The 135,075-nt window shown below is 53.0% G+C and overlaps 9 protein-coding genes and 2 pseudogenes across 18 annotated transcripts in view; 4 read left to right on the top strand and 7 right to left on the bottom strand.

Moving 5' to 3' along the window:
• Positions 1 to 1,247: 1,247 nt before the first annotated feature.
• Positions 1,248 to 33,677, top strand: LUC7L (LUC7 like). 2 transcript variants are annotated; one of them, XM_070362730.1, is made up of 11 exons: positions 1,248 to 1,451; positions 2,272 to 2,342; positions 3,319 to 3,413; positions 10,037 to 10,135; positions 20,364 to 20,474; positions 21,450 to 21,593; positions 24,911 to 25,087; positions 27,371 to 27,459; positions 32,153 to 32,182; positions 32,543 to 32,710; positions 33,334 to 33,677. In XM_070362730.1, exons 4-11 carry the CDS (start codon positions 10,040 to 10,042, stop codon positions 33,473 to 33,475), a joined length of 957 nt encoding a protein of 318 aa, XP_070218831.1. In that variant the 5' UTR covers positions 1,248 to 1,451; positions 2,272 to 2,342; positions 3,319 to 3,413; positions 10,037 to 10,039; the 3' UTR covers positions 33,476 to 33,677. The 2 variants fall into 2 exon arrangements, with proteins under 2 accessions (XP_070218831.1, XP_070218830.1); XM_070362729.1 differs by lacking the exon at positions 2,272 to 2,342 and having other exon boundaries at positions 1,249 to 1,451.
• Positions 33,678 to 39,039: 5,362 nt separating this feature from the next.
• LOC106700536 (small nuclear ribonucleoprotein E-like) lies at positions 39,040 to 39,714 on the bottom strand (annotated as a pseudogene).
• Positions 39,715 to 39,828: 114 nt separating this feature from the next.
• Positions 39,829 to 42,294, bottom strand: HBQ1 (hemoglobin subunit theta 1). The gene is made up of 3 exons (XM_070362731.1): positions 42,165 to 42,294; positions 41,821 to 42,025; positions 39,829 to 41,721 (listed from the first exon to the last, which is right to left on the bottom strand). Exons 1-3 carry the CDS (start codon positions 42,257 to 42,259, stop codon positions 41,593 to 41,595), a joined length of 429 nt encoding a protein of 142 aa, XP_070218832.1. The 5' UTR covers positions 42,260 to 42,294; the 3' UTR covers positions 39,829 to 41,592.
• A 2,123-nt stretch (positions 42,295 to 44,417) lies between these two features.
• LOC138985541 (hemoglobin subunit alpha-2) lies at positions 44,418 to 45,209 on the bottom strand. Its single transcript, XM_070362170.1, has 3 exons — positions 45,053 to 45,209; positions 44,747 to 44,951; positions 44,418 to 44,642 (listed from the first exon to the last, which is right to left on the bottom strand). The coding sequence occupies exons 1-3, from the start codon at positions 45,145 to 45,147 to the stop codon at positions 44,514 to 44,516; spliced, it is 429 nt and encodes a 142-aa protein (XP_070218271.1). The 5' UTR covers positions 45,148 to 45,209; the 3' UTR covers positions 44,418 to 44,513.
• A 2,253-nt stretch (positions 45,210 to 47,462) lies between these two features.
• LOC102268919 (hemoglobin subunit alpha-1) lies at positions 47,463 to 48,253 on the bottom strand. The gene is made up of 3 exons (XM_005886847.2): positions 48,098 to 48,253; positions 47,792 to 47,996; positions 47,463 to 47,687 (listed from the first exon to the last, which is right to left on the bottom strand). Exons 1-3 carry the CDS (start codon positions 48,190 to 48,192, stop codon positions 47,559 to 47,561), a joined length of 429 nt encoding a protein of 142 aa, XP_005886909.1. The 5' UTR covers positions 48,193 to 48,253; the 3' UTR covers positions 47,463 to 47,558.
• Positions 48,254 to 49,666: 1,413 nt separating this feature from the next.
• HBM (hemoglobin subunit mu) lies at positions 49,667 to 50,433 on the bottom strand. Its single transcript, XM_005886848.2, has 3 exons — positions 50,333 to 50,433; positions 49,973 to 50,177; positions 49,667 to 49,860 (listed from the first exon to the last, which is right to left on the bottom strand). The coding sequence occupies exons 1-3, from the start codon at positions 50,422 to 50,424 to the stop codon at positions 49,732 to 49,734; spliced, it is 426 nt and encodes a 141-aa protein (XP_005886910.1). The 5' UTR covers positions 50,425 to 50,433; the 3' UTR covers positions 49,667 to 49,731.
• A 9,246-nt stretch (positions 50,434 to 59,679) lies between these two features.
• LOC102283630 (sorting nexin-12-like) lies at positions 59,680 to 60,194 on the top strand (annotated as a pseudogene).
• A 4,507-nt stretch (positions 60,195 to 64,701) lies between these two features.
• HBZ (hemoglobin subunit zeta) lies at positions 64,702 to 66,246 on the bottom strand. Its single transcript, XM_070362409.1, has 3 exons — positions 66,152 to 66,246; positions 65,512 to 65,716; positions 64,702 to 65,329 (listed from the first exon to the last, which is right to left on the bottom strand). Exons 1-3 carry the CDS (start codon positions 66,244 to 66,246, stop codon positions 65,201 to 65,203), a joined length of 429 nt encoding a protein of 142 aa, XP_070218510.1. The 3' UTR covers positions 64,702 to 65,200.
• Positions 66,247 to 79,101: 12,855 nt separating this feature from the next.
• NPRL3 (NPR3 like, GATOR1 complex subunit) lies at positions 79,102 to 112,064 on the top strand. 5 transcript variants are annotated; one of them, XM_070363217.1, is made up of 13 exons: positions 79,105 to 79,526; positions 84,608 to 84,767; positions 90,515 to 90,644; positions 91,731 to 91,805; positions 96,416 to 96,569; positions 97,497 to 97,578; positions 103,176 to 103,313; positions 104,414 to 104,570; positions 108,050 to 108,156; positions 108,549 to 108,678; positions 110,213 to 110,402; positions 110,932 to 111,124; positions 111,563 to 112,064. In XM_070363217.1, the coding sequence occupies exons 1-13, from the start codon at positions 79,409 to 79,411 to the stop codon at positions 111,726 to 111,728; spliced, it is 1,800 nt and encodes a 599-aa protein (XP_070219318.1). In that variant the 5' UTR covers positions 79,105 to 79,408; the 3' UTR covers positions 111,729 to 112,064. The 5 variants fall into 5 exon arrangements, with proteins under 5 accessions (XP_070219319.1, XP_070219318.1, XP_005886911.2 ...); XM_005886849.2 differs by having other exon boundaries at positions 79,107 to 79,526; positions 84,608 to 84,677; XM_070363218.1 differs by lacking the exon at positions 111,563 to 112,064 and having other exon boundaries at positions 79,102 to 79,526; positions 110,213 to 110,440; positions 110,932 to 111,097.
• A 147-nt stretch (positions 112,065 to 112,211) lies between these two features.
• Positions 112,212 to 119,283, bottom strand: MPG (N-methylpurine DNA glycosylase). The gene is made up of 4 exons (XM_014482949.2): positions 119,129 to 119,283; positions 117,014 to 117,247; positions 114,678 to 114,882; positions 112,212 to 112,654 (listed from the first exon to the last, which is right to left on the bottom strand). Exons 2-4 carry the CDS (start codon positions 117,233 to 117,235, stop codon positions 112,248 to 112,250), a joined length of 834 nt encoding a protein of 277 aa, XP_014338435.2. The 5' UTR covers positions 117,236 to 117,247; positions 119,129 to 119,283; the 3' UTR covers positions 112,212 to 112,247.
• Positions 119,284 to 124,682: 5,399 nt separating this feature from the next.
• Positions 124,683 to 135,075, top strand: part of RHBDF1 (rhomboid 5 homolog 1) — an 18,654-nt gene continuing 8,261 nt past the window's right edge. For 2 of the 5 annotated variants that reach the window (XM_070362892.1, XM_070362891.1), the window contains exons 1-2: positions 124,691 to 124,840; positions 130,913 to 130,984. The gene's annotated coding sequence lies outside the window, so the exon portion shown is untranslated. Of the gene's footprint in view, positions 124,841 to 130,912; positions 130,985 to 135,075 lie in introns of all 5 variants that reach the window. The other 3 variants (XM_070362890.1, XM_070362888.1, XM_070362889.1) reach the window with 3 other exon arrangements.

Below are 135,075 nucleotides of genomic sequence, written 5' to 3' on the forward strand. Positions count from 1 at the left end.
GAGCTCGTGCTCCAGAGCTGCAACCTCTGAAGCCCAAGCACCCTAGAGCCAGTGCTCTGCAGCAAAAGAAGCCACCACAATGAGAAGCCCACATATCACAATTAGAGAGTGGTCTCTGCTCTCCAAAACTAGAGAAAGCCAGCATACAGCAACCAAGACCCAGTGCAGCTTAAAAAAAAAAAAAAAGGCATATTTTCCCCTCCTCTTGAATCTTCATTGGCCTTTTGACTTGCTTTGACCAACAGATAATGGTAGAAGGAGAGTTCTCGGGGTCTGAGCCTTAAGAGGACTGACAGCTTCCACTCCTTCCCTGGGGGCAACCAGCTGCCATAGCAACGTGGGCTAGACTTCAGAATGCTATGATCTCACATCCAGAGATGGAAGCAGCATGGAGCACCACAGAGGGGCTGGGCATGTCAGCGCAGCCTTCTTGGATCTTTGCTTAGTTTCACACAAGCAATTTTGTGAACCCAGCCAAACCACCCAGAGCAAGGAGCCCAGGGCCGGCTAATCCCTGCCTAAGCACCGCAGAAAAATGAGAAATAATGAATCACTTTTGCTTTGCACTGTTATGTTTTGAAGTGACTTGCTATACAGAAATAAATACTTGATCTTCTTTACCGTAAAATGGATTTCTTGATATAAGGCAACGCTGTTCAGGATCCCCTGTCAATCAATCAGGCCTCCTGCAGGCCTTCGGGTGTGGGGACACTGCAGTCAGGACAAGCGTGGACAAGACTTTCCAATACACGTCTGGAGACACGGACCGTTCTAGTGGTAGGAGTTACGGTTCCCTACTGTCTGCCATACGCATGTGTCAGAGGTTCACTGTCAGTCTTGGAAGTGGCCAGGCTACTGAACTCAGAGAGGGACTACCAGCAAGTAGTAGTCACAGAACCTAACTAATTCCACGCTCAATTTAACTTTCACAAAAGTCATTTGTCAGGCACCATTTTCACAGGTGTAAAAAAATAGTCTGAAAGTGGCTAAATGATATTTACAGGTTCACGACTAGCAAGAAAACACAGGATTTATTTTCCTGTTTGGGACTGTCTAAATTTATTTCCCTTTATTGCATTTTCGTCTAGGTGGAGCTTGGAAGTTCTAGGCTCCAGAGTAAAATCAAGGAGGGAATTAGCCCCACCCCCTGAGCAGTTTGCTTGCGTAATTTGCGCAACGGAACGTCAGGCCCGCCTTCAGACCACATTTCCCAGCAGGCCATGGGCCGGCGCCGACGCACTTCCTCCCGGCGTTCCCCGCGTCGAGAAGGAGCCGAGTGGGCTCGAGACCGACAGGAGCAGCTTTCGTCGCCGCCGCAGCCGCCGCCGCCGCCGCTGCCGCCACTTGAGAGAAGCCGTCGCGGCCACCCCTGCCGCTCCCGCCGGCCACCATGTCCGCCCAGGCGCAGATGCGGGCCCTGCTGGACCAGCTCATGGGCACGGCCCGGGACGGTGAGTCGGGGCGGCCGGCCAGACGAGGGCTGGGGCGGGAGCGAAGCGAGGCCGCCGGGCGGCCTGAGGCGGGGGCCGCGACCGTCTGCGCCTGCGCGGGCGCCCTCCCCTCCCCCGCGCTCCGACCGCGGGCGCCGGGCCTTTGTCTGAGCCTTCCCTGCCGGCGTGGGTTCCCGGCGGGCTCCTCCCTCGGAGCCTGTGCTGTCGGTGGGGCGCCAGCCCCCTCCCGGTTGACCTTGCTGCGATTTCTCCGCCCTCCGGCGGCCCTCGCCTCTCCTCGAACCAGGAGTCGGCGAAGGGCTGCAGCCAGCGTGGGCTCAGGTCGCTGGCAGCGGGCTGGCGGAGCTCCTCCACCCGAGGGAGCCGGATGGGCCTGGAAACCCTGCCGTTGTTGTTCTGTACCATTGTAAGGGGAGCCGTAAATTGAGCTTTTCTAACGTGGGTTCCTGCCGCGTGCTTTTCCAGCCCCCCCCTTTCCCCAGCCACACTGGAGAGCTGTTTAGCCTGCGCTTGGCAGTCGTTAGGTAGGTTGTGCTGTAGGGAGGAACGCAATATCATGATGGTTGTCTCAGGAGAAAGCGGTTGCATCTTTGCAAACTATGTACCTGCTGTGGTTTGTGTTTTCTTTTCTACCGAAGTAATGAAGTTGTAAGTTCACACTGGCACATTCGCAGGGCTGTGCAGATTCATTGCACTTTATCTCATAGGTGAATAAGTGCTTTTTAGCTTTCTTTGTATATTGAGTTGCTTTTGAATTGCTTCCCATATTTTTATTTCATACAAACTGAACAATTGTGGCCCCTCTATTTTATTTATAAAGGTTCAGTGTATCTTTGCCTGCCTACATCAATCTGCAAGGGAGTTGCAGAAAAGCCTCATGTTCATCGAGCCGTGAGTCACAACCAATTTTTAAGCTGTTATAACAAAAAAGTGTTTGCTTTTTTTCACAAGTAACTTTAAAAGTGTAGTTTAGAAAGAAAACATTTTCAATAAAAAGACACTACATTAATCCTGGATGCTTGCAAATCCTGAAATATATTCCTCCTTTAGTTTTACACAGCTCTGTGTCATATACACAGATTAGCTTTAAAATCTGTCACATTCCACTTTGCCTTTACTTTTATGTATCATTCCCCTGACTTCCTTACTGCAGGTTGGGCAAGAAAACTTTTCCTTTAAAACTTTTCAACAGCGGGCATAAAATTCTGCAGCTGAGGTCTTGAAGAATGCAGATGGGTACAGTATGTGTTGGAGCTCACAGTGTGTATTGACTAACCTAGTTCCTTTTTTGCTTTTTTCCCCTTGGTATTGTCTTGTTAAAAGTGACTCCCAGGTGCCAACTCTTTTTTTTTAAGGGTGGGGGTTAAAGGGGGATAGGTAGACTAAGTCTAGGTTATTTATTAGTCAGTAATAGAAAGGGAAAGCTTTCTTCATGTAATTTTGGGCAAAATATTGCCTATACATTTGTCTATAGCAAAATGATTAGTAAGTAGCTTTTGTTGGAAACTACCAGCTTCTAAGTCATACGTGGTGATTCATGGCCCTCTGATAAGCACGGCTTTTGGTATCTCGTGGCCCACATGTATGTGTGGGGCTAATGGCCTTTTGGTGCTCAACATTTTACTTCTGATTCCTTGATCTCTTTGGCACAATGACGGAGTCAGATCTCATTAAGCGTCATTCTTCATGATATATGTAGTATCAAAAGTCATCTGTATTTTGTTCCAGTTGTTAAAAAAAAAAAACGTCTAGGTCAGCTTTTCAGAGTATTTGGTAGTCTGCAAATCATCCAGGTGAATTGTACCAGATATGCTTTTGTGCTTAATGTGATAATATTGTCTTATTTAAAACCACACATGAATTTCAGGAGACGAAACCAGACAGAGGGTCAAGTTTACAGATGACCGTGTCTGCAAGAGTCACCTTCTGGACTGCTGCCCCCACGACATTCTGGCTGGGACGGTAGGTGCATCTGGGGGGGATGTCCTAGGATACTCAGACATGGGTGCTCTGCAGGCAGTGGGGGCGTTCAGGTTGAATTGTGTTTTCCTTTGCTAAGCAGAAATTACTTACTGTCCTTCAAATGATAGGTTCTGTTAGTTTGGTGACATTTTATATAATGTTATTTTACTTCTATAAAGTTCTGTTTGTAAGGTTTTCAGGTTTGGGGAGAGTTATTATACTGAGATATTCACAAGTTAAGTATTACTAGTCTCCTTTGGCTTTAGCAAAAAGAGTACTTCAGGTTAGCTTGTAGCTCTGTAAGATTATGGGTTGGTTTGTTTTCAGGTTAAACACATACTAGTTTTTTGATCAGGGTATGGTTTTCCCAGATTGTAGGTTTTTGAAATATGTGGACTAATATTACTTTGCAGTTTTGTGTTACACCATCCTTTCAAGAAGTCAGTACATGACCTGATAAGTATAGAACTCTACAATTTTAAGTTCGTTTCAGATGAACCAAACAGATAAATGCTAGTTTTGCAGAATGAACATTTATTCAAAGTTAGATAGTATTTAAGAAGACTAAAGAGTGTCAGATTATCTACCATGATTCAGCCACCTACAGAAATTGAGTCCCATAAACACCATTACCATTTTAAGATGTCACAACCCCCTCATGTAATGTAAAAATTGTCTCCTTATTTTAAGGGTCCAGTATGCATGTGCTAGGGAACACTTTTTTTTAGGATTAATTAGTGCTTTTGTTATTACCATTTCGGGGAGGAGTTGCTGGAACACTGACCTAGCTGGTGTATTAAGTATTCTCAGGCTGGACCTTTTGACAGCAAATAGGAAATGGCTGCAAAGCCTCACGCCTCTGTTAGCTGAGGTCTTGCCTGCAGTTGACTGGGTGACTGCTGAGTGCTCTGGATCATGGGGGTGCCGTCACTGTAGACAGCTGCCTTCCACTGGTCATAGCAGGCAGCCAGGAGTGTGCTCCTAACCTGGAGTAGGCGGCGGCCTAACCTGCAGTTGTTGGTAGGTCTTAGTGGAAGAAGTCAGAGGAAGTAGAGGGACATGCACCAGAGTGAAACATTTCAGCCGTATTTTTCTGGAATGCTGATGAGGGAGGGCATTTCCTACAAATGTTTGGTGTATTCAGATCAGATCAGTCGCTCAGTCTTGTCCAACTCCTTGAGACCCCATGAATCGCAGCATGCCAGGCCTCCCTGTCCATCACCAACTCTCGGAGTTCACTGAGACTCAACGTCCATCGAGGCAGTGATGCCATCCAGCCATCTCATCTTCTGTCGTCCCCTTTTCCTCCTGCCCCCAATCCCTCCCAGCATCAGAGTCTTTTCCAGTGAGTCAACTCTTCGCATGAGGTGGCCAAAGTACTGGAGTTTCAGCTTTAGCATCATTCCTTCCAAAGAAATCCCAGGGCTGATCTCCTTCAGAATGGACTGGTTGGATCTCCTTGCAGTCCAAGGGACTCTCAAGAGTCTTCTCCCAACACCACAGTTCAAAAGCATCAATTCTTTGGCGCTCAGCCTTCTTCACAATCCAAGTCTCACATCCATACATGACCACAGGAAAAACCATAGCCTTGACTAGACGAACCTTTGTTGGCAAAGTAACGTCTCTGCTTTTGAATATGCTATCTAGGTTGGTCATAACTTTTCTTCCAAGGAGTAAGCGTCTTTTAATTTCATGGCTGCAGTCACTATCTGCAGTGATTTTGGAGCCCAGAAAAATAAAGTCTGACACTGTTTCCACTGTTTCCCCATCTATTTCCCATGAAGTGATGGGACCGGATGCCATGATCTTCGTTTTCTGAATGTTGAGCTTTAAGCCAACTTTTTCACTCTCCACTTCCACTTTCATCAAGAGGCTTTTGAGTTCCTCTTCACTTTTCTGCCATAAGGGTGGTGTCATCTGCATATCTGAGGTTATTGATACTTCTCCCGGCAATCTTGATTCCAGCTTGTGTTTCTTCCAGTCCAGCGTTTCTCATGATGTACTCTGCATATAAGTTAAATAAGCAGGGTGACAATATACAGCCTTGACGTACTCCTTTTCCTATTTGGAACCAGTCTGTTGTTCCATGTCCAGTTCTAACTGTTATTTCCTGACCTGCATACAAATTTCTCAAGAGGCAGATCATGTGGTCTGGTATTCCCATCTCTTTCAGAATTTTCCACAGTTTATTGTGATCCACACAGTCAAAGGCTTTGGCATAGTCAGTAAAACAGAAATAGATGTTTTTCTGGAACTCTCTTGCTTTTTCCATGATCCAGCGGATGTTGGCAATTTGATTTCTGGTTCCTCTGCCTTTTCTAAAACCAGCTTGAATATCAGGAAGTTCACGGTTCACATATTGCTGAAGCCTGGCTTGGAGAATTTTGAGCATTACTTTACTAGCGTGTGAGATGAGTGCAGTTGTGCGGTAGTTTGAGCATTCTTTGGCATTGCCTTTCTTTGGGACTGGAATGAAAACTGACCTTTTCCAGTCCTGTGGCCACTGCTGAGTTTTCCAATTTACTGACATATTGAGTGCAGCACTTTCACAGCATCATCTTTCAGGATTTGAAATAGCTCAACTGGAATTCCATCACCTCCACTAGCTTTGTTCGTAGTGATGCTTTCTAAGGCCCACTTGACTTCACATTCCAGGATGTCTGGCTCTAGGTCAGTGATCACACCATCGTGATTATCTGGGTCGTGAAGATCTTTTCTGTACAGTTCTTCTGTGTATTCTTGCCATCTCTTCTTAATATCGTCTGCTTCTGTTAGGTCCATACCATTTCTGTCCTTTATCGAGCCCATCTTTGCATGAAATGTTCCCTGGGTATCTCTGATTTTCTTGAAGAGATCTCTAGTCTTTCCCATTCTGTTGTTTTCCTCTATTTCTTTGCATTGATTGCTGAAGAAGGCTTTCTTATCTCTTCTTGCTATTCTTTGGAACTCTGCATTCAGATGTTTATATCTTTCCTTTTCTCCTTTGCTTTTCACTTCTCTTCTTTTCACAGCTATTTGTAAGGCCTCCCCAGACAGCCATTTTGCTTTTTTGCATTTCTTTTCCATGGGGATGGTCTTGATCCCTGTCTCCTGTACAGTGTCACGAACCTCATTCCGTAGTTCATCAGGCACTCTATCTATCAGATTTGGGCCCTTAAATCTTATTTCTCACTTTCACTGTAGAATCATAAGGGATTTAATTTAGGTCATACCTAAATGGTCTAGTGGTTTTCCCTATTTTCTTCAATTTAAGTCTGAATTTGGCAATAAGGAGTTCATGGTCTGAGCCACAGTCAGCTCCTGGTCTTGTTTTTGCTGACTGTATAGAGCTTCTCCATCTTTGGCTGCAAAGAATATAATCAATCTGATTTCGGTGTTGACAATCTGGTGGTGTCCATGTATAGAGTCTTCTCTTGTGTTGTTGGAAGAGGGTGTTTGTTATGACCAATGCGTTTTCTTGGCAAAACTCTGTTAGTCTTTGCCCTACTTCATTCCATATTCTAAGGCCAAATTTGCCTGTTACTCCAGGTGTTTCTTGACTTGCTACTTTTGCATTCCAGTCACCTATAATGAAAAGGACATCTTTTTTGGGTTAGTGTATTAGGTATAGTTTAATCTGCCAAGTATTTACTGGACAAGTACTCTGCCAGGCACTGGGGATGTTGTACAAAAAATGTTGACTCTCATCTAATGGAGAAACAGGACAGACAGTAAATAGCGAGTAGGTTCTGGACTGTTTTGGATAGCGCGATATGGAAAGGCCTCTCGGGATACGGGAGCAGAGACCTCAGTGCTGTGAAAACACACATGTGCACCTTTAGGGGAATAGTGCTCCGGGTGGCTGGTGGAGCCAAGGGAAGCAGGAGTGCATCTGGGTTGGTGTGGGTCGTGGGGAGGAGGCAGAGACTGTGGGGCTTTGATGAGAGGCCAGGGACTGAGCAGTGTCACTGCCGTCCCCGTTGGACAGACAACTCAAACCGAGAAGAGAGCCCAGGAGACCTGTTTTCATGCAAAGGTGCAGTGAATAAGTGTTGGGGCTGCTGAGGTCAGTTGAGATGAGGGCTGGAAATTTGGGTGGCGAGTGTAAAGATGGAGCCTCATGGCTGTGGGCTCCTGGGTGGTAGGGGTAGAGTCTGCTGTGCTCCATGGAGGTGGACTGAGTGGTTAGAACCCTCAGCATGCTAAGGGCTTCTCCAGGCCCTCTCCTGTCAATAGGGGTGAGGCAGCAGAGGAATGGAATGGGAAAATGGTGTATTGATAGTAAGACCAGAGGGATAGCTGGAGGGAAGAGAGTGTAACTTGTGGAAGAACTTTGGTTTTCTGAAAGTTCTCTAAAGAGCCTTTCCTGTTCTTCCCTGTCTGCTGTGTGAGACCTCTGGAGGGTAGAGAGCACAGATATTTGTGCGATTGAAAAAGAAGATAAAAGGTCTGGCATGCTGCATTTGACAGCCACTTAAGTATTTTGGAAGAAGTAAACGAGTGAGGTATTTCAGCTCTGCTGGGTGTTTGGCTGCCAGAGGAGTTGGCTAGTACTTCTGTCTCCTTGGCAGAGTTGCAGAGCGACCTGCAGAGACACATGGAGTCCCAGGCCTGTCTTTCACCTGTTTCTGCAGTGGCCGCTTGAGCGCTCCCATCTGAAGGAAGGTGTTGGTCAATTTTGCTTCATGTGTGGTTCCCTAATATTGAAACTTCCTTGACAGTTGAAGCTTTTAGAATGGAAGTTGATTTGCACTTAAGATGTTTAGTACTTAGTGGTTTTGTTGCTTGCTTCATCTGAAAGTTTTTCTTTGAGCAGTAGAATGTTCGTTAGCATTTAAAGAATTTCTAAGAGCTGTCTCTCGTTTTTCAGCTATAGCACTTAGTTACCTTTGTGTGATTTTTTTGGGCTCTGCAGCATGTGGGATCATAGTTCCTCGAATAGAGATCAAACCCGCACCCCCTGCTTTGAAAGTGTGGAGTGTTAACCACTGGACCACTAGGGAAATCCGGAAGCTGCGTATATATATATAAAATACATGTTTTTTAAAATACATGTGTTCATTTATTATCTTTGGCTGTGCTGGTTCTTGGTTGCTGCATGGAGTTCTCTCTAGTTGTAGCAAGCGGTCTCCTCATTCAGTGTCTTCTCACTGCAGTGGCTTCTCTTTTGGAGCATGGGCTTCAGTGGTTGCAGCTCTCGGGCTCTAGAACAACGGCTCAGTAGTGGTGGCCCATGGGCTTACTTCAGAAGCTGTGTATTTTTTAAGGATTATGTGTGGTATTTAAAATAATGAATGAAGCAGAATATGCCAGCTTTACAATGACAGCAATTCTAGTTGCAGCTTTGGCTTTTAGAACTTGTGTTTCCTTACCTCTGGATTCCCCGTGTAACCAACACACAGAAGCTGCAAGTGACCTCATAGTAAGCATAATGAAGGAGAACAGAGCTTTTGCATTTACCGTTTGGTCAAAATGAATATGAGCTCCACCCTGGGCAGCCGCCTCTTGGCTGTGTCACTGGCGATGCTGTGGGACATTTTGTCATAAGGATGGCTGCATCTTCTGAGATTAGGGCTGAAGAGCTGGATCCTGTCCTAGGATGTTACGGATTTTGTGATCCATGGAGTATTTTGTTAAGCTCGTTTTGAACGCACTTGTAGTTTGAGCTGGAGGATTTCTGGACTCTGTTGCTCTGTTCCCTTGTTAGGTAGTTGTGCTTGTTTGCAGCAGCATGGGTTCCCGAGGCATCTCCTCACCAGGCTGTTGGGGTTTGTTAATTGGCACTTTCTGACTTGTTAACCTGACCCTCAGCATCCGAACGTCCCTGTTGCTGTTGAGATGACCACAGACAGGAGTGGAGGGGGTCCCTATACAGGGTCCTTTACTTAGGACTTAGGTGAGAAATGCACGCTGCTGTCTGATTGTTCTGTCTGTGCTCACAATGTGCAGTAGCACATCAGGCTGGTCTTACTGGTAACCCAAATAATCTGTTTTGGTGAAAGAGCCTTTTGTCTTTCACGTGGGGCAAGTGAGTGGTCCAATCTTCGTCCCAGATGTGTGTCCAGAGTCCTGTGCCAGGTTGGGAGAATGGATTCTGGGCTCTGAGTCAGCCAGTTGTGTTTGATTTCCTTTGATATGCAAAGAGCTACCTAACGTCAGGTGTTAGGTTATGTGGTAGCACCCCAAAACCTGATTTCTGTCTGTTCTTTCCTCTTCTTGTCTCTGTGATTTAGACTTTAGTGGTCAGGATTACAAGAAGGAATGCATGGAAACTTGTTGCTGTCAGGGATACTCTTGTTTCCTGGCCTTCTTGCCACCCCTTCCCCCATGCTGCTCTTTACTGAATAGACGTTTCTACACTCATGAGATAATGATGGTGAAAGCTAAGTAATGAAAAATAGTCTAGTAATCTCTGGTTCCATAGGAGATAGAAATCATTACACTGAAATGCACCTTTTCTGAGTGTCATGTAATCATGGTAGAAAAAGGAAAATAAGACTTCTTGGCCACATTGTTTCTTAATTTTCTTATCATAGTCAGCATTCAAAAAAGCATTGTTGATTTTGAAGACAGTTACCACCAGGTCATGTGCTTCCTACAAATGGTTAGATGTTTGTATGTAAATTTTTGTTTCTCTTTCACAGCGCATGGACTTAGGAGAATGTACCAAAATCCACGACTTGGCCCTCCGAGCAGATTATGAGATTGCAAGTAAAGAAAGGGACCTCTTTTTTGAGTTGGATGTAAGTTTTATTTGATGTTAATTGTTCCCTACTGTGAAGAGCCAAATACTGCACTAACAAGAATAATGTGTGTAAGTTATGACGCAAAACGATAAAACAGATGTTATTCCACCACTCTCTGGCTGGGAGCTGGGATGTGGCCAGGACCGTTCTGCGTCTGTGTGTCTACCATCCCAACTCTTCTACGTTTTGTACTGTATTGTTTTATTTTGAGTGTTTCTTATATATTTTATGTTTTCTTGGACATTATGTTTATTCTTGCTTTTGAACTTACAAAAATGGATTTGAGTGTAGGTAATCTTAGTAACTTTATTTTTCCTTCAGCGCTGTGTTCCTTCACATACTTTTTTCGGTATGGCTTGGTTTCATTGCTGCATTTCATAGTTCCCTGAACTACCCATTCTATATTCATAGACAGTTGGGTTGATTCTAGTGGGGTTTTTTTTGTTTGTGTTTTTTATTATGAATAGCGTTATAAATGTTATGGAATATCTTGGTGCACATGTACAACAGTTAACCTAGGGTATATTTTTAAGAGAAGAATTGCTTGCTCGTAGAAGCTGCACATGTTTATTCTTGCAAGGTAGTTCTTTTTCTTCTTCCTCCCTAATTTTTGATGAAATGTATCCGTTTACCCATTTAATAACAGTGAACATACCCTTACCAATGCTTGGTATTATCAGGTCATTAAATATTTTGCAATTTAGTCATTATAAATTAGTATTTCATAACTTTTGTTGTTTTTCCCTCCCAAAAGAGCCTTTTTTAGACCCTTTCCCCTAATTCATCCATCTCCCCTCCGTGAATTGTTTTGTTGTTGTTGTTGGTTGTCCCCTGCATGAAATTTTGATAACACAGATACCCAGCATATCAGTTTATGTACTGTGATCCTTTACAGGTCACTTATCATTGTACTATTTAAGATTTTCTTCACTCTTTGAGACCAGTTTTCATTCCTGTCCCCATTGGGAATGCATGATTTGGTCACTTTATTTTGTTAATTTATTTTAGGCTATGCTGTCCAGCTTGTGGGATCTTAGATCACCTTCCAGGGACTGAACAAGGACTCCTGCAGTGGAGGCGTGAAGTCCTAACCACTGGACCATAGGGATTGATAGAGCCACTCTGTTTTAGTTTTTTTCTTTTCCTGAATCCTCCATTCCTAGAGTTAGCAGAGGTCAGTGAGGGGTTTGATGCCCTTCAGGTTCCTGGGTGAAGACTGGGGAGACACTGAGCTTGGTGGGAGGAAATCAGAGGAAAGGAATATCAAGGAAAGGCATTTTTTTTTCTCCCAATAGACATTTTAGAGGATGTATTATAGCTGGAGTAAATTCTACTTAAATCAGTAATCTTAAAAAGTGGTTAAAATTACCATTTCTTTTTCAAGTGCATCAGTGTTGAATTTTCTTGGGATACCAGGTTTCAGAAGCAGAGGAACAAAGATGTACGGGTTAAATTTTCACTTTGAGTTATGTAACTTTTTGTATCACAAATGTTAGGATTTCTGCTGAATTAGAATGTCTCTGTACTTTTTAAATGGCCTGATGAATTCAGTATGTAAGAACAGAGTAATAGAAGAAATTGAGACTACAGAAAGACTGAAACATACTGTAATTTAGTATTTTTATGGGCAGAAAGACTAAAACGTGGTAATTTAGTATTTTTATGCGCAGAAAGACTGAAACATATGGTAATTTAGTATTTTTATGTGGGGCATTGTTCAGCCACTGTGGAGAAGATGAGTTTTTTTAATGAACAGTATTAGAAACTGTGGATTACCCAGTTAGTGAAAAACCGGGTTGGATCCCCCAAAAGAGAATTTTGTTTTGCCATGTTGACATGTTATAAACCCTAAGAAGCTGTAAGGTAAAGATGGATACATGTTTTCTGTATAAAAACTTAAAAAATACTAGCGTATCAAGAATTCCCATATATAAAATAAGAATTCAGCTGAGACACAATATCTGCAGCATATGAAGGGCAGGTACCTTTCATGATAAAGCTCATCATGACTGGACCTGTAGCAACAGCTGAATAGAAAACAGTCAGAGGATAAAAGACATTTTTAGTGGGCATCTAATCCTGTGATGGGTGTTCACCCTCACTCAGACTTAGGAGTTGGAGAGTTAAGTAATTCTGATACAGCTCTTGGATGACTGAGCCCCCGAGGATGGGAAAGCACATGGTAGCAGTGCTAGCTCTGAAAGCGTATCTGATGATACACTTGCTTATTAATGAAGGTAAATCTGCTTCAGAATACTCCTGCAGCATTGCAGCCTGCAGACTCCATCCGTGAGGGCTTGGGTCGTGTCATTGCTCTCCACAGTGGGATGATGTGCGGCTGTGGAAAGAGGGCTGAGGCAGTGAAATTGTGTCCAAGGTGAAGTGGGAAAACTGGTGTGCTATGACAACTTCCATAGTGTGACTTTTAAAAGAAAGAGTGTTTAGTATTGTTGACATCCTTAGATTTACAGAGTGGTTTTAGAAGAAACCACGAGACTTTGAACACTTTTGTCTCAGTTGGAGGGCTAGAGTAGGTCAAAAGATGTTTTTGTACTGTGAAAATTTACCATTTAGAGGAATACCTTTTCCAGTTTAAAAGGTGACCACCTCTCCCTCCAGCTCCTTAAAAGTCATTTTTGAGGGAATTCCCTCATGGTCCAGTGGTTAGGACTTCTCCTCTCACTGCCAAGGGTTCCAGTTCAATCCTAGGTCTGGAAACTAAGATCCCACAAGCTGTAGACAAAATATAATATATATATTAAAGAATAGGTATGTTCTCTGATTTAGAAAAAATCATATTTTATCTTATAGATGGTTCATGTTGAAATGTTTGCTAGCTAGTGCTGAACCTCCAGAGGAGGTCTTCCTGTTCTGACGAGTGGGGGGTGACTTGGAGCAGCTGTGCTTGTGGGAGGGCAGTCAGCAAGTAGTTGTCAGCATGTTAAATGCATGTATACACTCGTTCCAGGATCCTGCTGCTGGGACTGTATCTTAATGGTATGTGTTAATGAGTCCACAGAAAAGGTGCTCATTGCAACTTTTTTTTAAAGTGAAAAGAGAAGGATCTAATGGGGCTGTTTATTAACAAGGACCACTTACATTAGTTATCGCCCTTTCATACAGTGAATGGTGCTTTGTGGAGCTCTGGGTGCTAGGAAGATATTGCCATAACTTTTTTTTTATTATTTTATTTAAATAAATATGAGTAGTTTGTTTATTATTTTTATTTATTTATTATTTATTTGCTATTATTTTTTAAAATAATGACCTAAAGGTAAAATTCACAAGCCATAAAATTTATCCTGCCTTGAATTTTTAATACATATCAGTAGTGTTTGGATGTGCATGGGTTACTTTAATACACTAAATGTGGCCTGGCTTTGAAATACCAGGCTAAAATAATTTATTTCCTTAGTTATGCAGAATAAACTTAGAAGGGAAAAATAAAGTCCTTTCCTAGAATACAGGTTTGTTACAAAAACTTGATGGAATAACTTTTCCAATGTTCTTGATAGTTAACTGTTAGAGATTCCAGGTTGAAAAGTCTGCCCTTTTCCACATGACTCCTATCCAGTGCCTCTCCAGAGGTCACTTGTATCTTTTGAAGATAGGCTTTTCAGGGTGAACACATGTATATAGCAAAAGCTAGTTGTGATGTTTCTTGTTGAATTGCAATCTTGATAAATCAGAACACCTCAGAAGTGCTTTGGCCAGAAGCGCTTTTGGCCAGTCAGTGAGCTGACTCTTGATCTTGCTGACCTGTTGCTGCCTCCTCAGGAACTGCTGTTGGTGTGAGGCTCCAAGCCTCCACATGGCCATGTGGATGGTTCAGTTCGCCATGTGGATGGTTCAGTTCCCAGGCGTGGAACCAGCAGCTCCTGTATGGTGTTGAATTTGGTTCCTGGAGGGAGTACAGTGTAGTCATCACTACTATAAGATGGAGACAGGTTTTGTTTTCACAAATTGTGAACAAATTGTCAGTAATCCATGGTTTTTCTTAGTAACTTATATTTGTGTATCTTACCAAGTGTTTTGGTAGAATCTCTTCACTGTTGACAGTAAATCTTTGAGGTGGGCCTACCATTTATCTCCAGAGTCTCTGAAAGTATAATAAGATTGGTGCTATTTGCCAGAAGTCACGGAAGCATCATCACATGACCCTGGGAGAGTTGTTTTATTGAGTGGATCAGTCAGAGGTGATTAGGAGCTGTTTTTATCCAGGTTGTATTAGAGACAGTGGTTTTAGAACAAGTTATTATAGTCATATCAACATGAAGGCTTTTGCGTGTTAGGTGCCTTTCATCTATTCTTTCAGAAAAGAGAAACTTCTAAAACTTGAGTTTTTAGTGGATTTATTAATAAGTGGATGCATTAATTTAAAAGAAAATTATGCTTTTATAGAAAGCATCATTATTAGTCTGTTTTCTTTTTTTTTTTTAATTTCACTACGCTGGGCCTTAGTTGCAGCGTGCGACATCTTTAGTCATGGCAAGCAGGAGCTCTTGGTTTCGGCATGCGGGATCTAGATCCCCAACCAGGGATCAAACCTGGGCCCCTACACTGGGAGTGTGGCGTCTCAGCCCCTGGATCACCAGGGTAGTTCCAGTCTGTTTCATTTCTGAATTAGTTGCTCAGCTTAGGTGACATTTGACTTTCAGTATAAAAATCTTTTATAAGAGCTCATCAGCTCTGTATATAATTCTAAAATATTTATAAGCTTTTAGTGTCCTCTAAGCAGTTTGTAAGAAATGGTCCTAGAGTATTTGCCCGTGTATGAGAAGACTTAAGGTGTTTATTGCATTGTTCTGAATTAGTGAAAGGTGAAAAAATGCAAATATATACTTACTATGGAATGGATATAGTTGTTTTAAAACAGTGAAATGCTGCACAGCTATAGATCATAGAAAATGTGTGCATTGATGTAAAAAATGAAAAAGCTTTAAAAACTATCCTAGATGGAGTAAAAATTGTGTACTTGTATATGCGTTTTAATACAGTTTTAAAAGGTATTTACCAGGCTCAAATGATTATTTCTTAGGGAGGAAGAAAGAATTATGCTTTTTAAGTCATGTGAAGTTGTTAGGTCCAATTGAATTGCTAATATAGTGTGCAGAAATGAAAATTTAAAGGTACTTTTACATTATAACTTATTTCTACAAATCCTCAGTCTTAAGAAAGTACAGTGGACCCTTAAACAACACTTGTTTCTTGAACTGTGAGGGTACACTTGGAGATTTTTCGCAGTAAATGCATAAATGCACAGCTACAGGATCCATTGCTAACACCCACCCCGCCGCCCATTGTTCAAGGGTCAACTGTGATTGAAAACACAGGCAAACAGTGGTACACGAAGTAGTGTTGTCGTAGCATCGTGTATAAGGTTGAAAAATTGGATGCAACAAAAATGCTTTAGTGATGAATGAACAGATTATGAGGGACTCAAATGGTAGACTGTGCCCTTGAAATAAATGTTTGTGAGACCTGAACGTTCAGTGACTTAAAATTCCTTAGGAAATCCTGAGCAAGAAAGGGTAAGTGTGTGTATTGGAACTCACTGTGTGCTCTCCCTGGAAGTGTGTGGCCAAATCAGAATTCCCCAGACTGTCATGGAAAACCCAGAAAGCCTCCTTCCCTGTGCCCCTCCCACTCCCCGGAGGCAGTCCCCTACCACAGCTTCAAGGTGGAAAAGGAGCAACAGCTTGCTCTTCAAGTGCTGCAGGCGACCTTGGATGGCCAGTTGCTTTTTGTTTTGTTTTACCTTGGAGGATCTCAGACAGCAGGAGGTGTAACGGCTTAATGGATCTCCGTGTACCCATCACTCAGCCTCAGGAATGATCAGCTCATGGCCAACTGACTTTTGACAAATCTCAGACTTCACACATCCTGTCATCTGTAAATATTTCAGTGTTGCCATTGACTTGTGAAGTTATTTTTACTCTGCATACAAAAATCTGGTATTATAGTTGGTTGGGACAGAATGTACTTATTACCATGTTTTTCTCTTTTAATTGAAGTACAGTTGATTTATAGTGTTGCGTTAGTGTCTGTGTACAGCCAAGTGATTCAGTTATATGTATATATACATTTTTTTTCAGATTCTTTTCCAGTATAGTATATTACAAGATACTAAGTATATTTTCCAGTGCTGTACGTAGGACCTTCTTTGTATATTTTATATATAGTAGTTTGTATGTTATTAGCATGTCTTTTTAAATGTGTTGAGAAAAAAATTAAACATACAAGTGTAAGTAGAATAATACAGTGACCATCTCTGGGTTTCATCTCCCGGTTTTCAGTGATTGTTGATGTGAAGACTTGTTTTCATCTTTATTTTGTCTTTCCATACTGGATTATTTTACAGTAGTTCCTAGAGATGGAATTTCATCTGTAAGTACTGCAAATACATCTAGAAGATAATTTTATTTAAAATATTTATTATTTAAAGGATAATTTCTTAATTTTATCTAACAGTCTTCAAATTTCCCAGATTGTCTCAAAAAGGATTTTTTTACAGTCTTTTGTTTGACTCGGATACCAAAATAAGATCTATACGTTAGGATGCTTCCTAAGTCTTTTTACATCTGTTTGAAGAAATTAATGTTTCTCATATCCTGGATTTTGCTGATTGTATCCTTATGATGCAGTCTTTTTAATATGTTTTCCCTTATATTTGAAATTTCCTGTAAGCTGGAAGTTAGATCTGGATGTGTGATGGTCAGAATCAGGTTTTTGTTTGACAGAGTAGCGCAGAGGTGGAGCTGGGCAGTGGTTGGCGCGTCACCTCGGTGGATGACGTCAGTGGGCTGGAGTGGCGTGGGCAGCCTGGCTGCTAGTTGCACAGGCCCCCGTCAGACTGGGGCGCGTGCATCCAGCAGCAGTGAGGATTATTGCCTAGATCAGTTACGTCACTAGGGTTGCTGCTTGTCACTAATTGTAAAACACGTAAGATGTTCACGTGGCTCAGAGTTTGAGATACGAAAGGTATGTTGTGAAGCCTGTCTCCTGCTCTGCTCTTGAGCCCCCTGATTGGCCCCAGAGGTAGTCAGGTGTTGAGTTTCGAGTTTCTTCTCTTCCCTTTGGAGATTATGTGGAACCTGAGGGGCATGTATCTCACTTTTCTTAAAACACAAGTAATAGTCTCCTGGACACATGCTCTGTCTGTCTGCTCTTCCCTCATCTTGATTTAATTTTTAGCATATATCTCAGATTATTCCCTGTCATATAGTTAACTCTGCCCTTTTTGTGATGACATAGTATTCCAGAGGATGGGTTTCTGTTTTATAGGACTGGTCCCCTGTTGATGGTCATAGTGCTGTAGTACACATCAGCACCTCGTGAGTGTGTCTAGGAAAGATCCCTAGAGGCGGTGCTGTCTGCCCAGAAAGGTTGTGCTTTGTCATTTTGGCGGCTAGTGCCACCATGCTCTCCAGAGGGTGAGTGCTGCCCCCAGCGGCACCTGGGAGTTCCCATTTTCACGTCTTCACTAACAGAGCGAGTTACCAAACTTCCAGTTTTTGCCAGTCAGAGAGGTTTAAGCAGGTATTTTTTCGTGGGCCTGACAGGGTTGTCATAAAGGTGTTTCTTTGTGTAGGTATACCCTGCTTAGACCCTCAACTTGAGCTGGTGGCTGGCTCCTCCACCCAAAACTTGGGTTACCTGGGAGAAATTACCTCACCATTGTTTCTTTCTAGTCCAGCACAGCCTTGGCCTGACCACCCCAGGACCTGGCCTTAGTTTCTTGAGAGAGTTATACCAGGAGTTCCTTAGGAGAAGGAGTAGGTCATCTGTGTAAATGCATCTCAAGTATCTCAACTTGGACGCAGACACACAGAGCACCGTTAGTTCACTGTTCGCATGTGGAAGATGTAAACATTTTTCTCTATTCAGTGAAAATATAGTTCACCATTTCCCCACGTTGATTTCCTTTGAGATGTAACAGGTTTCTAGAGCAACACACCATCTCACCTAATGGGACCACTGCTCTCTGTCTTACAGGTGCGTAGTGTGGCAGTCACACTTTCTCTTAGGTCCAGGGTTAGAGTCCGTGTACAACCCTGGGCAAGTTACTTTGCCCTTTTCTAGTTTCTATATATGGGGCTGGTGAGTACTGCCTCAGCTGTGAGGGCCAAGCATAGGGACTGTGGAGTCAGATCACAGGGGTCCTTGCCTCCTGACGCCGTCCCTCAGGACTCTGGAGACTGTGCTTCCTTTCCTTCATCTGGGAGTTGGTGCCTGGAGAGCCCTGGATGGCTGTCCCGAGGCACGTGTTTGCACTGACTGTTCAGCTGGCAGCACGGGCTCCTCTCAGGCTTGCCGATGCTGCTGGGCAGGAGGGTCAGGGAGACCACCTCACCGTCTTGGGGCAGGGGGCAGCCTCAGCAGCAGTGAGACCTGTGCACCCCCATGAGCTCAACCCCCCCCTAGCAGTATGTGGTTCATCACGCCACCCCTGAATTACAGGGTAGAGGTGCATGACTTCCTAGTAAGTGGTAGGTTGTCAGTAGCGCTTAATTTGTAGGTTTGAATACCTTCTTTGTAAATTTTATTTTCATCATTTAAACCTGCTCTTTGATTTAGGAAGCAAAATGAAATTGAGAAGCACATTGAAGAGAAGGAGGGGCAGCAGAACAGAGCCATCTTTTAAAGAACATTCAGTTGAGATGTCTCTGCATTCTGCCTGTTCTGTGCTATGAAATTTACCATTTTATTGTTAGCTGGTCAGATGTCTGAGTCCATAGGCAGTTTATATTCTGTGTAAGGTGCAGTGGTTCTTTGCTTGGCAAAGGCACTGGCAGAATTGCCCACTCAAACCCTAATGAGTGGAGTCTTGGTTCCATGTTGGGTGTGAGGTTGCTCTCTGGGGAGGCAGTAGAGGAACTCTGTACCCAGGTCTCAGCACCTGTGCGCGGGCGCTCCTGGGGCCTCTCCGGCTGGTCTGTTAGGAGCCCTTCTCCCCAAGAGCATGGGTGGTGCCTGATTTACACTTTGATCCTGTCAAGTTCCCACCTTGTCAGCAGAGCTGGTCAGCTCAACATCCTTCCAGGAAATGCAGTGCATGCGTGCCAACGAATGCCGGTCACTGGCTTTCCTGATGGTTTGATGTGAGCATAGTGAAATGTTCATCGAGAATATTTGAGGACCAATAACAGGAAGGAGGTCTTTAGCTCCAGGAGTGTGGAGTCCGGGAGTTTGCCTTGGTGGACCGCAGGTGTAGCGCTGTCACAGAGCCTCTTTCCTGTCTCGACCAATGCCCGAGTATGCTTTCCTTTGAAAAACGGGGATCCCACTGTCAACGCTGATCCCTGCTGGGGGCTTTCTCCAGACCACATCTGGAGGCAGGGACATAGGTCATCACTTCTTGGTCCCTCGGCCTGACTTTCATCTGCCTTATTACCATTTGCGCCCAGGGCTTTCCTCGCTCTGCTCACCCTGTCTAATCCCGCCACCCGCTCCCACTTGCTGTCTGTGTAACACGCGCAGCGTGGGACCTGCTGCCCAGCGCTGGTTGGTCCTAGCCTGGAGATTGGAAAAGGGGTGTCCTGTTTGTATGTTTATCTGAAGTTATGTTGGGGCCTTGACTAGTTACAGCAAGTTAACTGCTTAGCATATATGACCACTTATTGATTAGTCTTTTATTTTTTTCCACCAACTCTTTTCAGAGTGTCTTTTCCATTATCTCTTTGGGTAAGTAGTAACCTGTTTTCCCACTGCTTTAGATGGTAGGCCATAACTGAACGTGTTCACCGCTCAAGTAACATTTGTTCTATTTTGTTTTGAGGTGGAAGGGGGAACTCTACCCTCAGAACATGAGGGAATAATATATACGTGGCTCACAAAGACCAGTGAGTACATCTGCACCCCCCCGCCTCACCAGCGGAGGGCCTCTGACATGATAACACGGCCTAGTCTCTCCTGTCCCTCAGAACAGTCAGTTATGCCAGGTGTTTCAACTTCCTTTAGAATCTCTTGAAATTGTTGAGGGATGGGGGTTCTTTGACACATTTGAAGATAAATCAGATGAGAAGACCATACTTGTGCACGGTTGTTTGGTTTAACAAAGCCCCTAGATTGAATGTGATTGTGGACATGTTAGCAGTAGTGCAGATCTTCCCACTGAACCGACAGGCCTTAAGAACCAACCCAGGACTGCACTTCCTATCGAACACATGAGCTCTGAGGTTGCAGGCAGGTCACTGACCGGAGCCCTCTGCCTCTCCTGAGCTAGGCGATGGATCACTTGGAGTCCTTCATTGCTGAGTGTGATCGGAGAACGGAGCTTGCCAAGAAACGGCTGGCAGAGACGCAGGAGGAGATCAGTGCAGAAGTTTCTGCAAAGGTATGCGGGGAGGGAGGCCTCCACCTCAAGTCGTTGGTATAAAAGCGGGGCTGGGACCTGTCAGTGCCAAGTGCGCATTTTGGGGTGGACAGTGGGTGTCCACTGCCCTGCCTGTTCGAGGGAAGGAGGGAAGCCGTCACCAAGCTCGCAGCCTGTCACTGCGCTGTGCATATGTCGTAAAGTTACTTTATTAACATCCCTCCGCAGAACAGGAAATGGGGTAAGTTAGCAGGGAAACGGTTAAATTCTGGTGTGTCTGTGTCACAGAAGAAAAGGGTAGACCTGGTGCAATCAGCATGTACATCGTTTAGAAGGCCTTGCCTTTCTCTAGTGGAGTTTTCTTCAGTGTTTTTTTTTCTCCTTTCAGTTTTATAAAAGGATTTCTTAGGAGATAGACAGTTTTTAACTAGCCCAGTGGTGCTGTTTATTTCTAAAAGAAACTCCCAGTGATGAGTCATTTTGCTTAAAGGGTAAGTAATGTATGTGTTTAGGCTCACACATTTTGTTACCCTCACCTGGAGGCTGAGCTGTACTGGAAGGTATACGGAGTGACGTCCTGGAAGCTGGCCCACAGGATGGGCCTTACAGCCTGTGGAAGTGACAGGCATGTGTTCTTGCTTCTGCTGGGATTCAGTGCAGAGATCTTACGGGTTAGGGTCTGACACTTAACGGTCGGTCTCAGTGGTGGCAGTATGGGTGTTGTAACTGTTAGAATTCACATCATCAGTGAAGTTTCCAGCTGTCGGTGTATTCTCTGTGAAACAGCAGAAATGCAACAACAGAAACACTCTTTGCATTAAAAAATCTTTTGTTTTTATTTAATTGGAGCATAATTGCTTTACAATGTTGTGTTGGTTTCTCCCATACAACAGGACAAATCAGTCATAACTACACACACCACCACCCCTTCAGCCTCCGTCCCAGCTCTCGTCTTTTGTTTTTAGATGTCTTACCTGGCTGTCTCTTTCTCTCCAGGCAGAAAAAGTACATGAATTGAATGAAGAAATAGGAAAGCTTCTTGCTAAAGCTGAGCAGCTGGGAGCTGAAGGAAATGTGGATGAATCACAGAAGATTCTCATGGAAGTGGAGAAAGTCCGTGCAAAGAAAAAAGAAGCTGAGGTTGGTGAGGAAAATGTCTTAAAGAGGGAAGAAAACATGGTAACTTCGGAGAGCTGACCATTGGGCTAAAACTGAGCCATGCCTCCATTTTCTTGAATATTGAGGAGGAGTTGGAAATAGAGTGATAATGTCAGGATGGTACAATTTCAAGTCAGCCCACCCTGGGGTTTGTGTCTTCACTGCTTACTTGACCCCTGAGGCCTCAGACTAGGCACCTGGAGCTCTGAGCATCACTCCCGTGTGTAGAGTGCATCTTGAGCATAGCTTGTCCGTGTTAGTGAGCACCTCCCACCTGCGTCCGTCTGCTTCTAGGAAGGGCCCGGCGTGCAAGGTGTTCAGCTGATGTGATGGGGCCTGACTGGCTTTACAGTTGCTGTGAAGAGAGGCCTTGGGTTATTAGTGACTCTGTGCCCTCAGGAGAGAGACCCCTGCAGGGTATGGGCAGCACCCAGGTGGTGTCCTCGGGCTGCCAGGCCAGGACTCTGCTGTGTGGTGCAGAAGCTGAGTCCAGGACTGTCTGGACTGTTTCCTCTGTTGGGTTTTCTGCTTCTCAGATCCTCACCACTGGAGTGGAGGTGGCCTGGATCGACTTCGAGAATGTGGGAAGGTTAGAGTCAGGGAGAGAGGGCCGGGAGTGTACCTTTACTCCTCCTGTGGGCCAGGCAGAATGCATGTGAGCACTGGCTAAGATTCACTCTGATGAAGACGGGCGCTCAAAAGAAATGAGGTCTCAGTTTAAGAGTGACTTGGGGTGCAGGGCATGTCCAGGTAGGGCAGGGTGATCCTGAAGGCCATTTGCTGAGACCCAGAGAGAAGATTGTTCAGATGGTGGATGGAGATGCGATGGCAGAGTGGGCAGCGTGCCAGCGCAGGGCTGGTTTTGGTTGTTGCTGGTCCCCTGGCTGCTTGTGGCACCTGGGACGAAGTGGAGCTCAGTGATGACAGCTGAACACATGAATCCTGCTGAGTGCCCATGAGTCAGTGGCATGTGCATGGGGAGTCCCAGGTCCTGCATCAGAATCCTTACATAGGATCCAAACCTCTGTGTATTTAAAGGGAAAATTTGAGTATATGGAGTCAGGCTCCCTGGGTTGCTGACAGTACCCAGCAGAAAGGCCAGAGGGTCAAGAAGGAAGGAGCTCTGTAGCCTTTTAGTGAATCCTGAGGCCGAGCCTTCCTGCTTTGAGGAGCAAAGCAGACACCAGAAACCTGTGAGGAGGATCCGAGACTTGAAATAATGTAGATGCGGGGTTCACCACTCGGATGTCTGCAGACAGACCCAAGGGCAGCAGGAGTCAGATACACGGGGACTCCAGGCGCCTTGCTTCGGCCACTGTCCCTTTCCTTATCACCTGAGTTCCCCCCTTACTTAAAACAGACAAGACGGTGGCTTGGAGCAGGGAGGCCTCCGCTGTGCTGGTCTGGGTAGTGCCCACCCTGCCCTTAGTGGCAGGCAAGGCTGTTTGGTATCCTAAGAAGTGGAGCGGGAGGGGCACTGTGTGCTTTTTACCCAGATTCCCGCAGTGGTTCTGTCTTAGAAAACTGTAACACAGCATCCCATCCCAGAACAGCTACAGAGTGACCGCTGACCACCCGTAGGTCCTGCCTGCTGCCCTCACAGCACACCCACTTCTCTGACCACCAGTCTGCCCTGCATTCTTAGCATTTGCTCATTTTAAGAACATTGCATAATGGATTCACACAGTCTGTAACCCTTAGGGATTGACTTTTTTTTCACTCAGCGTAGAATTTATTTTGAAGGATATTAGAGGATGGGATTCGTAATTTCAAAACTACTGAAAGGTGTAGAATATTATCTCAGATAACTCTCACCCACCACATTTAGTGTTTCTTGTTAAGCTGTTTGACTCTTTAGGAAAGAAGCCGCACTCTAATGGAAATCTGAGCTCCCGGTCTTTCCCGCTCTGTCCCCAGGGGCGTTCGTGTGCGTTCATTGCACACCTGGGCTCATAAACCATGTGCGTTCCTGGGCAGGCGTGTAGGCGTCCGCATTGGTGCTGCAGGTCCTCCCACTTGCATCGCCGGGCAGCGCTCTCCAGGCTGCTGCAGGCAGATGGGTTCAGTTTGTTTACTGCTGCAGGACTGCATTTTAGGGGCACACGGCTGTTTGTCCATGGGTGGTTTTCCAGGTCACAGATGGTTTCTCATCTCAGGGCCGGTTCTGTGTGTCCAGCAATGTGCTCACGTGAGGGATGTTTCCGGTAACCCCACCTTTACGGACAGGCTGCCCCCACAGTAACCATGCTGCACGGGCGCCAGCGTCAGGGTGTGGGAGGGCCCGGTGTTCTGTGTCTCCGTCAGTCTAGTGAGTGACATGATGTCTGTCTTTAGCTTGCATTTTTTAGGGAATGTTTTGAATGTATGAATTAATGGAAGATTGTTACATTGTCTTCCCTTTAAGGACAAATGCTGAAATGCACCCCTCAACCTAGGTTTTGAAGGCGTGTGTTAATTTGAGCACAGGCAGCCATCACTGTGTCCTGGGTCATTTTCTTTTGTATTTGTGTGTTGTCCTTTGAGGCACAGTGTCTTCCTGTGATGAGACTCAGACCGTACTGGCTGCTGGGCCGGGGTAGGGGGTGTATGTATGTGCGTGCGCTTTGTTCTGTTCCCTTAGGCACACTTACTCGTTTGAAGAGATGTCTGGCGTGTTTCTCCTTCCAGATTTTAGGTTTCAGGGCTGCATTGGGCATTCCTGGGCACCGGGGCAGACTCTGGATGCTCTGTGTTTTGCCCGTCTGTCTGGTGTGATAGGGGCGCTGTAGTCAGTCTGATCTTAACAGAGCTCCACCATGTCTGGTGTGATTAGGGGCGCTGTGAGGAGCCTGTAGTCTGGTCTTCACAGAGCTCTCCGCCATCGCAGGGACTCCCTTTCCCCACTGGCCTTTAGCACACAGTCTCCTGTGTGTCTCAGTGTTCTGAATATCCCTCACTGCTTTGAAATCATGACTCTTAGCTCATCTCTTAAATAAACAGTTTAAATTGGATTACAATTTAATTACAATTTATTGAAATTAAATTATAATTTAATTACAAGAATCTGAAGCTTTGTAAACGATTCAGGTTTATGTATTTTGAAATCATCTTTAGGGAATTTCCTGGTGGTTCAGTGGTTAGTACTTGGCACTTCACTGCCAGGCCGTGGGGTTCAGTCTCTAGTCTGTGGATTAAAGTCCCGCAAGCTGGGCAGCTAAAAATAAAAGTCACCTCCCTTCATGTACTTCCCACTTTAGGGGTTGAGTGGACAGTGGCATTTGAGTTAACCTCACTTGGATCACTCTTTTCCTGCTCTCCAGGAAGAATACAGAAATTCCATGCCTGCCTCCAGTTTTCAGCAACAGAAGCTTCGTGTCTGTGAGGTCTGTTCAGCCTACCTTGGCCTCCATGACAATGACCGTCGTCTTGCAGACCACTTCGGGGGCAAGTTACACTTGGGATTCATTCAGATCCGTGAGAAGCTCGATCAGTTAAGGGTATGTTAATGTGCTGTGTTTCTGAAGAAGCCTGCGAAATCGTGATTGTCTTCATGTCTCTGCTTGTAGCAAACCTTGTGTTCTTTTTTTGTTGGTGGAGGTATCAGGCCTTGGTTTTATACTTTAGCTTTACAGTGAGCTACTCGGGTGTCATTGTTGTGTTCCCTGAGATCTCAGAATCCAGCAGGGCCTGGGATGTTTGTTTAGTCTACTACCCCTTGTTTACAGAGAACAATGGCAGAATTCATCCCAGGTACAGAGAACTCGTGCACCCCTCTGGAAACACCTCTTTGGAGGTGAGAGAGAGCCAGTAGCCTGTGGTTTTTCTCTTCGGGCGAAGGCGGACCTGTGGAATGTGGTCAGGCTAGAAGCATAAGAAGGTGACGGGACTTTTTCTGGTGGCCCTGCCCCACGGCTGGATGCCTCTGTCCCTTCCTCGGGGCTCCTTGTTTTCCTGGGTTAGATTACAGCATTCAGCGTCCTGCATATGGAATGCTGAGAAGGAAAGTTAAGCAACTTTGGGATAAGCTGAATTGTTTTCAGACTGATGAAACCTCCCTGGCTGTGTACTAGGATGCTGGGAAATATGCAGGCCTTTCCTCCAGAAGCCCAAAATCTGGAAGGACAGACATGTGACCCCTAACTGTAGGTCACCTTGACAGTCAAGGCCTCAGGCCACGTGTGGCCCCAGGAATGGGCAGTGGGTGGCGGGCGCCCTTATGCCCAGGAAGGGTCCCTGGAGGTGGTGTGCGCTCAGACTGGAGAGGGAGCCGGTTGGCAGGCTCACCACTGGTCTTGAGCATCTCCTGTGCTTCCAGGGGAATTCTGAAAAGTGATACTTTCTGTCACATGGTTTTAAGTTGGAAATTTTTTTATAAGTTTATGGTATAAAGTATAAGCATATATTCCATGTAGCTAATATAGTATAAATAACAATTTGGTGACAGCTACCATCTTCATAAAAAATCTACTCCTTATATTCCTAGTTTCCTTTAAATTGTCATTCCATTCCATAACACCCCAGAATTTTGCCCTAATGTTTCTTATACCTGAAAGTCTTTTTTTTTTTTTTTTTTACATCAGCATACATTGAAACTTCTTTTGCTGAAATCTTCAGAACTTAAGTATTCACTTATCTAAAAGTCGTATTTTGTCATTGTGGTTATGAGCAGTATATAGTTGATAGAACAATACAGCCAAGTTGCAGATTTCAATAAATAGCTATTACACTATCAGCAGAAAAGGTTGCTTGGAAGTGCACCTCTTAACTATGAGGAGAGTAGGAGCTCTGTGCCCAGTTCAGAGAGGGCTTCACTCAGTGGTCCCGGCGGTGTGCACACCTGCAGGTTCTGGACCTAGATGGATGCAGTGGAGGGAGGCGGAGAAGAGTGAGGACTTGCCTGTGGGGGGACCTAATGTTACAGGGAGTGGGGAGGGTTTGGGGAGGAGCTGATGCTAGCCCCAGCCCGGTTCTTGGACAGGGTGTGTGTGGAGACCGAGGTGTTGGGACAGCGTCCTTGTGTCCTGCTCCCAGTGTTGGATGTATGACGTCAGAGGGCAGAGCTAGAGGAGCTGCATAGGAGAGCCTGGGCCCAGATGCTTTGAGGTCACACGCAGACACACACACGCACCCCCAGCCGTGCCCTTTCTTCCTGGGGGCCTGGCTTTTGTCAGCGCTGATATTTTAGGTCATGCTGCACTCCCTCTTGGACATTGTCTTGTGGCTCTGGATACCTTCCCCTCCCCAGGGGGAGGTGAGGAGGCCTTCTCAGCAGCATGAGATGGTGTGAAAGGCTCCAAGTGGGTTTTGGGGTGCTCCAGTGGCAGGGTCTCCAGGCCATCTCCTGTGCTCCTCCCTCCCTCCATGTCCACTACAACCCATCCCCAGGACAGGCGGCAACAAGGCTGGGTAGCTTGGCTCCCCTAAGCAAGATGTGCTTGATCAAATACACATGTTCTCCTTCACATAAAGTTTGTGGAGTCTTCTTTGGGTAAAAACCTTAACTTTCTTGATTGATTTGAAGTCATATGATAAACTTTTTGTGACTTAGAAGTACAGCACCTGTTAGTAGTTTGTCACTGAATTTATAAAACAGTTTTTATTCCATGTATTTTCTGTTAAGAGGTTTTGTTAATAAAAAGAATTGTGTTCCTGTTCCCTGAATTTCCCTAAGGTTCTTAAATCGCCAGTACTGAGGTCATGTAAACGTTCTTTGTTCAGCACTGTTCACACCCTAGTGTGTATGTGCCTCTCTCATCTTCCCAGTTTTCCGTTTTATTTAGAAAACTGTGGCTGAGAAGCAGGAGAAGAGAAATCAGGATCGGCTGAGGAGGCGAGAGGAGAGAGAGCGGGAGGAGCGGCTGAGCAGAAGGTGAGCCTGAGGACAGCCCCCCATCCCAAGGACACCCCATGTACTTGGCAGTCTTGCTGTTGCCTGTGACACTTGAGGTCTGCCAGGTACCTGGTGGCCATGAAAAGGAGCAAAAAGATTCCTGCCCAGCGCAAGCCCTATGGCGGGATCCACCAGGGACGGGCTCGCGTGGGCCAAGGGCTGAGGCTCGTTGGGTGGGAGCAAGGAGAACGTGAGTGGCTGGGAGGGTCCAGGCCCAGGAGGGGCCAGGGACGAGCTGTGTGCTCTGGGGGCAGAGCTGATAGCATCTGCTAGCGGACGGTGTGAGCTGTGCAGAGCGGGAGTGGAGCTGGCCTGGAGTGGCCGCTGATGGTGACAGAGGAGGGGAGCCTGGGAGCGGAGTTTTGGGAGGGGAGGTGGTTCTGACCGTGTTAGGGCTGGGATGCCTGAGAGCAGCCAGGTAGGGGTGGTGGGTCTGGTCAGAGTTCAGGGCAGTGTCTGGAGCCCAGAGTAGCCAGGCTCTATGTTGGGCACACAGACGCCTGGAGGGATTCCTTTGTGAACAACTTGCTAACTTTTGTTTTTCATTATTTTAATTATGTAACATGTTGATTATAAAGAGACTGGAACAGTATAAAAATATTAAGTACAGACACGAGGGTCTTTTCACACAGGTGACCGCCGTCGCGGGGTGGGCTCTGTGCGCGGGTCCTTGGCCCCCGCAGCTGGTGTGCTCTTGGCCACACAGCATCATTCTGCGACGTTGTCATCACCTGTCTCCATCCTCCCGCCTTTGCCCACCCTCGTTTTCCTACCTCTAGCACCACCAGTCTGTTCTCTGTATCTGTAAGTTTGGCTCTCTTCTATTCCACATATAACTGAACTCATACAGCATTTATCTTTTCCTCTCTGACTTATTTTACTTAACGTAGTGCTCTCAAGGTCCATCTGTGTTGTTGCAAATGGCAGAATTCCTTCTTTTTTTAACTGAATAACATGCCACTGTATATATACAACTGTATCATGTTTATCGGTCTATCAACGGACACTTAGATTTTCCTGTGTCTGAGCTATTGTAAATAATGCAGTGACCACGGAGTTGTAAGCATCTTCAAAATAGTGATTTAATTTCCATCAAGTGAAAAGGCAGAGGAAACAGAGATCAAATTGCCAACATCCGCTGGATCATGGAAAAAGCAAGAGAGTTCCAGAAAAACATCTATTTCTGTTTTACTGACTATGCCAAAACCTTTGACTGTGTGGATCACAATAAACTGTGGAAAATTCTGAAAGAGATGGGAATACCAGACCACATGATCTGCCTCTTGAGAAATTTGTATGCAGGTCAGGAAGCAACAATTAGAACTGGACATGGAACAACAGACTGGTTCCAAATAGGAAAAGGAGTTCGTCAAGGCTGTATATTGTCACCCTGTTTATTTAACTTATACGCAGAGTACATCATGAGAAACGCTGGACTGGAAGAAACACAAGCTGGAATCAAGATTGCCGGGAGAAGTATCAATAACCTCAGATATGCAGATGACACCACCCTTATGGCAGAAAGTGAAGAGGAACTAAAAAAGCCTCTTGGTGAAAGTGAAAGTGGAGAGTGAAAAGGTTGGCTTAAAGCTCAACATTCAGAAAACGAAGATCACGGCATCCGGTCTCATCACTTCATGGGAAACCGATGTGGAAACAGTGTCAGACTTTATTTTTCTGGGCTCCAGAATCACTGCAGATGATGACTGCAGCCATGAAATTAAAAGACGCTTGCTCCTTGGAAGAAAAGTTACGACCAACCTAGATAGCATATTCAAAAGCAGAGACATTACTTTGCCAACAAAGGTCCGTCTAGTCAAGGCTGTGGTTTTTCCTGTGGTCATGTATGGATGTGAGAGTTGGATTGTGAAGAAGGCTGAGCGCCAAAGAATTGATGCTTTTGAACTGTGGTGTTGGAGAATACTCTTGAAGAGTCCCTTGGACTGCAAGGAGATCCAACCAGTCCATTCTGAAGGAGATCAGCCCTGGGATTTCTTTGGAAGGAATGATGCTAAAGCTGAAACTCCAGTACTTTGGCCACCTCAAGCGAAAGAGTTGACTCATTGGAAAAGACTCTGATGCTGGGAGGGATTGAGGGCAGGAGGAGAAGGGGATGACAGAGGATGAGATGGCTGGATGGCATCAGTGACTCAATGGCTGTGAGTCTGAGTGAACTCCAGGAGTTGGTGATGGACAGGGAGGCCTGGCGTGCTGCGATTCATGGGGTCGCAAAGAGTCGGACACGACTGAGCGACTGATCTGATCTGATCTGATCAAAATAGTGATTTAATTTCCATCAAGTGGATATCCAGAATTGGAATTGCTGGATCATATTGTAATTTTAATTTTTGTTCCATTTTAATTTTTGAGATGCCTCTATCCTGTTTTTCATGATGGCTGCACCAGTTTACATTCCCACCCCCAGTACTTGGCTTTTCTCCACATCCTCACCAGCACCTGTGTTTCTTGTCATTTGGTGATAGCACTCTGACAGATGTGTACTGACAGCCCATCATGGTTTGTTTTGTGTTTCCTTGATGGATAAAGTTGTGGAGCAATTTTTCATGTGCCTGTTGGCCTTTGTATGTCTTCTTTGGCAAAATGTTTGTTCAGGTCCTCTGCCCATTTTTTAATCTTTTTTTTTCCCCCTTCCATTTAGAGTTGTGTGAGTTCTTTTCATATTTTGGATAAATGCCTCTTGGCAGTTTCTTGATTTGTAGATACTTTCTCCCATTCAGTTGCTTTTTCATTTCGCGGATGGTTACCTTTATTGTGCAGAAGCTTTTTAGTCTGATGTAGTCCCACTTGTTGACCTTTGTTAACTTTGCTTTTTAATTTTAATTTTTGGTGACATTATAAAACTTTTTTTGAAAGAGTGCGAGCACGATCATCCTTGAATGTATTTGAGTATATATAAAGTTCCTTAGAATTCCTGGGAGAGAGGAATTTAATATATAAATACTGGTAGGTGTTAAGGAAATTACTTTCCTGGAGTTTTTATCAAATCACCCTCCAGCCACATGGTGTGTGAGCAGCATCTTTTGTCACTTCCTCCTTCACAGGTTGAAAATTGCTGCTTAGAACAGGATGTGAGAAGTTCACTCTTGTTGTCAAGTGTATTTCTTTTTTTTTTTAATATTAATTTGGCTGCATCGGATCTTAATTGAGGCACGTAGCGAACAACAGACTGGTTCCAAATAGGAAAAGGAGTACGTCATGGCTGTATATTGTCACCCTGCTTATTTAACTTATATGCAGAGTACATTATGAGAAATGCTGGGCTGGAGGAAGCACAATCTGGAATCAAGATTGCCAGGAGAAATATCAATAACCTCAGATATGCAGATGACACCACCCTTACGGCAGAAAGTGAAGAACTAAAGAGCCTCTTGATGAAAGTGAAAGAGGAGAGTGAAAAAGTTGGCTTAAAGCTCAACATTCAGAAAACTAGGGTCATGGCATCTGGTCCCATCACTTCATGGCAAATAGATGGGGAAACAGTGGCTGACTTAATTTTTTTGGGCTCCAGAATCACTGCAGATGGTAATTGCAGCCATGAAATTAAAAGACGCTTACTCCTTGGAAGGAAAGTTATAACCAATCTATATATATGTCCACCTATATATATGACAGTATATTGAAAAGCAGAGACATTACTTTGCTAACAGAGGTCCGTCTAGTCAAGGCTATGGTTTTTCCAGTGGTCGTGTATGGATGTGAGAGTTGGACTGTGGAGAAAGCTATGCGCCGAAGAATTGATGCTTTTGAACTGTGGTGTTGGAGAAGACTCTTGAGAGTCCCTTGGACTGCAAGGAGATCCAACCAGTCCATCCTAAAGGAGATCAGTCCTGAGTGTTCATTGGAAGAACTGATGTTGAAGCTGAAACTCCTGATACTTTGGCCACCTGATGCAAAGAGCTGACTCATTTTAAAAGTCCCTGATGCTGGGAAAGATTGAGGGCAGGAGGAGAAGGGGACGACAGAGGATGAGATGGCTGGATGGCATCACCGACTCAATGGACATGGGTTTGGGTGGACTCCGGGAGTTGGTGATGGACGGGGAGACCTGGCGTGCTGCGGTTCATGGGGTCACAAAGAGTCAGACACGACTGAGCGACTGAACTGAATTGAACTGAGGGTCTTCCTCTTACCATGTGGAATCTTTCTGTAGGGCCACGGGCTCCAGAGCGCGTAGACTCAGTAGTTGTGGCACACGGTCTTAGTTTCCCCATGGCGTATGGGATCTTAGTTCCCTGACCAGGGATTGAACTCATGTCCTCTGCGTCGCAGGGTGGATTCTCAACCACTGGACCACCAGGGAAGGTCCCTCGAGTGCATTTCTTACATTGCTGATTGTGTACTGTTTCCTGGGAAAGTGAGCCTGTGTTTGGAGCTTGGGTGTCCTGCCCAGCCCTGCACCGTGACTATCTGTGTAGCTGGGTTGGTGTCCACTGTGAAGTTTGCAGAACCACTGGTTCAGCTCAGTGCAGCGTGGACCCCTGGGTGCTGATCTCTTCCTTCTCCCTCCAACAGGTGGGGGGCCCGGGGCGGGCCTCATAGCAGGTCCTGTGGGAAGTTGACCCTCGTCATCATGTGGACGTGGGGCACCTCCCCTCAGCTGTAAGGAATTGGGCTGTTTTTAGGAAATTGCTCATCTTTTTTTCCATTTTAGGTCTGGATCAAGAACAAGAGATCGCAGGAGGTAGGTTTTCCATTGGTACATTCTCAGTAAGACGTCCTTTTTCACGTGCTTTTCCTTGATACTTCGCCTTTGTAACTTGGCATTTGTTGTCTGGGGTCAGGGTTGGTCGCGAAGGGCACAGAGCGTGGGTTAGAAGGAGAGCCCTGATTGGGGCTCCGTGCAGCATGGGGTGGGTGTCCACTGTCAGTGAGAGGGATGATCAGAACGTTCCTGGCATGTTTCCGGAAGCATCGGTGGGGAGGGTCTGGCCAGTTATTCATGACCAGGGTGCCGTTGAGGGGAGGGTTGTGAACCCAGGTTACAAGTCTGGGAGGAGAGAGCAGAGACAGCAGTAAGGTGTCAGCACAGCCTCTGTTGCAGGTCGCGCTCCCGGGACCGACGTCGCAGGCGATCGAGGTCAACTTCCAGAGAGCGGCGGAAGTCATCCCGCTCCCGGTCTCGAGACAGACACCGGCGCCACCGAAGCCGCTCCCGGAGCCACAGCCGTGGCCATCGACGGGCATCCAGGGACCGGAGCTCGAAATACAAGTAACTACTCTGCTCCTTTAGTATCTGCAGCAGGAGTTGAGCCCTGCTCAGTGCGCCAGGGCCTGGGGTGTGTCACCCAGGGACTGAGCATTGAGGCCTTGAGGGTCCTGATGGGGCCCAGGGCTCTGGGAGTCCACCTGCTGGGGGCAGCAGGTGGCTTCATGGCTGGACAGTTGAGAGCTGCAGAGGTGTCACGTGTAGGCGTGGCCATGCTTGGGCTACACATGCACCGCCACTTTGGTACACACAGCCCTAGTAGGCTGCTCACCTCGGTTGTGGTGATTTAAAAAAAACACACACACCACTAATGATCATGTTTGGAGACACCCACCATTCGCTTTGGTAATACTTTTTCTCCATTGTGTTTTTACATAATGGATCAACTCGTGCTATGTTTTCCTTTGCACTGTTTACATTTTAGTGAAAGCTGTTCCTGTTACTAGAACCCTTTGGAAATGCCACTCTGTGTTGGCTGCCCGGCCCTCCCTGTGCGGTGCCTACTGGGCCCTCCCAGCTGTGTGGGTCTTCCCTTTCCTCGCACGGACAGTCCACGGTGTCAGTGCCTGGGGAGCACCCAGGAGGGAGGGCCAGCCCTCGATGAGCCTCTGGTTCCCTTTTCCCAGGTTCTCCCGAGAGCGGACTTCAAGGGAGGAGTCCTGGGAGCGCGGGCGGAGTGAGCGGGGGGCCACCGACTGGAGGCTTGAGAGTGCCAACGGGAAGGCCGCATCGCGGAGGTCGGAGGAGAAGGAGGCCGGCGAGATCTGAGCCCACGCCCAGGCACTGTAAATAGTCCGATCCACGTCTGACACGGCCTCACGTTACCCTTTCTATTTGCTGAATACAGCTCATCTTTTGTAGTTTAACATTTCTATTGTTTCGGAGCTAGCTGTGAGTTTCTAGAGGTGTACAGAGTTGCTCCTGTGTTCTGGGTTGTGTCGAGCGGGAATAAACAACCTGACAGACTGCCTCCTGGCGGCCGCGGTGCGTTCTCTGCTGACCTAGCTGCGCTGGACTTGCCGAGCCTTCCACAGGGTGGGGGGCACGCCCAGGTCACCTGCACGTAGCCCAGAAATGTGGCTCATCCTCGGGCTCCCCTCTGCCTTTTGGCGTTCTACGCGCTGACGGAGCCAGAGGCACTCAGCCGTCTGCTCTCCCAGCCCCATGTGTCTTTCTGAGGTCCAAGCTTGTTCTCTTCCCCCATTTCTTTGGAGGACTGCTTGTCTGGTTTGTGGTCAGCAGCCTCCGCCCAGCACTGGAGCTCAGATAAGCTGCAGTTCCCCCTCTTGGAGTTAGTCAGAGCAAAGAAAGACCCACGGAAAGGTCGACATGATGGCCACAAGGTCCTCAGAGGAAGGCATGTTGACTTTGGGGTCAGCTGTGGTTCTGCTCGCCCTCGGCAGGCTGGTGGTATTATCCAGTCTCCCTCAGCTCTTCTGCTTGTATCTCGAGACTAAAGTGAGCTGTTTTGAAGGTACAACTGGGAGCTCTTTCATTTTTTCACTTTTCAGGGGGAGGGTGACTGTGGCGTGCTCAGTCGTGTCTGACTCTTTGTAACCCTATGGACTGTAGCGGCCAGGCTCCTCTGTCCATGGGATTCTCCAGGCAAGACTACTGAAATGGATTACCATTCCCTTCTCCAGGGGATCTTTCCGACCCAGGGATCGAACCTGTGTCTCTTAGGTCTCATGCATTGGCAGGCAGATTCTTTACCGTCTGAGCTACCAGGAAAGTTCATCAGGGGAGTGTGTGGTTTTATTTTTGGAGGTAGCTTCTGATGGCCACGTTGTGAAACACACACCCACACCCCTGTGCAGAGCACATGGACACTGGGTCTGGGTCGTGTGGCTGCCAGCCCCAGGGCGTGGTCGGTGGTCCTCTTCTAGGCTCCTCACTGTGGTTTGTTTCCCTCTGGAGGGATGTGGGTAGTGGGCTGCTCTGCTGCCCTCTGGCAGGGTCTCCCCCAGCCACCTGTGTCCACGGAAAAGAGGTCTGGCATCAGCGATGTTCCTCCGCCCAGGGGTGTTGCCCTGGCCTGCAGCCAGGCTGGGCCAGAGTGGCCACTGAGAGGCCAGGTAGGTACCTGCGGGGGAGCAGGGGACGTGCCATCTTTGTGGGAAGTAGATAAAAGCCCTGGGAAAGCAGGGCGGAAAGCCCTAGGAGGGCAGAGGTGGGCGTGGGCGGGGGCAGGCAGAGAAGCCCAGGCTGTGCTGGTGGTTTCCTGACTCCACCCTGCAACCCGGCTCGTGACGGAGGGTTCTGGACTGAGTGGGCAGCCAGGGCAAAAACTGCCCAGCTCCTCAGGTCTCCATTCTTAACCTCCCAAGGGGGTGTTTGGGGGTCTGTTCTGTTTGTGTTGTGGTGACAGGGCACACATACTTGCATTTCTGACACACGGTTGTGTGGCACTCTGTCTGCTGCCATCCCTGGAGGCTGGTTTTGAAGAGGCAGCGGGCAGATGGCGTCCCTGACCTTATAGGAGCCTGGAGGTCCCAGTGAGAAAGCAGATGGGCTGGGGTCAAAGATGCCTGGGGGGAGGCTTCTGCTCCCCCCACAGCTGGGTGCTTGCTCATCAGTCCAGAGGCACCTGCCTGCCCCTGGCGTGCCCTGGCCTGACTGCAGGGGCTGCCTGGATCCCCCCAGCCCCTGAGCCTCGGCTCCTCAGCTGGCTCCACTCCACTGGGCGCAGGTGTACAGCGGGCTGCTCTGGAGGCCACAGCCCAGCCTGGGTGAGCGCGGCTCCAGGGGTGGCACCGGGAGGGTGCTGGGAGGAGGGCACCGCTCACCTGCATCCTCTCGTCCTTGTTAGAGTGCTGCTGTGGGGAAGCGCTGGCTTAGCAGGGATGCCGGGAGCGGGCGGTGACGGCAGTCCTCGGTGAGAGAGGGGTTGGCCGAGCCCATAGGTGCAGATCTCCAGGGGCCTGTGGTCAGACCCAGGGCTGTGTGGTGCCCTTGGCCCCTTCAGTCCCCAAGTTCTCAGGGACTCCCCCAGCCCCAATCTTCCGCTCAGGAGAGGGGGTGAGGGGTGTGGCACGGAGGCCCCAGTCTGTCCATGGGGCAGGCGGGGGGCCTGTAGCTGGGGGCAGGGATGCTTTGGTTTCTGCCCCTCTCTTTGGGGGTCTCTAGCAAGGCCCAGGCCTGCAGTCTTGGGACCTGAGGGCTGGAGGGATGGTGTTGGCCCTGCAGCTCTGTGGGACTCCACGGCCTTAACGGCAGTCCAGACCCTTGCTGCGGCGTGTGGACACGGGCCATCTTCCTAGGGTGAGGGCTGTGCAGCAGGTGCGTGCACTCGGCTGGCCTGGGAACCAGGAGGGATTGATTCCAGGGGTGGGGCCGGTGTCCAGCCATGGTTTGTGCATGTGGAGAAGGGGTTGTGCCTCGGAAGGGTCCCCTGCCTTAAACAGGGTGGTCCTGCTCTGGCGGCCGGGCTGAGCTGAGCAGTGCTGGGACTTCATCTCGTGCCCCTGTCACCCACAGGCCTTGTTGTAGCAGGTGGTGTGAGCCCCTCTAGGCTTCCTGTGGATCAGGGGAGGGATCCAAGAATGTAGGTTTCTTTTTTTGCAGGTAGGTTGATTGGTTTTTTGATGAAGATAAACTTATCTCATAAAATTCAACATTTCAGCCGCTCGAAAGCGTACGGTCTAGTGGTCTTCAGTGTGCTTGCAGTGTCGTGTTTATCACTGTGGCGTTGGGGCGTCTCGTTACCCCAGCCCCACACCCACCAGCAGGCATGCCCCTCGGCCCCAGCCTTTGACAGCCACTGGTCTGCTGTCTGTCTCTGGAATCGCAGAATGCGACTTGTGATCAACATCAGTTACTTCTGAGTGTGGTGTCAACAGGGTTCGTCCACCCCACCAACTCTAGCCTGTACCAGTACCAAGAATGTAGCTGTTTACCCGGGCTGCTGCTGGTCCGAAGCACCCTGACAGCTGGGCCACAAGCCCTCAGTGGCATCTCTGGGACAGCTTAGGGCAGGTCTCCTAGCTCTTGTCGTTGGCACATACCATGCTGACACTTGTTTGGACCTAGGGGAAGAGGGCAGAGCCATCCTGGGCCTGATCGCGGCACGGTGAGCGGCTTGCTCTATGTCCACTCCACAAGCCCTAAGCCAGGCCCTCAGGTAACCACCCACACCCCCAGCACAGGGTGGCATGTGATAGGGGTCAACACGAGGTCTGCCCCCAGGTGCCAGTGAACCCTGGCCTGAGGCGGCCCTCTGCTCCCACCCAGGGGCACTTGGGAGCCCGTGAGGGAAGCCTGGGGGTCCCTGCGTGTCCTGAGCCCCCACAGCGCTGGCGAGTGCCACCCTCTTGCGTCTGCTCTCCCCCTTCTCTGCCCTCCCCCGTGCCACCCCCAGCCTGCCTGCCTGACTTCCCTGCTGGTGCCCGTGGGCTCAGGGCTGCCCTCCTGAGGAGGTGGTGCTGTCCTCACAGTTCAAGAGAGAAGCTGCTAACTGCTGGCCAAGGGGACTTCCCCCACCTGGATCCTGGCCACCTTCTTTTTAAAATTCTTATTGAAATTAAATTGACAAATGTTATTTTAGTTTTACGTGTACGTTCTAATGACTTAATATATATATATTTTGCAAAATGATTTTTTTCCTATGATAAGTTTTAAGCACTACTCAGCAACTTCAAGTATGCAGTACAGAATGGGGTTTAGTGTGATACATCAGAGGATGGGATGAATGGATGGTATCACTGATACAGTGGTCATGACCTTGGGCAAATTTTCGGAAATGGTTAGGGACAGGGAGGCCTGGCGTGCTGCAGTCCATGGGGTCACAAAGAGTTGGAGGCGACTGGGCAATTGAACAACAGCGTGATATGTTACAGTGCAGTATTACATTGTCCTGGGCCTTCTGGGGCTGCTCCTGTCCCCTTTGGAACACCTGCCCAAGTGCAGCCACCTTGGGATCCAGGCCTTTCAGCCCCAGGCCAGGCCCCGCCTCTGAGCAGAAGAGAGCACAAAACACTGCAGACAGGACCTGCGGTACATCGCCGGCTCCTCGGTGCCCTCATCTGCCCCACAGTCCTTCCAGAGAGGTTTGCTGTCCTTGAAAATCACCCCAGACAGCACGCATTAATTGTCCCACAGCTCCTGAGCATCAGGGCATCAGGTCAGATGCAGGTCCAGCACCAGTGAGCCTTGAGAATGTGCTGAGCAACATGCTGGACACCAGAGACCTCAAGCTGTGTACATTTACATGGAGAGGCCAGGCTCAGTGAAGCCGTGGGGCTGGGCTGGGAGAGGTGTGGAGGGGGATGCCTGGTAGTAGACAAAGGGCTTCCTTTGGGGCTGTAAGAAAGTTCTGGAGCTGGCTAGAGGTGGTGATGGCACACTGTTGTGAATGAAATGAATGCCACTGAGCTGCACTCTTTACAGTGGTTGAACTGGTAAGTGTTTGTTACCTGTATTTTGCATGAGTTAGTGTTAATCACTCAGTCATGTCTGACAGGCTCTGCGACCCCATGGGCATCTGTCTGATGTGACCCATCAGGCATCTGTCTGTGGAGTTCTCTATGAAAGAATACTGGAATGGTTTGCCATGCCCTTCTCCAGGGGATTTTCCCAACCCAGAGATCGACCTGGGTCGGCTACATTGCAGGCAGATTACCAGTGAACAACAGGGAAGCCCTGTATTTTACCACATTAAAAAAAGCTTCAGTGAGGGATGGATGGGGAATTTGGGATTAACAAATGCAAACTATTACATGTCTGTATAACTGACTCGCTTTGTTATATAGCAGAAACTAATGCAACATTGTATATCGACAATATGCCAATAAAATTTAAGAACAGCAACGAACAGCCACACAAGGGGAGGTGACCACATGAGAACACCAGAAGGGAGCGCTGCAGGGTCCACTTTAGTCTCTGGATCCATTGATAATTCTTTTTACTGTATTTGCGCTTTTCATCTTTAAGCCTCAAGTCTGATCTTTATCCCTTCTTTGAGTCATTTAAGTCAAATAGTCGATATTGGGTTGGCCAGAAAGTTAAACCAGAATGAACTTGACTGACCAACCCGTGCACCACAGAGCAAGTGAGACTAGCTCCCTGACCAGGAGCTGAGCCTGTGCCCTGGGCGGTGGAAGTGTGGAGTCCTAACCACGGGGCCGCCAGGGAATTCCTCCTTTGTTTTGTTGATGCCATTTTTTGGGGTCTTTACATTTTTCCTTCCATTTTTGCCCAGCTCAGCCCTCCTCCCCAGGGTTGGGGGGTTGTGTTAGAATATTTTAACATCCTGTTTTCTACTCTGTTACCTTGGAAATCGTAACGCTATTTCTATCTTAAAAAAAAAAACGTCTCACAGCATTTATTGTCATCTGGTAATAACAAGAGTGAGCAGAACAATACTAACAAAGGACACCTAAAAAAACCAACGGTATTGCCAAACAATTTCTCACTTCATCTGTCACTTCTAGTTGGAGACACTTTGGAGCAGAGTAATGTTACCTCCTTTTAGCATGATCCGACCCAGTTGTTTTCTTGACTGTTTTAGAATGAATGTCTTCTGCATCATCTAATACAAGGTTCATAGACTCATCAAAACCAATGGTACAGCCCTCTGTCCACATATTCACTTGCTCATAAAGCCACCCTTGAATCCGCGATCTATTTTGCAAGCATCTGAAGATGAGATTGATGGGCTGCACCTGCCCCTTCTGCACATTCCAGCCCTGGCCCCGGTACGCCATGCTGGAAGCTCACAAGCACCACACTGCTCTGCACTCTCAGAAAACCTATTTCTATCTTTTTAAATTTTCTTCACTGCATGTGGGCTCAGTTGTGGCACTCAAGTTTAGTTGCAGGCAGATTAACCACTGGACCACCAGATAAGTCCTGCTATGTGCCTTTTTATATTCTGTGGTTCCCTGCAGATGTTTCAAGCCAAGTTGCATTGAATGTGGCATCTGCAGTGGCTGCTGGCTTTCATGCAGGTGCCTTGCCCTGTGTGCCTGGTGAGTTTGTCAGCCCTGGCACCTTGTGGCCTGTGAAGTACTTTTTTCTCGGTGGGGGGTGGGGGGATTTGTTTGCATATCAGCATGTGATTTCATTTTATTAGGGAAGCATGTTTTCTTTTCTGCTGAATAGCCAGGGGCTTTTTTCTTTCTGTTTATTATTTCTTCTTACCAGTCCCTGTATTTGGAGAAAGGATAACCCAGTGGGATATCTTTAGGGCCCCAGGTTTATGGGAAAGTCACCTTTTGGGTATATCACCTTTTACTGGCCCTTTGAACTGTGAACCCGTAAGGAAAAAATTTCAGCTCAAGTTTGCTCATTTTGGAAAATACCTCAGAACCCAGGTGGTTTAGGTGCTGTGACATCTGAGTTCTCACCTTCACTTAGTTATCTGGTCTGAAGATTCCGAGTCCACTTGCTGTTAGAGGGTGGAAAGGGTCTTATCCAGCATTCCTAATTGTCATAAATGAGGGTGTAGATCGGAAATGGCAGCTCAGAACAGGCAGAGCCATGGAGCGTGGTTGGGCCCAGAGACCTGAGGAGGGGCTGGGTTTATTTGGAGGAAAGAGTCCCCCCAGGAAATACCCGGGAAAAAATGGGCAAAATCTGGATCAACCTGAGGAAGAATGCTACCATGGGAAGTGGGTGGCCCTCTAGCAGTGAGCAGGTGAGGCTGCCAAGGGTGCAAGGTGCTCATCTGCTGGCGAAACTCAGGAAAGCAATTTTGGCGATATTCTCAAAAAGCCAGAAATTACTTCTGAAGAAATCCTCCAAGGGCATGACAATGTTAGTGCGTAGGCTTTTAGCTACAAATACTCAGGGAAGGTTTTTTGCAAATTAGTTGTGAAAGTGGAAAACATAAGTGAAAAATCATACCTTTGCTGGGATTAGACCAAGTGTCTGTCTTCTCTGCCTCTGGCCCCGCCTAGGGGGAGCTGCTGCCATCTCATGTGTGTTAAGTTTCCTCTGATCATGCCAATGTGAAACTGAATATATTCTTATGAGAAATCTCTCCAAATGTGCCATCACCCCTCCCCACTGGGGTGTGAGTCACCCCTCTGGTCACTTAGTGGTCCTCTCTGGTACCAGGTGGACTGTCCTAGTACCACAGCACTCGTGTTCACAGTGACCCTTATTTGACTGAATAGTGGCCTCAGTGCCCAAGAGGAGTTAATGCACCAAAGACCTCAAGTGCTTCCTTTAAGTGAAAAAATGTTATAGTTAATAAGGAAAGAGAAAAACGTGCTGAGGTTGCTGAGATATACAGTAAGAACGAATCCTGTATCTGAAATTGTGAAGAAGAAAAAAGAAATTAATGCTGTTAATGTATGTCCGGAACCCACAGGAAGGCATGGGCAGTTGAGGTGCAGCAATTGGGAGTCGTTTCCTGAAGTTTCTGCGATGACCGTGATTTATTCCATGAGAAAAAATTTTTAAAGGAAGACGCTTTGAGTTCTGTCTGCTGTGTGGGATGGGGGCAGGGTGCGCTGCAGGCGCCACCTCCTCCGACCAGGTCCGGAGTCTGGCAAAGGCACCGTTGACCCCAAGCTTCCCGGTTGCTGAAAGTGCCCTGCGCGTTCAGTTCAGGAGGCGCAGTCCCACTCCACCCCTGCAGGGGCGTCCTAATTTCCTCGCAAGCTGTGCCGGGCGGTACTAACTAGGTGCATGTGAGGTGTCCGAAGGCTGCAGCGGGAAAGACGGTCCGGGCGGGGGCCCAGCCGACACCTCCAAGTGGCCACGCTCAAGGGCATGGTGCGTCGGGGCTTACCACGTGGGAGTGGAGAACCCCTGTCCAGACTTCCCGCCTCTCTTTGGGAAGGGCGTCCCACCCTCGTCAGGCCCCTAGAAGAGAACACGGGCACAGCCGGGACTGCGGACTTTACTCAAACACTGGAGACCCCCGCTACCACCCTCCCAATTTAGCCACTGCTGGGGGCCAGCGCCGAGATCACGTGGTTCAGAAACTTGACCAGCGAGGCGTGCATGTTGGGGCTGAAGTCTCCGGGGTAGTGCCGGGCGAGGGTCACCAGCAGGCAGTGGCACAGCAGCTGCAGACAGACAGAATGGTTCCCACGCGGTGCACCACCCCTTGCCTGGTGAGAGCCCCCTCCCCCGGCAACGGGCGTCGGCCCCACCCGCGAGCTCACCTTGAAAAAGACCGGGTCCACGCGCAGCTTGTGCGTGTGCAGCTCGCGCAGGTACGACAGGGTGCCCGGCAGGTCGTCCAGGTGGTTCACGGCCAAGCTCAGCGCGTCGGCCACCTTCTGGCCGTGGGCTGTGACCTGGGCGGAGCCGGGGCTCAAGTTTAGGTGGAGGAAATAGGTCTTGGAGGAAGGGAAGGCCACGAAGGTCCTGCGGGAGGAACGGCGAGTGAGGCGCGTCCTGATGGCTGGGCCTGGGGAGGAAGGGCTCCGGAATAGGACGGCGGGGGACGCATCCCCCGAGCGCGCTGAAGACAGGTGAGCCCTGAGGCGCCAGGACCTGTGCGCACCTCTCCAGGGCCTCCGTCGTGTAGATGCCGACGTTGGTCCCGAGCTTCCGCCACAACGCGAGCACTGCAGCGCGGTCCGCCGGCGCCAGCACCATGGTGGAGACCGGCCTGCCCCGCGCTCGGCGTCTCGGTAAAGCCTGGGCTGCGCCTGCGCCTCTCGGCCTGCTGTCCCCTTGGCCTCCAGGGGGCGCCGGGCCTCTGGTCGCAGAATCTGGCCGGGAGGGGTCTAGGAGCTCTCCACGGAGCGTCAGCTCTAACCTGGGGCCTTCCCAATCGCCCTGGACCCTGAAATCCCTATTTTTGGAAACTAATATTTAGTATGTGTCAATATTAGGTGGCCCTGAATTTTAGCATGGAGTTTGGCATTGAACGTCAGTCTGTTTTCTCATTTATGGAATATAAGGCAGGTAACAGTTTCTTCCCAAGGTTGTTCCTGGTTCATAGCAGATGCCCTTTTCAGGACAATGAGCATTCAGAGTGGCTAGGATAGATCCTAGAAATAATAGCCAATACCTATAAAGCACTCATTCTGTGCCAGGCATCGCTATACATCCTTTTTTAAAAAATACATTGAAATTTACATAAAATTTACTGTTTTAGCCATTTGAGGTATACAATTCAGTGTCTTTAACTATATTCACACTATGTGTTACCATCACCACTAATTCCAGAACTTTCTCATCATCCCAAATAGAAATCTAGTTGGCGCTAATGGTAAAGAATCCACCTGCCAATGCAGGAGACTTAAGAGACATGAGTGTTGGGAACACAAGGGTTCGATCGCTGGGTCAGGATGATCCCCTGAAGGAGGGCATGGCAACCCACTCCAGTATTCTTGCCAGGAGAATCCCATGGACAGAGGAGCCTGGAGGGCTGTGGTCCATAGGATCGCAAAGAGTTGGACACAACTGAAGCGACCTGGCACAGTACAGGATAGATCCTCCACATAATAGCTAATACCCATGTAGCACTCATTCTGTGCCAGGCATCACTATACATCCTTTTAAAAAAATGCATTGAAATTGGCATAACATAAAATTTACTGTCTTAGCCATTTTCAGGTGTACAATCCAGTGACTTTAATCATATTCAGTGTGTGATCATCACCACTATCTAATTCCAGAACTTTTTCATCATCCCAAATAGAAACACTCTCCCCATCAGCAGTCAGTCCATAACCCCTGCCCTCCAGCCTCTGGACATCACCAGTCTGCTCTTGGCCTCTGTGAATTTGCCTATTCTGGACATTTCATGTGCATAGAATCATGCAGTACGTGGTCTTTTGTGTTTGTAGCATGTATTTACACTTCATTGCTTGTTATGGCTGGATAACTTATTCCATTGTCTGTTTAGACCACGTTTTGTTTGTCCTCTCATCTCTCGATGTACATTTGGGTTGTTTCCACTTTTAGTCCAGGCTCTCATTTTGCCTAATAGTAAAATAAGGAAGACTGCCTCTTACAGAGAGCTCACATGCTAAAAGCAGGAAACCTACCATCCATTTTCTGACGATGACTCTTGGGCCCAGGGAAGAAAGGACACTGCTCCCAGCTGAAAGCTTGGGGCTGGACCACTGCCTGGACTGGACACCTCAAGCCACAGGTGCTAGGGGCATTCTCCATGGGAAAAAAGCACCTCTGAGTGTAGGCACCCTGGCCTTGGCTCTCCTCTCCACAGCAGCGCCAGGGGGAGTCAGTGGGCCTCAGGGCAGTGCAGTGGATCCTAAGCTGGGTGCCCAAAATCAGGCTTTCAGACCCTCAATCGCCCAGTGGGTGTCCTGGGGTGGGGTGGGTGTACCAGGTGACAGAGGTTCCTCCAGGACCTGGCCTGGCTCTACAAGGGCACTACGCACCCCTAGCTTCCTCTAAGCACTTGGTGGGGAGGGAGGCACCCAGAGGGCCTCTGTGTTCTCCCCACCACCCAGCTCCGGGAGCAGCCCCGGGAGAGCTCCGAGTCCTGGCTGGAGGTCCGCCAACAAATTGATCATTTGCGCAAAAATCTCCGTGATGAACATGCAAGGCTCTGGGATGAATTCAGGGAAGGGCCAATGTACTCAGAAATCACTCCAGGCTGAGGGTGAGGGCTGCCCAGAGAATCCCAGGCAGTGGCCGTGGGACAGGCTCCACCCCCACCCCTCCGTCCCGTTTTCCCCTTCTCTCCCTCTGCCTGAGAGCTCCTTAGTCCGAGGCAATGAATGAGAACCACGCCCACCCCAGCCGGTTCGCGGACACAGAGACCCGAGGCTACAGACACTGCAGCCCACTCAGACTTTATTCAAAGATCAGGAGGTGAGAGTGCGCAGAGCGCAAGGGGGCTCCAGGCCAGGGTAGGGGTCGCCGAGGCTCCAGCTTAACGGTATTTGGAGGTCAGCACGGTGCTCACGTTGGCCAAGAACTTGTCCAGGGAGGCGTGGACCGCGGGGGTGAAATCACTGGGGAGGTGGGAGGCCAGGGTCACCAGCAGGGAGTGGCTCAGAAGCTGCCGAGAGAGGGGACGTCAGGGGGGCGGGGGCTGGGTGGGGGCGCCGCCGCATTCTCTGCCCCGCTAGCCCAGATCTGTCCCGGCCCGGCCCGCGAGCTCACCTTGAAGTTGACCGGGTCCACACGCAGCTTGTGAGCGTGCAGGTCACTCAGTTCAGACAGGGCACCGGGCAGGTCGTCCAGGTGTCCCACCGCTTTGGTCAGCGCGGCGGCCACCTTCGCGCCGTGGCCCTTGACCTGGGCGGAGCCGTGGCTCAGGTCGAAGTGGGGGAAGTAGGTCTTGGTGGTGGGGAAGCTCAGGAACATCCTGGGTGAAGAGGCGGGAAAGCCGGGCTTAGGCCGAGCGGCCCGGGACAAGGACGCGCCCGGCGTGCGGCCCGGTCCCCTCGGGGCAAGTGCGGTGCTCACCTCTCCAGGGCCTCTGCGCCATACTCTGCAGCGTGGCCGCCAACCTTGCCCCAGGCGGCCTTGACATTGCCCTTGTCGGCGGCAGACAGCACCATGGTGGGTTCTCTCAGAGTCTGGGTCTGGACCAGAAGAGTGCGGGGCTGCGAGTACGCGAGCTTTTATGCTCCCGGCGCCAGGGGCACGCCCGCCCGCGCTGCGCTCATTGGCTGGCACGCGGCATGCGCGGCCGGACCTGGACCGCAGAGGGCGCGCGGCGTCAGACCTGCGCCCGGCCGGGCGATGGGTGCTTCCCTCACCCACCCACGGAGACCTGGACTCTGACCCGGGGTTCTTGCTTCCACCGTCTGCTTCCCGCCCGCTGCGTCCACCTTCCCCGAAAGTGGTAGCCTCGCGCCAGGTGGCAGGGGCGGGATTGTGGAGCTGGGTGGATGCCCGCTCCTGCATCCTGTAAGAGTCCGTCAGCTGTCTTGAGAACGGAAGGGAGTAAGTCAGCCCGTGCTATCCACCCCGGACCTAGGCTTGGCACACTCTGGGCATTTTAAACTTGGGCAGTATCAGTGAATGAACGGGCGATTGAGTGCGCCTAGTCCATGCCAGAGGCAGCCAGTAACACACTTGGCTCACCGTTCACATGTAATCAGCGAATTCCTCCCCCACCCCACCCCCACCCCAGTCCAAGCCTCCTGTTCCTCTTCAGCCTTGGCGCCAGATTCCTTTCTTTCCGCAGAGAGTTTTTGAGTGCAACTAAGTGGCAGTCTTGGAACACTGAGAGCGGGTTACAGAATTTGCATGGAGCTCTGGGTTCAAGTCTCTTCTCCCCGGGTGCTGGTTCCTGCAGCCCCGGCCCTTTTAAGGCAAGACTTGAGGAACGTTTCTCAGCCGAAGGCTTACATTCATAATATGGGAAGACCTCCAGCATAGATATAAGAAAAGACAAATGACTTATGAGAACAATTGACAAAGGATTTTACTGGAAAATTAACAGAAATATCGAAATAAGTGAGACAGAACTGAATGAATTGGCCAGAAAACAGGTAGAGGATACACAGATCAGTGAGAAGAGCAAGTTGAAGGAAAACATATGTAAGGTAGAATGATATTTTTTGGGGAAAAAAAGGTACAGTTATAGACATAACTGCATCCCCTCAGCACAGAATAGAAGCCAGTGGGCTCAGTCCCAGACTTTGAAAATCAGCTGTTTCTGTGGGGGTTGGGGAGACAGGATGGAGGGACTCTCTCACTCTTTTGAATAACATAAAAAAAGGTGCACGTGTGTGTGAAAATGTTGTTGTTTAGTCACTCAGTCGTGTCCAACTCTTTTGTGACCCCATGAACTGTAGCCCGCCAGGGCCCTCTATCCATGGGATTTTCCTGCAAGAATACTGAAGTGGGTTGCCATTTCCTCCTCCAGGGGATCTTCTCGACCCACGGATGGAACCTGGATCTCCTGCTTTGCAGGCAGATTTTTTTTTTTTTTTTTAACCACTGAGCCGCTGGGGAAGTCCCCTGTGAAAACGTAGGTGGATTTTAATTTTTCATTTATTTTCTACATTTAAATAAAAGTGAATGGGGCTGCAGGATAGTGGAAGACTGCGTGGTGAGAGGGGAAGTAACTCCCCAGCTGTTCAGAGGTCCTTGCCCCAAAAGAACGTGATCATCAGTAGCCCCGCCACCCTCCTCACCTTTTATCCAACGCAGAGTTGCCCTGAAGACGAGGGTGGGGGGCTGGGCTGGAGGCGCTGATTGGGTCCTTAAGGGCTACAGGGTGGGTTGGGTGTTCGAGGTTCCAGAGTGGAGTCCAAGGGCCTTTCTGAAGGTTGCTCACAGGACCAAGGCAGAACTGCCAGGAGACCCCAGAAGCCCGGATGGATGTGGGGAGGGGGCTTAGAGGCCAGGGAACGCAGGGCTAGGGGCACAGTGAGCTTCGCAGACTCCAGGGACAAGGGAGTGAGGAGCCTGCGGAAGACTGCAGCGAGCTAGAGGCCTCTCTTCTCACTGACTGCCCCTCCCCCGCAACGCCGCAGAGAGTTCCTGTGACCCAGGACGGGTGCCTGGGCCGCGATCCCTGTTCCGATCCCCCTTGTCTCTGATAGGGAGGAAGTGGAATCTCCTGGAGGTTGTCCTGCCCCTACTTTTGCACAAAGAAGAGCCTATTTGTGTGGTTTGCTTTTGTTTTCATCTAACTATGTTTAAGGGGGATCAGAAAAATTTCAAAACAGGGTGGCCATTTCAGCACTCCCCACCTCAGAGAGAACCCTTGGAAGTCTTCCCAGGAGGGGAACTTGGTTCAGCAGATTCTGGGACCCTCAGCGTTAGCTCCCCGCCCTCCTCCACCCTCCCACTCTTAGGGACTGAGAACCACGCCCACCCCGGCCGGTTCGCGGACACAGAGACCCGAGGCTACAGACACTGCAGCCCACTCAGACTTTATTCAAAGATCAGGAGGTGAGAGTGCGCAGAGCGCAAGGGGGCTCCAGGCCAGGGTAGGGGTCGCCGAGGCTCCAGCTTAACGGTATTTGGAGGTCAGCACGGTGCTCACGTTGGCCAAGAACTTGTCCAGGGAGGCGTGGACCGCGGGGGTGAAATCACTGGGGAGGTGGGAGGCCAGGGTCACCAGCAGGGAGTGGCTCAGAAGCTGCCGAGAGAGGGGACGTCAGGGGGGCGGGGGCTGGGTGGGGGCGCCGCCGCATTCTCTGCCCCGCTAGCCCAGATCTGTCCCGGCCCGGCCCGCGAGCTCACCTTGAAGTTGACCGGGTCCACACGCAGCTTGTGAGCGTGCAGGTCACTCAGTTCAGACAGGGCACCGGGCAGGTCGTCCAGGTGTTCCACCGCTTTGGTCAGCGCGGCGGCCACCTTCGCGCCGTGGCCCTTGACCTGCGCGGAGCCTTGGCTCAGGTCGAAGTGGGGGAAGTAGGTCTTGGTGGTGGGGAAGCTCAGGAACATCCTGGGTGAAGAGGCGGGAAAGCCGGGCTTAGGCCGAGCGGCCCGGGACAAGGACGCGCCCGGCGTGCGGCCCGGTCCCCTCGGGGCAAGTGCGGTGCTCACCTCTCCAGGGCCTCTGCGCCATACTCTGCAGCGTGGCCGCCAACCTTGCCCCAGGCGGCCTTGACATTGCCCTTGTCGGCGGCAGACAGCACCATGGTGGGTTCTCTCAGAGTCTGGGTCTGGACCAGAAGAGTGCGGGGCTGCGAGTACGCGAGCTTTTATGCTCCGGGCGCCAGGGGCACGCCCGCCCGCGCTGCGCTCATTGGCTGGCGCGAGGCCAGAAGGTGCTGGCCTGGAAAGATGGGTCTGGAGAGTGTGTGGGGTGTCGGGGTCCCAAGGTGGCCCCTGCCCTGTCCCGCTTTGGCTGCAATCCAGCTATTTATGGTACCTTCTACCCTGGTTCTGTGGGTTGAACAGCTCACGCACTTTTCTGAGCCACCCAAACCCCCTGGAACCGAGTTTGTACCCACGCTGGGGTAGCATGGAGGTTTCCGTTTGCCAGTCTGGGAGAGGAACACAATCTTTTCCGAAGTGAAGCAAGCTGCTTTCGCACTAAAGGGCAGAGACCGAGGGGGGTTCTGCCCAGTCTGGGTGAGGGGTTAGTGTCCAGCATCCCCCTTCAAACTTGGTCACTGAGTGTCCAGCCCTGCACATACCTGAGACTGTCATCCAGGGAACCATCCTCATTCAGAGTTTGGAGAGCTTGGAGGGTTGGGCTCTTGTCTTTGCAAAGGCTCTGGACTGATCGCTAAGATCCGTGCCCCAGTGCTGCCGAGGAGAGATTGACAGTGTGTGTGTCTGTCTGTCTGTGTATAAGATGGGGCGCTATGGCCCAGCGGCTGCAGAGACTGAGCCAGAGTGCTGGAGCTGGGGTGGGGGTTGGGTAGACTCGGGCCTGCCTGACAACCAGCCTTCCTTAGGATTATTATTTCAAAAATCACTTCAAAGACCCAGCGAAGTTAGGGATTTTTTGGTCGGGTGCATAAGGCTCAGATTGCTTAGGGACATGCATAGTGTCACACAGTGTGTCTATGTGGACTAGGAATGTGTCGACATACCCCACTGTCTGCCCCAGGAGATTCAGAGGAAGGGACTAATTCTGACGAGGGCCAGGCACTGAGACTGAGACTGGAGTTGGAAGAAATGGAGGAGGAACAGAGGTGAGGTCCAGGGATCCCTGGACCAAGTCTGTTTGACCTCAGGCCAGAAACTTGGTTGAGGGTCTCTGGTGCCCGCTACTGTGTGTTAAAGAGGGGAAGATTGACACTTGCAGTTCCTGAGGGAGCTAGCAATGGAGATGAGAGTGAATGAGGACGTGCTTAGCCAACCGTCTGGCAGCCGCGATGCCGAAAGGGAGTACTCCATGGGCCCACCACATGACGCTGCCCCAGGAGGGCAACTGTCTCAGGGTGCCAGGCGCGTTCCAGACCCAGGACTGTCAGCCCTGGAAATGTCCTCATTCAGGCTGTGTTGAGTGCCAGAGGCCCTGCTCCTAGGCCCCTGGTTCCACTGTCAGCAAAGATTCGGTGTTGCACCCTACGGTTCCTGGAGTCTCCCCTCAGGACCCGGAGGTTCTCCGACCGGCGACTTCGACGCCAGTCCGTCTGCTCCCCAAAGAACACACGTGCGCAGGTTCCAGCCTACTGAGGCCTGTTTATTGAATTTCGCAGACCTAGACCCGCGGGGCACGGAACTCAGCGGTACTTCTCCGTCAGCACCACGGCCACGCCCGTCAGGAACTTATCCCACGCCGCCTGCATCTCCACCGTGAACTCGCCCTGCAGGTGGGAGGCCAGCACCACCTGGAAACACTGGATCACCAGCTGCCGGAGAAGAGGCCGGTGAGAAGGGCCCTGTCCTCGCCGGTGCCTCCCCGAACGCCTCCCCTCCCGCCTAGGCTGCGCCGCGAGCCCTGCTGCGCCCCGGGTGGCTCACTGGGAAGTTGGTGGGGTCCACGCGCAGCACTTGTGCGTGCAGGTCGGCAAGCGGGCTCAGGACTGCGCGCAGGTTGTCCATGTACTGCACGGCCACGCCCACCGCCTGGAGCATGCGTTGACCGTGGCTCAGCAGCTGCACCTCGTCTGGGTGGTCACCCAGATGTCTGAAGTAGACCTTGGTGCTAGGGTACACAGTGAAGAGCCTGCGGGAGCAGGGATGTGGGGAGGACGGTCCCTCCAGCGTCTGCGCTGCGCAGACCCCGGGAAAACCCGCTCAGACTCGCCACCAACCCGGGACTCAGTCCCAGTACCCTGGTCTCCTCCTCCCAGCGATTCTGGAAACCCCGCCCCAACCCACCTGCGCAGCAGCTCCGCCCCGAAGGGCGCCTCGTGTCCGGCTATCAGGTCCCAGACCTGTGTTATGTGGGCGCGCTCTTGGGCGCTGAGCATGACGCTGGCGTGGCGTGCTTTAGGGGCCGCGCCAGCCGCCCCGGCCTCCTTATAGCGGCCCCCTCGTGGCGCCCCGCCCGCCCTTATCTTCAGGAGCGCGGCGAGAACCTGGCGACCCAGGTCGCCAAGCCAGGTTCTCCTCACCGCGGAGAAACTAAATCACGCCGTGTGTGGGTGCCTTTGCTGCAGACTTTAAATGGGTCTGCAATTATTCCCCTGAAGGCAAAGTTACTGCTCCGCCAGACAGAGCCAATGGAGGGACAGGGAGAAAGCGCATGGGGCAGGGAGCCCCCTTAATCCGAGGGGCCAGGAGGTTTCAAGGGTCCTCGCAGCGGTGAGCTGGGATGACAAACTCTGAGGGAAGTACTCTGAGTCCCGACGCGTACCCACCGCGCCGAGTGAAGCCACAGACTGGGTGACATGGGGTGGGACAGAGGTCCCAGTGCAGGTCTGACCCGAGAACGCGGCGTGGACGGTCCTGGGCTGCCCTGCTCCCTTCGGTAGCGACTCTGGGCTCTGCAGGCCAAGGACCGCTCCAAAGCGCCCCTTGGAGTCACTCCAGGCCGGGGGGTGACACCGTGTTGGGCTGCGTTCCTGCGAAGTCCCCATTCTCTCCCGTCACTCTCCCTTCTCCCCCAATACTGAGAACGCACGACCAGGCTCCTTCCATCCTCATCCATTTATTGGGGGTCCCTATGAAACACTAATAGGGTGCAGGGGAAGAAGAGGGCTCGAAGCCTGTTCTAGGGGTCCTGCGACGGCCTCAGCGGTACTTCTCCGTCAGGACGCCGGACACGATCGACAGGAACTTGTCCCAGGCGGCGTGCGCGTCGGCCGTGAAGTCGGCGGGGAAGTGCGAGGCCAACGTGACCAGCAGGCAATGGGACAGGAACTGGGGCGGGAGGGAGAGCGGTCAGCGCTGGCGGCCCGGACGAAGCTCCGCCTCCGCGACCTCGCCCCGCCCTCCGGGACCCCGGCCCAGGGAGCAGCCCCGCCCCCGAGGCCTCGCCCCGCCCCGAAACCCCGCCCACCGAGACCTCCTCCAGCCCCCGGGGCCCCGGCCCAAAACCCGCGCCGGGGGCTCCGCACCCACCTTGAAGTTGACCGGGTCCACGCGCAGCACGTAGGCGTGCAGCTCGCTCAGCTTGGACAACGCGCTCGTCACGTTGTCAATGCTCTTGACCGCGTCGCCCACGGCGGCCACCACCCTGGAGCCGTGCGCGCGCAGCTGCGCGGAGCCCGTGTGCAGGTCGAAGTGCGGGAAGTAGGTCTTGGCTTGCGGGTAGCAGGAGAAGAGCCTGCGGGCCGCAGGAGAAGAGCCGGCGGGCGGGCGGGCGAGTTAGTGACCGCTCTGGGTGACTCTTGCGGTAGTCGCTGCTCAGTACTGCCCGGCCACCTCACCCTGACCGCCCGTCTCCAAGTCATTCCTTCCTTCCCTCCCTCCCTCCCTCCGTCCACGTGATTGTGGGGACCTGGGTGCTGGGCCCCGAGAGACACAGGTGACCCTCAGACCGCCCCCATCACCTCCTCCTCCTGCCTCTGACCCCCGAGACGCTCCTCACCTGCTCATGCTCACTGACCATCCTCGGTGACACTCCTCACTGACCCATCCTCACTGACCCTCTTCACTCTGCGCTCCTCACTCACTCTTCTCACTCACTCTCCTCACTCTCCCCTCCTCACTCACCCTCCTCAGTCACCCCTCCTCACTGACCCCTGTTCTCACTGAACTCTGACCTCACTGACCCACAAGGTCCCCTCCAGGCTCCACCCCAGCACACCTGGTGCTCACCTCTCCAGGGTCTTGGTGCCAATGACGTCCACCTGTGTGGAGATCTTGCTCCACAGGGACACGATGATGGTCCTCTCAGTCCTGGTCAGAGAGATGGTGGCGGCTGAGCGGGAGCTTGACTTACTGAAAACTGGTGTTGGTGATGCTCAGCCCCCAGGGTCCCCTTATATATGTGGAACCAGGATTGGGGCCAGGGTCATCACTGGGAGAAGGGAGAGGGCAATGCGGTGGGTTTCTTATCATTTCCAGTGACAGCGGGTGGTCAGGGCCTGGTGGGCTTGATGGCTGAGGGGCTATCACTTTGGCTGCCCCTGCAGAGCCACAGCCAGAGCAGGTAACAGGGAGATAAGGGCCCTGGCCTGGCGAAGGGTCCGTGTGTCCACCCAGCCCAGGGCCCAGCCTCCATAATGATTGTCCCTGACCTGCCTGTCCCTCTGAGGGAAGGATGACCTGGGGTGCGTCTCTCCCAGAAGCGTTCTGTGTTCTTATTTTAAGTTTCTGCGGCTCCACCTGATGAGAAAAGTGAAGCCAGGTGTCACAAGGAGGGAGTAACAGTCTTGGCTTCTGGCCCTCTCCAGCCTTGGCTGTAGATCCCTCCTCACCCGGCTGAGGCTCCTTCTGAGGTCTCCTCCACCCACAGGCCCCCAGATGCCTGGTGGGGGCCTCTGCCAGCTGGCACCCAGGGGAGGGGCTGGCCCTTCACACAGTGCCTGGGGCCCAGAAACCCACGGTTTTCCCTCCTGGGTTTCCATCCCAGCTGGTGCCTTCACCTGCTTTACCCTCTTAGCTTATCCCCTCCTCCCCAAGGCAACCATTTCTATGTGCTTCATGGGTTCCTTGTTCTCGCAAAGAGTACAGCGAGAACTATATATATATATATATATATATATATATATATATATGTATATATATATAAATAAATTTAACAGATTGTAGCTTGATTAAAAATTTTTAATTCTTATAAACATTTCCTTATAGGCACATCTCTTTTGAAAGATAGGATTTTTTTTAATAAGAAGGGGAAGAAACTGGATATACCACAATTAATTTGGGCTTCCCTCATAGCTCAGCTGGTAAAGAATCCACCTGCAGTGCAGGAGACCCTGATTCGATTCCTGGGTCAGGAAGATCTTCTGGAGAAGGGGTAGGTTACCCACTCCAGTATTCTTGGGCTTCCCTGGTGGCTCAGATGGTAAAGAATTCACCTACAAAGCGGGAGACTCAGGTTTGATCTCTGGGTTGGGAAGATCCCCTGGAGGAGGGCATAACAACCCACTCCAGTATTCTTGCCTGGAGAATCTCCATGGACAGAGGAACCTCTCAAGCTAAAGTCCATGGGGTCACAAAGAGTTGGACATGACTGAGCGACTAAGCACAGCATAACACATGTTTGATTTACAATGTTCTGTTAATTTCTGCTGCACAGCAAGGTGACTCAGTTATACACACATATACATTCTTTTTTATATTCTTTTTCATTAGAATTTATCCCAAGGGATTGAATATAGTTCCCTGTGCTATATAGCAGGACTTGTTGTTTATCCATTCTATATGTAATAGCTTGTATCTACCAGTCCCTCCTTCCCTCTTTCTTCCTCCCATTTGACAACCACAAGTCTATGCTCTGTTTATAAGTCTGTTTCATTTTCCAGGATAGGTTTGTTTGTGGCATATTTTAGAATCCATATAGAAGTGATATCATATGCTATTTGTCTTTCTGTCTGACTTACTTCACTTAGTATTGTAATCTCTAGTTGCATCTTCTGCTGCTGCTAAGTCGCTTCAGTTGTGTCCAACTCTGTGCGACCCCATAGACAGCAGCCCACCAGGCTCCCCCGTCCCTGGGATTCTCCAGGCAAGAACACTGGAGTGGGTTGCCATTTCCTTCTCCAATGCATGAAAGTGAAAAGTGAAAGGGAAGTCGTTCAGTTGCTTCAAATGGCTTTATTTTGTTCTTTTCATGGCTGAGCAGTATTCCATTGTATGTATATACCACATTTTCTTGATCCATTCCTCTGTCAATGGACATTTAGGCCCTTTCCACGTCTTGGCTATTGTGAATAATGCTGCTTTGACATAGGAGTGCATGTATCTTTCTGAATTATAGTTTTGTCTGGATATCTGCCCAGGAATGGGATTGCTGTATCATATGGTAATCCATGTTTAGCTTTCTGAGGAGCCTGCGTACTGTTTCCCATCGTGGCTGCACCAACTTGCATTCCCACCAGCAGTGAGGGAGAGTTCTCTTTTCTCTACTCTCTTCAGCATTTATTTGTAGACTTTTAAATTTTGGCCATTCTGACCGGCGTGCGGTGGTAGCTTGTTGTAGTATATATGGATATATTTCTATTTGACTGTGCCAGGTCTTAGTTGCAGCACATGGGATCTTTAGCTGTGGCATGTGGGATCTAGTCCTCTGACAAGGGATCACACCTGGGCCCCCTGCATTGGGAGCATGTTGTCTTAGCCACTGGACCACCAGGGAAGCCCCCAGTATTATTTAAATAGAAGGAAGGGGTGGATAGCAGGCAGCAAACTGGTAAAACAACTGTCCCCAGGTGATGGGGTCTGCAGGAGTTCTAGCTTGCTCGGTTTTGCATGTTTTCATGGGGCTTCCTCCTGAGCACAGGCTCCTGGAACCACCACGTGCCATGAGGTGGAGCTGAGCTGTGGGCGGCCTGGCACCATGCCCCGGTCTCTGTGTCTGAGCCGGGGGTTCCATAGCCCAGGCCTTGGTCCTCTGGAGTGTTACTCCGCTCATGTGTCCCCCCAGCCCTCTGTCCACTGCCGCAGAGGAAGCAGCAGGGGTGCTTGGAGAAGGGGCTGACCCCCTTCAACACCCCATCCACGGCACTGTCCCAAGGGAGCCCATGTTCACGTGCTGGCCAGTTTCAACTCTTGATTGTTGGTGGTATTAATAATGTGTGTAGGGACACCTGGTTTTATTACCTGGGGTGGATGAGCATTTTCCTACATGACAATTAGAATCTGTTTATTCCTTTTCAGTGTTCAAATGGGTTCAGGGTGTATTTTTGTAACTTGTTTTTTTTTTTTTGACACACATATGATCAGTCTCCAGACACACATGCACTGTCCTCACACACTCAGGGTCTTCTGTCTGCATTTTCTTTAACACATGTTTTCTGTATGTATTTCAATTAATATTTTAAGATTTTGCACATTATGCATATTATTTGTCACAGCAGCCCTGGAAAAAGCCCAGCTTGAAAAGCGAAAGCTCCCTTCTGTCCGCCTCTCCTGCGCAGGTGACCTTTCTTTATCCATTTCCTGGGAGTGAGCTACCAGTGGAGTGACAACCCCGCGACGCCGCGGACGGCGCATGCGCAGGGCCGCTCCCCGCCCGCTCCGGGGGCCCCGCCAGCATCGTGTCCTCAGAGGCTCCCTAACAGTCAGGATTCCTGTTCCTACCAACACCACAGAGGAAGAACACAGACTCCTGGGTCACCACTCACCCTTGTGTATTTCTTTGTTTAGCTGACTTCCCTGAAGTGCCTCCAGCGTATTGATGCTTTTCTCTTCACTGTTAGTCCCTCGGTCCAGCAAGAGTGTGCCCAGCACAGCTGGCCCTAAGGGTGAACTTGAACCAACTGTCTGGGAAGCTCACTCTGAAGCTTAGACTTCAGTCCCAAGCTCAGCCACCTGAGCCTCCCCGTGAGCACCCTTCGAAGCCCCATGCGGTGGCGGTCACTGTGAGGTCAAGTTCAGCAGAAACCATTTCCTTTCGGGTCCAGGACCGGGATCACTGGGGACAGGGGTGACGTTTGGGCTCCAGGCTGGAGAGAGCAGGGACCACAGGAGACTGCCAGCCCCTCATCTTGGGAATTCCCCAGCAGGGGGGTCTCCAGCCAGAATGGAGGGTGCCAGGTGTAAGCAGGGGTTCGGTGGACCTGTGTGGGCGGGGGAGGTAACGGGGGGGAGGAGCGGGCAAAGTAAGTCAGGCTGTGTTAGAACCTGGCTGCAGGACCCCAGCCCGGAACTGCCACCTTCAGCCCCCAGAAACTCGGGCCGGGGCAGGGGCCTGCAGGCCGGAAGGCTGGGCTGAATCGAGGGAGGGCCTGACGGCAGGAGGGAAGAGCCCCTCCTTCTGGGCTGGGGCCGTGGCTGACTGCTCCTTTTCTTAGCATTTGTCAGGTGGTTCACAGACGCGCTTCGCCCCACTGTTTTCTTGCCTTTCTTTCTTCTCCTGGGTAGTCTGTGTCCTGACCCCACAAACTTGTGCCTAGGGAGTTGATTTTAATGGAGGGGGTGAGGGCCCTGGCTCCGTCCCCATCCTAACCCCCCTCCGTCTGCCCTTAGTCCACCTGGCGGCACTGACCTCCACCTGTGCTCTGGAGACACCCCCACCCCCCGCCCAGGCTCACATCCCCTCCCCTGCCTCCCATCCCTCCTGGAGATAGCTGCTCCATCCTTCCTTCCTGAGGTTCAGACCAGCGATCCCAGGCCTGTCCAACCCTCATTTCTCACCCCTGAGCCCTGCTGTGGCTACTGACCCTCCATGAGGGAAGGCTCCCTGCCCCCAGCTCTGCCTCCCTCCTCTGTCCTCCTCCAGGCCCCGAGCTGCCTCCTTCTAGCCTGCTCCGTCCTCTCCAGGCCTCCTTCCGGGAAGGTCCTCCTTCAGATGTCACCATATTACTAGGCCCACACTGACCACCCCATTTAAAATTGCAACTCCCTCACCTGGCCTGTCCAGTCTTCAACTTGCTACACTTTTCTTTTTTCCAAGAAAAACACATGTTTATTACCCACTAGAATGTAAGCTCAGAAAAGGAGGGAATTTTGTTTTGGTTTTGTTTGCTGGTCTGTGAAGCCTCCTGGACAGTCAGGAGCCCAGAGCTGGCTCCCCGTAAAGAACTGTCTAGTGACCCACGGGTCTTTGTGCCTCAGCACCATGCGTGCACTGACCACCATCTCCCTGACGGTGAATGCCCCTGCCTGCACTGCCTCCTGGGTGAGCTGAATGCCCCTGCCTGCCCTGCCTCCCGAGTGAGTGAATGCCCCTGCCTGCCCTGCCTCCCGGGTGAGCTGAGCTCGGGGCTGGGGGTCAAGGATGGCTGGCCGGGGCCTGCCCGAAGGTGGACAAGGGTGCTGGCTCCTGTCCCCACAGAACAGCAGGCCTACCAGCGCAAACGGTGCTGGTTCTTCGGAACGTGAAGGGTTCCCAGGGTCTCCTGGCCCCATGGGGAAGCTGAGGCTTAGACAGCGGGGAGGCAGCTGTGGTCACAAACTCCACTGGGGCTGAGGCCCGGGCCTCAGGGGAGAGACTCCTCACACTCAGGCCGCTCCCCTCCAGGGGAGGGGAGGCCCGAGACCCAGCTCCTTGGAGCTCCAGGGCAGTGAGGTGCGTGGGTCCACATCCCACAGCCACGATTTGGGCAGCAGTCCCTCTGGTCAGAGTCCTCCCTGGAGGAAGGGAAGGAGGCATCTCCCTTAAGAGAGGTTCTGCAGCCCTGACCAGACCCTAAAGGCAGGCGAGCAGCAGGGGCTGCCTTGGGCAAGATTGTGAAGGCCCAGAAGCTCCATGTATTCCTCGTGGGTGATGTATGACCTTCTAACCAGTGCCAGACCACTGCTAACTGCTGGGTGCTCAGCCCAGGGCAAGAAGACACTCCTGCTGGGGAAGGTGTGCAGAACAGGATGAGGGCAGCAGGTAAACATGCCGTGAGAAGGAGGAAGGCCACCCCGGACATCTGGGTTTTCTCCACGACGCTTGTGCACTCCTCTGGAACATGACATCAGGACTTGGCCACTGGAACTGCCATGCTCCAGGCAGAAAAGCACTGTCCAAATAGAGAAAACAGGGACCACTCCCACCAAGGGAACATCCCGGCAGCCCCCGTCCTGGCTGATGAGCGGCTGCTGCTTCACTGTCAGTCACAGCATTGCTTATCTTCTAGATGAGACTCACTGAGGCACTGGATTGTAGGATGACTCCCACTTCCCGGTTCAGTCCAGAGCTAGCCTGCTTCCTTGAGCCCAGGCTCAGTTCTCTGACTCAGATACAGGGCTCCCCACGGCAGTGGTCTTCTCTGTGGCTGTGAGTTAACAGACCCAACTCTGTTTGGCCATGGCTGTGTTCCAGCTGGTCTCTGGCTGGAGAGAGACAGATGGCATTGCCATCAGAAAGGAGAGAGCAGGGAAGTGCTGTTCGTGGAGCTCAGAGGGGTCATACTTTTAGATAAGTCAACAGGGAAGATGGTGCTGAGATGGGGATTTCTGAATGAGTATTTGAAGGAGCTGGGAGAATCAACCACAAGATGTTTGGGGAAGAGTGAGTGGCGCCAGGTGCAAGGGCCCTGAGAGGGCCCAGGCCTCCGTCATCGTCTGGGAGACAAAAAGGAGGCCAGCGCAGGGTGGAGTGACAGGCGGGGAGCGCGCTGAGGTCAGGTCTAGCACATCACGAACAGCGTGCTGAGCCGCTGCGGTCCCCCACCTGGACCAATCATCGCTAACATTTGTGTTGTCAGTGTATATGGGGATGTGTCTCAATGTGTTTTATTTTTCTTCTAAACACTGGGGTCACGTGTGATGACATCATGTCTCTGTGTAAACTTGAGCACAGATCTCCTAGAATAAGGAGATCCTTCTATGTAAATGGGCTTCCCTGGTGGCTCAGAGGTTAAAGCGTCTGCCTGGAATGCGGGAGGCCCGGGTTCTATCCCTGGGTTGGGAAGATCCCCTGGAGAAGGAAAATGGCAACCCACTCCAATACTTTTGCCTGGAGAATCCCACGGAGGGAGGAGCCTGGTAGGCTACAGTCCATGGGGTCTCAAAGAGTCGGACACGACTGAGCGACTTCACTTTCTTTCACTTTCTATATAAATAACCACAAGCCTATCCTCAATCTAAGTGAACTTCCCTTTGCACTGAAATTCCCTGTTCATCCCCCACATTTGTTCAGTTTGTTCAGGTTGGGATCTGATCCAGGTTCTTATGTAGCTTTCAGTTGCCTATTCATTTTTTTCTTCCAGAAGCTCTCCACCCCATACCCACTGTTCCTTATCAATGACTGCAGAACAGTTCAGGCCTACTGACTTGTAGAATATTTATTTCATTTTGGGGTTGCTCTGATAGGTTCCCTGCAGTGTTATTTAGCTGGTTCCTTTGTCCATGTGTTTCCTGTACCCTGGAAGTCAAATCAAAAGACTTGATTAGGTCAGGTTAAAAGCTATTGACAGTGAAAGGGCAACTCACAGAATGGGAGAAAATATTTGCAAACCACATATCTGATAAAGAACTATATCCAGAAGGTAGAAATAACTCTTACAACTCAACAACAATAAGAAACAACCCAATGAAAAATGGACAAGGGGCTTGAATAGTCTTTATCAAAAAAAAAAAAAAAAAAAATAACACATGAAAAGATGCTCAACTTCGTGACTTGTTTGTGAAATGCAAATCAAAACCACAATGAAGCCCCCGGTCCAGGTCTCTCCTTTGGAAAGATGTCAGACCTGGCAGTAGCTGACACCTGGAGCCTTAACTTGAATCTGCAGGAACTGACCAACGCTTATAGGCTGCCAAGTAACTTTCTGGATATCAACATCTTTAATCCACAGACGGTAGGCGTGGGCTGTGCTTGCTTCACCCACCTACGAGATTTGCATGTGAACAAAACTACCTGTTTTCAAACTGAAGGAGTCCTGTGTATGACGGTGCTGCAGTAACTTTGAGTGACTAGAAAATGAGCTGGAGCAAGAGAGAACGATTGGATTAATAGTCCCACCACTGCACGGGAAAGTCTTGAAATGGCAGCTCCCTTTTCGAGGAAATGAAAGGGTCTTTGAGGAGTCCTTTATTGGAGAAAAGAGGTAGGGCCTCAAACAGTTTATTAGCAGAATTGCTAATAAACTGGATGGATGCTGGGCATCCACCAGCTCAGAATGAACGCTGCCTACACATGTTCCTGCAGGAGGAGGCAACTGACAGGAACTGCGTCCCCAGGAAGGTGTGCCCATAGGAGCCCTTCTCACCACTTGCCCTCTACTTTCCTGCTGAAATGACACTGGTTGTTACACTAAGCCTCTCTCTCTTTGATCTGAAGCTGGCTGTCCCTGCCCTGGCCTGATAGACAGTCTGGCATTGTGTTCCTTGGCACCTGACTGTACCTTGGAGGCTCTGCTAGGATCCTCTTCTCTGAGGAGAGGTGAGAACCACAGGCAGATGCCCTTTGTGTTGGGTTGAGGTCGGTGGGGATTGGACTAGAAGGCAAATTCTTGGGCATTTCACATGCCGGAGGCTAACCTTGGTGGGGGGGTGGCGTGTGCTGGTGGGGCACTTGTATACTTACTGAGGCTGCAAGTCCAGGGGATTTTCTTAGTCTTGAGTTTAGCCAGGAACACAAAGCAGGGAAAGACCCTGACTTTCCTACTTGCATGAACTTTTTCCTTTCGGAAAGGTGGCAGAGACGTCTAAGTTTTTATTTTCTCCAGGCCCATTCCCAATTTTCTCAAGAGTTTCCCTTGTTGTACTTTAAACAAAGAGAGACCTTGTTGCTCTTCATGGCAGTAATTCTGAGGTCTAAGCTGTCTGTCGTGTGGAGTGAGGTGTGTGGGTTTTCTGGGCCCGTCATCATGGCTGCTTCAGAGTCAGGAGAAAGCCGTGGGGTAGTAGGGGGATCCTGTTGCCTAGACCCCCTCCTTTGTGGCTCCCCAATCTAGCTGCTGGTCTTTGCTCACCAGTAGGTAAGGCAGTATGGGCTGGGCCAGCAGTTCTGCCTCCTCAAGCCCTTGCTACTTTATGGGTTAGTTTTGCAGGTTTGGTGGCTTGAGGGCTGGGGGAGACTCGCCATGGCCAGGTAACTTCCTGAAGGGTGGGAGTGGGTCATTTTATAGGTACCTCCCAGTGGTTAGAAAGGGCATCAGGATGTTGGAACCCCAACATCCTCCCCAGAAGCTAAGCTAGCAGCTGGTGTAGATTTCCCAAATCTTAGAGTCTGAAGCAACTTCTTGAGCATGGCAACTTTCCTGGGCTTCTGTCTGGAAGGTGGTGGTTTGTTTGCTGGGGCCCAATATCTATCCCAAGTGGTGTCAAAAGTGAGGGTTCTTTGCTTAGGCTCCCTGTCATGGGAGGACAGGAGTTCTTTATATAGGGTCTCAGGGAAAAGGATTACTGGTTCTGACAAGACCCTGATTGGAGAGATTAGGTTTGCGTTTAGAGTCCATCCAAATGTTGAAGTTCCCTGAGACGGATCAGCTCTCCAGTTCCGGGCAAGCCCCCGAGAGAAGCTTGCTCCCTTTCCCGCTTTTCCAGTGTTGGTGTTGTTGCTGCCTTTTTCATCTGTATCCTCTTTTACTGACTTTTTTAAGTTAAAAATTCCTTCTTTAATTATACACAAGTGCTGGGAGCCTGGCCCCATTTCTGCTGTGCATGTATCCTGACTTGGGGCTTTTATTCAGCAAAATATTCATTCTTCTGTCCGACAATGTCATACTCAACTCTTTTCATATTAAGACATTGAAGAAAAAAAAAAACCCACAATTCAGGGACTTCCCTAAATTGGTCCAGTGACTAAGACTCTGCACTCCCAGTTCAGGGGGCCCAGGTTTGATCTCTGATCAGGGAGCTAGATCCCACATGCTGCAACTAAGCAACCAAATAAATAAAATAGCAAATATTTTTTAAAAACCCCATAATGTCCACAAAAATATGAAGATCATGCAAAGATAGACTGAAGAGCCAGGCTGAAGAAGACTAAACGAGCAATTTGATGTTGACAAGTAAAGGCCATTCTTGGGAAGGACAGTGTGTGATGAGATCTGTGTTGATGGCTTTGGACTGGTGTTAATCTCCTGACTTTGGTGGCAGGTTAATCACCTGCCTATGCAGGTGCCCCAGCAGCTCAGATGGTAAAGAATCCGCCTGCAATTCAGGAGACCTGGGTTTGATGCTGGGGTCAGGAAGATTCCCTGGAGAAGGAAACAGCAACCCACTCCAGTATTCTGGCCTGGACAATTCCATGGACAGAGGAGCCTGGCAAGCTACAGTCCATGGGGTTGCAAAGAGTTGGACATGACTCAGCAACTTTCATTTCACAATCTCGTGATTTTGGTGGTAGTTCTCTGGCTGTGCAGGTAAGTGTTCTGGTTGACTTTAGGAAATCTACAGGTGTTTAGGGATGCTGAGAGTATTAAAGGGAGTCATGCCTGCATTCTACTCTCAAGCGACTCAGAAAGGAAGAGCAAGTGAAGGCAAGTTGTAAACTGGGGAATCTTGATGAATATTTGGAAGTTTTGTCTTCTTAGCATATTTTGTAGGTTTATTATGGCAGAAAGCGAAGAAGAACTAAAGAGCCTCTTGATGAAAGTGAAAGAGGAGAGTGAAAAAGTTGGCTTAAAGCTCAACATTCAGAAAACTAAGATCACGGCATCTGGTTCCATCACTTCATGGCAAATAGTAGGGGAAACAGTGAGACTTTATTTTGGGGCTCCAAAATCACTGCAGATGGGGACTGCAGCCCTGAAATTAAAAGATGCTTGCTCCTTGGAAGAAAAGCTACGACCAACCTAGACAGAATATTAAAAAGCAGAGACATTACTTTGCCAACAAAGGTCCATCTAGTCAAGGCTATGGTTTTTCCAGTAGTCATGTATGGATGTGCGAGTTGGACTATAAAGAAAGCTGAGCACCGAAGAATTGATGCTTTTGAACTGTGGTGTAGGAGAAGACTCTTGAGAGTCCCTTAGACTGCAAGGAGATCCAACCTGTCCATCCTAAAGGAAATCAGTCCTGAATATTCATTGGAAAGACTGATGTTGAAGCTGAAACTCTAATACTTTGGCCACCTGCTGTGAAGAACTGACTCATTTGAAAAGACCCTGATGCTGGGAAAGATTGAAGTTGGGCGGAGAAGGGGATGACAGAGGATGAGGCAGTTGGATGGCATCACTGACTCAATGGACATGAGTTTGAGTAAACTCTGGGAGTTGATGATGGACAGGGAGGCCTGGCATGCTGCAGTCCATGGTGTCACAAAGAATTGGACACGACTGAACAACTGAACTGAACTGACTGACTGAGATATAATTCCCATGCCATCCAATTCACCCACTTAAAACATAACAGTTCATTTTTAATACATTCACAGAATTGTGCAACTATTACAATTTTAGAGTATTTCCATCATCCCCTGAAGAAATCCCATACCCACTAGCAGTCACTCCTATTTCTCCATCTTTGTCTTATTTTTACAGTTGCTTTTTGACAGTTTGAAAATGTTTTAAAATATAAGATTACGAACTCACAGTATCTGTGTTGTAATAACAATAAGTTATTGGATATTAGAGATTCTTTGCACAGCCAGGGTACTATGTTCACAAGTCACTTGGAATAGTTCTTTTTTTCTGATCGTTAGATTCCTACATCCTCAACCAGTTTCATGTAACTTATATTCTTATTTTGATGGTTTTATTTTTTGCTCTTTTAAAATTTCGTTTTGATGATTTAACATGATTCAAGGTCAAGAGGGTGAAGAGAGTTAGGCTTGGAGGAGCATGCCTTCAACCCCATTCACGTTGCCATGTGTAATCATTTCCAGTTTATCTGTCCATAGTTGCTTTTTGCAAAAACACGCAAACACACACTAACAGATGAGCACCTGCAAGGGCACACAGAGGTCAATGAACCGCTCACATGCATGTGTGCCCACACATACTTGAATTTCCCCTCCTCACGGAAAAGAAATCATGCTATACATACACCAATCTACTTTTTCACTTCTTTTTCTTTTTAACTCTGTAAATCCTGGCTATCATGTCACAATCATTGTAAGAAATTGTCATTTTTTTTTCCGTTCCCAGTTCCTTGTGGTGTGGATGTTCATGGTTTGTTCTGTCGTTGAATCACTCTGGACTGTTTTCCAGACTATAGCAGACTCAGCTGCCCCAGTGGCTCTATACATCTGTGTTCTACTCCCAGCCACGTTGTGGGGGGCCGCCAGCAGAGTATGGTCAAAGTCTTGGCTTTTTGTTTATCAAGTAGGTGAGAAATGATCCCAGTGAAATTTTTAGTGTTACTTTGCATTTCTCTTGTTATGAGCAAGGTTGAACCTCTTTCCCTTTTCCGTGTCTGATCTGTATCCCCCACTAGACTGTCAGCTCCACCAGTCAAGAGCTTTGCTGGTTTAAGTGGTCGTATGCATGGCCTAGAAATATTCTTGGGCCTCTTGCTGCTGCTGCTGCTGCTAAGTCACCTCAGTCGTGTCGGACTCTGTGCGACCCCATAGAGGGCAGCCCACTAGGCTCCTCTGTCCCTGGGATTCTCCAGGCAAGAATACTTGAGTGGGTTGCCATTTCCCTCTCCAATGCATGAAAGTGAAAAGTGAAAGTGAAGTTGCTCAGTTGTGTCCAACTCTTAGCGACCCCATGGACTGGAGCCTACCAGGCTCCTCCATCCATGGGATTTTCCGGGCAAGAGTTCTGGAGTGGGGTGCCATTGCCTTCTCCGCTTGGGCCTCTTACGGGCTCATAAATGATTGCTTAATGGAGCAATGAATGGGTGGATGAATGAATGAATATATTCAGTACTCCTCTTACTGAAATCAGGCATAAACCAGGAAACAGTATAAATTCCAGAAGAAGAGAGTATACCATCAGAAGCCCCAGAGACAGCCAGAGGGGCCAGCTGGGTTCCAGCATTGCCTCCCACCCCATCCCCAAATAAAGGCCTAGAGGCGCCCTTTCTGCAGAAGAGAAAGTGCTCCCCCCAGGTTACAGGGAGCCGATCTGATCTCTGCCCTCAGACAGAGGGGGTCAGTGCAAGGAAGCCTGCAGGCCTCCCATGTAACCCAGGCAGGCCCTGCACCCTCCCTCCACCTCTGCCACCCCCACCCACAGTGGCCCAGTGACCACAGAGACAAAGTGGACGTTAATTCGTTTATTGGCCCGTCTCGGGGAAGGCGTGGGGTGGGGTGTGAGACTCCTTAGAGCATCTGGGGGCCCATTCCGTCCTGGGGGTCCTGCGGCGGCCTCAGCGGTACTTCTCCGTCAGGACGCCGGACACGATCGACAGGAACTTGTCCCAGGCGGCGTGCGTGTCGGCCGTGAAGTCGGCGGGGAAGTGCGAGGCCAACGTGACCAGCAGGCAGTGAGACAGGAACTGGGGCGGGAGGGAGAGCGGTCAGCGCTGGCGGCCCGGACGAAACTCCGCCTCCGCGACCTCGCCCCGCCCTCCGGGACCCAGGCCCAGGGAGCAGCCCCGCCCCGAGACCCCGCCCACCGAGACCTCCTCCAGCCCCGGGGCCCCGGCCCCGAAACCCGCGCCCGGGGCCCCGCGCCCACCTTGAAGTTGACCGGGTCCACGCGCAGCACGTAGGCGTGCAGCTCGCTCAGTTTGGATAGCGCGCTCGTCACGTTGTCAATGCTCTTGACCGCGTCGCCCACGGCGGCCACCACCCTGGAGCCGTGCGCGCGCAGCTGCGCGGAGCCCGTGTGCAGGTCGAAGTGCGGGAAGTAGGTCTTGGCCTGCGGGTAGCAGGAGAAGAGCCTGCGGGCCGCAGGAGAAGAGCCGGCGGGCGGGCGGGCGAGTTAGTGACCGCTCTGGGTGACTCTTGCTGTAGCCGCTGCTCAGTACTGCCCGGCCACCTCACCCTGACCGCCCGTCTCCAAGTCATTCCTTCCTTCCCTCCCTCGCTCCCTCCGTCCACGTGATTGTGGGGACCTGGGTGCTGGGCCCCGAGAGACACAGGTGACCCTCAGACCCCCCCATCACCTCCTCCTCCTGCCTCTGACCCCCGAGACGCTCCTCACCTGCTCATGCTCACTGACCCTCCTCACTGACTCTCCTCACTGACCCTCCTCACTGACCATCTTCAGTGACCCCCTCCTCAATGACCCCTCCTCAATGACCCCTCCTCACTCACCCTCCTCACTGACCTACACGGTCCCCTCCAGGCTCCATCCCAGCCCACCTGGTGCTCACCTCTCCAGGGTCTCGGTGCCAATGAGGTCCGCCTGTGTGGAGATCTTGCTCCACATGGACACGATGATGGTCCTCTCAGCTCTGGTCAGAGACATGGTGGCGGCTGAGCCGGAGCTGGGCGCGCTGAGAACTGGCGTCCTGGTGCTCAGTCCCCAGGGTCCGCTTATATACATGAAACCAGGGTGGGGGCCACTCTGTGGTCATTGATGGGGGAGGGGAGGGGGCCGTGGGTGTGGATCTCATATCAGATCCAGTGACCATGGGCGGTCAGGGCCTGGTGGGCTTGGTGGGGTGAGGGGCTATCACTCCGGCCACCCTTGCTGGGCCTGACCAGACTCCAGGGGAGATAGGGGCCCAGTCATCCCAGGAGGTCATCCTGCGTTTGCAGCCCAGCGCTGCACTTTCTTGTCCATTTCAGAATCCCAGAATGGGAGAAGCCAGAGGACTGCCCATATACCGTCCGGTTCCCGGCTGGCCCGTGCCCCTGCTGGCCCCATTACTGCTGGACTAGGCTGTGGCTGGACCCACATGACACCTCCCCCCTGCCCAATGCACACACTGGCTCTAGAATCCCTGGGTTTCCTCCAAGAAAACAATGCATGGTCTTGCCTGGTGGGCCCTGAAGAGGGAGGTACTGAATGGTTTCTGAAAAGCTGGGGAAGTGGCAAGTAAACAGAAGAGAATCCTTCTAATATCGTGTGATTTTAGGTTCTGCAGTGTTGCTCACCAAGTCATAACTTAAACAAAGTGAGGCAGATATGCCTTTCAATTTTATTTCAACCTACAATACAATTGATTTTTTTTATTATGCTGCTCTGTGAATTTTGACACGTGTATAGATTTGTGTAACCTCACCCACAATCAGGACACACAGCTCTATCACCCCCAAAACTCCCACTGGCTGCCCTTTTGCAGCCTCATCTTCCTCTATCCCCTAAACTGACACCACTGTACTTCTGTCTCTTTTAACAATGTCCTGTAAATGGAAATATACAGCTTGTCAACATACAGCATGTCATCTTTCAGGACTGGCTTCTTTCTAAGCATAATATTCTTGAGATACATGCATGTTATTGCCCGTATCAATAGTTGGTTTCCTTTTACTGCAGAACAGTACTCCGTGGTAGTAATGTTCATTCATTCTCCCACTCAAACATGTGGGTTTTTCCCAGTTTGGGGTTATTACAAGTAAAGCTGCTGTGAACATTCTTGTGTAGGTCTTTATGTAAACATGTATTTTTATTTCTCTGGGATAATACCATATCTAGGAGTAGGATTGTGCTAAGTGTATGTTTAACTTAGTAGGAAACTGCTAATCTGTTTTCCAGAGTGGCTTCACCATTTTGCATTCCACCCAGCAAAAGTCCTAGCTGCTCTGTGTCTTTGTCAACACTTCCACACGTTGGCTGTTGTGATGTTGTGGGGCCGTATGGCGCACTGGCTTCAGTCTGCATTTCCTTGACAGCCAGTGACGTGGAGCGTCTTCTCACACTCTTGTTTGCCATCCAGGTTTTCTCTTCGCTGAAATATCTCTCCTGGTATTTTGACCATTTTAAAATGGGGTTGTTTGTCTTCTTACTGTTGAATTTTGAGAGTTCTGTATGTATTCTGGATGCAATCATTTGTCAGATATGCACTTTGCAAATATTTCCTTCTAGTTTGTAGCTTGTCATTTCGTCCTCTTAATAGTATCATTTGCGGAGCCAGAGTTTTATTTTTTGATGAAGTCTAATTTATCAAGTTTTTCTTTTAGGATTCATGTTTTTAGAGTCATGCCTGAGAATTCTTTGCCTAATCCCAAGTCACAAAGCCTTTATCTAAGTGTTTTCATCTAAGACTTTCAGAGTATTTCAGAGTTTATGTTTTACACTTTGGTCTGTGATCTATTTTGAGATCATTTTTGTTTAAGGTATGAGGCTTAGGTCCTGGGTTGTTTGTATTTTCTCTTTACCTATGAGTGTCCAATTTATCCAGTACCATTTGTTGAAAACACTATACTTCCTCTATTGAACTGCCTTCTCTAACTTATTTGTAAATGATTAATTGCACATTAATTGCACATATTTCTGCACATCTATTTCTCTACTCTTTCTTTTATTCCACTGACCTATGTGTCTATCCTTCACCAAAATCACACAGGCTTTATTACTGTAGCTTTATGTCATATCTTAAACTTAGATAGTCTCCCAAGAATGAGAGAAAACATTTGCAAATCATATATCGGATCAGGGACTGATCCAAAATATAAAAAAATCTTACAAGTCAAGAAGAGACAGCTAACTGAAAACTGGGCAAAGTACTTTCATAGACATTCCTCTAAAGAAATCATAAAATGTCCAATAAACACGTGAAAAGGTGCTCAGCATCATTACTCATTAGGTAAGGTAAGGTAAGTCACTTCAGTCGTGTCCGACTCTGTGCGACCCCATAGACGGCAGCCCACCAGGCTCCGCCGTCCCTGGGATTCTCCAGGCAAGAACACTGGAGTGGGTTGCCATTTCCTTCTCCAATGCATGAAAGTGAAAAGTGAAAGTGAAGTCGCTCAGTCGTGTCCAATTCTTCGTGACCCCGTGGACTGCAGCCCACCAGGCTCCTCTGTCCATGGGATTTTCCAGGCAAGAGTACTAGAGTGGGGTGCCATTGCCTTCTCCGTACTCATTAGGGAAATGCAAATCAAAACCAAAAAAGATAGCACATCATACTCACTAAGATGGCTGGAATCAAAAACCCCAGCCTGAACTCTAATCCTAACCTTACCTACAGCGTATAGAATGGCTCTATTTAAAAGACAAAATGACGATTGTTGGTAAGGAGATGGAGAAATTAGAATCTTTAGACTGCTGATGGGAATGTAAAATGGTGCAGCCACTATGGAAGACAGCCTGGCAGTTCCTCAAAAGGTTAAACAGAGTTCCCACATGACTCAGCAATTCCCTTCTGTAGTACACACCCAATAAAAGACATCCATTTGAAAACTTGTACTGTGTTCATAGCACCGCTATTCATAACAGCCAAAAAGTGCAGACAACCCAAATGTCCTTCAAGTGATGAATAGGTTGAATCAAGTATGGTATATAATCTAGACAGTGGAGTAGTGAAGTGAAGTGAAGTCGCTCAGTCGTGTCCAACTCTTTGCGACCCCGTGGACTGTAGCCCACCAGGGTCCTCCGCCCATGGGATTCTCCAGGCAAGAATACTGGAGTGGGTTGCCATTTCCTTCTCCAGGGAATCTTCCCAACCCAGGGATTGAACCCAGGTCTCCCACATTGCGGGCAGATGCTTTAACCTCTGAGCCACCTGGGAAACCCCAAGTGGCGTAGTATCCAGTCGTAAAAAGGAAGGAAGTACTGATACGTGAGTGAATCTTGAAAAAATTCATATTGTATGATTCCGTTTACATAAATGTCAAGAACAGGCAAGTCCTTAGAGACAGATAGTAGCTTAGGGAACTTGCCTAAGTGGTTAACTTGTCCAGTGGTTAAGAATGCAAGGGACATGGGTTCAATCCCTGGTCCGGGAAGATTCCACATGCTGAGGGGCAACTAAGCCCACGCACCACAACTACTGAGCCTAACACTCTAGAGTCTGAGCTGCGACTACGGAAGCCCAGCTGCCTAGAGCCTGTGCCCCACAAGAAGCCAGCACATGAGAAGCCACGCACCACAACAGAGCGCAGCCCCTGCTTGCTGCAACTAGAGAAAGCCTGCGTGCAGCAGCGAAGACTCAGCACAGCCAAAAACAAGTTAATAAAATTAAAAAAAGATAAAAGTCGATTAGGTTTTCTGGAGCCAGGGTAGTTGGGGGTCTGTGACTGTTAATGGGGCTGGGGGTTCTTTCGAGGTAATGAAAAGTTTCTAAAATTGTGGTGATGGTCACATAACTCTGAATATACAAAACCCCACTGAATTGGACACTTAATTTTTTTTCTTTTTTTTTGGTCTGTGCAGCATGGTATTTGGGATCTTAGTTCCTTGATCAGGTATCACACCTGTGCCTGCTGCAGTGGAAGTGCAGAGTCTTAACCACTGGACCCCCAGGGAAGTCCCAAATTGCACACTTAAAATGGCGGGAGGTATGGCATGTGAATTTTATCTCAATTAAGGTGTTAAAAGATGGGGTGATGTCATTCCTCCATCATTATTTTTCTTTTCCAAAACGATTTTGGTGACTCTGGTTCCTTTGCCTTCCCATGTGAGTTTTTGTTTGTTGTTCAATTGCTCAGTCGTGTCTGACTCTTTGTGAATCCATGGACTGCAGCACACCAGCCTTCCATGTCCCTCATTATCTTCCGGAGCTTACTCAAACTCATGTCCATCGAGTCGGTGATGCCATCCAGCCATCTGGTCTTCTGTCGTCCCCTTCTCCTCCTGCCCTCAATCTTTCCCAGCATCAGGGTCTTTTCCAATGTTCACATCAAGTGATGAAAGTATTGGAGTTTCTGCTAGCATCAGTCCTTCCAATGAATAAATAGGGTTGATTTCCTTTAGGATTGACTGGTTTGATCTCCTTGCAGTCCAAGGGATTCTCAAGAGTCTTCTCCAGCGCCACAGTCAAAAGCATGAATCCTTCAGCACTCAGTCTTCTTCGTGGTCCAACTCTCACATCCATACATGACCACTGGAAAAACCCTAGCTTTGACTATACGGACCTTTGTTGGCTAAGTGATGTCTCTGCTTTTTGAGTTTCAGAGTTAGTCAAAGAGTTACTTGCACAAAAGCCTAGGAGTTTTTCAGAATGGAGGTAAACGTTTCCTGTGTGGAGAGTTCTGATCACAGATATTTTGCTAAACTATTCTTAGAGAAAATTGTGAGGCTCAGACAAGCCCTCTGATTGGAAAACATGTGCACAAGAATAAACAAGTGTTGAGCACCTTCTGTGCTTGGAGTGTTACTGTGCTATGAGGCTTGCTTCTTGTAAGCCTGAGACCGGGCTGATGAGACTGGAGGTCTGAGGGCGGGTGCTGCCTCCCGGGGTGCCTCCCCGCTGCTGAGCAGAGAGGGCGGGGATCTCTGGGGCTGTCAGTTCCTGTCTGTGGCCTTGAGGCCGAGTCTGTCTTCCTGGAAGCCCCTTCCAGGTCTCCCCTTATGTTTCACAGCTGTGCCCTCTTCTCATGTGATAGGGTCTCCCTCTCCCAGGGTGTGCCCACCCTCTGCTGGCCTTGCGCTCGTGGTCACCTCTCCTGGCCATGCTCTGCCTCTGGGCCCAGGTGTTCACGGGGTGTGTGACTTTGCCTCTCTGGGCTCACCCCAGAACTGATGAGCCCAGCTCTCCCTGCTCACGCCTGTTTCAGGAGACTCCAGGCCGCTGCCCGCATCTAGGCCTGCAGTCAGGGTGTGCGAGTCTGATCCTGAGGCTTCAGCTCCCCAGAAAGAAGAGAAGGAAGGGAGACAGACAGGGACAGATGGACAGACTGGCAGAGAAAACAGACTGAGCCAGGGAGACAGAAGGGGCTGAGGAACACGTGGAAGTTCAGGCAGAAGGAGGGAGTCTGGAGGTCCTGGGTGAGGGTGGAGCTGACCTGCTGGACAAGGTAGGGGAGGCACAGCGGGGCCTCAGTGAGCAATGTGCCTTGGACAAGGCCCCCAGCTACAGCGTCCGGGGTCTTGGCCAGGAGTCAGTGTTGGGGGTGAGGAGTGTGCACTCCCGGCCTCCCGCCGTGGGGCTGGTCCTCACTCCCCTCTTGGCAGCACCTCCCCCATCCTTGGCTTTCACAGAACAGAGTCACAGGAAGCCACTTTGATTCTGAAACTTCCAAGGCCTGCAAAACATTGGTGTGGGCAGGTACCCTTTTTCTTTTACTTTTTTTCATTGTAAAATACAGTACAAGATTACGTCACAGTGTAATGAAATATTATAAGTCACATACTGAGCATCCCAGTCCTCCCCAAAGGTGACCCCAACCTACTTTCTTGCTTTACAGTAAGCTTTTACTACACACTTATGTGTCCTTGGACTTCCCTGTGGCTCAGATGGTACAGAATCTGCCTGCGACGCAGGAGACCTGGGTTCTATCCCTGGGTTGGGAAGATGCCCCGGAGAAGGAAATGGCTACCCACTCCAGTATTCTTTCCCGGAGAATTCCACGGACATAGGACATTGGTGGGCTATAGTCCATGGGGTCGCAAAGAGTCGGACACGACCGAGCAACTCACACTACTACTACTCTGTGTCCTTAGGCGCGTTAGTTGGTGTTGCCTGCCTTTGGCTGTCAGGTCCATGAGACAGTGTAGTGGGTCATCTCCCATCACCCACGTTTGTGACATGCCCGAGGTGCTGTGGGCATCGGTTGTCGTCGCCGTGTTGTGTTTCCTGGTAGGGACATATCACAAGTTACCCAGGGTAACAGGGATGGACATTTGGGCTGTTTAGTTCTTGGCTGTTGTGAGCGACGCTGCAGTGAACATTCTGTTGGGTATATCCCCAGGATGGAGGCTGCTGGGTCCAGGGCGTGGAGTTCTCAGCTTCAGCAGTTAATGGCAGATGTTTTCTGGAGCAGTTGTACTGCCTGGCACTCACCTAGTGATGTGCGAGTTCCTCTTGCTCCTCACCCTTCTGAAAGTTTGTCACTTGGGTCCCAGTTGGAGGCGGGGTCTCAGGGTTCAGGTTTTCTGCTGGGTGTATACTGGCTTCTCACGTGGTCTTAATTTGCACTTTCTTGACACTGCTGAGCTAGGTCCCTGTTCACACAGTTGCTGTCCTTTGCATTACATTTGCATTTCCTTTTTTTGTTGAAGTTTCCAAGTCATGGCCATTTTTCTACTGTGTTGCCAGTCTTATTGATTTATAGGAAATTTAAAGAGATTCTAGGTAGGGACTTCCCTGGTGGTCCCACGGTTAGGAACTCACCTGCCAATGCAGGGGCTATGGTATGATCCCTGATCTGGGACGGTCCCACAGGCAGAGGCGCGGCTGAACCTGCACCGGCACGTTGAAACTGCTGACCAGCACGCCCGGAGGCCATGCTTGGCAACAAGAGAAGCCGCTGCGGTGAGAAGCCTGCGTGTTGCAACCAGAGAGTAGCCCCTGCTCGCCACAACTAGAGAAAGTCGGCGTGCAGCAACGGAGACCCAGCGCAGCCATAAATAAATAATTAATTTTTAAAAGTACTAATGGACAGGGAGGCCTGGTGTGTTGCAGTTCATGGGGTTGCAAAGAGTCGGACATGCCTGAGCTACTGAACTGTACTGAATACTTACAAAAGTATTCTGGATGTAAGTTCTTTGTCAGTTTCATATATTGTACCTCCCCCAGGTCTGTACTTTGCCTGCACGCTCTTACTGCTGTTTTTGGTTGAGCAGAAATTTATAGTTTTAATGCAGTCAAATTAAGTGATTTTTAAAAATTCAGGTAAAAAAAAATGTACCTTTCTATACGTAACAGCCAAAAGGTGAAAGTAACATAAATGTCCATCCATGGATGAATGGATCAACAAATGATGGTATTTCCATACAGTGAGATATTTACTAAACAGACATGAAAATGAAGCTGAGAAAGATTTAGGGCAGGAGAAAAGGACAATAGAGGATGAGATGATTAGCTGGCATCACCGACTCAATGGACATGAGTTTGAGTGAACTCTGGGAGATGGTGAAGGACAGGAAAGCCTGGCATGCTTCAGTCCAGGGGTCGCAAAGAGTCGGATGCAACCGAGTGACTGAAAACAATGTAAAGATGAAGCACTGACAGAACGTGGATGAACCTTGAGAATATTACGCTAAGTGAAGGAGCTAGACATGAAAAGCCATATACTGTGTGACTTCCCTTATATGAAGTGTTCAGAACAGGCAAACCCAAAGAGACAGAAAGTGGACGAGTGTGTGCCAAGGGCTGGGGGTGGGGTTGGGGAGGATGGGATGATGAAAATATTCTGTAACTAGTGTGATCCTGGTTGCACTCATTATGAATATATGAAATGCTACAGAATTAACTTCACTTTCAAATGGTTAATTTTGTGTTATGCAAATTTTCCCTCAAATTTTTAAGAAGTGGAGTAAGCATTATGCTGAAGGCTGAGGTGAAGTGAACCTTCTACATTACTTTTCTAAGAACTTTGCCGTTTGGTCCTTCGAGCTGGCCACAGTCCACCTTAGATTGCTTTTGTGTGGAGTGAGGTGAGGTCTGCGGACCGGCTCTGGCTGGTGTGAACTGAGTGTTCTCTAAGTCCTGGGCGTGGTGTGGACTGGGCACTCTCATGTCGGGTGTTTGCCCCTCACAGCTCTGTGAGAGAAGTTTTATTTTTCAAGATGACGTGTTTTCAGATAAGGAAACACAGGCTCAGGAAGGTTACACGTTCACAGTTTCCGTGGAGGAGGAGCAGCCCCAGTGGGCAGAGGAGACCAAGGTTTGCTGTGTGCGAGGCCTTCTGTGTCTGGTCCTTGCTCTCCCACTTGAAACAAGAGGGGCTGGGCCTGTGCAGGGCCTCAGGGCCCTGAGACCTGCTGGTCTCTGGGCCGAATTCCAAGTGCCAGGCTTGTTCTGAGCTTGTGTACTGGGGCTGAGCTCAGAGGGGCTGTGGTCTCAGCAGAAGATTGAGACAGGGGTCTGCAAATGCTTCCTCCCCGCCTCCCCCAACTGAGAGCAACCCCTGGCTGACCCTGGGCAGGATGAGCTCCCTTGTGAGCCCTGGTTTCACTGTTTTAACCTCAAGCGTGTCCTCCACCTCACTCTTAGGACGGATGAGCTGCTGCCGTGTGACCTCAGCACACAGCAGCGTGAATTCAAGATTATTGTTGTTCTTGTTGTAGGTGAACGATTTTCCTGGGCAGATACTCTGCGGTAGGGATGGTGGAGATATCACGTTGGTCTGAGATAGGGTTCGTGAGCCCCGCCTGGCGCTCGACCGTCGAGGGTGGCTCTATCGGGGCCAGACCGAGTGGCAGGGCTGATAAGGCCTAGCTGTCCAAGGAGCCTCCTGGCCCTGCCCTGGGTTAGGATTCGGTGCTTTCACTGCTGTGGCTCAGGTTCAGTCCCTGGTCAGGAAACTGAGATCCCACAAGCTACAAGGCATGGCTTCCCCTCAGAAAAGACAAAGAAAATGAGGACTTGGAGATGTGGGGCGCTGGCAGGGAGGCGTCTGAGGGCACACCCTGCAGTGAGCAGAGGCTGAGCCTGGCACGATGCTGCCCGGGAGGCTGTTAGTTCCCACTGTGCTTCCTGGTGGGGAATCAGAGTCCAAAGTGGGACCACCTACCCTCAGTCCCTCTGCTGCCGGCAGCTGGCTGCATGGCCCAGGGAGTGACCATGAGCCCCTGGTTTCCCTGACAGCCCGGGAACACAGACGGACACGGACACTGAGGTGCCATTGGGGAGGGTGCTGTGGAATTCAGACCCCCACTCCCTTCAGTCTAGCCCGAGACAGTCCTGCATCTGAGCCTCGGGAAGGGATGTGTCCTGGTGAGCTCCCTTCACCATTCATGGATTCCAGTGCTTGTTACAATGAAAAGTCATGAGCCACACAGCCAGAAAATACACAATGAATGCTCTGGGGAAGGTTCCTAGCATGAAATGGGCCCTGAGAGGGTAATATAGGAATGGTGGTTTCTCTACTTTTGGGCCTTACCCCAGCCCAAGCACAGCCAGTTCTGGGGTCATAGGCCCATCCAGTGGCGCAACAGCATGTCCAGGAAAGTCAGAAGAAGCAGACCTGAGCCAGAGTCCTGGCTTTCGTGTCTGGGTGCCCACAGATTGCCAATGTCCGGCAGGGAGGCCCCATCCATACAGCTCTCCCAGCCTCACCTCTTGCTCCTATGTCCTTGTTTCCATTCTGAGGACATTCATGGGAACTGGGGGAGGACTCGGAAACCTTTTGATGATACATAAAATCAGTATATTCTAGGGACTTCTCTGGTGGCCCAGTGGTTAAGAATCTGCCTTGCAATGCAGGGCACATGGGTTTGATCCTGCTGTGGAGTTACTTAGCCTGTGTGCCGCACGTACAGAAGTCCAGGCACTGCAATGAAGATCCTGCATGCTGCAACTAAGACCGGACACAGTCAAATAAGTAAATACAATATTTTAAAAAATCAATATATTCTAGACTGGAAAAAGGGCTTGCAGAATCTGTAACAGAGGTTAGCTGTGGTGGTGGTTTAGTCACTAAATCGTGTCTGACTCTTGCAACCCCATGGACTGTAGTCAGGGTCCTCTGTCCATGGGATTCTCCAGGCAAGAATATTGAAGTGGGTAGCTATTTCCTTCTCTAGAGGATCTTCCTGACCCAGGGATCGAACCTGGTTTCGTGCACTGCAGACAGATTATTTACCCACTGAGCTACGAGAGAAGACACATTTGTGTTATTACCCTTATTTTACATAGAACATGAGGCCCTGTACAGAAGAAATGTCTCTTTCCTTATCCGTAATATCTATAGCATTTTTTAGGCCATGGATATAAAAGTATTTCACCAAAGAAAGATCCCATAAACAAAGGATAAACGGGCTTCCCTAGTGGTCCAGTGGTTAAGAATCCACCTTGGAATGGAGGGGACACCGGTTTGATCCCTGGTCCCAGATGAGGCAGAGCAACTAAGCCCGTGTACTGCACCGACTGCACCTGCAGTCTGGAGTCCTTGAGCCACAGCTACTGAAGCATGTGTGTCCTAGAGCCCGTGCTCCACAACGAGAGAAGCCCACATGTCGCAACCAGAGAAAAGCCCGCACATGACAATAAAGACCCAACTGCAGCCAAACATATAAGGAAGTAAGAAAGGTTTTAAAAAGGACACACAACACAAAAGGAAACATAAAGGCATTTCTTAGGCTCTGGTAAATAAGCAATACAGTTAATTCTGTTCCTCAGTAGTACAAAAATGCAACATGAGACATTATTTTCCTTTCTTGACATTTTTTTGGGGATTAAAAAAGTCAATGCTATGCAGTCCTGGGCAGGGCAATATGTTTGTGGGGAACATCTGAGACATTTCAGAGATATGTACCCATTACCCTGGGAGAGTCAACCCATGAATATGTTCTTCAAAATACACATTTGTGTTATCCTCAGTGAAAGAGGTTACTTTGGCAATGAAAATGCCAAAGTTCCATTCCTGGAACTTCCTTGGTAGTCCAGTGGTTAGGAATCTGCCGTGCAATGCGAGGGATTTGGGTTCAATTCCTGGTCAGGGAACTGAGATTCCACATGCCTTGGAGCAATAAAGCCTGCATGCAGCAACTGCTGAGCTCACCTGCCAGGACTGAAGAGAGTCCGTGCGCCACAGGGGCGATCTTGCCTAATGCAGTGAAGGTTCTGCATGCAGCAACTAGGACCCAACACACACAACTAGATAAATAAAAGACAATGCTCCTTCTTTAGCCCATTGATTACTTTCCCATCCATCTGATGTGCTTGAAAAGATTTGAAAACAGTCGCAGTAGACTGTCCACCACAGTCACCTCCTGGGACCACAGGGGTGGGGTGGGTGGAGTGCTTTTTTTACTTTTTAAAAGCAGCTGCTCTGTGAGATAGAATTCACATATCGTACATTCTACCCATTCAAAGTGTGCAGTTTAGTGGGTTTTAGTATGTTCAGAGAGTTATGCAGCTACGACAATTTAGAACATTTTCATCACCCCAAAGGAACCCCCAGCCCCTCAGTTCCCACAGGTGGTGTCTAAAGATTCCAATTTCACCATTTGCTCACTAATTTTTTTCAAGTATAGCCATCCTAGTGGGTGTGATATGGCGTCTCTTTTTAGTTTTGATTTGTTGCTGTTCAGCCGCCCAGTTGTGTCGGACTCTTTGGGACCCCACGGGCTGCAGCATGGCAGGCCCCCCTGTCCCCACCAGTTTTGATTTGCATTTCTCTAACTCGTGATGTTTGAACATCTTTTCACGTGTTTCCAGGTTCCTTGTCTATATTCTTCAAAGAACTATCTATTCATGTCTTTTGCCCACTTTTTAGGGGGTCACTTGTGTTTTTCCTGTTGAGTTGTGTTTTTTAAAAAATATATTCTGGATACAATTGTCTCATCAAATATATGACTTGCAAACATTTTCCCCCACTCCGTGGGTACTTTAATAACTTTTACAGCAAAGAAAGGCACATTTAGAGACATCCCTTGAGCCAGATCATGGCATCTGGTCCCATCACTTCATGGGAAATAGATGGGGAAACAGTGGAAACAGTGTCAGACTTTATTTTTTGGGGCTCCAACATCACTGCAGATGGTGACTGCAGCCATGAAATTAAAAGACGCTTACTCCTTGGAAGGAAAGTTATGACCAACCTAGATAGCATATTCAAAAGCAGAGACATTACTGCCAACAAAGGTCCGTCTAGTCAAGGCTATGGTTTTCCTGTGGTCATGTATGGATGTGAGAGTTGGACTGTGAAGAAGGCTGAGCGCCGAAGAATTGATGCTTTTGAACTGTGGTGTTGGAGAAGACTCTTGAGAGTCCCTTGGACTGCAAGGAGATCCAACCAATCCATTCTGAAGGAGATCAGCCCTGGGATTTCTTTGGAAGGAATGATGCTAAAGCTGAAACTCCAGTACTTTGGCCACCTCATGCGAAGAGTTGACTCTTTGGAAAAGACTCTGATGCGGGGAGGGATTGAGGGCAGGAGGAGAAGGGGACGACAGAGGATGAGATGGCTGGATGGCATCACGGACTCGATGGACGTGAGTCTGAGTGAACTCTGGGAGTTGGTGATGGACAGGGAGGCCTGGCGTGCTGCGATTCATGGGGTCGCAAAGAGTCGGACACGACTGAGCGACTGAACTGAACTGAACCGAACCGAACTCGAGCCAGAAAGTTAGGCCAGGCAGCTTTCTATTTGCATTGCCGCTGGCTCCCTTGGCCAGAAGCAGGCCGCCGCGGGCGCTGGGATAAGCCCAGCGCCCAGAGCCAGCGTCGCGCCTGCGCACACGGAAGCTTGCGCCTGCGCAGAGGTCGCCGGTCTGCGTACAGGGTGCTTCCGCAAGTTTGCCTCATACTGTCGCGAAGTCTCGCGAGCCTCTCGCGAGTGTGGGGTGCGGGACGGGCCCGTGGGCTCGGTGGGTCTGGCTCCGCTCGGCGCCCCGCCTGCAGCCTGTCTTCCTCAGGGCGCTGGGTCCCAGGTCCTCTGCTCCCCCCCGGGCCGCTCCTCCTCAGAGCCCCACCCGCCCCTCTCCCCAGACCCGTCCGCCTCAGAGCCGCCTCCGCCGGGTCCACGGCCCGTGCTCCTCAAGGCGCTGGGTCCCGGGTCCCGGCCCCTCCCCCGCCCGACGTCCTCGGGGCCCCTACCCAGGCCCCGGGCCGACCCCTCCCCGGGCTCCCGGCAGGATGGGGGACAACACCAGCCCCATCAGCGTGATTCTTGTGAGCTCGGGGAGCCGGGGCAATAAGCTGCTGTTCAGGTACCCTTTCCAGAGGAGCCAGGAGCATTCGGCGTCCCAGAAGAGTAAGTGGGCGCCGGGCGCCGCCTCCCTCGCTGTGAGCGGGGAAGCCGGCTACCGTGTTGTGTCCGTACTGGCGGTGCCTTCTCATCAGAGAGTGCTGGGGAAGTATAGAAAAGTAAAAAGGAGCAGGAAAAGAATCACTCATAGTTTAAACATGTCAAATCACTGTTGCTAACGTTTCATCGGTTTCTGTAGACTTTTACCTGGGATAAAGCCACAATGTGAATGTATTCAGCTAGGATGAAGTTACGAAATGCAGGGACATCGGAGTTTTCTTTGGCTACTTCCCCTCAGTTCTGCTGCTCCTCCCCCGATAACCACTTTGAAAAGCGTTCCTCTTGAACATAGACACCAAATATATATCCACAGAAAAATAGTTTATTACTTTGGGCTTCTTCCCCCTCCCACACATAGGATGTTCTCAGTCGCTGTTTTTTTTTCCATTGAACCGTCTGTCTTGAAGCTTTTTTCTGCCTAGCAGACAGATCACCTCCCTCTTGGTGTAGCGCACAGCTGCCTGGTAGAACATACTCTTTCCCTGCGGATGGACATTTAGGTTACTTGTGGTTTTTCACTATTGTGGATGTTCAATTTATAATTAATTAAAAAAATTATTTTAAAATTTGTAAACATGGAAAAAGTTTTAAAGGCCCAGAGGAGTTTAGATTATGAAAAGGTGGTTCTTTCCTCTCATTGACCCTCAGCCACGCACATCCCTTGTAGGGTCAGATGCTGTTACCATTTTCCTGTGCATCTTTCTAGAATCTTAAGTGTAAATGCAAGCATATACGTACATTATTTTCTAAGCACAAGTGAACACGCTGTCCACACTCTCTGCCCTGTTTTCATTTTCACTTTACATGTTTGATATAGATTTAAAACTATGGTCAGAATCATAGGAAGAACTTACTATGGTTTATTCATCCAGTCCTCTGTTGACGGACATTTGTTTCCAGTCTTTTGCTAGCAGTGTGAATGTCTTTTATGTATGTTTTTTTTGTTCTGCAGAATATATGATCAGTTCCCAGAAATAAAATGTTTGGATCCTCGGGTTAATAGTGAGTCATGTGTTAAAATTTATTTATTTGGAGGAAGATTGCTTTACATTGTTGTGTTGAGCCATGTATTTTTAATAGATCAGATTTTTCTGTGTTTGTTCATGAGATAGGTGAAAACTTTTATCCAATAGTAGTTTTAATGGGCTTTTGCCTTCTGACTGAGAGTGAGCATGTTTTCCTGTTTTTATAGTCATTTGGATTTCCTTTTGAGTTAAGAACCTACTCATAACCTTTGCTTAATTTCCTCTTGGATTGCTTGATTTTTTTGTTGTTGGTTTGAAGAAGCTTTTAATATATTTAGGAAAAAATAGGCCTTTGTGACAAAGCTGTACGTTCTTAGCCAGTTTGCCTTTTGAGTTTTGATTTTTATGGAGTCAAGTTTTCAGTCTTTTTGTGGTTTCTGAGTTTTGTTCTGCATAGAAAGGCCTTCTGCTGTCCAAGATTATTAACAAAAGGAGTGTCTTGTTTTCCTGTGGAACATTTATTGTCTTTTCAAAAGATATTCTGTATAATTGCTTTATAATGTTGTGTTAGTTTCTTCAGTAAAACAAAGTGGATCAGCTTTATATGTACATAATATCCCCTCTTCCTTGGACCTCTACTTCTCCACCAGCCCCCTCTCCCATCTAGGTCATCACAGAGCACTGAGCTGAGCTCCTTGTGCTGTATAGCAGCTTCCCACTAGCTAGCTATCAGTATATATTTGTCAATCCTACTCTCCCAATTTGAGAAAAGGTAGAGGAACCAGAGTTCAAATTGCCAACATCCACTGGATCATCGAAAAAGCAAGAGTTCCAGAAAAACATCTATTTCTGCTTTATTGACTATGCCAAAGCCTTTAACTGTGTGGATCATAATAAACTGTGGAAAATTCTGAAAGAGATGGGCATATCAGACCACCTGACCTGCCTCTTGAGAAACCTGTATGCAGGTCAGGAAGCAACAGTTAGAACTGGACATGGAACAACAGACTGGTTCCAAATAGGAAAAGGAGTACGTCAAGGCTGTATATTGTCACCCTGCTTATTTAACTTATATGCAAAGTACATCGTGAGAAACGCTGGGCTGGAGGAAGCACAAGCTGGAATCAAGATTGCTGGGAGAAATATCAATAATCTCAGATATGCAGATGATACCACCCTTATGGCAGAAAGTGAAGAAGAACTAAAGAGCCTCTTGATGAAAGTGAAAGAGGAGAGTGAAAAAGTTGGCTTAAAGTCCAACATTCAGAAAACAAAGATCATGGCATCTGGTCCCATCACTTCATGGCAAATAGATGGGGAAAGAATAGAAACAGTGGCTGACTTTATTTTTCTGGGCTCCAAAATCACTGCAGATAGTGATTGCAGCCATGAAATTAAAAGACACTTACTCCTTGGAAGGAAAGTTATGACCAACCTAGACAGCATATTCAAAAGCAGAGACATTACTTTGCCAACAAAGGTCTGTCTAATCAAGGCTATGGTTTTTCCAGTGGTCATGTATGGATGTGTGAGTTGGACTATAAAGAAAGCTGAGGGCCGAAGAATTGATGCTTTTGAATTGTGGTATTGAAGACGACTTGAGAGTGCCTTGGACTGCAGGGAGATCCAACCAGTCCATTCTAAAGGAAATCAGTCCTGGGTGTTCACTGGAAGGACTGATGTTGAAGCTGAAACTCCAATACTTTGGCTACCTGATGCGAAGAGCTGACTCATTTTAAAAGACCCTGGTTCTGGGAAAGATTGATGGCAGGAGGAGAAGGGGACGACAGAAGATGAGATGGTTGGATGGCATCACTGACTCAATGGACATGGGTTTGGGTGGACTCTGGGAGTTGGTGATGGACAGAGAGGCCTGGCGGGCTTCGGTTCATGGGGTCACATAGAGTTGGAATGACTGAGCGACTGAACTGAACTCTCCCCATTTGTCTCACCCTCCCCTGTCCCCACTGTGACCACATGTCTATTCTCTACATCTGTGTGTCTATTCCTGCCCTGCAGATAGGTTCATCTGTACCATTTTTCTTGTTTCCACATATGTGTTAATATATATTTGTTTTTGTTTTTTGGGTTTTTGTCTTAATATATTTGTTTTCTGTGTCTGTGAATCTGTTTCTGTTTTGTAAATAAATTTATTTGTATTATTTCTTAGATTCTACATAATCTATATTCTAGATAATCATATAATATTTTTCTCTCTCTGACTTACTTTACTAAGCGTGATAATCTCTAGGTCCATTCATGTTGCTGCAAAATGGCATTCCGTTGTAGGACTTCTTGGTGGCTCAGTGGTAAAGAATCTTCCTGCCAATGCAGGAGACATGGATTTGATCCCTGGTCCAGGAAGATCCCCTGGAAAAGAAAATGGCAACTCACTCCAGTATTCTTGCCTGGAGAACCCCATGGATCCTGGTATGCTATAGTCCATGGGGTCACAAAGAGTCAGACTTGACTTGGTGACTGAACAACAACAACAAAATTTCATTGTATATGTGTACCATATCCTCTTTATCCATTCATCGGTTGATGGGCACTTAGGTTGCTTCCATTTCCTGGCTATTGTAAATAATGGGGCTATGAACACTGCAGTGCATTTATCTTTTTGAATTAGAGTTTTTGTCTTTTCTGGGTATATGCCCAGGAGTGGGATTGCTGAATCAAAAACTCTGTTTTTAACTTTTTAAGGAAGCTCCATGCTGTTCTCCATAATGACTGCACCAGTTTATATTCCTACCAACAATGTAGGAAGATTCTCTTTTCTCTGCACCCTCTCTAACATTTATTCTTTGTAGACTTTTGGATGATGGCCATTCTGACTGGTGTAGTTGTAGTTTTGATTTGGATTTCTCTAATAATTAGAGAAATGGGCTTCCCTGATGGCTCAGTTGGTAAAGAATCTTCCTGCAGTGTAGGCGACCCAGGTTCGATCCCCGGGTTGGGAAGATCCCCTGGAGAAGGAAATGGCAATCCACTCCACTAATCTTGCCTGGGAAATCCCATGAACAGAGGAGCCTGGCGGGCTAACATCCATGGGTTTGCAAGAGTCGGACACAACTTAGTGACTGAACCACCAATCTAATAACTAGAGATGTTGAACATCTTTTCATGTGCCTGTTGGTCATCTGCATGTCTGCTTTGGAGAAATGTTTGTTTAGGTCTTCTGCCCATTTTTGATTGTGTTACTGGTTTTTTTGATATTGAGTTATATGAGCTGCTTGTATACTTCGGAAACAAAGCCTTGTTGGTCACATCATTTGTATCACTAAATATTTTCTCCCAGTCTGTAGGTTGTCTTTTCATTTTGTTTGTGGTTTCCTTTGCTATGCAAAAGCTTAAGAGTTTGATTAGGTTCCATTTATTTTTACTTTTATTTCTTTTGGGAGCCTGACCTAAGAAAATATTGCTACAATTTGTGTCAGAAGGCTTTCCCTATCTTCTCTTCTGGGAGTTGTATGGTGTTGTGTCTTATATTTAGTTCCTTCAGCCATTCTGGGTTTACTTTCGTGTGTGGTGTGAGGAAGTGTTCTAATTTCATTCATTTTCGTGCAGCTGTCCCGCTTTCCCAAGGTCACTTGCTGAGGAGCCCGCCTCCACTGAATATTCTTGCCTTCGTGGTTGAGCATCGTTGGCCGTAGGTGTGCGGGTTTGTCTCTGGGCGCTCTGTTCTGCTCCAGTGGTCCCTGGGGCTGTTTTTGTGCCAGTGCCACACCGTTCTGATTACTGTAGCTTTGTAGTGCTGCCTGAAGTCTGGGAGGATTATTCTTCCAGCTCTGTTCTTTCTCCTCAGGATTGGTTGGCAACTCTGAGTCTCTTGTGATTCCATATAAATTTTAGGATTGTTTGTTCTAGTTCTGTGAAAAATGTCATGGGTAATTTGATAGAGACTGCATTAATCTGTGTAGATTGCTTTGGGTAGTATGGCCATTGAAACAGTATTAATTCTAATCCTAGAGCAGAAACCATCACTTTTAATGGTTCCACAACCTTCCCATATGTGGATGGGTCCTGTTTTCTTAGGTTTTCTCTCCTTTTGCCTTCACTCAGGTAAGCCTCGTAGCAGATATGCTGTCAACAGTGCCGGAGAGCATGCTGAAGACCAGGATGGGGACCCCAGGTACGGGCTCTGCAGCCGCTCTGTGGGCGCCGGCCCCCTGTCGACCCAGACATTTCCCCCCTCAGGAGCCCAGTTCCTCTTCTCCACTTGGTGGGTGTTTCAGGCAGACTGACATGGGATTGTGGTGCCCGTCTCCAGCTTTCTTTGTGACTCGGTTCCATGATCCTGCTGTGGGCTGTGTGGTTGGTGGGACAGGCTGGAGACTAGATGGGAGCATGTCCCTACAGGATGTTTATATCCCATGAGAGGAGCACGGAGGAGGGGACCCTGGTGCTGTCCTTGGACCCTCGTCCTCAAGCTCGTGTCCAGAGGTTGAATGTGGGTGCTTGGGTGCAGCACAGCATGTCCGGGTGGTACGGCGGGCTGAGAGCCAGTGCTGCTGTGACCTGGGCTTAGGGCCCAGAGGAAAGCAGCTCCCGTTCCTTCTGGGCGTGCTCCCCACTTCTCTCTGGGAAGTGCTCTCAGGGTGGCAACCTTGAGAAATGGCCACATCTGCCTTCTTACATTCATTTTAAAGCTTAAGAAATAATGGTACAGTCCCAGATGAAGGAGACAAGATCATGACCTGCGAGTCCTGCGTGAGAGTATATCCATGGGAAGGCATCTGTGGGCCCCAGCCTGCACCCTGGCCGTGTGAGGTGTTAGTGTCGTCTCCCTAGGTTCTCTGACGTGGCGCCTGCCATCGCCTCGTGTGTTTTCTCTTCTCTTCTGTGAGAATGTGGGGGCCTCTGGCATGACCGCCGACTGGCTCTGAAGGGGGTGGGTTTTGGAAGCAGCAGGAGGAGGCAGGGATGTGGGGGCTGCTGGGTATCGTGTGGGTCATTCTGCTTGACATCGAGGCCTGTGGATGTCTTGTCCTTTAAAGTGGCGCCTGGAAACAGACTCTTGGCTGTGAGGCGCATAGAAAGGCGTATTGCACTGCACACCTACTGAGTGCGTTTTGGCCCCCTCCTCCTGTGTCACAGGTGGTCCAGAGCAGGGCTGGCCACTTGCCTGCCTTCCTCCAAGCTCTGCGGATGTGAGGCTCAGCCCACTGAAGACTCAGAAAGAGCTCTTGGAACAGTCTGGGAGGAGGGCCGGCAGGACCTGTTTGCTGCAGTGACTTTTCAGAGGCTTACAGTAAAATGACTGGGAGGATGTTTTCTGGGGAATTCATTCTGCATTTAGCGTAATGAAGACAGGAAACCAGGGGACAGGCATAAGACACTGTGGGTCAGTCAGGATGCCAGACAGGCTTGCTCCCTAGGGAGAGCTGGTCTCTGCAGAGGCTCACTGAACGTAAGAATGCCTTTGTTGGTGATTTTGGCACACTGTAGCACCTGCTGACCCCGCTCCGCGCCCCTACACCATCAGAGGTGCAGGTTAATGCCCCAGGGCCCGGCTGTATTTTGTCTTACAGACCTGCCAAGCTCCTGCTCTGCCCCTGGCACCCAGAGGACCCCCACCCAGCTCAGATGTCTCCCCAGAGCAGTGCAGTGATGTGCCTCACACTCACTCCCTGTTTTCCTTGGTTGTCGTTCTCAGAAGGGCTTTTTCTTCTGGAACCAGCAGTGTGTTCCTGCTTGTCTGTTCGCCAGATTGAAGCTGTGTTAACGGGCCTGACGGTCCCCTCTGAGTGTGGTGGTGGCTGGTCTCACAGGAGTGCGGGTGCAGAGCTGTGCTGCCCAGGGTTGTCCTGACTGGCTAGCCGTTTAAGTTGATATGGACTGAAATCAAATAAAAGTAGAAACTGAGTTCCTCAGTTGCACTGACCACATTTTAGGTTCTCAGTGGCCACCTGTGACGACAAGTAGGGAGTGAAGAAGATGGATATTGTCTGTTTTCTCTTAAGGCCTGAAGGTCAAGTTTAGAAAAGATGCTGTCTTCCTGTTAGGGAGGTCAGCTGTGCAGCGGCCACAGGGTCTCAGGAATTGAGGCTGAGATACTTGGTGGCGTTGTGCGGTTCTCACAAGCCTTTGACCTGTGGGGCCTTGTCTGAGCTCCTTGACATGTTTGGGCAGAAAGACTGAGCGCCGTGCAGGCATCCAGCGCGTGCGTGCGCTGCTGCACTCTGATCGGGCCCTCGGCCTTGTTCTTGCTTCTGGGAACTGACCCTCCTTGCCCAGCCTGAGTTCACTCGTGAGGATTTGAGCGTTCTTGGGAGGACGGGGAGGTAAGTCTTCCATGTCGGGAGAGTGTTTTTCTGTTCTTTCTTGTGTGGCAGGTGGTGTCGTCTTGACCTCAGCGGTTAGTGTAAGTGTGGTACTTCTGCCAGACCTTAGCGCTGTGTTAATTGTGATCTTGTAACTCTTGATGAGTTTCAGAATCAGTGTGGTCTTGATGGCCCTGGTCCCATCGCAGTGAGCGAGTCCTCCAGCCGGCAGGTGACTGGCCACAGGGTGGCCAAGGCTTCTCCACCCACCTCTGTCCCAGTTCCCGCCGCCTTCTTGCTTATTCTGGACTCCTGGTTTCCCTCGGTGCTGGGGGTGGACTGCTGGGTGCAGAGACTCACTGCCCCGCGAGCGCCCAGGCTTCCCGCAGCCCCTACCCTTTCTGCACCTGGACTCGTCTAGTGCTCGGAACCTGAGCGCCCAGACAAGGTTGGCGGGCACCAGGGACCTCTGGGACTGAGCGCTCTCAAGTGCCTTCTCCTCCCGGCAGGCGCTGCGCCCTCGGGAGGGTGTTCGACAAGTGGAAGCAGGGCTTCTTGCCTCCCCACCTGCCCCTCCCAAGAGAGGCGCTTGTCATCGCCCCTCCATCTCTCAGAGGGCTCTGTGAGGTCTGTCCCAAGGGCGGAGTGTCCCCTGTGGCACTCGGGCTTGGATGCTGCCCTGTGCCCATCACACACTAAAATGTCCCCGTGGGCTTTATATGACACTTCTCTAGGAGGCAGGAGTACAGGGGGACCTCTTGCCCCTGACAGGGCACCCCCGGGGTTGGAGGTGCGCAGCGCACCTGGGCACCCCGAGAACGGGGGCAGAGTCGCACGCCCTTCCATGCTGTCCCGCTGTCTGTTTTTGGACTGGCCCGAGAACATGCCCTGTTCCAGGTGTCTCAGAGTGGACGGTCTTGGTTTGACTTCCAGCTGCGCTGGTTCATCTTTCTAAATGTGTTTTCTTTTTTAATTTCTTAAGTTATTGCAGAAATGTTAGTTTTTATAACAATTATTTTAGTGTATTAAAATATATCAATATTTACCATGCCTCTCATCATCAAAACAAGGGAAAAGGATTTTTGTAAATTTTGGAAACATCAAACAAATATTGAGAGAATTCCCTGATGGTCTAGTGGTAAGGACTTGGGGCTTTTATCACCGGGGCCCAGGTTCAATCCTCGGTTGGGGAATTAAGATCCTGCAGGCCGCATGTCGCGGCCTGAAAAAAAACCAAACAAATATTGACACTTTTTGTTTCAATTTGCTATTTATGACTACTATATCGCCTGACCCCACATCTCATGACATAGCTGTCTTTGTGCATGTTACATCAGCAGATGCTGTATAAAGCCTGCTGCTTCTGCTAAGTCGCTTCAGTCCTGTCTGACCCTGTGTGACCTCATAGATGGCAGCCCACCAGGCTCCCCCGTCCCTGGGATTCTCCAGGCAAGAACACTGGAGTGGGTTGCCATTTGCTTCTCCAATGCAGGAAAGTGAAAAGTGAAAGTGAAGTTGCTCAGTTGTGTCCAACTCTTAGGGACCCCATGGACTGCAGCCTACAGGCTCCTCCGCCCATGGGATTTTCCAGGCAAGAGTGGTGGAGTGGGGTGCCATTGCCTTCTCCTGTATAAAGCCACTCAGGTGTTTTTCTCATTATAAACCTGTAGTGTTAAGCTCTGGTGAGTGGATTTCTGTGTGGGCCAGACTTGCCCACACAAGCAGAGCAGTCAGACAGCAGAGGGGTCTCCCTGAGTGTCTGCCGGGGGTTGAGGGGTGGCTTTTACTTGAAGCAGCACCTGACTTTGCCGTTGGTCCCCTCTGCAGACCTTTGCTCTCTGGGCCCAGGTGGGGGGAGTGCTTTTCAGGTGGCCTTGGGATTTGGAGGCTTATAGATATGCGTGAGACCACTGCTGCTTGCCTCTGAGTCTCCGGGCCTGTCCCACAGCCCGGCAGACTCAGGTTCCTGGACGGGAGGCTGAGGCCAGGGCTCAGGCCTGTCTGTGGCTCTTCATGGCAGAGCAGAGGTTTTGGAGGAGATTTTTGATATCACAGTAAAAAGTGAAGTCTCTGGGCGGTGGGTGGTGTTCTCCTATCTGTCCTGTGGTGTCCTGAGTCACAGGGTGCTGGAGTTAGTGGTGGGTTTGCTCAGATAGGGCAGGAGGCACGGGCGCTGGGCCAGATGCTGGGGCAGTCGTGTCAGTGAGGCTCCACCTCCCCACGTCCTCTCCGGTCTCTAGGCCCCTGCATGGCTTCCCGGGCAGAGTGAGCCATCGAGAGGTTTTGAAGAAAGACCTAGAGTCTCCCGTGTCTGGTTGACTCACCAGAAGGCTGTGTTCCTGGGAACGAGGCCCCACAGTGGGGGCCGAGGCCGGGCTGCAGGCTCCGTGTTTCCAAAACATCTCTGACAGTGTCTGTGCGGGAAGGGCCGACTGCAGCCCTGACTGTGAATGGCGCGGCGGCCCGCGCTGACAGACCCTCTGTGTCTGGTTCGTTTGGGGGCCCCAGGTGACCGAGCGTGCCTAGAGGGCCGTGTCAGTCCTGGAGGAAGACTGGACGCCAGTGTGACCCTGCCCAGGGCCTCAGCGGTTTCCGCAGGACTCACTCGGCTGCTGGTCTCATTTATGCTCTTCCCGGTGTTATGGGCGCGCACAGGCAGCCGCTACCGCGGGGCCCCTTCCTGGACCCTTGAGTCCGGGTGGTGTCTGGTTGCTTCGTAGCTGAGTGGAAGCAGCAGCAGCAGCACGCACAGTGTGCGGCCCTCCTTCCTCTGGGGGCAAGGGTTCTCGGGGCAGGTGCCCCCCCAGAGCGCGGCCCCTGGGAGAGGCCCGGGATGCTCGGGAGGCCTGTGTCCTCAGTGGCCCCTGTGGAGCCCTCCCCGCACAGCCTGTCCTCCCACCTGGATGCCAGAGAGGCTTTTCCCGGGGGATGAGCACAGGCCTTGCTGCCCTCTGGCTCTACGTTCGACATGGGGCGTCTGTGTCTGCAGAGCGGAGGCCCCGGGCCCGGGCTTGGAGACAAGGCTGCCCTGCACTCTCTCCCCTGTGGTGACGCCCCCACGCCGACGCCCCGGGCAGGAGGGAAGGGGCCATGCTGCCAGCCCGCAGCCAGCTCTCACCAGCCCTTCCTCCTCCGTGGCCTCCGTCTCTGTCTGTCCCTCCATCCTCGCAGTTAGTGGATCTGTGTATTTCGTGTGTCTGAAATGTTTTTTCCCGAATAAAAGCTGGAGGGTGACGTGTTCAGGGTGTGGGAGGCCCAGGAGCTGCCCTGGGATGAAAGCGGTTCACAGGCTCCAACGCGTGCATCCCCTTGGGCCTCAGTCAGCACCGAGGGGCCGGCCTCTGGGGGCTTGGTGGGGGGCCCTGCACCCCTGGGCCCGTTAAGGAGCACCCCCCACCCCCACCCCCGGCCTCCGAGCCTTAACAAGGTTCCTCAGGGCCTTGCCAGCGCCCGCAGCCTTCCTGAGGGCAGACGCCTCTCTCCTCCTGCCTGGGTGGGGGCCAGGGTGGCAGCACATGCCCTGCGGGACCGCTCACACCTTCGCCTTGTAGCTCTGCCCTGACCCTGGGGGTTGCTTCCGAAGGGCAGCTGTCAGGTAGAAGCTTCCCGGTCCCGGTCGGCGGTGCCGCCCCCACCCAGGGCAGTGGGCCTGCTGCTGTGGCTCTCAGTTAACTCTTTTCACTCCACTGTCTTTTTAAATTTTAAGGTTTTCAGATGTTATTCTGGCAACAATTTTGGCAACCAAGTCTGAAATGTGTGGCCAGAAGTTTGAACTGAAGATCGATAACGTGCGGTTTGTTGGGCACCCGACACTGCTGCAGCACACGCTGGGCCAGGTACGGGCTCCCGGGCAGGCGCGGGCCCCTGGCTCCGTGGCCTTTGGGGCTGTGGAGGGCAGAGCTGTCCGGTGCTTGCCCACCTGCACCTCCTCGTAGGCCCTGAGTCCTTGCCCGGAGCTTTTGCTGTTTGCATCTGGAGTCTCTCTGGACCGCGGCCTTCCTCTTTGTGTATACCATGTCTGTTTCGGGGGGGCAGCCAAGAGAGGGAGGTCAGCAGTGTGTCAGACCCTTGAGCTTTATATAAAGCAGGGCAAGCATTTCTTCTTGCTCATAAGTGAAGTCCTAGCCAATAGTGTTATCAGTTTAGCTCTCACTGTCGTCCTGAGCATGCTCTGTGTGTTCTCCATGGAGACTGGATGCACTGTTACCCAAGGGGATTTGGCACACCGGAACTGCCAGTCAGTCCTCTGCATGCAGGCAGAAGCGACACCAGTGTCCCTGGGATTCTGAAGGGTTTTGAAGTGACACACACACATGATCCAGAAATCCTGTGAGGGCCTGGGGTATGGTCCTCAGGTGTTCTCGTCTGGAGGAGAGCTTCTGAGACAGCAGGAGCTGCCAGGGCAGGGGACACGGTGGGGACACGGCCCCTGGGGCACCAGCCCTGCCCACACTTGCTCCACCTCACTGGTGGCCTGTGGGTGGGGTGGGGGCCTTTGGCAGCCCCTCGCCACCCTGCCCGCAGAACTGGAGGCACAGGGCTGGAGACGGGCCTGATGGGTGGCCCAGGGATCCCTTTGCCCCTGCTGGTGACGCTTGTCAGCAGCTGGTGCTTGGGCCCTGGGCAGGCTGGTGCCCCAGTGGCCCCTGCCGTCTCCTCCGGGCAGCCAGCTCACTCGAGGTGATGGGGCAGTCTTGTCTGTTTGGGTCACAGCACTCTTCTGCTCCTTTCTCCACCGTGACCGTCTGTCCGTGCAGCATGCACTTGCTGTGCAGACTCTGGGTGCCTCTCAGAGGCCTCGGGCTTGGTTCTCCTCTGGTTCCAAGTACTCTGGAGCATTGTCCTGCCTGCGGTGGGATCACTCCAAGTGATTGTCCTGGCAGGTGTTGGCTCTCACTCACAGAACTGTGCCCCTTTCACAGGTCTCCAAAACTGACCCGTCCCCGAAGAGGGAGGCTCCCACCATGATTCTTTTCAATGTGGTGTTTGCACTGAGGGTGAGTGTAAATGACTGAAGAGCAGATCAGGGAGGAGGGGGGTTGGGGGAAGGGTGGGGGTCACGGGGGAGGGTAGGGGGAGAAGGAGGTGCTGAGGAGGAGGGGTTGGAAGAGGGGCTCAGGGAGGGGTGGAGGGGCAGTGACTCATTTCCGGTGACTGCGTCCTTCACTCAACTCAGCCCACTCTGGGCACAGCACTAGCCCCTTCTGGGTGCTGGAAGAGTCTAGCTTCATCCTTCCCCTCTTTTTAAAGTAAAATGTACGTAAAGCATATCATCTTAACCATTTTACAGTGACATTTTGGTGGCATCTGGTAACAGTGTTGTGTAATCATCACTGCCACCCTATTGTCATCGTCCCAAAAGGACATCAGTTATTCCGAATGCTCTCTCCTCCCCAGCCCTGGAACTACCAATCTGCTTTCTCTTTCTGTGGATTTACCTGTTTTCTGTGCTTCACATGAAAGGGATCCTGCAGTATGTGAGCTTTGATGTCTGACTTCTGTCACTTAATGTAATGGTTTTGAGATTCATCCAGTTTTTCATAATCTTTTTTTTTTTAAATTGAAGTGTGGTTGATATATAATGTTTCAGGTGTACAGCAAAGTGATTGACATATTTATATATTCTTTTTTAGATTCTTTCCATTAAAGATTATTATAAGATATGGAATATAGTTCCCTGTGCTGTACAGTAGGTCCTTGAGGGTTTTTTAAATACTCTTTTAATTGAATCATGCATGTTGTAATATGGATCAGTACTTTCTCCCTTTCTATGGCTCAATCATATTCCACTGAAAGGAGATCATACTTTGTTTTATCTACTGGTGAACTTTTGGGTTGTTTCCACCTTTTGGCTGTAAGAAAATGCCGTTAAGGACATTTATGTACAAGTTTTGTGTGAACACATGTTTTCATTTCCCTTGGGCGCATACCTAGAAATGGACTTGCTGGGTCATGTGGTGACTCAGTGTTTAACCTTTTGAGAAGCTGCCAGACTGTCTTCCACAGCAGCTGCACCATTTTACACCCCCACCAGCCATGTAGGAGGGTTCCAATTTCTCTACATTCTCAGCATTTGTTATGTTGGGTTGTTTTATAATTAAGCCTAATTACTTCTTGAGGCAGTTCCTAGCACTGTCTGAAGTTTTGCTTTCACTAGTTAGAGGAAATTTCTTCTTGGTAAAGCTGTCAAAGGGCTTCCCAGGTGGCTTAGTGGTAAAGAACCGCCTGCCAGTGCAAGAGATGCAGGTTCCATCCCTGGTTCAGAAAGATCCCCTAGAGGAGGAAATGGCAACCTACTCTGGCATTCTTGCCAGGAGAATCCTACAGGCAGAGGAGCCTGGTTGAACACGACTAAGCACAGCACAGAGCTCTCAGAATACAAGGGATCTCAGTAAGCATGAGAAGCACTCGTGGGTAAGGGCTGGCTGGTGTTGTGAAGGAACTTTGAAATCTAGGAGACATGTGTTCAGTTGAATATGGCACTCCTCCACCAGCAGATTTCACTGGCGAGTCCAGTCATTCTTCCTGGTCGGCACACGTGAGCTGCAGGTGGCTTTCGTACAGAAGTGTCAGAGAGAATGATTGTACCTTGGTGACAAGGAGTGGGCAGTGTGCCTTGTTCCCTGCGTGGTGGCGGGAGTGATTCCAGCAGGAGAGGACCTGCCGCCTCAGCTGCCTTCTGAGTCTCAGAGTGTTTTCCCCACAAGGCTTTTTTGATCTCACTGAAGAGTTCAGAATCAAAATAATGCTGGAGAAAAGCTTTCTTCGTTCTGAAGGGAGCTGTATTCTCAAAACTGCCCCCCTGCTGATCAGTGGAGAGGTGCCAGTTAGACACAGTGGTCCCTGCTGGTGACTGTGGGGCTGGAGGTGCCCAGAGGGGAAGCGTTGCTTTCTGCTTCGTGCACTTGGGTGGCGTGGGCTTGTTCAGTGTCTTTTTATCGTTTATTTCATTATGCACTGCAGACATCCACAGAAAGAACTCAGTGATGAAGACAGACCAAAACCACGACCAGTGCTGTCCACCCGTCAACTCTGATAGCCCCTGAGGGGCGGGGGTGTGAGGAGCCGCTGCGGCCCCACCCTGGATGTTGCAGGCAGGCCCTCATCTCTGGGAGCAGCGGCATGTGATAGCTGAGTGTGTGACTCCCATGGGCGCGGCAGTCAGGGAAAAAGGCAGATTTTAAAGTGTATGGGGATTTTTATAATAAGCAGGCTGGAGATAATCCTGCTGTCCAGTGGCCGGAGAACAGTTAGACAGGGTGGTAGTTTATACACTAGCGTGTTCTGTGGCCACTGCAAGTGAGAATGGGGGTGAGGTCAGACGCTGGAGCGAGCGGGTGGGTCCCTCCCAGGTTAAAGCCACAGGAGACAGGGCAATGTAGGACTTCAGAGCACAGAGGCAGTGATGTGAGCAGTGGGAGAAATTGAATGCAAGGTAAAGAGTGGACGGGTTTTATTTCCTCTTTTCTGTAGTCATATAAAAATGTACACTCTGTTTGCTTTGAAGTTTTCAGCACGCCCTGGGCTCGAGACAGTAGCCTGATGACCCTTGTGCCCCTGTCTCAGGTCCCACGCTGCTGCCTGTGCCCCTGGCTCCTCTGCCCGACCCCGTTCCCCGGCTGAGGAGGACAGGTCTCCGAGCGCCTGTCTGCTCGCCCCTACATGCCTCAGGAAGCGTCTCTGAGAGGGGACAGCTGCTGTACAGCACGCCTGACAGAACTAACTTATGTAGGTAGCAGCTAGTGTCTAGTTCACGGAAACGTGTCCCAGTCGTCACGGCATTTTTTCCTGTTGGCCTGTCTAAACTGGAGTGAAAACCAGAAACCAGCCCACAGAAGCATGGGGGGTTGTGTGCCCAGGCCTCTAACGCTCCCCTCCTCTCCATCTAGAACTCTCTCCTCCTTTATCCCGTGGACGGGTCCATGGTCAGACCTGTCTCTGTGCAGACAATCCCTGTGTCTCCTGCAAACTGTACATCTGCTCTGAGGGCCTGACTGTTTGGTGGGAGTTTCACGGGTGAGACAGTCTCACTGGCGATGCTCTGCACATCATGCTGCTTCACATCATGTCTGCAGGGAGGGCATGTTTCTCAGAGCCCCACTCGGGGCTGGCGCCTCCTCAGTGGTCACCTTCTTGGTGTACCCCATGTAGCCTGGGCTCTCCAGGCACCTGGAGCTGGGCCGGGCCTTGCAGCGAGTCGGGGCACCTAGACACACTCGTCCATGTGGGCCTCGCCCAGGAGTGTGAGTGAGCAGCCCTGGGCACCCGATTTGTGGCACCGTCTTGCCCCAGCCAGTAGGCGTGTGCTGGGGGGTCAGGGAGTGACCATGTGCCCAGGTCACTCTCCTCCCTCTGCTTTGCTGGGAGGAAGATTTTTACACAGATTTTTCTCAAATCTAAGGCAGAACATTTTGATTTGAGGCACTTGTGTACACACTTAACCCAGACCCTCTATCCCGTGACCTTCTGGGGACCCTTGAGGGGCCCTCCTGGATGTGGGGAGGGCTGTGGTCTGCAGGGGCCCGGCGTGGACCTAGCCCTTAGCCCCTCACCGCACAGGTGTGCTGCCGGGGGTGAGTTCTGCTTGTGAATGTGGATCTGCTAGGAGCTAGAGTGTCCCCAGCTCCAGGTGATGAAGGTGTTTACTTTGTCTAGGTCAGGGTTTGGCCCAGGAGCCTGGCTGTGGACCTTTGCCGAGGGCCGTGCCTGCAGATAAACAGGAGGGGAGGCCAAGTGGAGGCTCTAATCGGGGCCGCCACTCTCCCCTCCTCCCACCTCTACCCGGGATGACTCAGCCTCCCTGTCGGCTCCTGGGGTGCTGAGTCACGGCAGGTGGTTATCAGCTCTGGGGGCATCTTCACAGACCTCACAGCTGCCTGCCCCACCCTTGGCCTGGGCGGGTGCGCAGGCCTGGCTTGGCTGTGGCCCCCGATAGGTGCCAGGATTAACAGAGGGGTGCAGAGGGATGTGCGGGGGCCTGGTGCCTGCTGACCTGTTAGCCAGCTCTCAGGAAGAGCGCTTCCTCTGAGGACAGAGGTCTTCACTGAGCAGTGGGCCCAACACTTGTGTCTCACGCTGTGTCCCTGTTGTTACTTGTGTGCTTGTGTGACTGAGCTCTCACACAGCCGCTCCCTGGAGACCGTAGACACCCCTGGGCTCTGCTCTCCATAGGCTTACTCTGAGCACTTGACCTGTGGGCTGATGGGTGAGGGAGGGCCCTTGTTCTTCTCAGATGGAAGCCTGTGACCTTGGGTCCCCGCGCACGTGATGGCGGGGTCTGGGCCTTCCGTTGTGTCACTGGGCTGTTCCTGCCAGGCCTGGACTGCATTCCTGAACATCCCCTGCCTCCCTGGATGTGCTGGCCTGGGGCCCTGAGTGTGGGACCCTCTCTCACTTGTTAGAAGCACCTGCGTGCTTGTCCCTCCCCACTGGGGACCCCACAGGGCCATCTGTGCTGCCGTGTGGGCAGCAGCTCCATGCCCACCATGGAACGTGCACAGACCGGTGTTGCTGGGAGAGGCTCTCAAGGGGACCCAGGACGGGACACCCAGAGAGGGCTCTTCCGCAGTCTGAGCAATGCTGCATGTCCTCCTGGGGTGCCCTGCAGGCCCACGCGGACCCGTCGGTGATCAGCTGTCTGCACACCCTCTCCCGCCGCATCGCCACTGTGCTGCAGCACGAGGAGCGCCGCTGCCAGTACCTCACGCGGGAGGCCAAGCTGATCCTGGCGCTGCAGGACGAGGTGTCCGCCACGGCTGACGGTGAGCGCGCCGGCGGCTTCTCCAGAATACGGAGGCTGGTGGGCTCTGTGCTGGACTGAGCATGCCCTGGGCACGCAGCAAGACCCTCAAAGGTCCCAGCAAGACCCAGGCTCCCGAACTGATGCTCTGAGAGTGGCTCCCCAGCCCAAACTGTCCCCCTCCCCCAGACCCCGCATGATGGCTCTTCCCACAGGTCAGGTATCACCCTGGTCCTGCTGGGCAGTCTCCCTGGGGTGGGGGGCATGCGGAAGGGCAGCGTCAAGCTGGAAGGAGGCCTCTTCTTTGCTTTCAGCAGAATTGAAGGGGAGCCCAATCGAGCTGTCAGCTGGCCAGTTATTAAAGTAGTATCTGCTGATGGACCTGCCTGAGGCCTTGGTGCACTGTCAGCATCTCAGAGCTGAGAGATGCCCCCTCTGTCACAGGCTTTGCCTCTGTCTTCTCAGGTCAGCACCTCCATAGCAGAAGAGAAAACCAGGACTACACTTGCCAGTGAACTTGGGCTAATTTTAGCTATAAGCAAAAGTACATGAGAATGTGCCACTTGGAAAAATTTGTTTTTGATGTTTGACAGTTGTCAAAATGTGTAATACATTTATTTTCCCCAGTTATGTATTATTAATAATAACAATCCAGAAGTTTTATCTTTTAAAAACATTCTTAAGAGTTTGTGACTTTTTCACCGGGATTTTTAAAAGTTCAATGTAAGTACATCTATTTTTTGTTAGATGTTACGTGAGGCCTGTACTTGCAGAGTCAGGTGGGGCCAGCGGTCGGGAAATCCAGAAGATGGTGGTGCGGACCACTGGGCAACGTCCTGATGTTTGGTGTACAGTCACTTAAAGTCCTTCTTAGCCTAAACTTGCCATCTGGCCTGTGTGAGCTCTGTGCTGTGCAGGCTCTGAGTCCCCTGTGTTACAACTCTTGCAGCAAATGACGGGCCTCAGTCCCCATTCCACCACATCCTGCCCAAGTGCAAGCTGGCCAGGGACCTCAAGGACGCTTATGACAGGTAAGACGAGTGGCTTCCTGCCCAGGGCCTCCGCAAGGCGGGTGCCACTTCCCCGCTCTGCCTGAGATGGAGGGAGGGCAGAAAGGTGCCTGGCTGGGACGGCACCCCCAGACTTTGCTCTGACTAGAAAATGGACCTGAAGAAAGCTGTGTGGGGGCCTAGAACGCAAGGTGACGCTGACTGAGCACAGCACCTACCGTGTTCCAGGCCTGCCTTCTTCAGGTGAGGTCACTGTGGCTGCCGCACCCAAGAGGAGACTGAGGCTCAGGGTCTGGGCTGGCCCTGCTCCCCTGACTAGCTCTAGTCTTGGGGGTTTGGGACACTCAGTGTATGGGCAGCAGGCAGTGGAGACATGGCGGGAAGCCCAGCTCAGCACCACCTCTTAGTGTGGACAGGCAAGGCAGGCACTCTTCTTTCTAAAGCGTGTCCACGGGGCTTTGACCACTGCTCCCTGGCCCTGGGTCTGTGGGACCCCAGTCCTGGGTGAGTGCCGCTGGCTGGCAGCTTCTCCTGTTCTGCACCTGGCAAGCGGGCTCACCAGAGGCCTCTTGGGGCTGAGGGGACCGGCATGTTGCTGGACGGGGGGCGCAAGGGGCACTGCCCCCTCACCTCCCCTCGCCGCCAGCTTCCCTGCCCTGGCCTCCTCCATCCAGGAGACCGTGTTCCCCGCTGGAGATGGGCTTGACCTGAGAGCTGTGGCCAGAGCCCCTCTGGAGATGGTGGTTTGTCCACATCCTTTCCTTTTTCCATGTAAGGTTTCTTTTTCCCCGTGAATTCTCTCTTTTTTTTTTTTTTTGGCTGAACTGTGGGACTTGTGATAGCTTAATTCCCAACCAGGGATTGAATCCTGGCCTCCTGCAGTGGAAGCGTGGAGTCCTAACCACTGGGCTGCCAGAGAATTCCCCCCTCCTTTTTTTTTAATGTTAATGTTTTTTTCTGATTTCACCAGTATTATGTATTTATTATAGACATAGGGAAGTATAAAGAAAATAAAACGGTCTGTAATCCCACACCCAGTGTTAACCACTGTGATGTTTTGGTAATTGTCCTTTTGTTATTTAGCTTAAGCCTTTGAAGAGGTCCCCTGTCGGTCAGGTCTGAAAGGGCGCTGGGCTGCTTTCTCCTTAGACCCTCACTGGTCCCGTCCCGGAGGCAGGATGTGTCAGGTGGCTGCGTGCTGTGTGCCCCTCCGAGGGCGCGGCGCACAGGAGGGTGAGCCCGGAGCATACTGCGTGTGCGGTTGCCCTGTTCCTTCTCACCTCCACGTGCAACTTAGACATCTGTCTGTTGGTAAATAAGGACTGACTTCTCTGCTGCCCAGCTGCCTGCCGCCTCCCTGGGGCTTCATGGGCTCCAGCTTTTGCTGCTGAAGGACATGCGGCTTAGCCGTGTGTGTTTTTTTGTGGGTGCCCGTGCATCCCTGAGAGAAATTCCTAAGTGGAACTGCCGGCTAAGTAGTCAGGTGTGTGTGTCACGGAGGTACTGCCCTCTGTGGTTGCGTCTGCCCACCTGTCAGCAGCACCTGACTTTGCCACACAGAGTCTTCTGAGCTTTCCGGTTCTGCCGACCACGGTGGGTGGTGAATGGTGTCTCAGGTCAGCCGATATGAACGCAGGTGTGCACGTCTTCACCTGGGCCCACCCCTGTACCCTTCTCTGTGAACGCTCTGCTTTGGCCCTGTTTCCTCCTGGGGGCGCAGGTGCCTTTAGGTGGGAGGGAGAGCTGTCTTCAGGGATGCACAGAGTGGCTGCTGTTTCCGTGTTTTTATTTCGATGACTTCAGGGTGTCAGAGGACATAAGAGCAGCGTCCCTTGAAACTGCACGCTAGATCCAGGCCAGCGTGGGCTTACAGTAAAAAGCAATCCAGAGCCAGACAGTATGTTTCTGAGCAAACAATGAGCTGTGAATTCTTAGGCTCGAACTGTGTTGGGATGCTGACCCTCGAGAGTTGACAGCTGCTTTCGTGGCGTGCTGGACCAGCCGAGCCCGGAGCTGAGGCAGCCCAGCGCTGAGGCAGCCCAGCGCCCTCTAGTGGCAGCAGTCCCAAGGACAGGAGTCAGCACTCAGCAAGAGCAGCTCCCGGGCCCCCATTCAGCCCTTTGCCTCCTTCCTGAACCCAGATGACCCCCTCCCTGTTTCCAGGCCCGAGTCTTGTGATCTGGGTCCCGCCCAGTGCTTCTCCCATAGGAATCCCAGACCATCCGTGTCCTCCCCTGTCCCCGCCTGCTGACGGCATCGGCTCTGACCCAGTGGGAAGGCTGTGAGGGTCTAGCCTGACCCACCCTGCTCCTGCAGGGCGGGCTGCACCAAGGGGCAAGAAGGCAGGTGGTAGGGAGCACGCAGCCCTTTCTCTGTGGAGGCTCGCCAGCAGGCCCCGGGACGGGCTTTCTCAGAGCAGAAGCAAGAGGCCTGAAGCTGAGGTCTCGTTGAGGTTCGAGGCTGGGCTGGGACTTTGCACAGGGGCGTTCTGGACTGAGCGCTTTCACTGCAGTCCTGTGTGTGGTGTGGCCTGGAGGCCCTATGCCCCAGGACCTCTGCGTCTGTGAGCCGCTGCTGCCGCGTGACTCCGCGGAGCCCACCGCTGCTTGCCCAGCACCTGTGTGTCCCCTTGTAGCTTGGTGACTTCAGTGACAGCATCCCCCGAGGTTGGGGATGTCCCCTAGCCGTCTGTGCTCAGCATGTGGATCCCATGGTGGGGCTTGAAGAAGTGTCTGCCAAGCAGTTCCTGACCTGCGGCAGTGCTGGGGGTGCTGGGGACTCTGCCCTGCTCTTCGCTGCCTGTCCAGAGCAGGGCTGGGCCCACAGACTTGCCCACGAATATCCTGGGAATTTCAGTCCTTTCCAGAAAGTGCACCTGTGTTGGAAATGTCAGTGTGGGCTTCCAGGAGCCCACGTAGCCCTCTTGGGTCACGCGCAGTGTTGCCCCTGTGTGCGAGACCAGAGGGTGCAGGGCTGGCTTCGGAGGTCTCTGGCCTGGGGCAGGGAGAAGGGTGACTGGTGCGAGCCCACAGCAGGACGCTAGGATAGGGACTGAAATTTGGATGCTGAGATGTGAGGTGGGGGATGAGCTTGCATCCTGTGCCGTCTGGGATGTGAAAGATAAGCGCTTGTTGAAAGGCCCGTGTGATTGCCTTGGGCCTTGGGCTCTGGGGGCGCATCTATCTCGTGTCGCAGGCGGGGTGGGGTCTCAGAGTTGCAGTCCAGTGTGTGGTGTGGCCTTATCCATGTGAGGGGCCGGATAAGCCTCACACAGGCACAGTGTTTTCCTCAGTGTCCCCACCAAACCGTTAGCTGCCCTGAGGATACAAGTACGAGCTGCTTGGGACCCTTTTCAGGCCCAGCTTCTACTCTGCTAGTGCTCAGTCGCTCAATCCTGTCCAACTCTTTGTGACCCCATCGACTGGGACCCCATGCTGCTGCACAGGCCTTGATGGCTTGTCTGCCTGCTACCAGATCCCCATGAGGCCCCAGGCTACACCTACCCTTGCCCCCTCCTCCACATCCCTTTTCTTACCACTCTGTCCGGCTTCTTGTGTTCACATAGTTTGCTTACAATTCCCTCTGTCTTTCTTGGCACGACTGAGTGGGAGCCCCCAAATGCAGGCTGTAGATTGTGCACCAAGAGCCTGAACCAGTGCCTGGGGCCTCCTCCTGTGCCCAGTGGCTCAGCAGCCTGCACATGGCATCGCTGGGCTCCTGGAGGAGCCCACATGGCTACATTTGAAAAGAGGAATCTCGAAAAAAAAAAAAAAGAAAAGAGGAATCTCGGTGTTTACTATGACTCTGCGTTCCAGCAGCTACCTCGTGCCATGTCCTACAGGAGAGCTCAGAGATAGGAAGACCTTGGTTCTGAGTCCACTGCCTTTCTGAGCGGATGTGAAGAGAACTACACACAAGCCACAGCTTGTGGCCCCCCTGCAGCTGGGGGCCTGAGACCCTCTCTCATCCTTCAAGGGGTCAGCTAGGGACAGGGAAGCCCTGGGAGAGGGCCCGGCCCTCCAGGTGCCCCGGTGGCAGCACAGGAGAGGGAGCGAGGCCGGGGCCAGCAGGAGTCCTGGGGGCAGCTGAGGTCGCAGGCGTGCTCCGTGTGCTTCCCGTGGTTCCTCTCCTTGGTGCCCATTCCCTGCTGGAGACAATAAGGACTGATTTTTACATTTGAAACTGCTGCCTGTGGATTCCGCATAGCTCTTTGGACAGGGCTGTGGGGAGGGACTGTAAGAACAGCCTGTGGATGCGGGGCGGGGGCCACGGGCCGCCTCTAGCACCCAGATCCCTGAGTCTGTTTCCGAGAGCCCCGAGGCCCGAGTGCCAGCAGCGTGGGCTGGAGTGTGGCAAGAAGGGGCCAGGCAGGGGGCACAGGCCCCATACCCTGCTCTGCGCTAGCAGTCATTCCTTCTGTGCTCAGCACCTGGGCCAGGTCAGGGCCTCAGCTTCGTTCCTGAGAGACGGCGGCCCAGAGGGTCTTGTCCTCAGGCCTCCTCCCCCCTCCAGGCTGGAAGTGCTCTCAGTGTCCCTGCCCGTTGCTGGCCGTGCGGTGAGCACCGCACCTTGTGGATTCTGGTCGGGAAACAGCACTGACCGCGGACAGGAGGGCCTGTTGCTGCCCACGCACAGGACAGATGGCAGCTTGGAGCCGCCTGGGGGGCCAGGGCCAGGCTTGGGGCTCACCCCACTGAGAAGGTGGGCCTAGAGTTGAGATCTGTAGGCAGGAAGGAGCCCTGGCGCCCCTGAGGGAGAGCGTGTGGCTAGGGCAAGTCCACGAGCTTGGAGAGCAGCAGGGCAGCCTGTCCTGCTGGACTCTCCGGCGGGAGGATACAGGGTTGGCAAGAGTGGGCACGTCCCACAGGGCTCTGGCACTTTGAGGTCTTGGCTAGGACTGCTGAGGTGGGACCCCTGGGGGTCTGCGTAGGGAGGGCAGACCAGGGAGGCCAGAGTGGAGCAGGTGTGCAGTTTGTCCCTGCGTGGAGCAGGCAGGATTCACAGGCAGTCTGAGGTGGGTTGTGAGACATGAGAGTCAGACACAGAGTCTCTGTGTTTGGCCTGAGCGAGGCTGGGGAGACGAGGGGTGCCAAAAGCCTGAGCGGGGGCTGGCGTGGCTGCTGGCTGTGGAGCGCCTGCAGGGCTGCACCATCGGCAGGGGCGGGCTCCTCCCTCGGGATATCTGGGGGCCGGGCACCGCCACCCTTCCCTCCCGCTCCCCCTTCCTCTCCTGCTCATCTCTCCCTTTTGGTGATGGGCCCTGCCCTGCCCGGCCGCCCATCGTGTAGAGGAAGCCCTGGGATGCCCGGGTGCATTGAGCCTCCAGGGCAGAGATTGGAGAGGCTTCCCTGATCCCTTGCCTCTGGTTGGACTGCAGATTCCGAGGCTGGCCAGAAAGGCAACTTTTGTGTGTGTTCCTAATACATCATTTTCTTCTCTTAACCCTACTGAGATGTGGGATAGGATGCTTTCTTAACCCTACTGAGATGTGGGGTAGGATGCGGGGTAGGAGTCTGGGAAGCCTCCCTGCAGTGTACTTGTGGGCTGGGCGGAGGCGCCCTCAGGCGGGTGTGCAAGATGTGGTTGCGTGTGCAAGGCTGAGGGCCCTCTCTCTGCAGCTTGTGCACATCTGGGGTGGTGCGGCTCCACGTCAACAGCTGGCTGGAGGTGAGCTTCTGCCTGCCCCACAAGATCCACTACGCGGCCAGCAGCCTCATCCCGCCAGAGGCCATCGAGCGCAGCCTGAAGGCCATCCGGTGAGTGCCAGCCCCACGCCCGCCGGCCCTTCTCTCCTTTGTCTGCCTGAGGTGTACCAAGCACTTGGGTCCTCTTCCTGCCATAGAAACTGGCAGGTAGGGCTCTGCTGTTTGTAAACACATGTTTTTGTGTCCAGTTTTGTCCAGGAGTGACCATCACCCCCAGCTCACCCCCAGAGCCTCTGGGCACTGCCTGGCCGAGCAGGGCTTTGCGCTGCAGCCCCAGCCTGGGGCCTCGTTAGGGCTGTGGACCGCGCCTCACGGCCAGCAGCGGGCCTGACCCTCAGAGGGCTGTGTCATCATGGTGTTACTCCTGGGGTCTCTGCTTGAACCAGAACTTGTGGGCTCTGTTTGTCCATTTCAGGCTTCCTCCTGCAAGGACAGCACAGAGCCCAGTCTCCTGCCTTTGCCTTCCCCACCAAGTGCTCTGTCTCCTCAAATGTCTTAACCAGAAAAAGAGATCTGGGCACGGGACAGCAGATGTTTTGATGACAGAAAGCAGAGCACTGGCTTCATCCCTCACCCAGGCCCCCGCACTGTCCGGGCTTTTCCTCCTGGGCTTCCTTCCCAGCATGTGTCTCGGTAGTTCTGTTCACAGTCTGAGGTGGGGATTTTGCTTTTCCCATGTGTTATATGCTGTTCTTAGTCGCTCAGTCGTGTCCAACTCTTTGCGACCCCACGGACTGTTGCCCGCCAGGCTCCCCTGTCCATGGGATTCTCCAGGCAAGAATACTGGAGTGGGTTGCCATGCCCTCCTCCAGGGGATCTTCCCAGCCCAGGGATTGAACCCAGGTCTCCCGCGTTGCAGATGGATTCTTTACCATCTGAGCCACCAGGGAAGCCCTCTTTGGGGCTGTTTCCTTGGGAAGGGTTGACTCATTTTTAAGTCAACCAGTGTTTGCGGGCAGTCCCAGAGGTGGGATGGAGCGGGTCATCAGGGCTCCTGCAGTTCTTTCTGTTGCAGCAGTGATCCTCGCAGGTTTTTAAAGGCCTCAGGGCACAACCCTGTCTTCCAGTTCCTCCCGTGGCCTCTTTTCTCCAGGTGCCCACCCCGAGAGCCCGAAGCTGCTTGTACCACTGACCATGTCTCTGCCCTGCAGCCCGTACCATGCCCTCCTGCTGCTCAGCGATGAGAAGTCCCTGCTGGGTGAGCTCCCGCTTGACTGCTCCCCGGCCCTGGTGCGCGTGATCAAGACCACGTCTGCTGTGAAGAACCTGCAGCAGCTGGCCCAGGACGCAGACCTGGCTTTGCTGCAGGTACCTCTGGGGGCCTGGGGAGATACCCTCAGTGGGCAGGATGGGCAGTGTGGGGGGAGGCTGGATGTGTCATAGGAGGCACCTCAAGCTGCCTCCCTAGGGCCGTAGTCCAGCCGAGGGCCGCGTACGGCCTGCCACAGTGATGGATCTGGAGGCAGACCGGCCTCTGGGCCGGGGGCCTGAGTTCCTCCCAAGTGTCTGTATCGTGGCGGGGCCGCTGGGCTGCGGCAGAGAGGAGCGAGGCCTTCATGGTGCTGGGTGAGCGGACTTCGCCCTTGTGGGAGCCGTGTAGAGCAGGACCACACCCCATGGCACGCGGGCCTGTGTTCTGTACGAGGTGCCATCTCCCTGCCGAGTCACAAGCTTGGGGGCTGCCCTTTCTGATCAGATGGTGGCCCCTCCTCTTTGGCCGAAGATCTGGTGGAATAGTAGGCAGAGCTGAGGGTGAGGAAAAGCACAGGAAGAAGGTGGAGGCTGGGTCAGGGGGGCCTCAAGCGACGGCCTGAGGGGGACCCCGGGTCTGGAGCGGGGCAGCACCTGGCCACCAGGGGGCAGCGGAGCCCTGGGCCAGGGGCCACAGCTGCGGAGGCCGGGACAGCTTTCTCAGGCCCTGTGAGGCACCTCCAGGGGGCCTGCGGTCTTTGCTCCTCAGCATATTCGCCGTTGTTGTTGTTCAGTCACTAAGTTCATGACCAACTCTTTGCGCCCCCCGGGACGGCAACACGCCTCTGCCCTCCACTCTCTCCCGGAGTTTGCTCAAATTCGTGGCCATCAAGTCAATGATGCCATCCAACCATCTCATCCTCTGTCATCCCTTTCTCCTTTTGCCTTCAATTTTTCCCAGCATCAGTGTCTTTTCCAACGAGTTAGCTCTTCGCATTAGGTGGCCAAAGTATTGGAGCTTCAACATCAGTCCTTCCAAGGAACATTCAGGGTTGATTTCCTTTAGGATTGACTGGTTTGATCTCCTTGCAGTCCAAGGGACTCTCAGGAGTCTTCTCCAGCACCACAGTTCGAAAGCATCAGTTCTTTGGTGCTCAGCCTTTATGGCCCAATTCTCACATCTGCATATGACTACTGGAAAAACCGTAACTTTGACTATATGGACCTTTGTTGGCAAAGTGATGCTTTTTAATACGCTGTCTAGGTTTGTCATAGTTTTCCTTTCAAGGAGCAAACGTCTTTTGATTTATGGCTGCAGTCATCATCCAGAGTGATTTTCTAGCTTGGGAAAATAAAATCTGTACTTTCCCACATTTTCCCCATCTGTTTGCTATGACGTGATAGGACTGGATGCCATGATCTTAGTTTTTTTAATATTGAGTTTTAAGCCAGCTTTTTCCATTTTCCTCTTTGACCCTCATCAAGAGGCTCTTTATTTCCTCTTGGCTTTCTGCCATTAGGGTGGTATTATCTGCATATCTCAGGTTATTGATTTTTCTCCCATAATCTTGATTCCAACTTGTCCTTCATCTAGCCTGGCATTTCGCATGATGTACTCTAGACATAAATAAATAAGCAGGGTGACAATATACAGCCTTGACCTACTCCTTTCCCAATTTTGAACCAGTCTCTTGTTCCATGTCTGACTCTAACTGTTGCTTCTTGACCTACATACAGGTTTCTCAGGAGACAGATAAGGTGGTCTGGTATTCCCACATCTTTCAGAATCTTCCATGGAGATGGGCACGTTAGCACAGTAGGGGAGCTTGTTCACCAGGCCCGACTCTCAGGCCATTTTCCCCCAAAGCAGCCCTTTGGGATTCTGTTGTCTAGAATCCTTCCCCCATCTTTACCCCATGACCCTTGTCCACCCCACGTGCGAGTGTTTATTGACCTGTGCCTGGTGTCTCACGTGGGGTCCTGGACTGCCTTGCTAGCACCCACGAGACACAGACCTCACAGGCGCTGGCTGAGGTGTGTGCACCACTGCGCGGCGTCCTGACCGGTGCTGCTGAGGCTAGGGGCCCGTGCGTGTGCGGCTCTGAGGGGCCCTCTCTGCCCCCGCGGCTGCCCGACAGGGTCCTGTGTGGACACGCCTCCCCCTGGCCGCAGTTGCCCTGCACAGAGCTCTGATGATGTCGCCTCTGTTTCTCCCTGGCCGTGGCCTTGCCATGGGGCCCCTTGCTGCCCCTTGCCGTCTGCTTCCTCGCCCCTCTACACTGAACCCGGTGTGGATCGGGGTTTGCTGCTGGTGTGGTCATGCAGGGCCTGGCCCCACGGGTGGACTGTGCCGGCCGCTGGCACTGCTGCTTCCTTCAGCAGGTGGCCCAGCAGAGGCCCCGTGGGGGAGGCTGGCGAGCCCAGCCGGAGCCCCTGCACGGATATCAGGGAATGTCGGTCTCAGGTGTGAATGTCATCAGGTGATTTGAAGGTTTTTGTCTAATGAAACTAATATATTCTTTCTTATAAAAGTTCAAATATCACACAAATTATAGACACAGAGTAAGTGCCCACAATCCCATATCGCAGCAGTAACCACAGTAGATTCCTCCAACTCTTTTATATAAACGTTAATATATAATCTTTGAATAACAAAATTAGGATTATACTTACGTTACTTGTAATGAATGAACAGTGCCCTCGTAGACCTCCGCGTCCTAATGTGAGTGGGACCTTCCTTATGTGGGACTTTGCAGATGGAATTAACACTCTTGATATGAGGCGATAATCTGGGTGGGCCCTTGTGAGAGGGAGGCAGGTGGAGAGGCTTTGACTACAGAAGAGGAGGCGGGAGGTGACCTGCAGAAGAGGTGACTGTGGAGGCCAAGGTGGGAGGCGTGGTCTCACCTCACGCCAGGAGCAGCAGCTTGTATCTTAGAGGCAAAGATCAGTGTCCCTGCCAACAGCCCAGTGCTCCCAATTTCAGACTTCTAGCCTGGAGCAGGCGCTCTGGCTGCAGGGAGAGGGGATGTGGACCCGCTGGGTGAGGTTGGTGGCAGAGACGGAGGGAAATGAGCCTGTTTCCTTTAGAGCCATTGTCACTGGGACTTGGGGTGAGAGAGAGGGTCAGCAGTGGGACTGAAACGTCCTTTGTGTTTCAGCTGGGGCCACTGGAGGCCCTGTTTGCTGAGACGAGGTGGGGGTGTTTTGGTGCTGTGCCCGCAGGCACTTGGCTGTGGTGGTCGGGGTGAGCACTGCCCAGTGCCGTGGTCTCACCCTGGCCCTCCCTCCCGGCGCTGTGGTCTGTCTGTGGGCCATCCTGATGTCTTGAGAGCCCAGGGCAGCAAGACAGAGGGAGGTTCTCCAGGGACGAGTGAGGGGTGGGGGTGGGTGCAGCGACCCCTCATCCACTGTCCTGGTGCTCGGTGCCGGTGGGCTAGGGGCTGGCCTCTGCCAGGATGAGCAGCCAAGACCCTTGCGCAGCTGAGTCGACCTCGTCCTGGTTGCCCAGGCGTCCGTGCCGGGCCAGCCGGGACAGCTGAGGACCAGTGGCAGAAGGCTCAGCCTCCCAGCAGTCCCCTGCCCCCTGCCTACAGGTTTTCCAGCTTGCGGCCCACCTGGTGTACTGGGGCAAGGCCATCATCATCTACCCGCTGTGTGAAAACAACGTCTACATGCTGTCTCCCAACGCCAGCGTGTGTCTGTGAGTCCCTCTGGCTGACAGGGCCCCAGGTGGTGCTCCCAGCTCAGCCAGGCCCGTGTCCCAGTTCTGGCCTGGTCCCGCCCCTCCAGCGCCACCCAGGCCTGTGCTGCTCTGCACTTGCAGCCTCTGGGAAAGGTCTGCACCTGCCCACACCTGCTGGCCAGTGGGCCCTGCGCAGGGTGCCTGCTGGCAGGTCAGGAGCCTTGGTCCTGACGCAGAGGCTCACAGGGGCTGCCGCGTGGGGAAGGCGTCTGGGCTCTGTCCTCACTGCACCCTCCCGGACCCTCACCACACTGCATCCCCTCCTGCCCAGCGCGGGCTCGAGGCAAGGACACAGATGCCTGACTGAGGGGAGACCTCTCGAGCTCAGGGATCCTCACCCCCATCCCCAGGTATTCCCCGCTCGCCGAGCAGTTCTCACGCCAGTTTCCATCTCACGACCTGCCATCTGTCCTTGCCAAGTTCTCCTTGCCTGTCTCCTTGTCAGAATTCAGGAACCCCCTGGCCCCCCCTGTTCAGGAGGTGAGTCTTGGGAGCTGGGGGAGCCCAGGGACCAGCCACCTGGCTTCAGTCCCCAATTGATCCCAGGCCTGCAGTGTTGCTGCGCCCAAAGCCTGGGTTGGGGGCAGTGCTTGCTGTGTAGGTGATACCTGCCCTGCCAGAGGCTGGCTGCCTGCCGACACCTGGGCAGTGCCAGTCCCTCCACACACGGAGCCCTGTCTGCCCGTGGCAGGCAGTTCTCAGGGTTAGGGCGGAGCTAAGAGGTCAACTGGCAGGAGATTGTGACCATTCCTGGGACAAGAGAGCCACCCGCTGCCCCTTCTGGACCTGGGGGTCCTAGAATCGGGAACACAGAGGGTTTTGTTTTACTGAGCCTGGGCCCTGCCCCGACTCCCTCTCCTGCCTGCCAGGGTCCCGGTGGCCACGGGGTCTGTGGGTATAAGTCTGAGCTCACAGACACCCAGAATTTTCACATTTGGGGCCTGCACAGGACAGGCCTGGGTCTGGGTCAGAGTCAGGGTGGCGAGGGGCTGGCAGGAGTGTGGGCGTGGCGTGGTGGCCACCAGGGAGGGGCGAGGCATGGGGAACGAGCTGGCGAGTTGTGTGTTTACAGAAGGACTGATTGACCTGGGTCCCAGAGCCAGGCCTTGCCCCTCCCCCATCCCAGCCTGAGCCCTGGGCCCTGGGGGGAGATGGGCTGGTGTTCTCAAGGCTTGTCTTCAAAGTGAAGTGTTTGCTCTAACAAGTGCTGGGGCTGGTAGGCAAAGCCAGTCCTTAAAAGCAGCCCTTTCCTCCTCAAGTTGTGAACGCAGAGGAGGGACCGTGTCAGTCACCATCTGGTCCTCCCAGGGGTGGGGTGTGGTCTGCTCCAACCCCAAGCTGGAGGTTGGTCTCTTGGTTCCTTCACTTAGACGCCGAGCGTGACTGCTGTAAATGCCCCTGTTCGCGGCACCTGTGGTTTCCTGGAACAGTGCCAGGTTGTGCCAGCCGAACAGAAGACACACTGTGTGCCCTCCCCCTCCCCAGTGCAGACTTCCCAGTGGTCTGGACGGCCGGTGGCTCTTCTTGGCCTGAGGGGAGCTGGTTCTGATTCTGCTGGGTCCTGGGTGAAGCCGCCTGCCTCCCTAACTCCTGTTTCAGGCCCCGAGTGTGTGCAGGTGCTGACGAGGTCTCCTGAAGTATTTTACAGTCCTCTTCCATTTTCCTTGCTGTGACTGGGTCATACATGCTCACGGTACACGCGTGTGTCCATGCCTGTCCGCCCTCCCAGCAGGGAACCCCAGTGACAGGAAGGTGGCACGTGGGTCTGGGGACGTGGATGCCCCCACACAGGGGTCGACCCAGGGGGGAGGACTTTCTGCTCTTAGGGTGCTGGCCATGGGTGGGGTCCCCACAGAGCCCACGGGCCGGGAGAGGCGACACAGCAGGGCCGCCACGTCACAGGTCCTGTCAGCTCTGGGCAGAAAGGCGTGTGGGCAGCTGGGCACGTGGCGGAGTGAGGGCCGCTGTGGCCCCGCCGGGTGTCCCCTCTGACCTCCGGTGCCCCTGCCTGCAGACGCAGCTCATCCAGATGGTGGTGTGGATGCTGCAGCGCCGGCTCCTGGTGCAGCTGCACACCTACGTCTGCCTGATGGCCTCGCCCAGCGAGGACGAGCCCCGCGCCCGCGAGGACGACGCGCCCCTCGCCACCAGGGTGGGCGGCCGCAGCCTCAGCACGCCCAATGCCCTCAGCTTTGGCTCCCCAAGTAGGATTTCCTGCCCCCGGGCATCTGTCTGGAGGGGGGTGAGCACCTGGGCACACTTGCAAGAGGCGGGTGGCTGGGAGGTCCGACTTGGGCACCTGTGAGTGACCACGGTACCGTCACAGGGCCGCACTCGAACCCCTGCTCACACCGCCCTCTGGGCAGCTGTGTCCTCGCATGGATGTCACTCGCCCCGCTGGGCAGCTTTGCCTGGGGGACGGGAGGTCCTCCCCTGCTTCCCTGAGGACAGGGCTCTGCCTTGCTGAGTTGGAGCAGCCTGGCCCAGGCGCCTCTGTGGAGATGGTGACTGGTCCCTTCTCTGCAGAGCCATTTGGCCACAGTGTCTCCCGAAGGCAGCAGCCCTGAGCCCAGGTCCCTGGCTTGGGGACCCCAGTCTTCCCAGGGCCCCATTAATGCGAGGGACTGGATGACCTTGGGGTTTGGGGCAGCTCCCCGAGGGCGTGGCGGTGAGCTCCCAGGTGGATGTGGGTGACCGCAGGGCTGCCGCTCCCTGACTGCTGCCGGTTCTCAGCCAGCAGCGATGACATGACCCTCACCAGCCCCAGCATGGACAACTCCAGCGCTGAGCTGCTCCCCAGCGGGGACTCGCCGCTGAACAGGAGGATGACGGAGAGCCTGCTGGCCAGCCTGTCCGAGCACGAGCGGGCCGCCATCCTCAGCGTGCCTGCGGCCCAGAACCCGGAGGACCTCCGCATGCTTGCCAGGTGCGGCGGGGCCCCGTGTGGAGAGACGGGCGGCGGACCTCAGCGCAGGCCTCAGGACTGGCGCCTGTGTGTGGAGTGTCTCTTGGACCTCCTTCCAGTGCTGCTCGTCACGTCATCCTCGAGGGCTGAGCAGGGATCGTCCCAGGACCCTTGGTCTGGGGGCGGGGTGGGGCCTGAGGTCTGCACATCTGGGTGAGAGACTTGTCACCCCCAGCCCAGACCTGGGGGCACTGGGCACATGGTGTTCCGGGAGCATCAGGTTGTCGGGGCCAAGCCTCCAAGCCAGACTCCCCCGAGCTGCAGTGGCACGGAGGGCCGAAGCTACGGCTGCCCGTGCGCCCCCCTCTGCCGAAGGGCTGTGGTGGGAGCGGGTCCCGCGGGCTGTCTCAACCCCACGCCGTAGCTGTCCTCACGCCCTCCCACCCCCACCCCCGGCAGGCTCCTGCACTACTTCCGCGGCCGCCACCACCTGGAGGAGATCATGTACAATGAGAATACACGGCGCTCCCAGCTGCTGGCGCTCGTGGACAAGTTCCGCAGCGTCCTGGTGGTGACCACCCACGAGGACCCGGTCATCGCCGTCTTCCAGGCCCTGCTCACGTGAGCTGGGTGGGGGCACTGCCTCTCACCCCCTGCTCCCTCCCACTGCGGGGCCTTGCTCTCCTCATCTTCGTCTTCAGGACAGCCTCAGGGGCCCTGGGCTGCGAAGGTGAGGCTCGTGGTAGGGGCGCGACCAGCACGCGGGCCTCTTGAGGGCTGCATGCCTCCCACACGATTCTGCCCGTGTCCCTCGCCGCCCTGTCTGGCCCAGCACTGCCTGCCTGCGGGCACCTCCCCAGCCCCACCTTCCTGTGTTGGCCTCTGGAGGCCGTGGCCAAGCAGTCCTCTCTGTGGGCACCCAAGGCACCAGGACCTGGCTCAGGACATCCTGTGGGGAGTCGTTCTGCTTCCCCTGGGAGTGTGTCTGCCGTGGTGCCCCCCACCCAAGCGTGGCTTCAGGCCTGAGAGAAAGTGGGCACGGTGGCCCTGGGTCACCGGAGCAGAGCTGGCTGCCAGGAGGGCTCTGGACAAGGTGCAAAGGACACTCTTCTAGAAACACAGCCTTTATTTCGTTGGTAAACAATTAAAAGTCCTTGTGGGAGCACGCCCTGGCTCCAGTCTGTGTGTCCCGCTCTGCCGCCCTGTCCACCACGCTGACCCAGGGGCTGCCCCGTATGTAGAAGCGCAGGGGCTTCTGGGCCCACTCGCCAGCCTGGCCTATGCCCACACGGGCTGCCGCCACCACGGCTGGCTCACTGGGCTCGGGGGGGCCCTGCTCCAGCCACACAGACTCATCCCTGGCCAGGTCGCGCTGGTCGAAGCTCCTGTCGATGGCCAGGGCCTGGCACAGCTTGGAGGGGCCGTTGCAGAGCTCACGGTCTTTGAGGGCTCGTCCTGCAGCGCCTTTGCGGAGGGCGTGGCGAAGCTGCCGCATGGCCTCCAGGCCCCCCAGGGGCTCCAGCGCTCGGAGCAGGACACACGCCCCGTCCCCTGTGGGAGATGGAGCTTCCAGGCTGTGGTTCTCCTATCCAAGGCCTGACCAGAGCAGCTGGGGACACCTGTGCTCACTCTCTGCCCAGACTCTCTGCCTGCCACCCGTCCTGCTCACCTGTGCCTCCTACGGGCACCTCTAGCCGTGTGTCTACCAGCTGGGGAGGCATGGAGCTCCCTGGCTTCCTCTGGTTAGTGTGACTGGCGCTAACTGTAAGGTCGGTAGGCAATGGAAGCCCCAGAGACGGCCCCCCATGGGCATATGCCCATGGTAGCCGCCCCCAGTGTACACAGGGTGCAGGTGAGCCCCACCCTGTGACCCAATGGGGAGAGGTGCCAACATAGCTCCCCACCTCGGGGCCCGCCCTCTCCCCCCACAGTCCAGGCCACTGAGGGAGGGCCGACACCCAGGGCCTGGGATTCCCCAGAGAATACATGCCTGTCCAGAGCCCTTGATCCCCAGCTGAGCACCGGGGTTGCTCTGGGCCCGGAGTCTGCCCCACCTGCTGGGATCTGAGGGGCTCAGCCCGACACGTGGCCAGCCCAGTCCCTCCAGGGCCTTAGCCACACAGGGCTTCCCAACAACACCCAGGAGCCGGCCTCCTGCACAGCCTGCAAGCCTTAACCAGCCACTTTTCAAAGCATTTCAGGATGGCCTGAGGGTGCCCAAGCCTGGGCTCTAGTTCCTCCATGATTCCTGGGCCCTCCCTCACCAGCTGCACAGCTCCCTCTGGTTCCACCAAGCGCGCTGGGTGCCGCCTGCACACAGGTCAGGGGAGCAGCTCACCCCTCCTCTCCGAGGATGCGTGTGAGTACAGCCCCAGCTCTTCCCACTGGGCCTCCCTATCCTCCCCCCTGCCCCCCGCCCCCCACCCGCAGCAGCTGCTCGGTCTCCACCAGGCCTCCACCCCGCAGGCACAGACCGGCCCCGCTGCCCCTCCCTCTCTCCTGGATGATGCTTGGCCCCGGCAGTCTGCACCCTGCAGTTTTCTGCTCCCTTGACTGGGACGTTCCTGGGCATCCTGCTCACATGACCAGAAAGGAACACATTACCTCCCTCATCTGCCCAGTCCAACTGTACCCCCCAAAACACCTTCCCTTCCTCACCAACCGCAGCCCCTTGTCCAAGTCCAGTCTCCCCTCACGAGGGGTTGGTTCTAATGCCAAAGAAAAGCTTGGCCACTGGAAAGTTCTCTGGGAGATAACAGGCCCCTGGGGCGGTCCCTGTCACTCAGTTTCACATAACTGCCTTCTGCGGGGCGGGGTGCAGGGCCAGTCAGGGCTCCTCGCATCCTCCAGCCTGCGGCTCACACTCAGCATCTGCAGCTGTCCACCCTGGGCGATCACAGCTCGCACGTCACTGCAGTTCTCCAGTGTGACCGACAGCCCTGACGTCCCCGAGCCTTCATCTTGGGACGGAGGCTCAGCAGACGGACGCTGGAACTGGCTGGCCAGACTGGGCTAGGGAGACCTACTGCTGGGCGCTTCCTTCCCAGCACAAACACCCAAGAAAACAGAGGTGCCTACCCACGAAGGACCTAGTGGGTCCCCCAGCGAGGGGGAGCTCTAGATCAGCCTCTCTCCATTTGGCACTGCTGACCCTGGGGCCACCATTCTCTGTGGAGTCAGGCGTCCTATGCGTCATGAATGGTGTGCACCCTCCCTGACCCCTACGCAGGGGAAGCCAGGAGCACCCCAGGGCTCTGACGGCCAAGAACATCCAGACACTGCCTCGTGTTCCCCACGGTGGCAGGGTCATCCTGCTGAGACCCCGTGACTGCCCACTGGCGAGGCTCCTGCCTGAGCCCAGAGCACCCCAAATTGATCGCACGGTCGTTTCCCCAGTCAGCCCTCTGAGTCCTCCCGGGCCAGCAGCAGCACCAGCGGCCACCCGGGGGCTCCTGCACCTGCCGCTCGGGGCTCAGGTCGCTCTCTGAGCCACTGGCAGTGCAGCCAGGGTGACGCTGCAGCCTCGCTCCCAAGGCGCCCCTGGCTCAGACACCTGCCCCCCGGTCCTCCTCACCTCGGCTGGAGACGTTCATGCAGAAGTACATGCCGTAGATGAGATATACGTAGAGGGTCCCGGGCTTCATGAACATGCCACGGTTGCGGGGGGTCTGCCGGCCGCCCCTTGAATGGGCAGCTTCATCCTCTGGCCCCAAGTATGCCTCAGTCTCCACGATGCGGCCGCGGAGCTCTGTGCTGTCATCCAGTCTTCGGACCAAGATCTGCTCCGGGGAGGAAAAAGGGGGCTCGTTCCCTGCTGATGGCCCACGGCCTGGACGCCCCTCCCCAGCTTGGGATGTCCCGGGACATCCGCATACAGCCGGGCCCTGCTCAGCGAGTGTCCCGTCCACAGGGCGCAGCCGGCCTGGCTGGGGTGTGTTCAGCACTAGCAAGTCCTCACGCGTCCTCTCATGGGTGCCCTGCCCTCCATGCCCAGTGCCCCCGGACCTGACGCTTAGCCTGAGGCTGAGCGGTGTGAAGGGCACAGGGCCTTGCCCGGGATTCCACGGCCCGTGGAACTCTCCACCCAGACCAACTGCAAAGGGCTGTCATGCTCAGCACCCACGCAGTCAGCTCTGAAAGCAGTAGGACCAGCTGCCCCACAGTACCCCAGCCTGGCCCCCAGCCCTGGGGTGGCAAGCTCCTTGAACTGGGGGTCAGCACAGGCAGTGGGCCGGGGAGTCGGGCCTGGCGCTGGCTGCCTTGGACAACACCCTGGGGCGGGGACTGGGTGCGTTTGGGGTTGGGTCCAGCGAGGGACAGAGGCTGGCTGAGCCCGGCCCTGAGAATGGCTGGCAGGCATGCCCAGTGTCTGCAGCCCCAGGTCTGACTCAATCAGGGTTCATGGTGGAGTATCAGGGACGGCCACCTCCCCAGGACGTCCCCAGCACCTGCCTTGTCCTTAGGCCAGAGCAGTCGAGCAGATGGCCAGGCCACTGCCCCTTAACCCACGGAGCCCACAGTGTCTGGCCAGGATCAGGAAACAGCCTGATGGTTTCTGCGCCGCCATGGGGTGGGCGGAGCCTCCCGCAGCCCTGTGCTCACGGTCTTCTCTCAGACAGCAGGAGTCGGCTGCCCCTCAGCCCATCACAAACATCTCCTGCTTGCTGGTGGGGGTCCTAAGAGGACCCTTCTCAACCCACGAGGGGACAGAGAGTGGTTTGGGCTGTTGTGGCAACCCGTAGCTCCTTGCACTGACCTGCCCGAGGATGAGTGCACGACCCAAGCCTGGTATGGGCTCTACAGAGGACATCCACTGGGAGGGTCTGAGAAAGGTTCTCCTCCTGAAGGAAAGGGGCACACGGGATAAGACCTTCCCTTCTCTGCTGGACACTGCCCTGTCCACCCTCAGGCTCAAATGGGCATGCCGGGAGCCCAGGGGGAGCCTGTGAGGACCTGGGGTCCTCGACGGGACGCTGGACTCACCTGCCCCCATGCCACTTCGTGTGAGGTCATAACCTCTCCTGACTCCACATGCTTTCAGGACCTCCTGGCCCCTGAAGCTCAGAGCATCCTCAGGGGAACAGACTGCTCCCTTCTCGACGAGTGCACACTTTAGATCACGCTCCACTAGCTTACATTTTAGGGTCTGTTCTTGGCACCAGTTTTCAAATAGCCACAGAAACTGAATCTCCTTGGCTATTTTAACCTCACGGTAGGCTCATTAAAGGACACAACGTAGCCACAGAGCCTCCAGGACGACCAGAAAGCCAGGGTTTTGGCACCAGGACTGTAGCCCGATGGTGCTCCAGACAGATGTGGCACATGCTGTGTGCACACCGCCTGGAGCAGACTCCCCGACGGGCGCTGGGCATCCAGCGGCCCCCCCAGGGGTCGGGGCTGCAGGTGCTGCTGGGAAGCGAGCCAGTGGCAAGGAAGAGGCTGTCGCCAGCCCGTGCCGATGCAGGACAGCCTGTGTGCCGTGGGCTCGGCTGCTGTGTGTCTAAGGTGCTACACACACAGACCAACTCCGGCAGGGCAGTGGCTGTGCCAGGGGACAGGGCAGGTGACAGGGCCAGCACGGACCACAGTCCTTGTGAGAAACCCAGGGCCAGCGCTCCCATGCCCCAATGCAAAGTCTGATGCTGCAGCTGCTGCCTCCTCACTCTCACTGCCCAGAGCAGGCAGACACCCCAGCAACCTCGGCATTCTTCTCAGCCAACCCTGCCCCAACCCCTGCCCCAGGCGACTCAGGTGAAGCTCCTCAGGGCAAGTGTGGGCAAAGCGGCTGACTGCGTGAGGACACGCAGGGCCAAGTCAGGGACGTGAGCCCAGCGGGAAGAGGGCTGTGCCCACAGATGCTGCCCGGTGGTGACTCTTCACGCGGAGGCCACGCTGCTACATTTCTATTACCTGTCCGAGAAATGCCCGGGCCAGGGACACTGCGGGCTGGTCGAAAAACGCTGATCCCAGGCGAGCAGGACGGCCCTCTGGGCTTGAGAAATAGATGCTGCGCGTGGGGCCCAGGGTCGCGGGCGGCCCCAGGTGCAGCTCCTTGGGGGAAGGCATCTGGGTCCCGTCCGATGGGTTCTGATGCCGCTTGGCCTCCAACGCTCGCTGCTTTTTCTGCCCCATTGTGCAGGAAAGCTAAAATGGGAAAGGACAAAATCATCTGGGGAGGACAGATGGTTGTTCAGTGAAGTCAGGAGCTCAAGGACTCATTCAACTGCCTGCCTGTCCACCTCCTCATCTGCAAAACGGGGGCAACCAGCTGCAGATGATGCCACACCTGACGTGCTCCGCCCAGGCGGGGACCCGGAGGCCCTAGGAGATGACCGCACATAAAGGCAGTGACAAAGCAGCCACTCTGCCCCATACGCAGCACTTACACAGCTCAGTGGCAGGGGGCTTCAGGGCCTGGGGAGGGGACAGTGGCACCCAGGCCTGGGTCAGGGCTGGTCCCCGCTGACTGCCACTCATCACGGGCTCCCCAAGTGGACTTCTGAGCCCTGGGCACCTGACCCTGACCAGGAACTTTAAGTCAGCTGTGACCCCAGTGGGGCCTTGGCCGAGGAACAGACTGGGGGGTCGAGTCATCCACACCCCTTCCCCAAGTCGGCAGGACTCCCGCTGTGCCTGACCCCTCCTACAAGGGCCCAGAAGGCCTGACACCCCCGTGGGTGAGCACCAGGTTGCTCGTCTCCTTGGCTCAGGACAACCCTGATGAGTCCCCAGCTGTCCTGTGGCTCGTGACTCAGGATGTCAGAATAAGGAGAAGTGAAGCAAAGGTGAGGTCCCAGGAGTGAAGAGGCTCCGCCAAGACCAGCACACCGCCTGCCTCCCAGCTGCTGCCGCAGGGCCGGGGACCTGACCACACACACCCTCAGTCATTCTGGGACCAGCCAGTCTCCCAGGGAAGATGCAGGTGAGCACTGGGGCCTGGACACCCTCCTCAGGGGTCGATTCCAGTGCCTCCCTGGCATGCGACAGACCCATCATCTTTAACGTAAGTGCTGACACTATGTTGTCCGGAGCCACTGGTCAGCTGAGAACAGATGCTGATGTGACCGCGACTGCAGCCTAGCCCATCTTCAGATACCGAGCGTGGGCTCGCGCTCCGGGACGCTGCGGCCCTGCTCCTCAGCCCGGGTGTGGCTCTCGGCCTGCCCAAGGCCCCGGGCTGACTCTGGGTCTCTGCCCTGACCCACCCTGGGGGGTGGGGACTCATACAGCTGCCCCAGGAGTGAGGCTCAGGGAGGCCCTGGTTCAGATCCCCGGGCTGAGGAGTGGGGTGAGCCTGCTGTTGCACCCAAGAGTGCCGGCTGCCCCAGAAAGTGACTTAATGTCTGTGCCTCTGTTTCACCTGCAGAAAGGGAACCAACATCATCACACAGGGTGGTTCTGAGAATAAAATGAGACGCCGGGGAAGTACTCAGCCAGCCTACAGCCAGCCTTCACTAGTGTTAGGAAGAAACACCCTCACCAGAGCGCAGAGCTCTGGGCAAAACCTGGGGAGGGTCTCTTGCCAGGCTGGGTCTCCCCAAGGGGAGGGCAGGGAACAGCCGCCTGGAAGCAGGCGCCCAAGACACCTGCCAGCCCTCCGTCAAAACCTGGGCGAACAGGGTCAGTTACAGAGTGTTTATCCGTCTGGGACACGCACTGGAGGAAGGGCTGTGCGGAAGTAGCGGACGGTCACGTCTGCGGCAGGCGGGCTCCGGGCAGGGGCCGTGTGAGCCGGGCCGTGTGCCCAGCATGTAACCAGGCAACCGGGCTCGGGCTCTCCTTCCTGGAGGCCTCGGGCTGGACCTCGACTCTGCTGGTGGCAAATGGAGCGGCCTAGCGGGTCCGACCCCGCCGGCAGGGCTCATCTAAAGACTGCACACGCAGAGGGGCGGCCCGGGAGCACGTTACTGGCTCCCGCTCAGGGCTCACTGCGGTGGGGCTGAGACTCCGGGGAGGGTCTCAGCCCAAAGCCTGTCCTTCGGCCGTGCGCCCTCGGAGGGACGTGCTCCCGGGGCGCGCACTCACCTGGGCCCCGCGACGCGTAGGCTTCCAGCGGTCCGCCGCGGCTCCGGACACGCCGGCGCGGAGCCCACCCAGGAGCCCACCCGGAAGCACCGCCCGGTCTGGGGGTGGAGCCGGCGCCTGCGCGGAGGAGGGCGGAAGGCCGGCTGCGGGCGGGGGGGCGGAGCGGAGCGGGGCGGGCGCCGGCACGGGTCCGCCTCGGCCGGGGTGGGGGCTGGCCTGGGGACCCGCGTTTCCCGCTGGCGCCCCTGCCTGGCACCCCCACCTCCCATCTTGGACGAAGCCCGCGGCTGCTGGAACGCTTGCAGTGTGAGGGGGAGCAGGCAGCTGGGGTGAAGGGGAGCTCCGGGCTCCTCACCTCTCCCAGTGGCATGCCCCCCCTCTCCGCGCCACACTTGCACCCTGGTCCACCCTCCCCCACGCAGCCCAGCCGCAGAACGCACGCCTCCACCGGCTGGTCTGTCAGACCTCCAAGAGGCCTGGTCTCTTAGGAGCCTTGACTGGGCCCCGGCTGGAGGTGTGGTGGTTTTGGGGTGCACGTGGAGTGCGCCTGAGGGAGGGGGCATGGGAGCCCTGGTCCTTGAGACACGCCTTCCTGGACTGCGGACGCGCATTACCTAGGGGGCATTTGGGTGGAGAGGATAGATTGGATGACGGAGTGGGCCAGGAAGACTTTGTCCAGGAGGTGGACCCAGGCCTTTCTGGAAGCGCCCCCACTCCCAACACTTAGGAGTGGGTCCCAGGACAGTGTCTCAGTAGTGGGGCCCCCACCCCTCCCACCACCTAAGGATGCTGAGAGGAGCCTGCACAGTTCTGGGGGTGAGCGGGCTGGAGTGGAGTCAGGCCAGCAGGAGGGCTGTGGAGACCTCTGACCACCCTTACTGCAGGGCAGCGGCTGGGGGCGCTGTGAGGTGCATCACTGCCCTTTCGGGCAGCGTAGGGAACAGCTCTGCCCTGGAGCGTGGCCTGAGCTCTCTGACCGGGTCACCCTGGCCCTGTGAGGGGCACCCACTGGGCCTTGGGGAGCTGCTGGGCAGAGGATGGTGTGGGGGTAGGGGGAGGTACCAGGGCCTGTGACGGGCCAGGATGTGCATGGCGCCTGGTCAGCAAGTCCAGCTCGGAGAGCCCTGGTCTCCAGCACCTCCTCCTCCTCCTCAGACCAGCCCAGGGGCTCAGCTCCAGCACAGGCCCAGGCCCTGGCCCAGCTGTGCATCCCCACCTCCCAGGGCCCCCACGGGGACTTCCTGCGGAGGGAGGGGCAGCCTTGCAGCGCCTGCTGGAAGCCGCCCAGCTGTGTGTGGCACCAAGGGCTGCTTCCTTCCGGGGGTGGGCAGTGTGTCGTCAGTGGGAACTTGTGAGGCAGGCCTGGATGTGACTCCCACCCTTCTTCCCTCCTCACCCGCTGCAGCCTTTCTGTCCTAACAATGCCCCCCCCCCCTTCCGGCCTTCCTGTGTGCCCAGCCTCCCTCCCCCTGCCCTGAGGCAAGCTGAGGCTGCAGTTGGGCCCATCCCCCTGGGGGGGGGCCAGGGGCATGGTGGCTGCTGTTTTCGATTCGTTCTCATTTCAATTTCATGAATGGTGCGTGGACCTTGTAGAAATCTCGGGAGTTCACACATTCCTTCAGGGTGTCTTATCCCCAACTTGAAGACGAAGAGAGGTTTGGAGGGCAGCCCAGAGGGAGGAGACGGGGCTGGAGCCAGCAGCCCCTTCTCCAGATGTTCAGCCCAAGTGCAGGGCCTTGCACAACCTCTGCCCCCTCCCGCCCCGGCCCCCCACTTCCTGCTTTGTGGTCTGAGGCTGCACCGCAGGCAGGAAGTGGTGAGGTGGTGGGCTGCGCGTTCCCACTGTGGCCTACAGGGCGGGCTGCGGGCTGGCCGGGGTGAGAAGCGGGTGCTCAGCAGGGGGACGGGACTAGGACCTTCTCCTCTGTCCCCAGGGTGCCTGCCTGCTGGGCTGGGAGAGGCTCCTTGGCGGAAGCCCTCAGTGCTCTGAAAGGGGTTGGTGCCCAGGGGAGCTGCCGCGCGCCCTGGAGGGAATGGTGGTCCCTGAGCCTTGAAAGGACAATGGCTCCACGAGCTCCCACCTAGCACACTGCTCGTGGGCCTTCTCTCTGTGCCTCTGTGTGGGGGCAGCGAACGCTGCCAGAGGGGCCGCGCTGTCCCTGAGGCTGCAGCGGGGCCGCCTTGGGCAGGGGCCTCTGTGGCCGACGGGCCCGGGGCATTCGGGCAGCGCGGGCAGCCCCTGGCCGCGTCGCCCCTTCCTGGGGCTGTGCTGCCAATGCTGCTCCCTGGGGGCCGGGTGCTCAGGGCCCCCTTGCCCGGCCCCGAGACGTGGGGAGGGGCAGCTGCCTCAAATAGCCAGTGACTTCAGGCCCCTGGCTGGCCTGGCCCACTGCTGCCTCTTCCCCAAATAGCCAGGGGCTGGTCCTGAGCTCATGCAGGCCCCCAGAGTTCAGGCGGGCCTGCTGAGCTAACCCCTAATGGCTGGTAGGGGTGCCTCTCAGTGGTTGGGCCCCCACCCCCTCAGGTCCTAGAGCCGTCCGCAGGCAGGGAGTGGTCCACACACCGGGCCAGCCTGTCACCTGCACACATCCGAGGCGGCTGCAGTGGATTCCTCCTTCCAGGGCCTCAGAAAAGATGAAAGAGGGACTGGGAGCTGGTCCTCCGTGTCAGGAGTGCCTCCGTCAGAGCACAGGGCAGTGAGGCTGGGCATGTGTCCCTGTGGCCGGGGTCCGTGCCTCTGCTCACACTGTCCTTCTGGCGTCAGGGTCCTGCTCAGGAGGCCTGGTGGGCTGAGAACCTGTGGACTCCTGGGCTTGCCTGCCAGGGTGGACGTGGCAGCCACACTTGTGAGGGGCAAGGGCCTGCAGCAGAGGCTGCTTGGGGTCTCACAGGCGTGGGGACAGAGAGGGTCCCGTGGAGGCAGCCCAAAGGAAGCAGGAGGGGGCCACCCTCTTCGGAAAGGCAGCTTGCACTCACTGAGGACAACTCGAGGTGGTGCTGGCTGGGGTGGGAGTGCTGCGGCGGCAGGGACTAGGAGGTGGGCCCAGGCCTGGCTGAGGGCCTGCTCTGGCCGAGCTCCTGGCTGCTGGGAACGAGAGTCTGGGTCACGGAGGGGTTCTGGATGCCCTGCAGCACCTGCTGAAGGGAGACCTGTCAGGCTGGACGCCCGGCCTTGGCAAGCGCTGGAGGTGAGCCCAGGCGCTGGGCTCCAGAGAGGACACCACCAGCTCCGGCCCTGGCAGCCAGGCTGGGCATCCAGGTGGACAGGGCAGGCTTACTCCTGGCAGGGTGGGGAATGCCAGGTGTGGAGAGACTGTCCTGTCTCTGGCTGGGAGCCTTGCACAGACGGGGAGGTGGTGTAGCCAAGGTTCTTGGGTCACACACCCCCCTCCCCTTGAAGGACCCTCCTGTAGCCCCTCCGAAGCTTTCATTGTCTCCCTCAACCCAAGAATTGTGTTGATTTCCTCGAGTTCACAAAGGACCCAGAGTGTGCAGACACCATGCTGTCCCGTCTGGCAGTGTGGACAGGCAGTCAATCAGAGGGTTCTGTCCCTCTCCCAGGCTCCAGTGACCAACCTCAACTAGTCCACTTTATTTTCTGTGTGGGCAAGGACCAGGGCACTGTCTGAAGCCATGCCCTGGGCTTAGCTTACTGACCTGACCGTGGCAGCTCCTCTCTTCAGAGAAGACCACTGCCTCCTGGTCCCAGGCCAGCAAAGGGCCCCTGAAGACACATATGGGGCCTCTGAGGCTGGAGGGGCTGGGCCTTTTTGCCTCAGGAATCTGCACCCAGTGGGAGGGGTCTTTAGGACCCCTGGTCCCCGGTTTGCTTCTGAGGAAGCCTGTGCCCCTCCCCAACGTGTGGCTCCCGGTTAGCTGGGCCCATTCCGGGGTCTGTCTCTGGTGGTTGTGTCAGGAGAGAGGGATGCAGGCAGACTCCCTGCAGCAGCCTCAGCCCTCAGGCTACCTTGTGTCCAGCTCAGGGCGGCAGAGATGGGCCCCGGGCTGGCGGGTGAGCTCTAAGATAGGGAGAGCACGCAGCGGGTGCTGCTGCCTCTGCTGTGGGGCTCCAACCTGACGGGGGGCGCCTGCTGGGGGAGCCAGGCTCCAGCGGGCGGGGAGCACGGGGCCTGGGAGGAGGTCACGGCTCCTGTCCTGCCTTTGGTTTGAGTGCAACTGAGTGTAAGTAGGCATCAGTGGTTGTGTTCACGTGTGTAAGTGTGCGAGTGAGCATGGAAGTGTTACAGTTGTGTATGCGTAGGTGTGGGTATGGGAGTTTGTAAACAGGAGTGGGTGAAGGAATACGGGGGCAAACCTGAGTGTGAGCGGGTATGTTGTAGAAACTAGCAATCGAGAAACCAAGTGACACTCGGAGAGTTGGAGCTGCTGCTGCTGCTGCTGCTAAGTTGCTTCTGTCGTGTCCGACTCTGTTCGAACCCACAGACTGCAGCCCACCAGGCTCCCCCGTCCCTGGGATTCTCCAGGCAAGAACACTGGAGTGGGTTGCCATTGCCTTCTCCGGAGAGTTGGAGAACTTGGGTTTATTCTGCTGCGGGCCCAGAGGAGTTAGCACACAAGCTCCGAGCCCTGACTGTTGGGTGTACAGTTCCTTTATTGGGTCCCAATTCCGGGTCTGTGTTCTGTAGTCTGTTGGACGGAGAAGGCAATGGCACCCCACTCCAGTACTTTTGCCTGGAAAATCCCACGGACGGAGGAGCCTGGTAGGCTGCAGTCCATGGGGTCTCTAAGAGTAGGACACGACTGAGCGACTTCCCTTTTACTTTTCACTTCATGCATTGGAGATGGAAATGGCAACCCACTCCAGTGTTCTTGCCTGGAGAATCCCAGGGATGGCAGAGCCTGGTGGGCTGCCGTCTATGGGGTCGCACAGAGTCGGACACGACTGAAGCGACTTAGCAGCAGCAGCAGCAGCAGTCTGTTGGATACTTTGGGCGCCCAGGATGGGGAGGAGGTAGGGGACTGCCTGCCGTTTACACAGACAAGCACAGTTAAGGTTACAGGGGCTAGACAATTGCAAAAGCAGGGGCAAGGGTGAGCGAGATGTTTTAGTTCCTAGAATTGTTGTACGTTTCCATTTTCCCCAAAACTAGCTGATCTAGGTGATCTATACTATGCAAGAGGCAAGCTGGGTTACAGAAGCAGAGCGTGTGTGTGTAAGCGTATGAAAGCAGGGGTATGTGTGTGCCAGGGAAGCTCCGAGGGACTTAGAGTGAGAGACTTGGCAGCCCGGCCTTGGAGGAGGCTGGGGGTTTGGGTCCCTGTAGATACGGGGCTGTCTCCCGGACTCCCCACTCTGCAAGCACAAGTCAAAGCATCTGCTAAGGTCAGGACTCACTCCGGGTACGGGAGCGGGTGAGGCTGACCATCAGATTTGGTCCAGCTGGGCCACCAGGTCCTCCTGCCCCGACCAAAGCGCTTTCGACCCCCAGCCAGAGTTGTCCCCGCCGTCCTCCCGGAGGAGGTGGCTCTGGCGGGGCGGGCCGCGCGCATTCCTGAGCCCTGAGTCACGCGGCCGCCCCCTTCAGCCGGGCCCGCCCCCGGCGCGCACGCCCCTCGCTCCATGGCATTCCCCGGCAGACGGGCGGGCCGGACGGGCGGGCGGGGACTCGGCGCGGGCGCCCTCGGGCCGGCGGCTGCAGCCCCTCCCCGCAGCCCTCAGGACCCCCGGGACTCCCGGCGCTGGCGGCAGTGGTGAGTGAGCGCGCTGGGCGGGGCTGCACGCGGGGCGCGGGCCGGGTGGGTCCCGAGACGGCGTCCGCCGCGCCAGGGCCGGTCCCCAGCCCTCCGCCGCCGGAACCGCTCAGAGCGGCGGGAGTCTGGCCGCGTCCCGGCTTTGAGGAGTCTCCGCCCGAGACGGCCGGACTTTCCTTCCCGGAGTTTCCCGAGCCGCGCGAGGAGGAGGCGGCCCAGCCCCGGATTCCTAACTCGGCGGACCGCAAAAATAGCCCGTGGCCGGATTAGCGCGTCCGGGCGGCTGCCTGACCCGGCCGGACAGCTCGGCTCCAGCCCCCGCCCGACAGCTGAGGGTCCGGGCAGCGGGAGGGCTCGGGGTCCGGGTGTCCCCAGGCGCCTCTGAGCTGTACCCTCCCCCCGCCCTTTACGCTTTCTTGCCCGGCCTCCGCCAGTGGGTGGTGTCTCAAGTCGAAACTCCAGCTCGGAGGGTGGGACTTCTGGGTGGGACTTCTCCGGATCGTCGCTGTCCCAGCCGTCCTCCCTGGGGATGGGACTAACTTCCGCAATAGCAGTAGCTGTGGAGATGGGGTTTGGGGAGGGACTGGCCCACCTTCAGCTTCACAGTCCTGCCTCTCAACGCGGGAAGCTGCCAGGCGTCTTCCTACCTTGTGCTCGGTGGCCAAGAGGACCAGGCCAGGGCCTGAGCCTGTGGCCACTACCCCCGTGCTGGGAAGCAGGCTGTCTCCTGGCTGGGGAGATGGCTGGATCCCAGGTGCTCAGGACCCTGGGTTGGGGGGCCTGGCTGCCCGCCCTGCTGGGGGCCCACCTGTCCCTGACCAGAGTTTCTCCTCCGGGTATGCAGTTTGGGGGTGTGTATCTGTGTATCCGGGTGAGCGAGGTCTGGATCTGGAGGCCCTAGCTCTGTGTTGGGAAAGGTCCCCCAACCCCCACTGGGGACTTCCTGGCAGATGAGATTCTAGGATGAAACTGGCTTTTCAGGTTTGGCCCAGGTAGATTCTGGGTTCTCCCCACCCCGGTGGGGCCAGCCCCAGCCCCCTTAGCCCCCACCCAGAGCTTGGGACAACCTGGACGACCCAGCAGGTGGCCAGGGCCCAAGGGTTCCCTGAGGCTGAGCCCCTGCCACCGAGTTATTTTGGGCAAGCTGGGTCCTTTTCCTTGAGAAAAGCAGGGGCTACCAGTAGGGCTTGTAGCGGGGTGACCCTGGATGAAAGGTGCCAGGGCCCCAGGCTCCCTCCCAGAGTGCTGACCGAGGGCCCAGGCCTGGAGCACTGCAGTGAGAGCGCTCCCCGTCCAGCATTCGCAGGCTGGCTGGCGAACCATTGCCCTTGGCAGTGCATAGTCCAGGGGACCCCGTGGTTCAGAAGGATCACCCAGGTCGTGCCTGCCTTCCTGGGCCCCTCTCAGGGTCTCTGGACTCAAGCTGTTGCTCAGGGCACCTCCTGTAGCTCCTCTCCCCAGATATGAGGGGCTCCCTCTGCCTGCCCACCCCTCCCCAGCTCTGGTTCCCCCACCTCGGTGTCTGTGACAGGATCTACTTTCAGCCCAAGGATCAGATTCCTTAGCGGCTGCCTGTTTTCTGGGTTGGGTGTGTGAGGGTGGTCCCTTTTCCCTGAGTTGAGATGCTCTGGGTGGAGGCATGGGGGTCTCAGAGGGGCTGTTGGCTCCCCCAGCCTGAGGATCCCAGATGATCTGCCCCTCCCCAGGGGGCCATGGCCCCCTCCCCAGCTCCTGGGCAGACATGGCCCAACTGCTTGGAGGCTGGGTGACCGCAGGTGGTGACCGGCCTCTCTGAGCCTCAGTTTCCTGATCTGTAAGGTGGACGCAGAGGACCCCTGCAGGGGTTGTGACAGGTCAGCGGGGCTAGCCAGTGTTGGGTTTGAGGCAGGTGTGCCAGGCTTCTGCCAGCTGAAGCCTTTCCTGCTCCAGGAGTAGAGTTCAGGGGCGAGGTGTCCCCTCCTGTGGCCTCGAGGGTGCGATCCCCCAGCTGCATTGTCCTGGGCAGGGCTGCTGAGCCCGAGGCTGTGTGGGCACTGGGAGCACATTGTGGGGCTGGCCAGGAGCACTTCTGGGGCCTCTGGTGACAGGCTGCTCGTCTGCCCTCTGTCTGGGCCTGTTGATGGGATTTGGGTCTTTCCACTCCACAGATAGAGGCGGGCTTGCAACTTGACTCCCAAGGTCCAGTTAGATACCAGATTGTCACACCCAGAACCTGTTATATCAAGTCCCTGCCCTACCTTGGAGCTGGCCATGTGGCACAGACGGGTCCCCTGAGCTTTCTGAGCCTGGTGCTTCCCAGTCCCAGGGTGCGTCTGCCCTGTTAGGCCCAGCTGGGTCATAGGCTTTAATTGGTGGCCAGTGACCCCCTAGGCCATCTGTGTCTGCCGAGCCTTTGGGCAGCGCCTGGTCATAGGGCCATGCCCCCTTTCCTGCATCACCCTTGCAGGGCAGTCCTTTCAGGGCTTTCTAAAGCAGGGAGTCTCCTGTGATTCTGGCTGGTGCCCTGCGGGTTCATTTGGGGTGACAGCTGGTGTGGGTGCCTGGGGCTTAGGGATCCGTTTTCCTCCTAGGGATGGCACAGGGCACCGAGCAAGCCAGGGGCCAGGTCTCAGGTCTGCCCTGCTCCCTTTTGAACCTCATATCTTCCACAGAAAAGCGGAGGGTCACTGGCGGGGGGTGAGGAGCGTGAGGGCCTGCCCAGGGTCATTCCCGACAAGATGCTGGAAACAGTCGAGCTCAAGATGCTCAGAGGAGCCAACTCACTTCCGCTTTACCAGAGCAGCACGTGGTGGAGGACCGGAGTCAAAACTCCCAAGGGAGACCTGGGGCTGGGCGTCAGACTCTGGGTCAAACGGGAGACTGAGGGTCAAAGATCAGGGCTCACAGGGAGGTCAGAGGAGCTGGCCCCTCCTGCGACCACGCGCAGGGGAGCTGGGGTCACGTCGGGCTGGGTATCCTGGGGGGGGGCCATTTGCTGCAGCTGACCTTGGTGGCCGGTGGTCCCCGGGGCAGGGTTGGCCCCAAGCTTGTGGTTCTGGTCCCGAGGCCGGGCCACCCACTTGGCCTCCAGATGCCCCTGGTCAGCATTGTCCTCTAGGTGTGCGGGGCAGGCCTCAGTGAGAAAGCAAAGGCTCCAGGTTTAACCCAGCTGTGGCCTGTCCAGGCCTGGGTGGGCCGGAACCTCTCCCCCATCTCCTCCTGCTTCTTGGCTACACCTTCCCAAACCAAGCCTCTCTGAAGGGTGTCGCCCGGGTCATCCCACGCCCCGTGCTCTGATACGCTCTGCTCTTGGGCCCTCCTCAGGGAGCTCCCCACAGCTGGCAGGCATCACCAGCCTGCTCCTTGTTTTTTTAGTTGAAGTACAGATGACTTAAGGGCTTCCCTGGTGGCTCAGAGGGTAAAGCGTCTGCCTGCAATGTGGGAGACCCGGGTTTGATCCCTGGGTCGGGGAGATCCCCTGGAGAAGGAAATGGCAACCCACTCCAGTACTCTTGCCTGGAAAATCCCATGGATGGAGGAACTTGGTGGGCTATAGTCCATGGGGTCACAGAGAGTTGGACATGACTTCACTTTCTCTTTCATAGATGACTTACAATATTATATTCTTTTTAGGTCCAGCATGTTTTTTTAAAAAATACTTTCATGTGTTTATTTTTGACTGTGTTGCCGCGTGGGCTCTTCACTAGTCGCGGCCAGCGGGGGCACTCTCCTGTTGACATGCACGGGCTTCATCAGCGCCTGCTCTTTTTGCGGAGCATGGGCTCTTCAGAAGCTGCGGCACGTGGACTTATTGCTCCAGGGAATGTGTGGTCTTCCCGGATCAGGGATCGAACCCTCGTCTCCTACACTGGCAGGCAGAGCCATTTCTGAATCAGCTGCTGCTTCTTGAGCACCTGTGTGTCCCAGGCTCTGCTGTGGTCTCCGGTTTTCAGAGGGGAAGGTTCAGGCTTGCTCAGGGTTACAGGTGGCAGAAGGGAGCTGGGTCAGGACCCTGTCTCAGGCCAGGCTCCCGCTCTGTCTCCTACTTACCGGGCCCCTGCCCAGGACCCCCGGGGGTCACTGCCAGATCAGCCGCGGCTGGTCCTTGGGGGGCCTGCCCCCTCCCGCTAGCCCTCTGCCTTGCTGGTTCCTGCTTACAGTGGGCCTTGTGGTGGCCCCCAGCCCCCCCAACGTCGCCTCGCGCTCCTGAGCTGCTGTTGCGGCGCCGTCCCTCCCCGTGCTTCCCTGGGCCTGTCTGGGAGTCCCTGGTAGGTCTGGGCCCATTGGGGCGGCCGAGAGTGTTGCTGGAGTGAGTCAGATGCCGTGACCGTGGCAGGCAGGCCCTCCCTGGCCTGAGGTCTCTCCCTGTGCTGGGGGCAGTGGAGGGGGCTGCTGTAGGGAGACCCCCCAGGGGCCGTCTAGGAACAAGAGCCCCTGTGTGCCCGGGGAGACCCAGACACTGCGCCACTGTCTCCTCCGGGCGGGCGCTGTTCCCCTTCTAGCCCAGACTCTGGGCGGGCGCTGTCCCCTTCTAGCCCAGACTCTTTGTCCGGCCTGGGCCTGTCCCTCCCCCATGCCCTTGGGGCCCACTGTGGAGCCACTCCCAACCCTGCCTGTGAACCCCACCCACTTGAGGTCCAGAGTTTGGCATGGGTTGAGGGGATCTGGGGGACTGGTCACACAGGGCGGGTCAGGCTGGGAACCCGCAGCTCTGGGGGCAAGGAGCTGTGTGGCATCCGGAGCGCCATCCAGCCTTGGCCCCAGACGCGGTGGGTGCTGAGGGGGGTGGGCACCCGGAGGTCTGTGTGTCCAGGAGGGAGCTGGGGCCTTACTCGGGAGAGGCTCCTGTGTCTGGTGGCCCTGGCTGGTGGGGGCAGGGGGTGCCCAGCTCCTCTGTGTGCCTCCCGCCCCCTCCTACCACCTCCCCAGTCATATGGTAGCTCCTCCCAGGCCCCGGTGAAGGGGCATCTTCAGGAATTTCCCGTCACCCTGCTTCATGGGGCCTGGCCCCTGTTAGCCCATACTCTGAGATGGTCGCTGAGCCGTGGCTCTGGAGTGGGCCTGCCCTGGGCACTGTGGGCCTGGTGTGGCAGGGCTGGACAGCACACGTGTGGATGTGGTCCCGACCAAGCCAGGGGGATCCAGGCCCTGGCAGGGTGACCCCATGGGCAGAATGTGTGTCCTGGGGGAGCCAGCTGTGAGGAGGGGCCTTGGAGGGTCACAGGTGTGGGTGGTGGTGTGCGCCCACCAGCGGGCAGGGGTTTCTGGCTCTCCTGAGTGGAGGACCATCTTGTGGCATCTAGATGTTCTGGGTGTGTGTGCGGAAGCTTCTGCAGGGGTCAGGCCCCGGCACCCCACCTGCGGGTTCCTATCCGGACCTCGCAGAAGCTTTACCAGGAGCGTATGAGGCTATGTGAGCCATGGGGTTGGGTGGCAGGGCCAGGCTGACGGTACCAGGGCCTCCACCTGATATGCTAAGGGGTCCTGTCCTTTCTGGCCCCTCCCCACAAGGCCCCAGGGGCGTAGCACCATTTGAGGGGTCTGACTGCTCGGGTCTCCAGCTGGCAGCCCCGGCCCAGTCACGGCTCAGGAGGTGACCCAGAGTGTCGTCCCAGCCCTGCAGCTGCTGAGCTTCTTCTCTCTTCCCAGCGTGTCCAGCACTGTCTGAGATTCCATCGCTGGTGCTCGAGACCAGTGTCCTCCCCACAGGGCAGCTCACAGTCTCCCTGACCTGTGGAGGGGGGCTGGCGGATGACGAGGACGCCGCCTCCCAGGATGGGAGGCCTGTTTGGCCACAGCCGTGCAAGTCTGGGCTGGGTGGTGGTGTGAGTTGGACGCTGAGAGTTGGTCTCCTGGTTCAGACCCCAGAGGAACCCAGTTCTCAGTCAAGACGCCCTCATGTCAGACCTGCCTTCAGGTCCATAGCGAGCTGGTGGAGGCTTCGAGCGGGGTCCCTTCCCTGGTCTGTGCAGAGCCAGTAGCAGCTGCGTCTCTAGTTACGGTGCCATGAATATGTGACCTTGGGCAAGGCCAGCTTCCCTTCCTAGGCCTCAGTTTTGCTATGCGTAAAGTCTTCTCTCTGTATCTCTCCAGGCAGTTGAGAGGGAGGCTCGGAAGTAGAGGCTGTGTCTCGCGACCTCGGTGGGTGAGCCGCAGACCCCGCAGGTCAGAATCTGTCAGGGTCTGGGGTGCTTTGAGAGGCTGAGAAAGTGAGAGTCTCCACAACGCCCCTGCTCCCCTTGGCCTCGTTGTGCAAGGACCCTCTCTGCTTGTTGTTGCTGAGTTGCTAAGTCATGACTCTTTGTGACCCCATGGACTGCAGCACGCCAGGCCTCACTGTCCTTCACTGTCTCCCGGAGTTTGCTCAAATTCATGTCTATTGAGTCAGTGATGCCAGCCAATTGTCTCATCCTCTGTCACCCCCTTCTCCTCCCACCTTCAATCTTTCCCAGCATCAGGGTCTTTTCCAGTGAGTTGGCTCTTCCCGTCAGGTGGCCAAAGTAATGGAGCTTCAGCTTTAGCATCTGTCCTTCCAATGAATATTCAGGACTGATTTCCTTTGGGATGGACTGGTTGGATCTCCTTGTAGTTCAATGGGCTCTCAAGAGTCTTCTCCAGCACCACAGTTCAAAAGCATCAATTTTTTAGTGCTCAAGCTTCTTTATGGTCCAACTCTCACATCCATATATGACTACTGGAAAAACCATAGCTTTAACTAGATGGACCTTTGTCAGCAAAGTGATGTCTCTGCTTTTTAATATGCTCTCTAGGTTGGTCATAGCTTTCCTTCCAATGAGCAAGCATCTTTTAATTTCGCAGCTGCAGTCACTGTCCACAGTGATTTTGGAGCCCAAGAAAATAAAATCTGTCACTGTTTCCACTTTTCCCCCTTCTATTTGCCATGAAGTGATGGGACTGGATGCCATGATCTTACTTTTTTGAATGTTGAGTTTTAAGTCAGCTTTTTCACTCTTGTCTTTCACCTTCATCAAGAGGCTCTTTAGTTCCTCTTCACATTCTGCCATAAGGGTGGTGTCATCTGCATATCTGAGGTTGTTCATATTTCTCCTGGCTATCTTGATTCCAGCTTGTGATTCATCCAGCCCAGTATTTCGCACGATATACTCTGCATGTAAGTTAAATAAGCAGGGTGACGATAGGCAACCTTGACGCCCTTCTTTCCCAATTGAATCAGTCTGCTGCTCCACGCCCAGCTCTAACTGTTACCACTTGGCCTGCATCAGGTTTCTCAGGAGGCACGTAAGGTGGTCTGGTATTCCCATCTCTTAAGAATTTTCCAGTTTGTTGTGAGCCACACAAAGGCTTTAGCATAGTCAGTGAAACAGAAGTAGATGTTTTTCTGGAGTTGCCTTGCTTTCTCTATGATCCAATGGCTGTTGGCAATTTGATTTCTGGTTCCTCTGCCTTTTTAAAATCCATCTTCTACATCTGGAAGTTCCTGCACTGTTGAAGCCTAGCTTGAAGGATTTTGCTTATTACCTTGCTATCCTGCAAAATGAGCCAATTGTATGGTAATTTGAACATTCTTCGGCATTGCCCTTCTTTGGGATTGGAATGAAAACTGACCTTTTCCGGTCCTGTGGCCACTGCTCACTTTTCCAAATTTGCTGGCATATTGAGTGGTACACTTTCACAGCACCATCTTTGAGGATTTTAAATAGCGCAGCTGGAATTCCATCACCTCCACTAGCTTTGTTGGTAGTGATGCTTCCTTAAGCCCACTTGACTTTATATTCCAAGATGTCTGGCTGTAGGTGAGTGACCACACCATCAGGATTATCTGGGCCACTAAGACCTTTTTTTGTATAGTTCTTTTGTGTATTCTTGCCACCTCTTCTTAATCTTGTCTTCTGTTATGTCCTTATCGTTTCTCTCCTTTATTGTGCCCATCCTTGCATGAAATGTCCTCTTGATGTCTCCAATTTTCTTGAAGTGATCTTTAGTCTTTCCCATTCTGTTGTTATCGTCTCTCTTTTTGCATTGCTTTCTTATCTCTCCTTGCTGTCTTTGGAACTCTGCATTCAGGTGGGTATATCCTTCCTCGTCTTGCTTGTCTTTCACTTCTCTTCTTTCTCAGTATTTTTTCTATATACTTTCCTCAGACAACCACTTTGCCTTCATGCATTTCTTTTTCTTTGGGACGGTTTAGATCACAGCCTTCTGTATAATGTTACGAACCTCTGTCCATAGTTCTTCAGGCAGTCTGTCTATAGTTCTTGAGGCAGTCTGTCTATCAGATATAATCCCTTGAATCTGTTTGTCACTTCCACTGTATAATCATAAGGGATTTGATTTATGTCATATTTGAATGGCCTAGTGGTATTCTCTGCTTTCTTTAATTTCAGCCTGAATTTTGCAATAAGGAGCTCATGATCTGAGCCACAGTCAGCTCCAGGTCTTGTTTTTGCTGACTGTATAGAGCTTCTCTATCTTCGGGTGCAAAGAACATAATCAGTCTGATTTCGATGTTTCCTACCTGGTGATGTCCATGTGTAGTGTTTCCAGGCCCTGTGATTCTTCTCTGGGGCCAGGGAAGCAGACCTGCCCGAAAAGTGCCGATTTGTGAAGAGGGAAGTAAGTGCCAAGGAGCCCTGCTTATGTGGCTACTGCCTCATGGCCCCATGGCTAGGCTGGGGTAGACCAAATCAAGCCCTCAGCTCTGGGTCCTGGGCCCTGCCCAGCTTAGGGTCAGTTCAGTTCAGTCGCTCAGTCATGTCTGACTCTTTACGACCCCATGAACTGCAGCATGCCAGGCCTCCCTGTCCTTCACCAACTCCTGGAGCTTGCTCAAACTCATGTCCATTGAGTTGGTGATGCCATCCAACCATCTCATCCTCTCTCGTCTCCTTCTGCCTTCAATCTTTCCTAGCAAAAGGGTCTTTTCTAATGAGTCAGCTCTTTCCATCAGGTGGTCAAAGTAATGGAGTTTTAGCTTCAGCATCAGTCCTTCCAATGAATATTCAGGACTGATTTCGTTTAGGATGGACTGGTTGGATCTCCTTGCAGTCCAAGAGGCTCTCAAGAGTCTTCTCCAGCACCACAGTTCAAAAGCACCAATACTTTGGCACTTAGCTTTATTGTCCAACTTTCACATCCACACATGACTACTGGAAAAACCATAGCTTTGACTAGATGGATCTTTGTCAGCAAAGTAATGTCTGCTTTTTACTATGCTGCCTAGGTTTGTCATGGCTTTTCTTCCAAGGAGCAAACATCTTTTAATTTCATGGCTGCAGTCACCATCTGCAGTGATTTTGGAGCCCCCCAAAATAAAGTCTGTCACTGTTTCCATTGTTCCCCCATCTATTTGCCATGAAATGATGGGACCAAATGCCATGATCTTTGTTTTTGGAATGTTGAGTTTTAAGCCAACTTTTTCACTCTCCTCTTTCACTTTCATCAAGAGGCTCTTTAGATCTTCTTCACTTTCTGCCATAAGGGTGGTGTCATTTGCATATCTGAGGTTATTGATATTTCTCTCTGCAGTTTTGATTCCAGCTTGTGCTTCATCCAGCTTGGCATTTTGCATGATGTACTCTGCATATAAGTTAAATAACCAGGGTGACAATATACAGCCTTGACATACTTCTTTCCCAATTTGGAACCAGTCTGTTGTTCCATGTCCAGTTCTAACTGTTGCTTCTTGACCTGCATACAGATTTCTCAGGAGGCAGGTAAGGTGGTCTGGTATTTCCATCGCTTGAAGATTTTTCCACAGTTTGTGGGTAGAATACTACTCACTCCAGTATTCTTGGACTTTCCTTGTGGCCCAGCTGGTAAAGAATCTGCCTGCAATGCGGAAGACCTAGGTTTGATCCCTGGGTTGGAAAGATCTCCTGGCGAAGGGAAAGGCTACCCACTCCAGTATTCTGGCCTAGAGAATTCCATGGACTGTATAGTTCATGCGGTCACAAAGAGTTGGACACGACTGAGGGACTTTCGCTTTGAACGTTCTTTGGCATTGCCTTTCTTTGGGATTGGAATGAAAACTGACCTTTTCCAGTCCTTGGCCACTGCTGAGTTTTCCAAATTTGTTGGCATATTGAGCGCAGCACTTTAACGGCATCATTTTTTAGGGTTTGAAATAGCTCAACTGGAATTCCATCACCTCCACTAGTTTTGCTGTTTGTAGGCGCTTTGGGTGGCGCTGAGCAAAGTGCAAGTGTTAGTTGCTCAGTCGTGTCTGATCCTTTGCAACTCCGTGGACTGTAGCCTGCCAGGTTCCTCTATGCATA

The sequence above is a fragment of the Bos mutus genome, chromosome 25 (genome assembly GCF_027580195.1).
Source record: "Bos mutus isolate GX-2022 chromosome 25, NWIPB_WYAK_1.1, whole genome shotgun sequence".
Classification (NCBI taxonomy): Eukaryota; Metazoa; Chordata; class Mammalia; order Artiodactyla; family Bovidae; genus Bos; species Bos mutus.

Coding starts and splice junctions, on each gene's coding strand:
- LUC7L (XM_070362729.1), top strand. CDS start 1,391: ATGTCCGCCCAGGCGCAGATGCGGGCCCTGCTGGACCAGCTCATGGGC. Junction 21,594..24,910: donor CAAAGAAAAAAGAAGCTGAG/GTTGGTGAGGAA, acceptor CCTGCTCTCCAG/GAAGAATACAGAAATTCCAT. Junction 32,711..33,333: donor GACCGGAGCTCGAAATACAA/GTAACTACTCTG, acceptor CCCTTTTCCCAG/GTTCTCCCGAGAGCGGACTT.
- HBQ1 (XM_070362731.1), bottom strand. CDS start 42,259: ATGGTGCTGGCGCCGGCGGACCGCGCTGCAGTGCTCGCGTTGTGGCGG. Junction 42,026..42,164: donor ACGACGGAGGCCCTGGAGAG/GTGCGCACAGGT, acceptor TTCCTCCCGCAG/GACCTTCGTGGCCTTCCCTT. Junction 41,722..41,820: donor TGGACCCGGTCTTTTTCAAG/GTGAGCTCGCGG, acceptor GTCTGTCTGCAG/CTGCTGTGCCACTGCCTGCT.
- LOC138985541 (XM_070362170.1), bottom strand. CDS start 45,147: ATGGTGCTGTCTGCCGCCGACAAGGGCAATGTCAAGGCCGCCTGGGGC. Junction 44,952..45,052: donor GGCGCAGAGGCCCTGGAGAG/GTGAGCACCGCA, acceptor CTCTTCACCCAG/GATGTTCCTGAGCTTCCCCA. Junction 44,643..44,746: donor TGGACCCGGTCAACTTCAAG/GTGAGCTCGCGG, acceptor CTCTCTCGGCAG/CTTCTGAGCCACTCCCTGCT.
- LOC102268919 (XM_005886847.2), bottom strand. CDS start 48,192: ATGGTGCTGTCTGCCGCCGACAAGGGCAATGTCAAGGCCGCCTGGGGC. Junction 47,997..48,097: donor GGCGCAGAGGCCCTGGAGAG/GTGAGCACCGCA, acceptor CTCTTCACCCAG/GATGTTCCTGAGCTTCCCCA. Junction 47,688..47,791: donor TGGACCCGGTCAACTTCAAG/GTGAGCTCGCGG, acceptor CTCTCTCGGCAG/CTTCTGAGCCACTCCCTGCT.
- HBM (XM_005886848.2), bottom strand. CDS start 50,424: ATGCTCAGCGCCCAAGAGCGCGCCCACATAACACAGGTCTGGGACCTG. Junction 50,178..50,332: donor GGGGCGGAGCTGCTGCGCAG/GTGGGTTGGGGC, acceptor CTGCTCCCGCAG/GCTCTTCACTGTGTACCCTA. Junction 49,861..49,972: donor TGGACCCCACCAACTTCCCA/GTGAGCCACCCG, acceptor CTTCTCCGGCAG/CTGGTGATCCAGTGTTTCCA.
- HBZ (XM_070362409.1), bottom strand. CDS start 66,246: ATGTCTCTGACCAGAGCTGAGAGGACCATCATCGTGTCCATGTGGAGC. Junction 65,717..66,151: donor GGCACCGAGACCCTGGAGAG/GTGAGCACCAGG, acceptor TGCGGCCCGCAG/GCTCTTCTCCTGCTACCCGC. Junction 65,330..65,511: donor TGGACCCGGTCAACTTCAAG/GTGGGCGCGGGG, acceptor CTCCCGCCCCAG/TTCCTGTCTCACTGCCTGCT.
- NPRL3 (XM_070363217.1), top strand. CDS start 79,409: ATGGGGGACAACACCAGCCCCATCAGCGTGATTCTTGTGAGCTCGGGG. Junction 91,806..96,415: donor ATGTGGTGTTTGCACTGAGG/GTGAGTGTAAAT, acceptor GGTGCCCTGCAG/GCCCACGCGGACCCGTCGGT. Junction 96,570..97,496: donor GGTGTCCGCCACGGCTGACG/GTGAGCGCGCCG, acceptor CAACTCTTGCAG/CAAATGACGGGCCTCAGTCC.
- MPG (XM_014482949.2), bottom strand. CDS start 117,235: ATGGGGCAGAAAAAGCAGCGAGCGTTGGAGGCCAAGCGGCATCAGAAC. Junction 114,883..117,013: donor CCCGGGCATTTCTCGGACAG/GTAATAGAAATG, acceptor TCCCCGGAGCAG/ATCTTGGTCCGAAGACTGGA. Junction 112,655..114,677: donor CATGAACGTCTCCAGCCGAG/GTGAGGAGGACC, acceptor CATCTCCCACAG/GGGACGGGGCGTGTGTCCTG.